Source organism: Trachypithecus francoisi, unplaced genomic scaffold (assembly GCF_009764315.1).
Source record: "Trachypithecus francoisi isolate TF-2019V2 unplaced genomic scaffold, Tfra_2.0 Lachesis_group5, whole genome shotgun sequence".
NCBI lineage: Eukaryota > Metazoa > Chordata > Mammalia > Primates > Cercopithecidae > Trachypithecus > Trachypithecus francoisi.
Window position 1 is genome coordinate 142,133,969 of NW_022681470.1, and position 136,658 is coordinate 142,270,626.

General features: G+C 54.0%; 6 protein-coding genes and 1 long non-coding RNA gene across 32 annotated transcripts in view; 2 read left to right on the forward strand and 5 right to left on the reverse strand.

Annotated features, from left to right (window-relative positions):
- Window positions 1–5,508: 5,508 nt before the first annotated feature.
- Window positions 5,509–31,987, reverse strand: PNPLA6 (patatin like phospholipase domain containing 6). 7 transcript variants are annotated; one of them, XM_033199160.1, is made up of 36 exons: window positions 31,759–31,859; window positions 31,554–31,621; window positions 31,097–31,249; window positions 30,428–30,495; window positions 29,985–30,072; window positions 29,733–29,815; window positions 29,461–29,558; window positions 25,961–26,101; window positions 25,711–25,870; window positions 25,310–25,390; window positions 24,969–25,097; window positions 24,588–24,668; window positions 24,332–24,494; window positions 23,789–23,872; window positions 23,174–23,283; window positions 22,916–23,083; window positions 22,760–22,837; window positions 17,744–17,949; window positions 17,427–17,558; window positions 17,216–17,339; window positions 16,750–16,863; window positions 16,427–16,502; window positions 13,243–13,383; window positions 12,986–13,049; window positions 12,535–12,703; window positions 12,186–12,368; window positions 11,894–12,012; window positions 11,475–11,631; window positions 10,670–10,786; window positions 10,516–10,585; window positions 9,955–10,071; window positions 8,098–8,399; window positions 6,500–6,616; window positions 6,156–6,252; window positions 5,950–6,059; window positions 5,511–5,787 (listed from the first exon to the last, which is right to left on the reverse strand). In XM_033199160.1, the coding sequence occupies exons 4-36, from the start codon at window positions 30,452–30,454 to the stop codon at window positions 5,713–5,715; spliced, it is 3,981 nt and encodes a 1,326-aa protein (XP_033055051.1). In that variant the 5' UTR covers window positions 30,455–30,495; window positions 31,097–31,249; window positions 31,554–31,621; window positions 31,759–31,859; the 3' UTR covers window positions 5,511–5,712. The 7 variants fall into 7 exon arrangements, with proteins under 7 accessions (XP_033055045.1, XP_033055046.1, XP_033055044.1 ...); XM_033199156.1 differs by having other exon boundaries at window positions 13,243–13,386; XM_033199159.1 differs by lacking the exon at window positions 31,554–31,621 and having other exon boundaries at window positions 13,243–13,386; window positions 31,759–31,987.
- Window positions 31,988–32,005: 18 nt separating this feature from the next.
- Window positions 32,006–44,847, reverse strand: MCOLN1 (mucolipin 1). Of its 2 annotated transcripts, XM_033199161.1 has the most exons (14): window positions 44,313–44,847; window positions 41,915–42,120; window positions 39,836–40,003; window positions 39,443–39,608; window positions 38,745–38,853; window positions 38,415–38,511; window positions 38,117–38,216; window positions 37,671–37,777; window positions 37,404–37,553; window positions 37,172–37,273; window positions 36,663–36,785; window positions 36,047–36,262; window positions 32,343–32,473; window positions 32,006–32,237 (listed from the first exon to the last, which is right to left on the reverse strand). In XM_033199161.1, the coding sequence occupies exons 1-14, from the start codon at window positions 44,341–44,343 to the stop codon at window positions 32,201–32,203; spliced, it is 1,743 nt and encodes a 580-aa protein (XP_033055052.1). In that variant the 5' UTR covers window positions 44,344–44,847; the 3' UTR covers window positions 32,006–32,200. The 2 variants fall into 2 exon arrangements, with proteins under 2 accessions (XP_033055052.1, XP_033055053.1); XM_033199162.1 differs by lacking the exon at window positions 38,745–38,853 and having other exon boundaries at window positions 38,415–38,602.
- Window positions 44,848–46,096: 1,249 nt separating this feature from the next.
- ZNF358 (zinc finger protein 358) lies at window positions 46,097–51,825 on the reverse strand. 3 transcript variants are annotated; one of them, XM_033199165.1, is made up of 2 exons: window positions 51,716–51,825; window positions 46,097–47,893 (listed from the first exon to the last, which is right to left on the reverse strand). In XM_033199165.1, exon 2 carries the CDS (start codon window positions 47,853–47,855, stop codon window positions 46,173–46,175), a length of 1,683 nt encoding a protein of 560 aa, XP_033055056.1. In that variant the 5' UTR covers window positions 47,856–47,893; window positions 51,716–51,825; the 3' UTR covers window positions 46,097–46,172. The 3 variants fall into 3 exon arrangements, with proteins under 3 accessions (XP_033055056.1, XP_033055054.1, XP_033055055.1); XM_033199163.1 differs by lacking the exon at window positions 51,716–51,825 and adding an exon at window positions 50,875–51,035; XM_033199164.1 differs by lacking the exon at window positions 51,716–51,825 and adding an exon at window positions 50,227–50,374.
- Window positions 51,826–59,013: 7,188 nt separating this feature from the next.
- TEX45 (testis expressed 45) lies at window positions 59,014–69,011 on the reverse strand. 4 transcript variants are annotated; one of them, XM_033199168.1, is made up of 9 exons: window positions 68,919–69,011; window positions 66,518–67,111; window positions 63,489–63,592; window positions 63,302–63,402; window positions 62,307–62,419; window positions 62,117–62,226; window positions 61,582–61,783; window positions 60,628–60,713; window positions 59,014–59,255 (listed from the first exon to the last, which is right to left on the reverse strand). In XM_033199168.1, the coding sequence occupies exons 2-9, from the start codon at window positions 67,092–67,094 to the stop codon at window positions 59,034–59,036; spliced, it is 1,515 nt and encodes a 504-aa protein (XP_033055059.1). In that variant the 5' UTR covers window positions 67,095–67,111; window positions 68,919–69,011; the 3' UTR covers window positions 59,014–59,033. The 4 variants fall into 4 exon arrangements, with proteins under 4 accessions (XP_033055059.1, XP_033055060.1, XP_033055058.1 ...); XM_033199169.1 differs by having other exon boundaries at window positions 68,829–68,996; XM_033199167.1 differs by lacking the exon at window positions 68,919–69,011 and having other exon boundaries at window positions 66,518–67,350.
- PEX11G (peroxisomal biogenesis factor 11 gamma) lies at window positions 66,881–91,079 on the forward strand. Of its 5 annotated transcripts, none has more exons than XM_033199175.1 (5): window positions 66,881–66,947; window positions 82,325–82,513; window positions 85,806–85,984; window positions 89,615–89,677; window positions 90,523–91,079. In XM_033199175.1, the coding sequence occupies exons 2-5, from the start codon at window positions 82,475–82,477 to the stop codon at window positions 90,755–90,757; spliced, it is 516 nt and encodes a 171-aa protein (XP_033055066.1). In that variant the 5' UTR covers window positions 66,881–66,947; window positions 82,325–82,474; the 3' UTR covers window positions 90,758–91,079. The 5 variants fall into 5 exon arrangements, with proteins under 5 accessions (XP_033055066.1, XP_033055064.1, XP_033055065.1 ...); XM_033199173.1 differs by lacking the exon at window positions 66,881–66,947 and adding an exon at window positions 69,094–69,192; XM_033199174.1 differs by lacking the exon at window positions 66,881–66,947 and adding an exon at window positions 76,708–76,822.
- Window positions 91,080–95,092: 4,013 nt separating this feature from the next.
- The window catches only part of ARHGEF18 (Rho/Rac guanine nucleotide exchange factor 18), a 130,472-nt gene continuing 88,906 nt past the window's right edge, over window positions 95,093–136,658 (reverse strand). For 8 of the 10 annotated variants that reach the window (XM_033199181.1, XM_033199184.1, XM_033199180.1 and 5 more), the window contains 19 exons: window positions 129,159–129,297; window positions 127,873–127,985; window positions 127,586–127,726; window positions 124,920–125,170; window positions 122,202–122,327; window positions 118,737–118,854; window positions 115,104–115,352; window positions 112,314–112,390; window positions 109,775–109,953; window positions 108,478–108,569; window positions 105,428–105,610; window positions 103,897–104,034; window positions 103,150–103,280; window positions 100,889–100,945; window positions 100,747–100,794; window positions 100,181–100,651; window positions 98,486–98,792; window positions 97,566–97,691; window positions 95,093–97,474 (listed from right to left, as the gene is read on the reverse strand). In XM_033199181.1, coding sequence (XP_033055072.1) covers window positions 97,302–97,474; window positions 97,566–97,691; window positions 98,486–98,792; window positions 100,181–100,651; window positions 100,747–100,794; window positions 100,889–100,945; window positions 103,150–103,280; window positions 103,897–104,034; window positions 105,428–105,610; window positions 108,478–108,569; window positions 109,775–109,953; window positions 112,314–112,390; window positions 115,104–115,352; window positions 118,737–118,854; window positions 122,202–122,327; window positions 124,920–125,170; window positions 127,586–127,726; window positions 127,873–127,985; window positions 129,159–129,297 — 3,119 coding nt within the window. In that variant the 3' untranslated portion in view covers window positions 95,093–97,301. The remainder of the gene's footprint in view (window positions 97,475–97,565; window positions 97,692–98,485; window positions 98,793–100,180; window positions 100,652–100,746; window positions 100,795–100,888; window positions 100,946–103,149; window positions 103,281–103,896; window positions 104,035–105,427; window positions 105,611–108,477; window positions 108,570–109,774; window positions 109,954–112,313; window positions 112,391–115,103; window positions 115,353–118,736; window positions 118,855–122,201; window positions 122,328–124,919; window positions 125,171–127,585; window positions 127,727–127,872; window positions 127,986–129,158; window positions 129,298–136,658) is intronic. The other 2 variants (XM_033199179.1, XM_033199178.1) reach the window with 2 other exon arrangements.
- Window positions 115,364–115,879, forward strand: LOC117076118. Its single transcript, XR_004434240.1, has 3 exons — window positions 115,364–115,446; window positions 115,488–115,573; window positions 115,804–115,879. It is a non-coding gene; the product is annotated as an uncharacterized LOC117076118 (long non-coding RNA).

Here is a 136,658-nt window from a genome sequence, read left to right on the forward strand (position 1 = left end):
GAGGCTGGGTGCAGTGGCTCACGCCTGTAATCCCAGCATTTTGGGAGGCCAAGGCAGGCAGATCTCTTGAGGTTAGGAGTTCAAGATCAGCCTGGCCAACACGGCAAAACCCCATCTCTACTAAGAATTAAAAAGAAAATTAGCTGGGCATGGTGGCATGCACCTGTTATCTCAGCTATTCAGGAGGCTGAGGCGGGAGAATCACTTGAGCCCACAAAGTAGAGGTTGCAGTAAGGCGAGATCACACCACTGCACTGCAGCCTGGGCAACACAGAGAGACTCTGTCAGAGAAAGAAAGAAAAAGAGGAGAGGGGAGAGGGTGAGGGAGAGGGGAGAGGGAGGGGGGAGGGGAGGGGAGGGGGAAGGGGAGGGGGATGGGAAGGGGAGGGGGGAGGGGAGGGGAGGGGGAAGGGGAGGGGGATGGGAGGGGGGATGGGTGGGGAGGGGGGAGGGGAGCGGAAGGGGGAGGGGAGCGGAGGGGGGAGGGGAGCGGAGGGGGGAGGGGAGCGGGGGGGAGGGGAGGGGCGAGGGGAGGGGAGGGTAAGGGGGAGGGGAGGGGAGGGGGGAGGGGGAGGGGAGGGGGAGGGGAGGGGGGGGAGGGGGGGGAGGGGGAGGGGGAGGGGAAAGGGAGGGGAAGGGGAGGGCAAAGGGGGGGAGGGGAGGGGAGGGGGGGGGGGGGGGAGGGGGAGGGGAAAGGGAGGGGAAGGGGAGGGCAAAGGGGGGGAGGGGAGGGGAGGGGGAGGGCGAAGGGGAGGGGGAGGGGAGGGGAGAGGGAAGGGGAAGGGGAGGGGGAGGGGGAGGGGGAGGGGAGGGGAGGGGAGGGGGGAGGGGAAAGGGAGGGGAAGGGGAGGGCAAAGGGGGGGAGGGGGAGGGGAGGGGGGAGGGGAGGGGAGGGGGGAGGGGAGGGGGAGGGGAGGGGGATGGGAGGGGAGGGGGGGATGGGAGGGGGAGGGGAGGGGAGGGGGAGGGGAGGGGGATGGGAGGGGAGGGGGGGAGGGGAGGGGGAGGGGAGGGGAGGGGGATGGGAGGGGAGGGGGGAGGGGAGGGGGAGAGAGAGAGAGAAAGAAAACACTCTGGTGAACTTGACTCTATCAGTCTCTTGAGTCCATACCTCATGGCCAACTCCTGTGGATTTCAGGGCAGTTCCCTGACCCTGAACCCAGGTCCTCACTGGAACCTCAAAATGTCTTGGCACTAGTTGAGTCTCAAGCTCTAGAATCAGAGAAGGGTAGCCTAGGTAGTTTAGGAAGGTCTAGTCCAGGCTCAGTTCCAACTCTGTTAGTCAATAGTTCGTTTTATGTTTGTTTTTATTTTTATTTTTTGAGACAGGGTCTCGCCCTGTTGCCCAGGCTAGAGTGCAGTGGCATGATCATGGCTCACTGCAGCCTAGATCCCCCTGGGCTCAAGTGATTCTCCTACCTCAGCCTCCCTAGGATCTGGGATTTCAGGCTCACACCACTATGCCTGGCTAATTTTTTGTATTCCTGGTAGAGATGGGGTTTTGCCATGTTGCCCGGGCTGATGTCGAACTACTGAGCTCAAGCGATCTCCCCGCCTCGGCTTCTCAAAGTGCTTGGATTGCAGGTGTGAGCTACTGCGCCCAGCCTGTTGATCATTCGTGATGATCACCAAATATTTCCAATGCTCTCTCTTCTGGGTGCATGGTAAGGCTTTTTCCTGGCCACTTACGTACGGTTGGGTAGAACCATGTGACTTTTTCTGAGCAATGAGCAGTGAGATAAAAATATTGCATCATTTCTGAACCACAGTAGTTAATTATGGGGATGAAGCCTTCCAGAGACGTCTTTCCTCTGTTACAGTGACCCAAAACATTCCAGATAGTGACTACTTTTGTTTTAGAGACAGAGTCTCACTCTGCCGCCCAGGCTTGTGAGAGAGAGAGAGGGTGGGAGTTATCTCAGGAATCTTTGCTTCGTCTCTGGAGCTTGATATCATTCAACATTTACTGAGCACCTACCCTGAGCCAGGTGCTATTCTATGCCTGAGCAGTGGTGAAATCACAGCTCACTGCAGCCTTGAATTCTCGGGCTCAAGCGATTCTCCTGCTTCGAACTCCCAAGTAGCCGAGCCTACAGGTGCATGCCACTATGCTCAGCTGATTTTAAAAAGTTTTTTAGAGATGAGGTCTTGCTGTGTTTCCCAGGCTGGTCTCAAACTCCTGGGCTCAAGCAATCCTCCTGCCTCAGCCTCCCAACTAGCTGGGACTATAGGCGTGAGCCACTGCACCCAGCTCAGAAATTACTTTTGTATTATTTTTGTCCCCTCAAGACTTTGGTGTGATTTGTTACAGTGGCATACTCTGACTTGTCCTTACTGATCCATTACACCATCCACATCATGGCAGCTGAGTCTAGCCAAGGGCTTCTATGTTAGTTTGCTAGGATTTGCTGTAACAAAGTTCCACAGATACAGTGACTTCAGCAAGAAAAATGTATTGTTGACTGGGTGTGGTGGCTCATGCCTGTAGTCCCAGTACTTTGGGAGGCCAAGGCAGGCGGATTGCTTGAGTCCAAGAGTTCAAGACCAGCCTGGGCAATATGGCGAAACCTTGTCTCTATCAAAAATACAAAAATTAAGCCAGGTGTGGTGGCGTGTGCCTGTGGTCCCAGCTACTAGGGAGGCTGAGGTGGGAGGATGGTTTAAGCCTGGGAGTAGTTGCAGTGAGCTGAGATGGCGCCATTGCACTCCAGGGCGGGCCACAGAGCCAGACCCTACCTCAGAAAAAGAGAGAGAAAGAGAGAGAGGGCAGGAGTTATCTCAGGAATCTTTGCTTCGTCTCTGGAGCTTGATATCATTCAACATTTACTGAGCACCTACCCTGAGCCAGGTGCTATTCTATGCAAGGTTCTTCCAGTGATGGAACTTATATTTAAGCGTGTTTTATAGAGACAGATGAGAAACAAGTAAGTGAGGCCTGGAATGGTGGCGTATGACTATAATCCCAGCATTTTGGGTGGCCAAGGCAGGAGGATCAATTGAACCCTGGAATTTGAGAACAGCCTGGACAACATAGCAAGACCCTTGTCTCTAACAAAAAAAAAGTGTTTAAAAATTAGCCAGGCCTGGTGGCATGCGCCTGTAGTCCCAGCTACTTGGCAGGCTGAGGTGGGAGCATCGCTTGAGGCTGGGAGGTTGAGGCTGTAGTGAGCTATGACTGCAGCACTGCACTCCAGCCTGGGCAAAAGAGCGAAATCCTGTCTCTAATAAATAAATAAATAAATAAATAAATAGCTAATTAAAAACTTTAGGCGAGGTGTGGTGGCTCACACCTGTAATCCCAGCACTCTGGGAGGCTGAGGCAGGCAGATCACCTGAGGTCAGAAGTTAGAGACCAGCATGGCCAACATGGTGAAACCCCGTCTCTATTAAAAATATAAAAACTAGCCAGGTGTGGTGGTGGGTGCCTGTAATCCCAGCAACTTGGGAGGCTGAGGCAGACTAGCTTGAACCTGGGAGGCAGAGGTTGCAGTGAGCCGAGATGGCACCACTGCACTCCAGCCTGGGCAACAGAGTGAAACTCTGTCTCAAAAAAAAAAAAAAAAAAAAAAAAAAAAGTTTTATACCTATAATCCCATCACTTTTGGGAAGCCAAGACAGGCAGATCGCTTGAGGCCAGAAGTTTGAGACCAGCCTGGACAATATAGTGAGACTCCCATCTCTACAATAAATAAATAAATAAATAAATAACTAGCTGGGTGTGGTGACTCATGCGTGTAGTCCCAGCTACTCAGGAGGTTGAGGTGGAAGGATCACTTGAGCTCAGGAGGTCAAAGCTGCAGTGAGCTGTGATCGCACCACCACACTCCAGCCTGGGTGACAGAGTGGGATCTTGTCTCAAAATAATAATAATAATAGTAATAATAAACAACTAAAACAATAAAAACAAGTGAAGCAACGGTGACTAATGAAGTGCTTTAAAGGCAAGGAGATGGGGCCAACAGGGACAGGGAAGTTACTGTACACAGCCTGAAGAGGTGACAATTGAGGACAGGCTTAGTCAGCTACACAGGGAGTAAAAAGCCCAATTCCAGATTTTGAGCCAGGAATCGATGGAGAATTTGAGGAATAAAATAAAGCCTGGTACAACTGGAGCCTCGTGAGCCAGTGGGGAAGGAGAGCCAGTTAAGATGCAGACACCAATAGGTGCCGAACTACGGACTGAACTTTCCCCTTAATGTCCCCCTCCACCCTCAAAACCCAGAGATCTGGAGGGCGCAGGGATATCGGGGGGCTTGGAGGGAAAGACACAGAGGGGGCGTCAGTAGCACCTCGGACAGCACCATCCCTGTCCATGGTGCTGACAGTTCGAGGCACTGACAGTCGGTGGGAATGTAAAACCGTGCAGCCGCTATGGAAAACTTTGGCGTTTCCTCAATTCAACGCAGAATCTGCATATGACCCAACAATTCCACTCCTGGGCATCTAGCCAAGGAAACTTAAAGCAGGGATCCAGATAGTTGTACACCTGTGTTCACAGCAGCATGAGTCACCATAGCCAAAAGGTGGAAGCAACTCAAGTGTCCAACATATGAACCGATAAACACCACGTGGTCCATTCACACAATGAAATATTATTCAGTCATAAAAACGAAAACAGTTCTGGCTGGTCAAGGCGGCTCACGTCTGTAACCCCAGCACTTTGGGAGGCCAAGGTGGGCATATCACTTCAGGTCAGGAGTTTGAGACCAGCCTGGGCAACATGGTGAAACCCCGTCTCTACTAAAAATACAAAAATTAAGGCCAGGTGTGGTGGCACACGCCTGTATTCCCAGCACTTTGGAAGGCTGAGGCAGGTGGATGGCTTGAGGCGAGGAGTTTGAGACCAGCCTGGCCAACATGGTGAAACCTCATCTCTAAGAAAAATACAAAAATTAGCCAGGCATGGTAGTGCTCGCCTGTGGCCCCAGCTATCTGGAAGGCTGAGGCATGAGAATCGCTTGAATCCAGGAGCGGGAGGCTGCAATAAGCTGAGATTGCGTCACTGCACTCCAGCCTAGGCAACAGAGAGAGACATTGTCTCAAAAATTAAAAAACAAAACAAAACAAAACCCCACAAAATTTAGCTGGGCATGGTTGCAGCTGCCTGTAATCCCAGCTACTCAGGAGGCTGAGGCAGGAGAATCGCTTGAACCTGGGAGGCGGAGGTTGCAGTGAGCAGAGATCATGCCACTGCACTCCAGCCTGTGTGACAGAGTGAGACTGTCTCAAAGGAAAAAAAAAAAAAAATTGCGGGGTGCCACATCGGGCCTCCAAGAGCACCTGTGAGCCAGGGAGGGTGGCATGGAATGTTTGGTCCTGTGGTCTGGAGTCAGCACTGGCTTCTGAGAGCCTGAGAAGGGGCAGAGTGGGGACAAGAACCTAGTGGTGCTCCATGTGGATTCTAGAAAGGCACTTCCTGTGGGGGGCAAGCACCAGGTGGTGTCAGACCCCAGCCCCAGCCATCCTGAGCACAGAAGGTGGCTCCCCAACCTAAAGACGACAGGAGGTCATTTCCAAGAGGTGAGTTTATTGGGGGAGGGGACTGGTCAAGTCGTCAGTGCAACATGGCATCCCCGCTCAGGGCAGGTCGGTCCAGTGTGTGAGCCCCGGGGGTCAAGGCATAGCAGCAGGAGGGGGAGTGAGCTACCCCCACAGGGCCATCCCCAGCCCAGTCCAGGGGCGGGGGGAAGGGGGTGACCCCTGGCGAGGTCCTCAGGCATCTGTGGTTGAGCCAGGCGGCTCCTGGGGCAGACAGTGTCGGTGCCGGAGAATTGACTTCTCCTCCTCCTGCAGGGACAGGTCACACACACGTCACCCAGCACGGGACACTGATACGTCACTGCGCACATGTCAGCCAGCACCCAGGACACAGGATCTCAAATACACCCCTCCAACTGTACTCATGACTCTCTGGGGGATGTGAGGGGACCCTGGGCTACCCACTCTCACCATCTCGGAGGCAGTGCTGGGGCTTGCGCCCTCCGGGGACCCCCCTTCGTCCCTCGAGCAGTCAGGTCCAGCGTCCTCCTCATACTCTGTCAGACAATCTGACTCCTCTCCTGGAATCGGAAAGCAGGGCATGGGTGAGGGGATCAGGGCTGGCCTGTCATCTCCAGCCACTCCCCTCCCTCTTGGGGGTCCCCTGGGCCCCTCACCGTCAGCACAGCCATCGGAGACATAGCTTGTGGGGGGCTCAATCCGGGACACGATCTCTGCCAAGTCGGTGAAGCCAGAGCTTGGGAAGGCAAGCACCTGTGGGGTGACATTGGTGAGGCTCCTGGGGGGGCCCACAGAGTCTTGGGGCCCCTGGGGGCCTAGTGGTGCACTGGGGGCTCAGAGGAGATCCTAGGGTGGGAACTCTCTGAAGTCAGCAGAGGTCTGAGAGCTCAGCAAAACCCAGAGATATATGGGGTCATCTGAGGTTTGGGGGAGACTTTCAGGGGGCTTGGGTTCTGGAATCACTGGAGTCAGAGTGGCCCCGGGGGCATCACAGGCTTACGTCTGCACGGCGGCTCTCATTAAGGTCTGCAGACCGCCGGTCTGTGAGCATTTTCTCAATGACGTTGCCACGGCTCCAGCCTCCAAACACTGCCTTCCCGTACTGGTAGCCCACATCCTGCGGGAAGTGAGGGGCTGGGTCCATGTCTGCAACTCCGTTTTGCTTGTCCCCACTCTGTCTGCCCCTTCTCTGGCCCCTGAAAAGCCTGATGCTCTGGGGGAGTTGGCATTTGAGACTAAACCTATTTCAGAGTCAGCTGCACATAGCACACTCGCCCACACATCCCCTGTCCTGCGCTTGACAGACATTACCAATCAATCTCTCCATGTTCTTTCCCACTCAGCCCCATGCAGGGTGTTGGGTAGCAAATAACACAAACTGGTGATACATGAGCTTATTTTGAAGTCTGCAAACAGGCAGTACATCTGCGGATATTGCCATCTCCCAAGCCCACAGCAAACATCTTGTATTTCTCATGGCGTGGTATCCCAGTGAGCCCACAAGGGACATCACATATTTCTTCTCAGACTCAGGGCTTCTGGGTGGCAGCTATTGATCAATTTTTATTTTTTAAAAATTTTTTTATTATTTTCATCTTTAATTTTTTAAATTAATATTATTTTTTGAGACAGAGTCTCACTCTGTCACCCAGGCTGGAGTGCAGTGGCACAATCTTGGCTCACTGCAACCATTGCCTCCCAGGTTCAAGCGATTTCTCCTGCTGCAGCCTCTCAAGCAGCTGGGACTATAGGTATGCGCCACCATTTTGTATATTTAGTAGAGACGAGGTTTCACCTTGTTGACCAGGCTGGTCTTGAACTCCCAACTTCAAGTGATCTGCCCACCTCGGCCTCCCAAAATGCTGGAATTACATGCATAAGCCACTGTGCCTGGCCCTTTCTTTTTCTTAGAGTTTTGCTCTGTCTCCCAGGCTGGAGTGCAGTGATGCAATCATAGCTCACTGCAGCTTCGAACTCCTGGGCTCAAGTGATCCTCCCACTTTAGCCCCCCGAGTAGCTGGGGTGACAGGCGTGCACATTCAGCTAATTTTTTATTTTTAATCTTTGTAGAGATGGGGTTTTGCTATGTTGCCCAGGTTGGTCTTGAATTCCTGTCTTCAAGCAATCCTCCCACTTCAGCTTCCCAAGGTGCTGGGATTACAGGCATAAGCCACCATGCCTGGCCCCCTGATCAGTTTCAATTGGCTTGGGCTATGGCACATTTTTCAGGGTCAGTGGCACATAACACACACACTGCTACATCCCTCTCCTGGACCTGTGGCAGACATTACTACTTCATCACTATTCTCATTCCCACCAATGCAGAAATGGCATTAGAAATCACTATACAGTGCTTCCGGGGAGGCGGGGGGGCAGTTGGCCTATAAGGAGAAAGTTCATACACAGCACATGCACAGCCACACCCCCACCACATCCCCTGCAGACATCACTAATTGATCACTGATCTGTTTTCCACAGATTCCAGATGGGATTCTTGGATTCCTCCTGGATTCCTCCCCCTCACACTGCTCTGAGCTTTAAGTAGCAAAGCTTTGCTGGACCACCTATGCAGGCGCCATGCCACTCCTGCCCACTCACATAGATCTGGTCGAACTTCCCAAAGTCCATGGTCTTGAAGCAGTCGATGGGCGGGCGCAGGTACTCGCAGTAGGAGCTGGACTTGACAACCTCTAGCTGCCGCACGCAGGACACGTAGGCCAGGCGGGACTGGATTTCAGCCATGTCTGGAACTTTCACCTTGTCCGCCCAGGGATTCAGCCGCTTCCACAGCAGCCACCAGCCAGACAGGCTGTCCCCGTAGGTGCTGAGGTCCGTCTCGTCCTGGCTCCCCACGTCGATGGCGATGACCGTTTTGGCACCCATGCTGCGGGCGATGTCCGCTGTGGGGCCAGAGGGGTCAGCGGGCTGCTCCCCTCAGGGGCCAGGGGCAGAGATGTTCAACGCAGTCCCACAGACACCGTATACAAATGATCATGCAAAAACAAAAAACAAAAACAAAAAAACCCACACATGCAAACAACATGCTGTCATGTACAGGGAATGGAAATGATACAACTGAAGTTGAGGAGGGAGGTCAGGTGTGGGGAGGGAGGTTTTGTTTTATTTTTTGAGAGTCTCGCTCTGTTGCCCAGGCTGGAGTGCAGTGTACGATCTGGGTTCAGTGCAACCTCCACCTCCTGGGTTCAAGCAACTCTCTTGCCTCAGCCTCCTGAGTAGCTGGGATTAGAGGCACACACCACCAAACCTGGCTAATTTTTGTATTTTTAGTAGAAACCGGGTTTTCACCATGTTGGCCAGGCTGGCCTCGAACCCCTGACCTCAAGTGATCCACCCGCCTCAGCCTCCCAAAGTGCTGGGATTACAGGCGTGAGCCACTGTGCCCGGCTCAATAAAGCTTTATTTATACAGTCAAACGGAGGGCAGGATTCAGCCTGTGGGCCATCGTTTGCCCACCCCGTCCTCTAAGATTGTGAGTATGTGTGCAGCTAGTGTACACGTCTATTCGTGTATGCACACTTCTGGGGTGTGAAATTTTAAGTTGTGTACCTGCCCACCTCTCACCTGCACCCATAAAGGTAGCAGGCATGGCTTAACTTGGTCAGAGGTGCCGCATCCTATCTACGTGTGTGCACATCCCTGCATGTTTGAGGGAACGTGAAGGACAAGTGGGACAGACTGGCATACACAGGCAAATGCCCTATTTCACCGATACACGTGTTCATCTGTGCACATGTACCTGTGTGTACACGTGTGTGTGAGCTCTACCTGCCCCCGAAAGCATGTGTGTGTAGCCAGTGTGCACACATATGAATGTTGCATTCCACCTGCATGTCCCCTGATGTGCGTGTGGACATGGGCACCTGTCCCTCTTGTACGTACATCCACTTGTGCTTAACACAGCACGCCAGCAGGTAGATGTAGATTTCTTTTTTTTTCTCTGAGACGCAGTTTCAGTCTTGTCGCCCAGGCCGGAGTGCAATGGCACAACCTCGGCTCACTGCAACCTCCGCCTCCCGGGTTCCAGTGATTCTCCTGCCTCAGCCTCCTGAGTAGCTGGGATTACAGGTGCCCGCCACCATGCCTGGTTAATTTTTTGCATTTTTAGTAGAGACGGGGTTTCACCATGTTGGCCAGGCAGGTCTCAAACTCCTGACCTCAGGTAATCTGCCTGCCTCAGGCCTCCCAAAGTGCTGGGATTCCAGGCTGAGCCACCGCACCCGGCCAGGATGTAGATTTCAATCGCACATGTCGCTGTCCACGGGCACATCCATGTATCATCTTGTGTACATGACTGTATGGGTGCGTGTGTGTGTCTGCACCCCTGCACGGGTGGCTTGGGCATGTGTCCTGTCATTGAGCCTGTCTGTGTGCCCATGCGTGTGTGTGTGGTGCGGGAGATGCTTGCGTGAGCGGGTGGTGCGGGCAGCCACTTGCCTGGCAGGTTGTTGATGTAGCCGCCATCCATGAGTAGGTGCCCGTCCTTGGGGTCGCACAGCGGCGGCAGGTAGCCCGATAGCGTCATGCTGGCGCGCACATACCGCCACAGGGAGCCTGCGCGGTGGGACACACAGACACAGACACGCACAGACACGCTCAGACACTCCGGAGGCCCGGCCAGCCCGGCGGGCTTGCTGACCTGGGACGTTGTTAACGTAGCACCCATCCACCAGCAGGTGCCCGTCCTTGGGGTCGCACAGTGGGGGCAGGTAGGGGCAGTAGGAGGCGCTGGCCCGGATGTAACGCCACACACAGCCTGTGGGGATGGCGTGAGCGGGGTAAGGCGCCCGACGAGTCTCCCTGCTCCCCTCCGCCGAGGACGGACGTACCTGGGGGTCTCCAGGGCATTAGTGGGTGGCGGTTAGTGGTCGGCGATCGGGCCAGGGTGGACGGTCACTCGTGTTAACAACGTCCCAGATGTTCAGCGGCCCTCCCGGAAGCATCCCCCCAACCCCACGTGGTGTCAGCGGTTGCTGCAGGCTGGGCAGGGACACCCACCATCTTTGTGGACTCGCATGGCTGAGGCGGTGATATCTGTGGTCACGTTGAAGTAAGGCAGCCACAGGTCCTGCGGGGACAGGGATCAAGGTGGGGGGGAGCAGGGGACTCCTTCGGGGAGGGGCAGGCAGGGCAGGGGACCGGGCGGGCCTACCTCAATCTGTTTATCCTGGAAGACCCGGTGGACGCTGCGGTTAAAGGCAGACCCAGTGAACATGGAGGTGACTGGGTACGTGAGGTCCAACACAGGTTCCAGCACTGAAGTCATGCTCTAGGGACAAGGGGGCCAGACAGGGTCAAATAGGAGTCACATGGGGTTACAGATAAGGTTCACCAATAGGGGGTGAGCAAGGAGCACTTAGGGGCCAGGTGCAGTGGCTCACGCTGGTAATCCCAGCACTTTGGAGGCCAAGGCGGGCAGATTACTTGAGGCCAGGAGTTCAAAAGCAGCCTAGCCAACATGGTGAAACCCCATCTCTACTAAAATACAAAAATATTTGCCGGGCTGGTGGGGCGTGCCTGTAATCCCAGCTACTCAGGAGGCTGAGGCGGATAAATCACTCCAACCTGGGAGGTGGAGGTTGCAGTGAGCCAAGATCGCGCCACTGCACTCCAGCCTGGGCGACAGAGCGAGACTCAGTCTCAAAAAAAAAAAAAAAAAAAAAAAAAGAGCATTTAGGGATGATGTGGTCACCCAAGGCCATTCACAAGGTGGTCACCAAGGTCCCTGGGTGCTCTAGTTGGGGGTTATGGGTTAGGGTCAGTAAACAGGAGGTCCCAAAGTGGTTACCCAGAGTCCTAGAAGCATATCTATAAAAGTCCGGACAGCTGGGGTTTACATTTTGAATCAGGAAGGGTAACCCTGACCCCAGAGTCTCCCCCATGGGATCAGATTAGGGTGGAGCCACGGGTTTTATGGCACTCCTGGGGTGCCGCAACCCCTCCTCCCAACACCACACCTTGGCCCACTCCCGGGCCCGCTGCTTCGTGCGGCTGGCGCTGCGCTCCTCCGCGTACAGCGCTCCGATGAAAGAGCCAATGGACGTGCCGCCCACTAGGTCCACGGGGACCCCCGCCTCCTCTAATGCCTTTAGCACTCCGATGTGCGAGCAGCCCCTGCCGGGAAAATGGGCCCCAGTGACCCGCTAGGCCCCAGCAGCAGGAACTCCCCTGCCCCCACCTCCTCCCACCTCCCGCACTGCTAAGGAACGAAGGACCCGCCCCTACCCACGGGGTCGCTCACCGGGAGGAAGCTCCACCCTCGGACACCCAGGTCCCGCCTCCAGGAGCAAGCCCCGCCCCACAGTGTCGCCCAGGAAGGAAGCTCCACCCCCGGATATCCAGGCCCCGCCCCCAGATAGCAAGCCCCGCCCCTCACCTGGCCCCGCCCCCGCCCAGCACAAGGGCAATGGTGTTCCCTGTGAGCACCCTCGCCAAGCGGGAGAAGTCGCTGTGCCGGTCCGCACGCCTGGAGAAAACCTTCTCGTAGAGCTCATGCTGGGATGGGGGAGATAGCCGCGACCGAGGAGCATGAGGGCGGGGTCCGGCGGATCCCCCAGGGGCACTCTGACCTTCGAGCCCGTCCTCAACTCTCCCAGGCCCCGCCCCAACCTCCCAAGCCACGCCCAGTAGACACGCCCCTGGAAGGTGGGGGCCGGCCCGCTCCTCACCAGCTTGGCAGGGCTGCGGCGCGAGAACAGGCGGCGCGGACAGCGCAGGTGCAGGTGCCCCGAGCACCAGCTGCGCATGTTGAGCCACTCCACGGTGCGCGTGGGGCCCGCGCCCTCCTCTCGGTGGAGCAGGACGAGCTGCTTAAGGGCGCGCACCGCCGTGTTCTCCAGCATCTGCTCCAGCTGCAGAAGACGGACGGCAGAGGTCACCGGCGGCCCCACCACCTGGCCACACCTGGGTCCCTGATCGCCTACTCCCACGGCGAGGGTGCACGTGGCCTGGTGCAGGCACGGAAGGGCAAGGGACGGGTCCCGAGGTGGGTGAAATCAGGGGACACAGCCTTCCAACCTGGCCGAGGGTGGGCTCCTGGTCCCCCAGGCCCACGATGAGGATGCAGTCGGCCTGTCGCAAGCAGCGCACCGTCCAGGGCGTCAGCGAGGCGTCCGTCTGGTAGAGTACGATACGGTGTGCATCCTCCTGCTGGGCCAGCCACCCTGACAGCCGGAACTCTTGGATGCTAGGGTAGGATGGGGGCAGCGTCATCCTGGGGCTGGCCTGGGTTCAGTGTGCTCCCTGAGACCACAGAGCTCTGTTGCTGGGAGGAACTTAGACACCCAAACCCCCACCATGGAAGTCCGTGCCCTGGTGGGCGGATTCACACCACTGCGAAACTCCCCATTGACCCACGGGTAGGACGCATGCTCCATGGTTGGAAGCTGAGAACTTGAACTCAGGTCTGAAAGAATTTGAGGCTCCAAGCCCACCCATCACCCTACCCACTCCCTTCTGCAACACACACCTATCCAGTGCGGAGGCCCCCAGGCGTGCCCGGATGATGTCACTGTTAAGGAGTAGTGTCGGACCTAGGGGTAGGTGGGGAAGGGAGGCTGGGAACCATGGTCCACAGGGCTGGGGCCTCACTCAGAAAAGAATATCCATTACCCCACCCCTGTGGCCCTGTTCCCCTCCACCCCCCAAATGACCTGCCTGAACATCTTTCACTCACTAATGTCCCACCCACAGCCAGCCCCCACCCATGACCCTCACCCCACTGACCAATGGCCTGCAGGGCGTGCTGCAGCTCCAGCGTGAAGGCCACCATGGGGACCTCAGCACACACGGGCAGGACTGCCACCGTTGCCAGGTTGCTGGCTGGGTTGGTGAGTTCTGAGTGTGGGGGCACACCCAGCCCAGAGCCTGCTGAGAACCCAATGGATGAGATTTGCGGTGCAAACCTGTGTCTGGAGAGATGAACCCTCCTCCTCCTCTTCTTCCTCTTCCTCCTCCTCTTCTTCCTCTTCCTCCTCATCTGAAGTTCCCGCTCCTCTGCTCCCAGACTGCAGCCCCCAGCTGCCTAGTCTTGACTCTACCATACTGAAAACCATGGGTCTGGTCCTGGACCCCCAGCCTCAACTACTATCCCCTTTTGTTAAAACCTGGCCATCCACCCTCCACTTTGGGCCCTGATCACCTCAGTGGGATCCATTACACAACTCTACAACCATTCAGATTCACTGTGCTTGGGAGATCAATTGGCCAGTGTCCCTGCCCCATTCTGGTCTTGGTTCCTCTGTCTAATGGGGGACCTGAACACAAAACGAGGCAGAAATAAAGCTACTTTTAGCCTGGTCAACATGGAGAAACACTGCTCTACTAAAAATACAAAACAATTAGCCGGGCGTGGTGGCATATCCCTGTAATCCCAGCTACTTGGGAGGCTGAGGCAGCAGAATCACTTGAACCCAGGAGGCAGAGGTTGCAGTGAGCCGAGATCATGCCACTGCACTCCAGCCTGGGCTACAGAGCAAAACTCTGTCTTAAAGAAAAAGAAAAGAAAAGACAAAGACAAGAAAAGAAAAGGAAGTAAAGCTACTTTTGACCCATCTGTTGCTTCCCAGCTTCTCCACTAACAGCCTAGACCAAACTGTCAACTCCCATATCTTGCCTAGACTTCTCGTTTTCTCCTTACTGGTGGAATCCTTCTTCCCATGTAACAATCTAAATAAGCTGAAATGCCTGTCCACAGCCCCTAGCCCCTACGTGACTTACCCCCCAACTCCTGCCACCTCTCCCCTTGGTCACTTTCCTCCTCTCAGTGCTTTGAAACCACCAGCCCCCCTGTGCAGCACCCCTGGTTTCTCTTTCATGTCTGGCCCCATCTCATTTGTCGTCTTAGCTCATTGTCTTTAGAAAAGCCTCTTTGTCCCTCCCTCCCTCCCTCCGTCAGCCACACACCATCATAACCTTCTTTTGACCCTCTTTTGTCTTCTAGATATTGTTTTTTTTTTTGAGATGGAGTCTCGATTTGTCGCCCAGGCTGGAGTGCAGTGGCACGATCTTGGCTCACTGCAAGCTCCGCCTCCCGGGTTCACACCATTCTCCTGCCTCAGCCGCCCGTATAGCTGGGACTACAGGTGCCCGCCACCACACCCAGCTAATTCTTTTGTATTTTTTAGTAGAGACGGGGTTTCACTGTGTTAGCCAGGATGGTCTCGATCTCCTGATCTTGTGATCTGCCTGCCTCAACCTCCCAAAGTGCTGGGATTACAGGTGTGAGCCACCGCGCCCAGCTGATATTGTATTCTTTATCTGTAATTTCTTTCCTTCTTTTTCTTTTCTTTCTTTCTTTTTTTTTTTTTGAGATGGAGTTTCGCTCTTGTTGCCCAGGCTGGAGTGCAATGGCACAGGCTCCGCTCACTGCAACCTCCGCATCCCGGGTTCAAGCGATTCTCCTGCCTCAGCCTTCCACCACGCCTGACTAATTTTTGTACTTTTAGTAGAGATGAGTTTCACCATGTTGGCCAGGCTGGTCTCGAACCCCTGACCTCAAGTGATTCACCTGCCTCGGCCTCCCAAAGTGCTGAGATTACAGGCGTGAGCCAGGCCTCTAATTTCTTAAAGATGTCTTTTCTGCCACTACTGCCCTGCCCCCGCCTCGGGGGATCTAGGGGTCAGGGCCCATTGGGTAGAGCCCCTGGAGGGAAAAGGGGTATCTAGGTTGCTGGGCTGGCCCAGAATCTGGCCGCTACAATGTAGAAACTCAGGCCCACATTTCAGCAGGCCTCCAACCCCACTGCACGCCCCATTCTGTTCTAGCTCACTGAAACCACAGGCTGAGACAGGGGCTACATCTCCCAGCATGCTGTAACTTCAGAAGGCAAGGTGCCCAGAGTCCTAAACAACAATCCACAGAATATTTTCCGTCAAGGTATGGGGAGTTTTGTTTGTTTGCTGTTCTATTCTTTCTGAAACAGGCTCTAGCTCTGTCGTCCAGGCTGGAGTACAGTGGCACGATCACAGCTCACTGCAGCCTCAACCTCCGGGCTCAAGCAATCAATTCTCCCGCCTCAGCCTCCCAAGTGGCTGAGACTACAGGCATGTATCACCACGCCCAGCTAACCTTTGAAAAGTTTTGGCGGGGCACGGTGGCTCACACCTGTAATCCTAGCACTATGGGAGGCCGAGGCGGCCAGATCACAAGGTCAGGAGATCCAGACCATCCTGGTTAACACGGTGAAACCCCGTCTCTACTAAAAATGCAAAAATTTAGCTGGGCGTGGCGGCGGGCGCCTGTAGTCCCAGCTACTAGGGAGGCTGAGGCAGGAGAATGGCGTGAACCCTGGAGGCGGAGCTTGCAGTGAGCCGAGATCATGCCACTGCACTCCAGCCTGAGCGACAGAGCGAGACGCCATCTCAAAAAAAGAAAAAGAAAAAGAAAGAAAAAAAAGAAAAGAAATTTCTGTAGAGACGTGGGGTCCTACTGTGTTGCCCAGACTGGTTTCAAACTCAATCTCCTGGGCTCAAGCAAGCCTCCTGCCTCAGCTTCCCAAAATGCTGAGATTACAGGCGTGAGCCATCACACCCGGCCTTGCCATCATATTCTGATCTAGGACTCCCTTTCTCTCTACATCCTCTCTACAGGACTTCCCCAGCAAGCCCTGACTGGCGGGCAGACTCCGCCGCCTAAGACTCCATCCCTGGCACCACTGATTTACTTTCGAGCCCATTAACTAGCACGCCTGGGGTCAAGGACTCTGTTTCCCAGCATGCTCAGGAACACGAACTCCATTCCCCAGCATGCATTGCACCTCGGTCCTACTTTGGGTTTGAAACCCGCAGGGGCATGATTTCTTCGCTGAACTCCATTTTCCAGCATCCCTCAGGAAGAAGGCGTCCCTACCAGCATGCTCTGGACGCGGGACTACATCTCCCAGCACGCTCCGGGGCGGCCGGCTCTCACCTGGGAAGGGTCCTTGCAGCTGCTGCAAATTTCCTAGAATTTTCTGGCTCAGCAGGTGGATAAGACGGGTCACAACCTGGGGGCGTTGGAGGCCGGCATTTCAGTGAGACCCAGGAAGCAGCTGTCCAGGTCCCACCTCCACCTCCTCTGCCGGGGCTCATGGGTCCCCGTTACCTGAGTCCCACGCCCAAGAGCCCCGCCCTCACTCTCTCGCCTTGGCACCTCCCTCGGCCCCCCCCCTCCAGAAGTCCCTCCCACGCGCTAGGCCCAGTCCCCCCGGGGTCCGGCCTCCGTCCCTGTGCCCCGCCCACAACAGGCCGTACCTGCGGGTACCGGCGTTTGATGTGACCCAAGGTGCCCTCGGGAAGCTTGGCCAGCTCCGTGTCTCGCACCGCGTGCACCGTCGTGGCTCGTGGCTGCCGGGTCAGCGCCTCCACCTGGGGGGCCGCGTGCATGATTGAGGCTGCTTGGGTGGGGAATGGGGAGGCCGAAGATGGGTGGAGAGGGGGCTGTATTGCCCCATCTAGGGCTCCCCTGCAATGGGGGTGCAGGGAAGCAAGCCTCGCCCGCTACCCATTAGAGGTCCGAGGAGAGGGAGAGGACAGGGATACACGACAGGCGGAATTCCCTTTTCCGACGAAATGAGGTCTGGGAGGGGAGTGGACCGGGTGACGTCAGAGGTCGGGAGCTGCATTCACCACTCCCTGGATTACCAGGGATGATGTGTGTGCGTTGTGTGGGGATTGGCCTGGAAAAGGCCAGAGGTCAGTGGGTGGGGGCCGCACTCACCACGCCGATGAGGTCGCCGCGGCCGTACTCGCCCACCAGCTCCTTCTTGCCACTGCCTCGCTGGATCACGCTACGCAGCCGCCCATTGAGCACGATGTAAGTGCAGTCGGAGCGGTCGCCCTGCCTGAGTAGGACTGGAGGTCAGCAAGGTCTGACCACCCCCAAGTCCCCACCCCTAGGCCGGGCCTGAGCAGCGTGATGGGAGCTGCACCTGTACAGCGCGCGTCCCGCCTCCACTGCCGTCCAGTCGATGGCGAAGTCCATCTGGCGCACGAAGGGCGACATCCTGGCTGCCACCGTGTGCGCCGCGCTCAGTACCACACTGGGCTGTGCGCGCATGATCCTGCAGGGATAGACTTGGGATGATAGAGGAAGGCCTCAAAATTGCCCTACACCGGCGCTGGGAGGCCAGATCTGGGGGCTCCCTTCTGCTCTTCCAGGAGTAAGGTTGAGGGATGGGGTTCTGGCCACTCTCATGGGTTGGGGTCCTCCGAGTGCCACCCCCACTCCAACCTCGGGCCGTCATACTCATAGAAGTCGGACTTGGAGATCCGCAGGAAGGTGCAGTCGCGCTGGGCTCGCAGCGTGAAGATGAGAGGTTCGCCAGTGAGCACAGCCAGCTGCCCCACCAGCTCCCCGGGCTGCGCTACAAACAGGCACACGTCCTCCGCCTTGTCGATCATGCGCTGGTACACGTGCAGGCAGCCCCAGAGCACGAAGTGCAGGCTCACGTCCTGTGCGGGCGGGGGATATGATGAACACAGAACCCGCACAGCGCGGACCCCAGCTCAGGTCAACGTGCTCCACAGCAAAAAATTAAAGAAGGAAGGAAGGGTTAAGAAAAATATGAAAGCGCAGGACGCGGTGGCTCACGACTATAATCCCAGTGCTTTGGGAGGCCAAGGCAGGGGGATCATTTGAGGCCAGGAATTCGAGACCAGCCTGGCCAACGTGGCGAAACCCGTCTCCACTAAAATAAAAAAATTAGGTGGGTGTCGTAGCACATGTCTGTAATTCCAGCTACTCAGGAAGCTGCGGCAAGAGAATTGCCTGAACCTGGAAGGCGGAGGTTGCAGTGAGCTGAGATCATGTCACTGCACTCCAGCCTGGGCAACAGAGTGAGACACTGCCTTTAAAAAAAAAAAAGAAGAAGAAGAAGGCCGGGCCGGGTTGCTGACGCCTGTAATCCCAACACTTTGGGAGGCCCAGGCGGGTGGATCACGAGGTCAGGAGGATTGCTTGAGCCCAGATGTTTGAGGTTGCAGTGAGCTATGATAGAAGCCTGGGCTACAGTGCAAGACCCCTTCTCTAAAATAAGTTAAAGGCCAGGTGCAGTGGCTTACGCCTGCAATCCCAGCACTTTGGGAGGCCAAGGCAGAAGGACTGCTTGATAGTTTGAGCCCAGAAGTTGGAGACCAGCCTGGGCAACATAGCGAGACCCCCATCTCTAAAAAAAAAAAGAGTAAAATGGGCAAAAGATCTGAATAGATACTTCTCCAAAGAAGATATACAAATGGCCACTAGGCGCATAAAAAGCTGTTCAACATCAAGTCATTAGAGAAATGCAAAGCAAAACCACAATTACACTTCACACCCACAAAGACGGCTGGAATTACAACGTGTTAGAGAGAATGTAGGACTGGAATTCACATACGCTGCCAGTGGAAATGTAAAATGGTGCCGCTGCTTTGGAGAACAGTCTAGCAAAGAAACAAACAAACAAAATAACAGCGCTTAAAAAAATTAAAAATAGAGGCTGGCCGTGGTGCCTCATGTCTGTAATCCCAGCACTTTGGGAAGCTGAGGCGGACGGATCACTTGAGGTCAGGAGTTCAAGACCAGCCTGACCAATATGGTGAAACCGTTTCTCTACTAAAAATACAAAAATTAGCTAGGCATGGCGGCATGTGCCTGTAATCCCAGCTACTCAGGAGGCTGAGACAGGAGAATTGCTTGAATCTAGGAGGCAGAGGTTGCAGTGAGCCAAGATTGCACCACTGCACTCCAGCCTGGGCGACATAGCGAGACGCCCTCTAAAAAAAAAAAAAAATAGAGTTGGCTTATAACCCAGCAGTTCAACTCCTAGGTATATACCCAAGAGAAATGAAAACATATGTCCAAGCACTTTGGGAGGCCAAGGTGGGAGGCTCACTTGGGCCCAGGAGTTTGAGACCAGCCTGGGAAACATAGTGAGACCCCACCTTTAAAAAAATAAATAAAACATATGTCTACACAGAAACCCTTACATAAGACTAGGTGCGGTGACTCACGCCTGTAATTCTGGCACTTTAGGAGGCCGAGGCGGGTGGATCACCTGAGGTCAGGAGTTCGAGACCATCCTGGCCAACATGGCGAAACCCTGTCTCTACTAAAAATACAAAAATTAGGTGGGCATGGCCGGGTGCGGTGGCTCATGCCTGCCTCAGCTTCCTGTGTAGCTGGGACCACAGGCATGCGGCACCACGCCTGGCTAACTTTGTTTGTTTTTTGTAGAGACTGGGTTTTGCCGTGTTGCCCAGGCTGGTCTTGAACTCCCGGACTCAAGAGATCCTCCCGCCTTGGCTTTCCAAAGTGCTGGGATTACAGGCGTGAGCCACTGCGCCCAGTCTAAAGTATATACTTTAAATGGGTAAACTGTATAATACATGAATTATAGCTCAATAAAACCATTACACCCCCCAAAAAAATATTGTTCCACTTGAGGTTCACCAACTCCCTTTTTTATTTCTTAGAGATCAACCTATTTCTTCCCACCACACAACATTTGCACAAGCTCTTCCTTCTGCCTAGAATGACCTTTCCAACAACTGTATCCAGTTTGTTCCTCCCGCTCCTTCCTTCTTAGGTCATGGCCTTAGAGGTGCCACCCTATCTAAGCCAGACTTTGTAGTGCCAAGATCATCTCCTTTGTAGCACTATGCACTTATGATTTTATAAGAATTTGTGTAATCCTTTGAGTCATGTCTCTCAGAATACTGTGGGCTGCCCAAGGGCAGGGACCACTTAAGGGCTTTCCCTGCCCACATTTTTTTTTTTTTTTTTTTTTTTTGAGACAGGGTCTCACTCATTGCCCAGGCTGAAGTCCTGGGGTGCAATCTCAGCTCACTGCAACCTGTCTCCTGGGTTCAAGGGATTCTCCTGCCTCAGCCTCTTGAGTAGCTGGGACTACAGGCGTCTGCCACCACGCCTGGCTAATTTTTGTATTTTTAGTAGAGATGGGGTTTTACCATGTTGGCCAGGATGGTCTCGAACTCCTGACCTCAAGCGATCCGCTCACGTCGGCCTCCCAAGGTACTGGGATTACAGACGTGAGCCACCATGCCCAGGCCTTTTCCTGCCTCTTGTCCAGCTGGCAGCACACGGTTTGGGATGGGGCAAATGCTGGGTAAACACATGTTTCTTTCTTCTTTGGGTAGCCTGACCAGCTAGACACCTTCCTGTTCCACCCCTTTATAAATAAGGAACTGAAACTGCCCAGAAATGGAGAGATTCCTTCTTTATCCACCACACCAACTTGTCTGGCACCCAGTGAAGCTCCACCTGCCAAAACACTGCAGGGACCCCTGGGTGAGGCACAGTCCCAGGAGATACAAACACATGCTGGAACCTTCTAAGACAGAATTTCCAGACTGTGGCCAGGCGTGGTGGCTCATGCCTGTAATCCCAGCACTTTGGGAGGGTGAGGCGAGTGGATCACTTGAGGCCAGGAGTTTGAGACCAGCCTGGCCAGCATGGTGAAGCCCTGTCTCTACTGAAACTACAAAAATTAGCCAGGTGTGGTGGCACGTGCCTGTAGTCCCAGCTTCTAGGGAGGCTGAGGTGGGAGAATCGCTTGAATCCGGGAGACGGAGGTTGCAGTGAGCCAAGATCATACCACTGCGCTCCAGCCTGGGCAACAGAGCAAGACTTGGTCTCAAAAAAAAAAAAAAAGTTTCAAGGAGAAGCACAGGAAAGCAGGGGTCCCTAACAAAAGTCCTGCCAACCCAGAGAAGCTCTGAGGGGCTGCAGACCAGCCTGGTACACTGACAGGCCAGGGCTGGGTTGTGGCCACCAGTCTCCCAGATAAGCAGGGCCCAGGGGCCCCCAAAGAAGCCACAAGGTAACCTTACTTCCTCAGCTGTACTAAGAACAGCTCGCAAAAGCCTCGACTTCCTCTCCAGAAAAGAGCCCATCCCTGCCATGGGTGGTTCAAGGGGACAGCAGAGTCACTGGGTCAAGTGACACAGCAACATCCTAGCTGGCTAACAGTAGGATCATAGCTCCCACCCCACCCCAACCTTGCCCCAGGCTTCTCTCCCCCGAGCCTGGGGCAGTGCTGGGGTCCCAGTGGCTGTACAGCTCACTGTCACCGCAGGCCCTCCTCACAGTAAGCTGCTGCTAAACCCCCTCCCTGGCCACCTGTTACTCTTACAAACCTCACACTGTGGATAATAGACTGGATGGTTCCAGCCTGTTGCTCTGTACATTTGAGCATCCCTGGTCTCTACCCACCAGGTGTCAGAAACAGTACCCGGTGAAATCCTAACAATCAAAAATGTCGCAGTAGGCCGGGCATGGCAGCTCATGCCCGGATTACAAATCCCAGCTCTGGTAGGCCGAGGCAGGCGGATCACCTGAGGTCAGGAGTTTGAGACCAGCCTGGCCAACATGGCGAAACCCCATCTCTACTAAAAATACAAAAATTAGCCAGGCATGGTGGCACAGCCCTGTATTCCCAGCTATTTGGGAGGCTGAGGCAGGAGAATTGCTTGAACCAGGAGGTGGAGGTTGCAGTGAACTGAGATTACACCACTGCACCCCAGCCTGGGCGACAAGAGCAAGACTCTGTCTCAAAAAAAAAAAGGCTCATTGGGGTTCTGCAAACTGGGCATCTCTTCTTTATTACCCCATTCCATTGATGAGGAAGCAGAGAACCTTCTAGATCATCTGCCACACTCTAGGGGCAGAGTGTGGGTTTCAACTTTCCTCTTCTTCTTCCTCCTCCTCCTCCTACCCTGGGACTTCTTGACTTTCAGCTGGTAGTCGGGTCACTAACCCTTGACGGGCCTCAGTTTCCCCATATGAACAGTGGACAGAATAGTGGGATATATTTTCCTACACATCCTGGGTGCTGCCACAAGGGCCTGAAGCCCCGCCCCCAGTACAGGGCCAGATGGCAATTTGTAGCCATTTATCGGGCCCCTATCCTGGCAGCGGTCAGCGTGAGAAGCAGACACGTTAGCAAATACTGCAGGATCAGAAGTTCAGAAAACAGAATTACAGGAAGAGCCAGGACAGGCAGGAGAGATCTCGGAGTTGGGGTCCTAGGGCAAAAGGTTCAGGGGGTCACAAGTGAAGAGTTGACGGGTCCAGAGGACATGGGGTGGGGCTGGGGGTGGGGGTCACAGGATCCAAGGGTTAGAGGTTGGAAATGATAGGATGAGAGAGGTCTGCTACTATGGGAGAAGGTGCTGGTCTTACAGTCAAAGGGCAGCGATCAGAGGTCACAGAAGTCAGAGGGAATGATCTCAGGTGGCATGGTTACAGGTCAGGGGTCAGCCTTACCTGGTCTCCCTGGCGGGCAATGATGGTGCCGGCTTTAGCGTGGTGCAGCAAGACTCGGCTGTTCAGGAGGGAGGGGTCCTGGGGAGGTAGGGGGGTTGAGATGGGGGCAGCCAGATCTCCCTCGCGCCCTGGGCCCAGCTCCCCTTGGCCGCCCACCTCAATCCGCATCAGCTTGGCCAGCTCCCGCTTTGCTGCCTCGAAGATGCTGCTGGTCTGGCGACCCTGGTAGGGCCCGAAGGGGCAGCCGCCGGTGGCCGACTCATCCTCACAGTAGCTGTATTCGCAGGCGCCCGCTGGCTGCTCACGGGGCTCCTGAGTGGGGGTCTGAGTGGGGCAGGCTTGTGACCTCCTGATGCTCCCTCCCAGCCACCTTCCCCAGCGGGCTCCACCACCTGCCAGGGTCCCAGGCCTTACCCGAGCAGGGGTTGCCTGGGACCCCCCGGAGGCCTCTTCCTGCAGGGACACGGAGATCCGGCCACGCTCATAGGCCATGTCGAAGTCGGAGCGGGGGCCACCCTGCAAGCCTGCAGGTGAGCAGGGGGGCAGGGGGGCAACAAAAGCCATAAAGATGAGAGTAAGATTTTTAAAAAATGAGCCGGATATGGTGGTATAGGCCTGTAGTTCTAGCGCTTTGGGAGGCTGGGGCTGGAGGATCACTTGAGCACAGGAGTTCGAGGCTGCAGTGAGCTATGACAGCACCATTGCACTCCAGGCTGGGAGAGAGGTCTCAAAAGAAAAGAAAAGATGAGAGTAACCACAGTTGCAGTCTGAGACTAATGGATACCAAAGTGCCATGGGCCACTGCTGTAGCAGACATGACCAATCAATGTCTGCACTCTCCCTCTGAATCCTTCTAAACACAGGTGGGAGAAGCACTATCTCAATGAATACCTACAAAAAAGTGCCCGGGGAAGTGCTGGCAGTATTCCCATTTCGCAGATAAAGAAAAAAGTCAAGATGGGCAGACGGTGGACCTGGATTCAAATCTGGAAGCCCCATGGCCCTCCCCCCAGACCCAGTGCTCCAAACCTGAGATGTCCCCTGGCATGGAGACGCAGCGGCTCAGCAGAGGGGCCGAGGTGGTTTCCAGGGATGTTGGCTTCACGGGGTCCCCTGGGGGAGACACATGTTCAGGCTCCTGCTCGTCAGAGCCACTAGGCAGATTAGCAGGTTGGGAGATAAAGAGACGCTGGGGATGGATGAACTAGTTAAAGCAATTCCAACGGGTCCTTGGGGATGAGGCCAGAGCTTTCTGGGTACCAGTCAGGAGTCAGACATGGGTACCCAGCTATGGGGTCCCTGTGGGGCTAGACAGGGTCAGGCTCTTTGTGGAAAAGAAAAAGGGTGGCCGGGCGCAGTGGCTCAAGCCTGTAATCCCAGCACTTTGGGAGGCCGAGACAGGCGGATCACGAGGTCAGGAGATCGAGACCATCCTGGCTAACACGGTGAAACCCTGTCTCTACTAAAAAAAAAAAAAAAATACAAAAAAAAAAAAAGAAAAAGGGTCTGGGGGCTGAGACGGGGTCCTGGGAGATTGGGCAAGGCTGGGTCCCACCTCGGGTCCCTGGGTACCTGTAGGTCCAGGCAGCGGGGCCCCAGTGGGGTCAGGTGGCCGACCTGGGGTCTCCCTGGGCTCGTCTGTAGCTGAGGTGCTGACCATCCTCTTGGAGCCCCGCACAGGGCTGGTGCGAGCTGGGAGGCCAGGGCTGGGGAACAGACGCAGCGGCTGGATCTCCTGGAGGCAGAGAACAGCTTGTGGCCTGTCCTGGGAGTTCCATATTGATCCCGCCCCCATCCCCCTAGTGCTTGCTCCCCGCCACCCACTCACGTGGCTGAAGAGCTCATTGGTCAGACCCAGGTAGTTGTGCAGTGCCAGGAAGGTGACTCGCTGCAGCCGCACCATGATGATCTGTAGGGCTCAAGGGGCGTGGCCATAAGATGGGGCGGGGTCAGGGGCAGGGCCAGATAGTGGGCAGGACTAGTTCGCAGCATAAGGTCAGGGGCGGGAACCATGGAGAGACCCACAGTCTGGAGAAATGGGGCGAGGCAGCTAAGGGAGGAGTCCGCGGCTGCGGACATCTGGCTGCTCCAGGCCGATAACCACAGCTCCAGCGCCTGCTGGCTGCTGGGCCTCTGCCCTTGGAGCCTGCAATGGGTGGGGGCCAGGGTGGGGTCCCTGGGGGGTGACGGGAGGCAAAGGCCCGCTGACCTGCACCACCCGCACCAAGCTCTCCGGGTACTTGGTGAAGACGGCGGAGAACGCTTCCACTGGCAGGCGCAGCACTGTGGAATCCCGGGCCGCCCGGGCAGACACGGTCCGCTGGGGATGCTGGTGACCCTGGGGGAGGGGAGAGCGTGAAGAGAGACAAGGGCAGGGGCTGTGATTCCCCCTCGCTAGTCCCCCAATCCTTCCTGGCGCCAGTCCCAGGAGGAGCCATCGGCAGCATCAGGGATGAATCAGAGATTGGGGACCCGGTGATTTCCTTCAACCTAGTCTCTTGGGTGGGTCCTCGCACCCCAGCCCCCCTGCCCCAGGGACTGGTCACTCACGGTGATGACATCCAGTATGCTGAGAAGGCTGTTGACGCTGTCCCCGGGAACCACTTCCTTCACCACACACTCCTTCCCGTCCTGAGACACAGGGGACCAGGGATCCTTGGTGGCCTCGCCCTGGTGACTGGCATGTCACCCCCTCATCCATCCCAATGATTGCTGACACCCCTCATCCCTTCTCAGGGGAACCTGCCAAGCCTTCCAACCAGCAGGCATCCCCCGTCGTTCAATACCTGTAACTACTGAGCAACCATGCAGACCACCCCAAATGTCCTTGGTCACCCCCGTTCCCCTGACTCCCGAGGACACATCTCCAAAGACCAGCCCTGCAGACCAATGACTGCTGACCATCCCCACCACCCATCCTCCTGCAGCAGCCCCTGGGGAGGCCCACTCACAGGCCCCGGCAGACAGAGCTCCAGCAGCCCGTCCTGCACCACGTAGATGCTGGCATCTGGCTGGCCCGGCCTGAAGACGTAGTCACCCTGGCCCAGCCGCTGGAAGACCATGTGGCGGCAGAGCTCCAGGAAGAGTGGCTTCTCAAAGTGGCCCAGCACCCTGTTGGACAGGCAGTGGGGGACAGAGGCTGGAGGTCAGGGCGGCCCCACATCTGTAGTCCTCCACCCCCACCTGCACCCCAATACTGACCGGACGTTCTTGAGCATATAAAGCACCTCCGAGGGCAGATGGGAGTTAGCCAGGTCGCCCTCGGTCAGGTCAGCTTCCAGCACTGCAGGAGGGGGCTCCTTCCGCTGCAGCGTGGGGGTCTCTTTCTGGATGCGCAGAATCCTGGTGGGAGGGGAGGGGTGCCGGGGGGTGAGGGGGACAGGGAGAAAGCTCAGGCAAACCTGAGACCCCCACATACCCCTTTCCCCAGGGCTCACGTACAGCAATCTCTGGCCCGCTGGCGAAATCAGGCCAGCCACCATTTTTTTTTTTTTTTTGAGACGGAGTCTTGCTCTGTCTCCCAGGCTGGAGTACAGTGATGTGGTCTCCGCTCACTGCAAGCTCCGCCTCCTGGGCTCATACCATTCTTCTGCCTCAGCCTTCCGATTAGCTAGGACTACAGGCGCCTGCCACCACACCCGGCTAACTTTTTTTTGTATTTTTAGTAGACATGGGGTTTCATTGTGTTAGCCAGGATGGTCTCGATCTCCTGACCTCATGATCTGCCCGCCTTGGCTTCCCAAAGTGCTGGGATTACAGGTGTGAACCATTGCGCCCGGCCTTTTTTTTTTTTTGAGACAGAGTCTCGCTCTTTCACCCAGGCTGTAGTGCAGTGTGCAGTGGCAAAATCTCAGCCCACTGCAATCTCCACCTCCCAGGCTGAAGCGATTCTCCTGCCTCAGCCTCCCAAGTAGTTGGGACTACAGGTGGGTGCCACCACGCCTGGCTAATTTTTTGTATTTTCAGTAGAGATGGGGTTTCCTCATGTTGGCCAGGCTGGTCTCAAACTCCTGAACTCAAGTGATTCTCCTGCCTCAGCCTCCCAAAGTGCTAGGATTACAGGCGTAAGCCACTGCACCGGTCTGGCCACACTTATTTTTGTAAATAAAGTTTTATTGGTACAAAGCCACATTCATGTATTTGCATATCATTATGGCTGCTCACGTGCAGCAGAGTCAAAGAGTTGCAATGGGGCCATATGTGGCCAGCAAAGCCTGAAACGTTTACTATCTGGCCCTTTATGGAAAAACTCTATGACCCCAGACCTAAAGTTCTCTGAGATGGCCCCTCCACTAGGCATAGGCCCTGAGCTGAACCCTTTAGGGAGGCAGACCCCGACATAGCTTCCAAGATAAGGGTAAGCCCGGAAATGATACGTATGTTTGTTGTGGGCGTCCTGAAATGTTCCTTCTAGTAGTCACAGAGTAGACTGCTGAGATATTGCCCTTAATGTGAGTATGCCTTTGACATGGCTTCCAATATATGAGAAGACCGAAGATACAGCCCCTCTGCTCAACGTAAACATTCCTGAGATAGACCTTCCTCCCAGTCTGAGAGAATCTTGAGACAGCCCCTCTAATGACCACAGAGGTCCCTGAAGTAGCCCTCATTATAAATGGAGAATCCAGAGATAGCCCCTCTGCTAATTGTGGACCTGGACGAGCCCTTCCCCACAAGTCACAGTGATTGCTGAGACAAGACTCTCCACTGGCAAAAGGTCCCTGAGATAGACCTTGGAGGATGGGACCCTAGGTTAAACTCAATGAAATCAAGGAATTCAGTTATTATTCCTTTTTTGGCTGGGTGTGGTGGCTCATGCCTGTAATACCAGCACTTTGGGAGGCCAAGGTGGGAGGATTGCTTGAGGCCAGGAGTTCAAGACCAGCCTAGGCAACACAGCGAGACCCCCATCTCTACAAAAAATTTAGAAATTAGCCAGGCATGGTGGTGCATGCCTGAGGTCTCAGTTACTTAAGAGGCTGAGGCAGGAGAGATCTCTTGATCCCAGGAGGTCAAGGCTGCAGTGTGCTGTGACTGTGCCACTGCACTCTAGCCTGAACAACAGAGTGTGATCCTGTCTCCAAAATAATAATAATAATAATAATAATTAGTTATTATTCCTTTTCTGATCAGGGATACCTTGAGCTAACTCTTGCCTAGATCACAGAAAGCTGAGATAGCCCTCTGACAATCATGAAGACATCGGGGGTAGTCCCTTAAGAGTATGCAGATACTAGAGACAGCTCCTGTGATGTGGAGAAACCTGAGATATGGACCCTAAACTGATCACAGGGAACTTCGAGATAGCCCTTCTACTCAACTCATAGAAAGCCCTGCCATTGGCCAGGTGCGGTAGTTCATGCCTGTAATCCCGGCACTTTGGAAAGCTGAGGCAGCTGGATCACAAGGTCAAGAGATCGAGACCATCCTGGCCAACATAGTGAAACCCCACCTCTACTAAAAATGCAAAAATTAGCTGGGCATGGTGGCGTGCACCTGTAGTCCCAGCTACGCTGGAGGCTGAGGCAGGAGAATCTTTTGAACCTGGGAGGCAGAGGTTGCAGTGAGCCGAGATCGCGCCACTGTACCCTAGCCTCCGTCTCAAAAAAAAAAAGAAAAGAAAGAAAGGCCTGTCGTTGCAGGACTATTGATCATAGAGAGCCCTGGTGTGAAGAAACCATTGAGGCAGACCTCCAGGTAGACTCCATGACGTAAGGGGATCCCAGAGCCAGCACTCAACTTGCAAAGAGAGTTGGAGAGCCTTTCTCACAGACCCTGAGATAGCTCCTTGCTGCCAGCAGGGATCTCTGATGCATCCTTCCTATATTTCTAGTGCAAGAAAATTCCTAAGAGCCCCTAGGGAATAGAAACTCCTGAGACAGCCTCCTTAGTGTGGGAAGCACTCCAAGGTCCATAACACAGGACTGATGCCTTCTGATGCAGAGAGATGCCTGAGATAACCCCTGGAGAAGAGAGGCTGGAGGCTGCAGATAGCCCCTTTAGGAGATCATAGAAACACAGTTACCTAGTGAAGTACCCTCGAAGAAAACCACTCGTGTGAGGAGACTCATGAAATAACCTACGTGGAGACCCCTGATGTAGACTCCCCCACTAAATATATAGCAAGACCTCTGAGATACTGACTTGGAAACAAATAGCTCAGATACCCCAGTTGAAGGAGAACATCACTGAGGTAGCCCTCAGGAAAGAGAGACCCTAGAGAGAGCATGTCTGGTGTGGAAGAGCTCTGAGATAGCCCCTCAGAGCAGAGTCCAGAGATGTCCCTCTGAAACAGGAAGACATTCTTTTTTTTTTTTTTTTTTAAGACAGAGTCTCACTCTATTGCCCAGGCTGGAGTGCAGTGGCATGATCTCAGCTCACTGCAACCTCTACCTCCCAGGTTCAAGTGATTCTGTCTCAGCCTTCTGAGTAGCTGGGATTACAGGCCCATGCCACCACGCCCAACTAATTTTTGTATTTTTAGTAGAGATGAGGTTTCGCCATGTTGGCCAGGCTGGCCTCAAACTCCTGACCTCAGGTCATCTGCCCACCTCAGCCTCCCAAAGTGCTGGGAATTACAGGCATGAGCCACAGCACCCAGCCAATATGGGAAGACCTCCACAACACTTTGGTGTGGGTTGATTACTCAAAAGGCCCCTGACATAACCCCTAATACCAGGTCACACCCAGCACAGCCTTACTTCTTGGCAATGTTGAGCATCTTCAGTTTCTTCTTCATGCGTGGCCGGGAAGTGGCGGAGACAGAGGTATCCACGAGGGAGGACGTGGATTGTGACACCTGGAAGAATGAAGGCGAGATGGGTCAATTGCTAATTCAGACCCTGGGGGAGAGGCAGACGGATCCAGGGGGTCTCCATCAAGGAAGGAGCGGTGGCGGAGCCTAAGACGGGTAAATAGGGAAGGGGCGCGGCCTCTGTGTGGTCGGGGCTGACCCCAGGGGTCACGGACTCACCTTCCGCATAATCTTCCGGCCATAGAACAGCACTTTGTCCCTCTTCCGGAACCGATACCGGGGGCCATCCGGGGCTGGGGTTTCTAGGGATAGGTGGGGACGGGGCACTCCGAGCTCTGTGCAGACTCCACCCTGCTAGAGCTGGGGTAACGCGAACAGACGCCAGCAAATCCCCATCTCTGCCGCCTCGGGACCCGGGCATTTGGGCCCCCCACCACACAGCCTCCCAAGAGGGGCCCCTCAGGTGCTCACTTGGCACACGCAGCCTCCGCACCACCAGGAGGATGAGCACGGCCGTGACCACCACCGCCACTCCGGCCCCGATCATCACGCCCAGCACCTGAGGGACGAACGGCACTGGCTGCGCACCGCAAATCCGTCCCGTCGAGACTTCCCCGGGCTCCGGGACGTCCTGGAACCCATCCCTCTCCGCCACCTTCGCCCCCGAGGAGTTAGTAGCCAGCCCGTGACTCGATGTCCCCATCTGCAGAATGGGCCAGTGCTGCTCCCTCCCCGGGGGCGCGACTCTTCCCTGAGGCCCGGCGGCCCGCACTGCATGCCGGGAAACGTAGTTCCGCCCAAGTGGACGCAGCGTGTTCTCGCCAGACCACGTAATGCGCACTGAGCACGCCGGGAGTTGTAGTCCCCATGGCGCCCCACGCTAGCGCCTACCCGGTCCCCGCCCCACCCCTTACCATTCCAGTTTGCAGCGGAGCCTCCATGGTTGATTCCAGCTGGACGGCCGATCTGGTAGTCCGGAGTCCTGGGAAATCAAGGAGTCGAAGGAACCCGTGCAAGTCGTCAATCTGGGCCCGCCCCTCCCCTGCCTCAAGCCCTGCCCCCAGCTTAAGCCCCGACCTGGGTAGAGGGGGGTGAAGCGTCTCCACCTGCCAGGGGCGCGGCTAGAGGGGCGCTGCGGGACTAAGGAATGGAGCAAACGGACCTCCTGGCCCAGGCCAGGAGGTGAGGCGAGGCCCCGGCTCCCTTCGCCTACGCGTAGGGCCTACCAGACGCTCCTCCCGTCCAACCCCACCCCGGGGCCAAAGGCTGACCTGGCACCGACTGTCAGCAGCCTGAAGGCAGGTCCCCGGAGGGCACGGTCCCCTGCACCTGGTGACTTCCTCCCGGGTCACCGCCCTCTGCGGGACTGATCAAGCCTGACCACCCGATCCCCCAGGCCGCACCCCCTACTCCGTCGAACACTGAATGCCCCACCCCAGGAAAACTGGGGCCCGCAAGCCGTGGGGTCCGGGGGTGGGGACCTAGATACCCGGCTCCCGACCCAAGCCTGTCCCCAGGAAGACCCAGGAGCTGGGAGGCACGGGAATACTGTCGGGGCATCCGCAAAGGCGTCTGATACCCACGTTTCAGAAGAGTCCTGGGATGCTTGGTGTTGTGTGGGCTTGCAAGGCGCTGCTGGTTTTTGCCAGGGATTTACTATCACGTAGTAGTGAAGTTATGGGGGCTCTGTGGCACGGAGCATCACTGGGACTCCGGGACCGATGGTGGCGCCATTGCTGGGAGGCGTAACCAGAGACGCTGGAATTAGTGGGTGGGGATGGGGGGTCACTGGAAAGTTACTGAGAGATTCTGAGGATTACAGTACTACTGCTGGGAAAACCAGGAGGTGGGTGGGCACATTCCTGGGGTGCTTATGAGAACGGGCCTGGGGAGGGCGTCCGGGCTCCTTGGAAGATACTGAGAGATGCTGGAACGTTACTGGGATTTTTCTGGGAAGCTGAAAATGTTTCTGACACCGCTAGAGTATTAATGGAAATCGGGGGCCGGGGGGTAGGAATCTCGGAGCCTGCGAGTCGTTACTTGGCAAATTCCTGGGTGGCCTGTCCTCTTTCACCCCCGGGCACACCTGGCTACCGGTGCAGAAACACCTGCCGGGACGTGGGGGGATGGGAACATCAGAAAGTCTAGAGTTAACAGAAATCGGAGGACAGATGTGGAAAAGCGGAGGCTCGCCAATGACCCTCGAAGGGACACCCCTGCGAGGCCAACGGAAACCCGGACTCACCCAGGGGCGGCAGTCGGGGTCCACTCCGCGCCAACATCGCTAGCGTTCCGCCCGGCTCCGCAGGCGCGGTCCCTTTAAATTATTCACTACAAGACGCACAGCAGTCCCGCCCAGTCCTCCCCCTCCCCACCCGCGCCACACTTGGAAGGCCGACTGAGGCCGCCATGCTGAGTGCGGCCGCTCCTTAAAGGGCCTCACACCGCTTAACGCAAGGACTGCTCCTCCCGCTAAAAATGAGAACGACACATTTATTTTCCCTTTTATTCAACACCCTCCCCACCCTGTCTCCCTGCCCCCAAACGTCCGACACGAAAGGTCCAGGCCCTCCTCGGGCGCGACAGGGAGCCGATCCTCAAAAGCAAACCCTAAAAATAAATAAGCGGGGTGGGGGGCGGGGGTCTCCACAGTCCAGGGCCTATGGTCCAGTGGCAGTCAGGTCGAATCAATTCACCAGCAGCGAATGCTCCTCCGAGGGGTCCCTGGAGGAGGGAAGCAGGGATGAGGGGCGTCAGTTTTCTCTGGCTTGCTCCCCTTTCCCCAGTCCCTAACCTCCAATCTGAATGGGCCAGACCCGGGACTCGAACCTTCCGCAGCAGCAGAGAAGACTGCAGGCTGAGCCGCTCCCGCGGCGGAACTTGCCAGAGGTGGGACTGTCCTGGCACTGTGCGATGTAGGCCTGCAGCTCGCTCTCCTCTGCGCCTGCGCCGCCAGGATGCTGAGGAGAGAAGCTGGGAGGCTCAGCCTGAAAGTGGCTGCCAACCTCCAAGGCCCTTGAAGTCCGTCCTCCCCTCCAGCCATATCTGCTTCGCTTCCCACCTCCACGCCTTTGCACTTGCTGTGCCTGCTCCACCCGTTGTTCCATAGTTTGCTTGCACAGAGAGATCTTCCCTGACCCCTGAACGTGGATGCAAGCTGTGTCTTTGCCAGTCTGGTGCCCTCTGCTGTGGGCTCAGCAGCTGGAGACCTAGAGCCAGGGCTGACACGACCTCGGTGGTCAGAAACTATCCACTGAGAGAGCTGGATGCACGCTAAGCACAGCTGTGGGAGCAGGACCTGAATCTGCCCACCAGAGTGGATGCATGTGTGTGATGTCTACCTGCTAAGGCAAGACAGGAAGTAGCTCCAAGGGCCTGAATGAATGTGTCTGTAGGACAGCTGAATCCATGCATGGGGAAAAGGGGGTGTAACCATCTCTCACTCAGCCTCATGGAGGGACCATCTTTTCTCCAAGTTTTTTTCAGGCTACTAGACCTTTGCTTTAGCTATTCCTTCCCCTGGGTGCACTGCCCCTGGGCTCCCAACTCTTTGGTCTAGAGACGATGGAAGTGTTGAATATCTATGCTGTCCAATATGGCAGCCACCAGCCACACTGGCTTTTGAGTACTGGATACACGATGGTGCGAGTCAGGGGCTGAATTTGCAATTGTGCTTCATTTGAATTAAAATTTTTTAAAAATTGTTTTGTTTTGTTTTTGAAGTAGAGTCTCGCTCTGTCGCCCAGGTTGGAGTGCAGTGACTTGATCTCAGCTCACTGCAACCTCTACGTTCCGGGTTCAGGCAATTCTAGTGCCTCAACCTCGGGAGTAACTGGGATTACAGGTGCATGCCACCATGTCCGGCTAATTTTTTGTATTTTTAGTAGAGATGGGGTTTTGCCATGTTGGCCAGGCTGGTCTCAAACTCCTGACCTCAGGTGATTCACCCCCTCTCGGCCTCCCAAAGGGCTGGGATTACAGGCGTGAGTCACCGTGCCCAGCCGGAATTAAAATCAAAATTTAAATAGCTGCATGGGGCTAGAGACTAGTGATGGATAGAACATTCTAGAAGCTCTCCTGGACCCACTCTCATACCAATCTAAAGCAGGAGTCCCTCTGTAACCTTCCACTCTTCCATCATACCTGTTACAAGTAGGTCATTGGTCATGGGATGTCTGTTCTTGTGCCATCCTTGCCCACGGGCCTTGGATAGATCATGCACACCTGATTTTCCTCGATGCCCAGAATCCAGCACAGATCTTGGCCCTTAGATATATTTGCTGAAAGAATCCTATCTACCTGCCACTTCCGCATCCTGCTGTGTCCCCTGACCCTTGCAGCTTGCAAGGAAACCACTATTCCCAGCCACCCTACTAAACAGAGGACAGAGGGGTTAGGAGCATGGCTTCTGGAATCAGACAGTCCTGGGTTGAGCCTAGTTTTGCCGCTTAGAAGCTAACCTGGGCCAGGCACGGTGGCTCACGCCTGTAATCCCAGCACTTTGGGAGGCTGAGGGGGGTGGATCACCTGAGGTCAGGAGTTTGAGACCAGCCTGGCCAACATGGCAAAACCCCATCTCTACTACAAATACAAAAATTAGCCAGGCATGGTGGCATGCACCTGTAATCCCAGCTACTCAGGAGGCTGAGGCAGGAGAATCACTTGAACCGGGGAGGCGGAGGTTGCAGTGAGCTGAGATTGCATCATTGCATTCCAGCCTGGGCAAGAGAATGCGACTCCATCTCAAAATAAATAAATACATAAAGAAGCTAACCTTGGGCAGGGTCAGAGGGAGTCAGGGGCATGGCTGGGGGCTGGGGTCAGGGTGGGGTTTTAGAGGTCAGCCATAGGAATGGGGCCAACTGAGGGTCACCATGTTAATAGCAAGGTCCCAGGGTCAATGACAAGGTCATTGAAACTCTATGACTTAGCCGGGTGCAGTGGCTCATGCCTGTAATCCCAGCACCTTGAGAGGCCAAGGCAGGTAGATCACCTGAGGTCAGGAGCTCAAGACCAGCCTGGCCAATGTGGTGAAACCCCATCTCTAGTAAAAATACAAAAATTAGCCAGGTGTGGTGGCACGTGCAAGTAATCCCAGCTACTCAGGAGGCTGAGGCACGAGAGTCGCTTGAACTCAGGAGGCGGGGTTGCAGGGAGTCGAGTTCATGCCATTGCACTCCAGCCTGGGCCACAGAGTAAGATTCCATTAAAAAAAAAAAAAAGGCCGGGCGCGGTGGCTCAAGCCTATAATCCCAGCACTTTGGGAGGCTGAGACGGGCAGATCACGAGGTCAGGAGATCGAGACTATCCTGGCTAGCATGGTGAAACCCCATCTCTACTAAAAATACAAAAAACTAGCCAGGTGAGGTGGTAGGCGCCTGTAGTCCCAGCTACTCGGGAGGCTGAGACAGGAGAATGGTGTAAACCCGGGAGGCGGAGCTTGCAGTGAGCTGAGATCCGGCCACTGCACTCCAGCCTGGGCGACAGAGCGAGACTCCCTCTCAAAAAAAAAAAAAAAAAGGCCGGGCGCGGTGGCTCAAGCCTGTAATCCCAGCACTTTGGGAGGCCGAGACGGGCGGATCGCGAGGTCAGGAGATCGAGACCATCCTGGCTAACACAGTGAAACCCCGTCTCTACTAAAAATACAAAAAAAACTAGCCAGGCGAGATGGCGGGCGCCTGAAGTCCCAGCTACTCGGGAGGCTGAGGCAGGAGAATGGCGTCAACCCGGGAGGCGGAGCTTGCAGTGAGCTGAGATCCGGCCACTGCACTCCAGTCCGGGCAACAGAGCGAGACTCCGTCTCAAAAAAAAAAAAAAAAAAAAAATTTGGCTGGGTGTGGTGGCTTATGCCTGTAATCCCAGCGTTTTGGGAGGCTGAAGTGGGAGGATCGCCTGACCTCAGGAGTTTGAAACCAGCCTGAGTAACATAGTGAGACCCTTATCTCTAATAAAATAAAGAATAACACATTAATAATAAAATAAAATAGGCTGGGCATGGTGGCTTATGCCTGTAATCCCAGCACTTTGGAGGCAGTAGATCACCTGAGGTCAGGAGTTTGAGACCAGCCTGACCAATACGGTGAAATCCCATCTCTACTAAAAATATAAAAATTAGCTGGACATGGTGGCGTGTGCCTGTAATCCCAGCTACTCAGGAGGCTGAGACAGAATTGCTTGAACCCGGGAAGTGGAAGTTACAGTGAGTCAAGATCGCACCACTGCACTCTACCCTGGGTGACAGAGCGAGACTCCGTCTCAAATAAACAAATAAATAAACTCTATGACTCGGTTGCCCTGTTGGTAAAGGCAGACTCAGGCCCCCTCCTGGCCCAAGCCCACCTTGACAATGCTGAGATTCCATTAGCTCCCCCTGCGCCCCCAAATTCCGAACCACACTCTTTATGGTTTCATAGAGTCTCCCATATTCTCTCCTGGGGTCTTCTCTGTTCACCCTGCGGTGTCCCCAAGACCCCCTCATGGCAAACTCCAGGGGACCCAGAGCCTGAGCTGGGGGCTGGGCGCGTGCGGCTAACCTTGATGGTGTCGTAGGCACCGGTGATGAGCGCGATGAAGAGGCTGAGCACCATGTAGATGAAGAGGCTGATGAAGGAGTACAGGTAGAGCTGGGAGAAGAGCCACACCAGGCTGCTGCGGCCCTGCTGAGCCTGCATGGCGGCGAACGTCACGAACATGTCGTCCCCGTTGATGAGTGAGAACAGGCACTCGGACACCATGGAGAGCGAGCGGAACTGCCAGAAGGGCGGCGGGGTCAGAGGGAGCCAAGGCATGGCCAGGAGCCGGGGGCTGGGGTCAGGCTGGGGTCCCACATGAATGGCCGAGTCCCAGGCTGGGGTCACCTTGTGAGTGGCCGGGTCCCAGGCTGGGGTCACCATGTGAATGGCCAGGTCCCAAGGTCAATGACAGGGACACAGGGCCGACCTAGGGTCTGGGTAGATAGAGTAGAAGGGGAGTAATCCAGGTCGAAATAGGGTCATCAGCAACTGTGACACAGGGTCAGTGTCAGGGTCACCAAGGACTACAGGGGACAGTGGACAGACACCCAGCAGTCACCGAGGGGTCATCTGGGGGTCACAGTGTCAATGACAAGGTCACGGGGTCAATGTCAGGGACATCAGGGGTTAGACGTACCTTCACATGATAGGGTCCCAGCACGATCCAGCCACAGAAGCAGTAGCCCAGGTAGATGACGGCGACGCAGCAGCAGAAGCGCATGACGCTGGGCAGGGCCACCCGCAGTGTGGCAATGAGGATCTGGGTTGGGGCAGAGGGAACCTTGTTGAGGGTGTGATCACAACTCAGGTCAGCTGTGGGCACCCAGATGGGGGTGAGAGGGGCAGGGCCTTGCCGAGGGCACAGCAGGTGTGGCCATGGGAGCCAGTGGGTGCCTAGAGGGGTCGTGGCCGTGTCTGAGGGGGTCTGAGGCACCGCATGGCTGGACTCAGCAGGGTGGGCACAAAGGAGCAGGCTCCCAGGGCCTGGCCCAGGTACAGCAACAGATATATCTGGTGTGGGCAGGTAGGAGGAGGTGGCTTGCAAGGGGTCATTGGTCAGGGCTGGTGAGTGCTGGGTGCGTAGGGATTTATTTGGAGGGTGTGGGGTAACCATGCGGAAGGCCCAGCCGCGTGCAAAAAGCTCACGTTGTAGTTGTGGAAGAAGGTCAGGTAGCGGATCACGCCCACCCACACCAGCAGCGTCGAGGTGCCCAGGAGGATGCTGCAGACGTCGTAGCTCGCCAAGTTCTGCAGGTGGGAGCTGCATCAACCTACCTGGCCCAGCCCTTCCTTTGGAGGGCCTGGGGGAGGATATAGCCCTGGATAGGCACTGACAGCAGGGATGGGACCTGGGGCCCAGGGTGTGGGCAGGACGTACCTTGGCCTCGATGCCAATCTTCATGATGGTGCCCGAGATGGTGAGCACATCGCTGGTGACCAGCAGGATGTACCAGCCATTGACAAATTCCAGCCGCTCCCACAGGCTGATGACCCGTCCCCGCTGCCGCCACATGAACCCCACAAACTCCTGCAGAAGGCAGGCGGGGTGAGCGCCTGACCAGGCACAGGACCCTCGAAGCCCTGGCTTTTATTGCCCCAGGGCAAGGCGGGGAGGACACCAGCACACGTGACACAGGAGCCTCACGTTCTGCAGCAGGAAGCCTCGAAGGAGTGAGCGGGCGCACAGGAGGAAGGACAAGGAGCAAGTGAGGATGACCACCACGTCAAACAGGAGCCGGAAGCTGTTGTCTCCTGTGGGGAGGGCACAGTGGGTAGGGCCAAGGGTGGCATGGAGTCTTGGGAGGCCAGCGCTGGTGCCAGGCCGGGCTGGAGACCTAGGGGGCTGCACGGCTGGTTTTGGTTGGTCAGTGGGGCTCAGGGCTTGCTTGGGGTGAGTTAAGAACCCCGGTCAGCACTGGTCTGGGGCTTGGAGGATCCCAGGACAGGACAGGGTCCCTGATCTGTGCTGATCCGAGGCTCAGCGGATTCCTAGGGAGGTCAGGGCCCCAGGCAGCGCTGCTCTGGGGCTTGGGGAATCCCAGGACAGGCCAGGGCCCCTGGTCAGCGCTGCTCTGGGGCTCAGGGGCTCACCGTGCCGGAAGACACTGGGGTGCTTACACTCCTGGATGTGGGCCTGGGTCTCCAGGCTGATGGGGATCCGCCCACTGTGTGCTTTGTTGTCAAACGTGATCTGTGGGGGCCAGTTAGGGGCAGAGTAAACCTTGGCAGCCCCAAGCCCCAAGGTCCACATGACAGGTGGCCTGACAGATCCCGGGCTCCCTCCCTCATCACCCGCACGCTTGCCCTTGGCCAATGCTTCCAAGACACTCCCTGATCAGGTCCCTGCCCTGGAACTCAGGAGCCCTGTGGGTCCCCGGGGGGGCCTCACCAGGACGCTGAAGGTATAGCAGTCCGGGATCTCATTATTGATGAGGCTCTGGAGGTTAATGGTCTTCAGTCGGAAGTGAATGGTGACATTGACCAGCCTAGGCAGGAGGCTCGGGTGAGGGGCAGGGGCGTCTTCGGGTCCCTTCCAGCCCCAAGTGTCAGCGCCCCTGCCACGTGCTGACTCTGTAGCTGGTAGGGGAAGTGCTCACCCAGCAGGTGCCAGCGCAGGCGGGGGGCCCTGTCCCCACCTTAGGGAAGTAGCTACTGGGGTGAGAGTGCCTAGTGTGCTGCCTCCCCCACCCTGGGCCCCCCTCGAGCGAGCAGGCAGTACTTGTGGAATTTGAGCGTGAGGTTCTTGTAACTGGAGCTGCCTTCCAAGAGGGCGAGATCGTCACTGGGGGACGGAGGGGGCCGCTCGGGGGGATCCACCTGGATGCAGTCTGAGGACAGGGAGTCAGGGAAGGGCCTCAGGGGGCAGGGGAGGCCAGGCTGGTCTCCCCGGAGTCCCCAGTGGCCTTCTTTCCTGTGCTTCCCCAGGGCTGGGTCACTCCTACAGGCCTGGCACTCTCTGGGCTGGCGGATATTTACTGAATGAACCATATTAAGAAATAACACCTGGTGCTTTCTATGTGGCAACAGTCACATTCACACTAAGCATACTTTTTTTCTCTTTTTTTTTTTTTTTTTGAGACAGGGTCTCACTCTGTCACCCAGCGTGGAGTGCAGTGGCATGATCATAGCTTACTGCAGCCTCAATCTCCTGGACTCAAGTGATCCTCCTGCCTCAGCCTCCTGAGTAGCTGGGACCACAGGGGCACGCTACCACGCCCGGCTAATTTTTTTGTACGTAGAGACAAGGCCTTCCTACGTTGCCCAGGCTGGTCTCAAACTCCAGGCCTCAAGCAGTCCTCCCTCCTCAGCCTCCCAAAGTGCTGGTATAGGCGTAAGCCACCGTGCCCAGCCACAGCTGTTGATTTTAATCCCAGCAGCTCAGGCTCCAAACAGCAAAGCCCCGCTCTGCCCACTCACCAGTAACCACCATTGGATCAATGTCAAATGTGTCGTTGGCCGGGTCCACATGGCCTCGGTGGTAGTACCGCTGGCAGATAGCAAGCCCTGAGCCATTGGTCCAAGGGTCACCCCCGCCATGGACATACGCATACCGGCCCAGTGACACGTCAGGCAATGCCAGGTACTGTGGGCAGAGAAGAGGAGGGCCTGTGAGTCCGGCCCACTCTCTGCAGCCTGCGCACCTGCACCAGCTCGCCCACCTGCACCTGCCCGCCCACCTGCACCTGCCAGCCCACCCTGCACCTGCCCGCCCACCAGCACCTGCCCGCCCACCTGCACCTGCCCGCCCACCTGCACCTGCCTGCCCACCTGCACCTGCCCGCCCACCAGCACCTGCCTGCCCACCAGCACCTGGTCCACAGCATGGAAGATGGCCTGGTACAGCTGCTCCCGCGTGTAGGCTGCAAAGGTGTCATCCGCCCCGTCCGAGTAGCCCAGCAGGAAGAGGTGTCGGAAGGCAATGGTGTTCTCTTCCCGGAATGTCACAGCCAGCTGATTACTGAGCCCAAACAGGATGAGCTGGGGAGAGGGTAGCGGAGGTTGGCATGGCTAGGATGGGGATTGGGGGATATCTTCCTCGGGGCACAGGCAGAGGAAGAGGACAGGGAGGGCCCTAGAGAGGTCCACTAGGGTGGGGCAGGGCCATGCTAACTTGGGCTACAAACACGGATTTCACTTGTGCATTTCTTTGCTTTGATTAATTTCACCCCAACTCCTGGCATAAGCTCCATGCCACGCCGACCCCTGTGTCCTCCCCCATACAACACAGGATGGACACTCATATATCTCACTGCAGGGACTAATGTTCATTAAATGTTTACTGGATGTCAGATTCTGTGTTAAACCCAAACTTTCAGGGTAAGTACCATGACTGGGTTCCTTTTATTTTCTTTCTTTCTTTTTTTTTTTTGAGACAGAGTCTCACTCTGTCACCCAGGCTGGAGTGCAGTGGCACGATCTTGGCTCACTGCAAGCTCCGTCTCCTGGGTTCTCACCATTCTCCTGCCTCAGCCTCCCGAGTAGCTGGGATTACAGGCGTCCGCCACCACACCCGGCTAATCTTTTGTATTTTCAGTAGAGACGGGGTTTCACCGTGTTAGCCAGGATGGTCTCGATCTCCTGACCTCGTGATCCGCCCGCCTCGGCCTCCCAAAGTGCTAGGATTACAGGCATGAGCCACCGCACCCAGCCTTTTCTTTTTTTTGAGACAGAGTCTCACTCTGTTGCCTAAGCTGGAGTGCCGTGGTATGATCTCAGCTCACTATAACCTCCACCTCCTAGGTTCAAGCAATTCTCCTGTCTCAGCCTCCTGAGTAGCTGAGTTACAGGCACCTGCCATCACACCCAGCTAATTTTTGTATTTTCTTTTTTTTTTTTTTTTTTTTTTTTTTTGAGACGGAGTCTGGCCCTGTCGCCCAGGCTGGAGTGCAGTGGCCGGATCTCAGCTCACTGCAAGCTCCGCCTCCCGGGTTTACGCCATTCTCCTGCCTCAGCCTCCCGAGTAGCTGGGACTACAGGCGCCAGCCACCTCACCCGGCTAGTTTTTGTATTTTTAGTAGAGACGGGGTTTCACCGCGTTAGCCAGGATGGTCTCGATCTCCTGACCTCGTGATCCGCCCGTCTCGGCCTCCCAAAGTGCTGGGATTACAGGCTTGAGCCACCGCGCCCGGCCTAATTTTTGTATTTTCAGTAGAGACGGGACTTTGCAATGTTGGCCAGGCTGTCTGAAACTCCTGGCCTCAAATGATCCGTCCACCTCAGCCTCCCAAAGTGCTGGGATTATCGGCATGAGCCACTATGCCTGGCCAATTGGGTCCCTTTCCTGAGGGAAAATTAGAGGCATGGTGACACGCTAAAGTCAGCCCAAGACCTGAAGCAAGCACTTAGGGCAGTGGCTGGGTCTGATTCATCTTGGGGCTCCCAGAGTCCAGCAAAGGGTCTGGCATGGGGGAGGGAGAACCAACTATCTGTGCAGCCATTGGGTCAACATGATGTCAGACTGCCTGGGTTCAAATCCCAGCTGCCAATGTTCTGTTGCTGTGTGACTTTGGGCAAGTCTCTTAACCTCTCTGAGCCTCAGAGGTAGCTTTTTTTTTTTTTTTTGAGACAGAGTCTTGCTCTGTTGCCCAGGCTGGAGTGCAGTGGCACGATTTCAGCTCACGGCAACCTCCACCTCCCAGTTCAAGCGATTCTCCTGCCTCGGCCTCCCAAGTAGCTGGGATTATAGGCACCTGCCACCATGCATGGCTAATTTTTTTGTATTTTTAGTAGAGATGGGGTTTCACCATGCTGGCCAGACTGGTCTTGAACTCCCAGCCTCAAGTGATCCACCGGCCTCAACCTCCCAAAGTGCTGCTTTAAGACTCTTCTTCAAGGAGCACAGCAGCCACAGGTGGCCTTTGGCTGGGGCCCCTGCTTGGCTGTCCTCACCTGCACCGTGACCACCAGGATCTTGACCACCTGCAGCATCAGCTTGCAGGGCTTGCGGCCCTTGGCTCGAAACTTGTCACAGGGACTCATGAAAAAGTATTTGAGACGACGGCGAAGGTCTTCCTCTTCTGGGGGTGTCGGAGGGGCCGGTGAAGGCCCCGCCTGGGTCCCATACCCGGGGTTGGGGGTCAGAAGCCGCTCGGTCTCTGTGGGAATAGGAGAGGGTGCTGGGGTGAGGCCTGGGCAACTCCGCTTTTCCCCTTTATCCAACCAGGAAGGCAGCACACACTCTATCTTCATGTCCCCATGCTCCTGCCAAGGAAGAGTTCTGAGAGGTCTAAAGAAAACCAGAAAATCTGCAACATTGTCTGTATCTATGCACCAGTCCTGCTCAGAGGTTATGAGCTGGGGTTCAGGAGGTACAGGGCCTGGGCTGATTCCTGCCCCTCCTGCTCACCAGCTCTCTGAGTCTCAGTTTCCTCATCTGCAAAATGGGGCAGTAATCATGTCTCATGGGAACGCTAAGGACTGGATGCTTATGCAGCATTGATCACAGGGGCTGGTCCATGGTGAACGTCAGAACGTTTCATCAATGTTCTCGTTATTGATCTGTGGGGAGAGAATGAACTGCTCCCACCGGCTTTTCACTGGGCATCCAAGGCTTCTGGGCTCATCCCAGCTCCAGGTTCTGGACATGAGCATAGAACTCAGCCTGTATTCTAGGTTTGTCTGGACAGATACCCAAAAGATGACCTCTGGGTTCATTATAACCTGGCCCATCAGCTGACACTCTTAGAAGCCAAAGACCTGGAGAAGGGGTAATTGACAATATAAGTAATAATAATGGAACACATTCGCTAAAGACTCATTTTATCTCCCTGAAAAGCACCAGCTCCTGGAAATCGTGCAGCCCTAGCATCAAATCCTAGACCTGTCACTTTCCAGTGGGTGACTCCAGGTACCTCCCTGAGCCTCCATCTCCTCATCCAAAAAGTGTAAATTTTATAAAGGCTACCCCTTGGCTGGGCTCAGTGGCTCATCCTGTTATCCCAACAGCTTTGGGAGGCCAAGGTGGGACGATTGCTTGAGCCCAGAGTTTGAGACCAGCCTAGGTAATACAGCGAGACCTCCCTCTCTACAAAAAAAAAAAAAAAAAAAAAAATTAAATAGTCAGGTGTGGTGACGGCTCATGCCCGTAGTTAGTAGCTGGGACTCCTTCTACCTGGGAGGCTGAGTTGGGAAGTCACTTGAACCCAGGAGTTCAATGTTACAATGAGCTAGGATTATGCCACTGCACTACAGCCCCGGTAACAACAAAAAAAAAGTCTCTTAAAAAAAAAAGTCCACCCTCTCCCTGAGCCCTGAGGTTGAGATCCTGAAGCTGCTCTGAGAATTCAGTGAGACACAGCGGATAAAGACCTCTTCAGCAAACACAAGCTGTTCTAATCACTGTTTTATTTTTTTTCCAGCCTAACTGTGAGATCTAAGGTTTCAGCAACTGCTGGAGTCAAAACCGGTCACAGTAGCCCAGAACTGTCCCTGTCACACCCCCATGGGGATGTGCTTTCTAGGGCCTGGCCCCCTGCCTAGCAAAGCTGTCAGGATAAATGTGTGCACTGTCAGAACCTCCCATGCCGAGAGGGACAAGTTCCCGGCCCCTCCCTTTGCAATGGGATGCTGCTGTGGCTGTTTACCACAAAGTCGGAGGGCAGGGCCCGTCTACAGAGCTGAGATTACAGCTAACCCACCCGACCCTGCTAGCTGGGACACCGGGACACCTATCAGGTAGGGGTCCCCAGCTAGCTCCAGAAGGCGAAGCTAACACAAAGGGTCTTCCTCTAGCCTCCCCGAGGAGGGGTGGCATCAGAATTGGCTGGAAGCCCGAATTTAAGAAGACTGCGCTTCCCCCGGTTTGGAAAGCTAAAACTGAGTTAATCTCCTGGGGGCAATCCCTCCAGCTCTCCCCGCTGGAGTTTAGGTGAGCTGAGCATTTGTCTCCTGGAATCAGGAGGGGAAGCCTGGGAGTCTCACGCACGGGCTGGAGAAGCTGGTGCCCGCTGTCTGAGTTCCAGCCCAAGTTGAGCAATCGGAACCTAGGCTCCCAGTGGAAATCCCAGGAACCTCGCCGCCCCAAAGGGAGAAGCTGGCGGCCCGGCGCGATCGCTGCCTGAGTTTGGGAACCCAGCAGAGCCTGGCTTCAGGAGGGAGAATCGGAGAGGCTGGTGCCCACCCGCCGCCCAAGTTCTAGGAGCCGTCTGCCCATTTCTCCACCGTGAGGAAGCTGAAAAGTCAGCGCTGGAGCTTAGAAAAAAAGAGACTGAGAGCTCCGCCGCCCCAGGTCGGAGAAGCAGCCCGCCCGCCTGAGTTCCGGGCCCTACGGTGCCGCCCGCGCCCTCACCTGAGCCGCGCGGACCCGCCGGGTCTGTCATGCTGGGGCGGGAGCGCACGACGCAGGCGGGTACCGCGGGGCAGCCTGGGTCCGATCGCCCGCCGCTGTCACTGCGACCTCGCTCCCTCGCGGCGCGGCTTCAAACCCTCCGGCATCAGCTGATCTGTGCCTCGGTCACGTGACCCGGTAGCCCAGAGCCCCTCACGTGACCGCCTCTGGTCCCGCCCCCTGCGCCACGACAACGCTTGCCGGAACAGTGCGCATACGTGCTTCAACCGGCGCCCTCTGGGTAGAAGGCAGTCGCCAGGTCCTAGCGCCGACGTGCTCTGGGTGGCGGGGGATGGGCTGACTCTGAGCTTGGCAGCGACGAGCTCCGCCCTGGCTCCCGGCCGTGCCTCGAATCCGGTGCTAGGCTCGTGACTTCCATGTCCAGAGCTTGACCCCTTATCCTCGTTGGTGCCTGGTGATGACCCTGCGTACTATCTCAACGCTGTCTTCCTCTTTCTTCCAGAAACTCCTTTTACCCTTCTCCTGCGGATCTTCAGCAAACACGATTTCCTAATTATGTATCAAATAGAACCACTTATCCCCACCCCTATGGCCCCCAGCCCAGAGTCTTCCAACATTCCTGGCCTGGATCTTTGCAGCAACCTCCTCCCCGATCTCAGCCTCCCTCCACTCCACTCTCTACCCAGCAGCCACAAGCATCTTCAAAGAATACTGCCTATCCGTCCTGCGAGAACCTGCCCTCGGCTTCCCATTGCTCTGGACTGACAGGCAGAGTCCCCACTCTCGTCTATCAGGGCCCTCTGATTTGGCCCCTACCTCTCCACCCAAAGCTCATCTTTCTATAGCCCCAGAGCCTTTGCAAACTTTTGCCCTGGAGCGTAATGGTTAAGAATTTGGACTCTGGAGGGCAATTGGGATTTAAATCTAGGCACTGACAAATGCCACTTCTACATCTTCCAAAGTCCCTTCAACTCCAAGCTGAGCGCAGTGGGTGGTGGCGTGCACCTGCAATCCCAGCTACTCAGGAGGCTAACATGGGAGGATCACTTGAGCCCAGGAGGTCGAGGTTGCAGTGACTATGACCACACCACTGCACTCCAGCCTGGGCAACAGAGCAAGACTGTCTAAAACAAAACAAAACAAAAAAATATATATGTGCTTCAATTTTCTCATTTGCAAAATGCGGACATTCAATCAAAGTCATCTACCTCCTGGGGCTGTTGAGAGGATTAAATGAGAGAATGCAAAAGCTATTGCATAAGGCTGGGCAAACAGTACTGATTATTAAATTAGTGATTATTGGGATTATAAAATCCTTCATTGAGAAAACTGCCTACCATTTATATCAGAAGTCTTGTTATGCTTCTCCTAGAATATACCATACCCTGTAATTATTTTTTAAGTATTCTGAATTTAATATCTGCGAGCTCCGTGCAGGTCGAGGCCACACTTATCTTGTTCCCTGCTGAGACCCCAGCAATCCAGAGATGTTTGTTGATTGCATACATGAACAGCCTCTTTTTGTCCACTTGTGTGCCTACTGTGTGGGCTTTGAAGAGCAAGGGGTAAGTGAGGGGAACAAAGAGTGGTGACTAGTGGGATGGACCAGGGTGAGGCATTGTGGGTTAAACTGGAAAGTCTAGCTGGTGGGACTCCAGGGCCTAAGAAGGAAGCCAGGACACTGGAGCTCCAGATTGTGGCTGGCCCTGGCCACACTGTCCCATCTCTGGAGCAAGGGGCTGTGCTCAGAAAGAAAGCACAAAAGGCAAGCCACGACACAGAACCCGGAGGCAGTGGGAGGATTTTACTAACTGCACAACACACAACTTCCCCAGGCCCCCAAGGATGCCCAAGTCCCCTTCAGCCATCAGGCCCCAGCAGTGCCCCTTGCTCCTGTACCCACTCTGGACTCTCGCCAGTAGGGAGGGCTGGGCTGATAGTGTCACCAGTGGGAGAGCAGGGGTCATGGTGGGACACAGGGTTGGGATCAGGGCTGGGCACAGGATCAGGGTCTGGGCTGGGCACAAGGTCAGGACCAGCGTCGTGCCCAGCCTTTGGGTCAGAAGATTCCACAGGAGTAGGGCTGGGGGTGGATCTGGAGCCAGGGAGGGGTTTGGAACTGGGATCTGGCAGAGTGCCCGGCCCAGAGCCAGGGTCAGGGCTACGGCCAGAGCTGGTGCCAGAGCTGAGGCCCAAGCCAGAGCCCAGCACAGAAACAGCATCAGAACCCAGGAGGGATACCTGCCCCGGCCTCATCATGGATGCAGGGCTTAGGCCAGGCCCTAGGCCCAGGCCGGCGGCCGCTGCTGCAGCTGCAGCAGCCGCGGCAGCTGCAGCAGCGGCTGCACCCTCATGCACCCGTTTGTGCTTGGTGAGGCTGGAGGCCTGGCCAAAGGCCTTCCCGCAGAGCTGACAGCGATAGGGACGCTCGCCCGAATGCACGTGCAGGTGCTGGAGCAGCGCTGAGCTCTGCCCGAAGGCCTTGGAGCAGTGCGGGCAGGCGTAGGGCCGCTCGCCCGTGTGGATGCGCAGGTGGTGTTGCAAGTTGGAGCTCTGCCCAAAGGCTTTGCCGCAGTGGGGGCAGCGGTAGGGGCGTTCGGCCGTGTGTGTGCGCTGGTGCTGCAGCAGCGCTGAGCTCTGCCCGAAGGCCTTGCCGCACTGCGGACACGGGTAGGGCCGCTCGCCCGTGTGCGTGCGCAGGTGTTTGAGGAGCGCAGAACCCTGGCCGAAGCCCTTGGCGCACACCGGGCACTTGTGGGGCCTCGGGCCGCCGTGCGTGCGCAGGTGCTGCGCCAGGAGCGAGCCGTGCCCGAAGGCCTTGCCACACACCGGGCAGTGGTGCGGCTTCTCCCCGCTGTGGCTGCTGCGATGTTTCAGCAGCGTGGAGCGCCAGCCGAAGGCCTTGCCGCAGGCCGCGCACTGGTATGGCCGCGCCCCGGTGTGGATGCCACGGTGCTGCGCCAGGGTAGCACCGTGGCTGAAGGACTTCCCGCAGTCGGGGCAGCGGTACGGCTTCTCACCGCTGTGGGTGCGGCGATGCTGGCTCAGCCCGGAGCTGCGGCGGAAGGCTCGCCCGCAATCCGGGCAGGAGAAGGGCCGGGGCGGGCTGGCGGGTGCGGGAAGCACCGCGGGGCTGGTGGCCAAGACCTGGGGGGTGGCAGTGAGGCCAGGGGAGATGGGGTCCACGTTTGGATCGCCGGGGCTGAGGGTGTCGCTGTTAGGATCGAGAATCAGGGGTACGGGGCCAATCACATCTGGATCGAGGTCGAAACTCGAGGACATGGGGTCGGGATCTTGGGGTTCCGAGCCCGGAGCTTCGGCGTCGGGGTCCAGATCCTCCGAGACGGGCTCCAGATCTTCATAGCTGGGGTCCACGTCTTCCGGGACAGTGTTGAGGTCTTCAGGATCAGGCTCTGGGTCTTCAGAAACGGGGTCCAGATCTTCAGGATTGGGGTCTAGGTCCTCGGAATCAGAGTCGAGCTCTTCATAAACGGGTCTCAGGCCTTTGTGGCCTGGGTTCCTGACCAGGACTGAGCGCCGCATTTCAGGCGTGGATGTGCAGGCAGCTTCTGGGGCAGGACCTGCAAGGGCAAGAATAGAGGGTAGAGGGTAGGTGGGTTCTAGGGGAGCGGGGGTGTCTTTTGGAGTCTGGTTAGGGATGAGAAAGTGGACCAAGTGGACCGGTTGTGCCCTCAGAACCCACTTTTTTTGGGGGGGCTTTTTTCTGTCCCTAAGGCTGGAGTGCAATGGCAGGATCTTGGCTCACTGCAACCTCTGCCTCCCAGTTTCAAACAACTCTCCTGCCTTAGCCTCCGGAGTAGCTGGGATTACAGGCGTTTGCCACCACACCTGGCTAATTTTTGTATTTTTAGTAGAGACAGGATTTCACCATGTTGGCCAGGCTGGTCTCAAACTCCTGACCTCAGGTGATCCACCCCCTCAGCCTCCCAAAGTGCTGGGATTACAGGTGTGAGCCACCGCGCCCAGCCCCACTTCTTTATTTTTATTTTTTTGAGATGGGGTCTCACTCTGTCACCCAGGCTAGAGTGCAGTGATGTGATCATAGCTCACTGCAGACTGGAAATCCCCGGCTCAAGCGATCCTCCCACCTGGGCCTCCCAAGTAGCTGGAATTACAGATACACTGCACTCAACTAACTTCAATTCTTTCTTTCTCTTTCTTTCTTTCTTTCTTTCTTTCTTTCTTTTTCTTTCCTTCTTTTCTTTCTTTCTTTTCTTTTCTTTTCTCTTTTCTTTCTTTCTCTCCTTCCTTCTTCCTTCCCTCCTCCTTCCTTCCTTCCCTCTCTCCTTCCTTCCTTCATTCCTTCCTTTCTCACTCTCTCTTTTTTGAGATGGGGTGTCGCTATATTGCCCAGGCTGGTCTCAAACTCCTGGACTCAAGCAAACTTCTGACCTCGGCCTCAGAAAGTGCTGGGATTATAGACATGAGCCACTGTGCCTGGCCAAACCCCACTCACTTTTGAGCATACACGTGGATCTTTCCCTTGTCTCTAACTGCAGGGAGATTTCTGACTTACCCTAGGCAGGGCAGGGAGTTGAGGGACCCGGATGGGACATGGTGGGACATGGTAGGACCCTCCCCTTTCAGCCCCGGACCTGGACAGAGGTCATGAGACCCGGCACTAGAGGTTTCTAGTCCCCAACTCCATGGCTCTGCCCCTCTCTCCATCCTGGGCTCCTCTTGTGGGAAGCTGGGGTCCTGTGGAGGAGACAGTCCTAGGTTCCTACCACCTTGCTGGAGGTCCTCACATGGGGAACAGTGTGGGTGTCAGCGTTCCTGTGCTCCTGAGCACATGGCCTGAATTCTTGTCCTATACTTGGGGGTGGCAGCTTCATTTATCGGGGGGAGTTCTGGTAGGGGAGGCCCCCCCTCCAGCAGCAGCATTCTGAGCTCTAGAACCCATGTCTGGGGGATAAGAATATACAACAAGTAACGTCTGGCATCCCTTCCAAGTCACTGGGGAAAGACAGGAAGACCCTGGCTTGCCTTCTGGGGAGAAGAACACCTGCATTCCGGAACTAGCAGCGCCAGGTGGGAGTCAGTGTCAACTCCTCTCTCTTAGATAGATCGGGAATGCCCTTTCCTACAGCCAGATGGGGGGCACGGTAGAGTGATATTTGGGATCCCTCCTGGTGAGGAGGGGTGGGCAGGGAGACTCATGAACCCCATAGGCAGGAGGGTGGGGACAGTTGTTAGTATACCTGTTTTATTTATTTATGTTTGAGATGGGGTCCTGGTATGGTACCCAGGCTGGACTCAAACTCCTGGGTTCAAGTGATCCTCCCGCCTCAGCCTCCCAAAATATGGTGATTACAGGCATGAGCCACCATGCCTGGCCAGTATACCTGTTTTCACTATCGGCTGGAAGGTCCTGAATTTTAACTTCTAGCTGGAAGATGGGCAAAAATAATACCTGGTGACCCTCTGAAGTTACTGGGGAAACGCCTGAGCCATCTCCTCCCATGGCTGGGATGTGGCGGGTAGTGTCAGCACACTTGCAGGAAGGATCCTGAACGGAACTCCCAGTTTGTGACTGGGGGCAGGCTGGGAGGTAGAGGAACAAAAGCTGGAACCACTTCTGGGGAGCAAGGGGAGCCCAGGATCACCTGCTAGAGGTGGGGATGCCTTGAGCTCCCCACCCATGGCTGGGTGTTGAGGTGCCAACAATGAATGATCTGCTCCTGGGAGAAGGTGTCGGGTGGGGGGACCTGTGGCTCCCCTTCTGGGGAGGGAATGCACTGAGCCACAACCCCATAGCTGGGAGTGTGCAGGCAAACAGAGCCGAGTTCCTGGACAGGGGGTCCTCAACCCAGACCCATAGTTGGAGAGTGGGGGAGACAATACCTGGGACCCCTCCTACATTCCTGTGGGGACAGGGGAACTCTTCGATTACCTCCAGGGGAAGGGGTCCCCTCAATTCCCATCTCTTAGCTGGAAGGTGGGAGGAGAAATCACTGAAGTCTTTCCTGAGTTCCCAGGGGTGAGGGCAGGTGGACCCCCTGGATCACCTCCAGGGGAAGGAGCTTCCAGAATCCAGACCCCAAGACTGGAAGGGGAGGGGGACAATCGCTGGTACCCTTCCTAGGGTCCTGGGGGAAGAGGGACCCCCTAGGTCCTCCTCTTCAGGACAGGGCCTCCTGAACTCCCCACCCCAGGCGGGAGGTGGGAACAATACCCGAGCCTCTCCTCGAATCAGGAGGGGAGGGGGTCCTGGATAGCCTTTTGGGAGGGGGCGTCCTGACCTCCAGACCCCAGAGCTGGCGGGCGCCCCCCACCACGCCCGATTGAAGGTTCCCAACCTCCGGGGCCCTTTTCCCCGGGCCTCAGCGGCGGGATGGGCGCGCTAGGCCGGGGCGGGCCGCGGGGTCCCCTCCCCATCGCGCCCGCGACCCCTACTCGCCCGGGCCAGGGCCGGCGGCGCGCAGGGCGGGGGACGAATAGAGGTCGCCCCGGGCTGCGCCCCGCGTCTGGAGTCCCCCCGCCCGCCCGCCCCCCACCCGGTCCCCCGCCCCGGCCCCAGCCCGTTCGCGGGGACACTCACCCGGCGCCCCTCGCCCCTGCCCGGCCCGCCGCGCCCGCGCCGGCCGCCGGCGCCCCCCGGCCCGCAGGAAGCCCCCCGCCCGCCACCCCGCCGGCGGCCCCCTCGGCCCAGCGGCCCCGCCAGGCGCTCCCGGGGAGCGAGAGGGGCCGGCCGAGGGCCGCAGCGGGAGCTGCTGGGACTTGTAGTTCGCCCGCGCCCGCCGCGGCCGTCGCCATCGCTGCCCCCGCCCCCCGGGCAGGCCTTTGTCCCCGGCCGGGCCACCCCGGCCGCGCGACCGCGCCTTTGTCTGCACCATGCCCCGCCCGCACGCAGCCCTGGCCCCATCCCTAGTCTCCTCCTGGGCCTGTCTCAGACCCTCTGTGGCCCTGGCCCTGTCTCTTTCTCTCCATCTCTATCCCTCTCTCTGTCTCTCTCCGTCCCTCTCTCTCTGTCTCTGTTCATTCTCTGTCTGCCTCTGTCCCTGTCTTCCCATCTCTGTTCCTTTCTCTGTGTCTCTGTCCCCATCTCTTTCTCTCTGTGTTCCAATCTCTTTGCCTCTGTTGCTTTCTCTGCCTCTGTCTCTCTCTATGTCTGTCTCTCTCTCTGTCTCTGCCTGCTGCCCATGTCTCTGACTCTATCTTTGTTCGTAAAACTCTACACATGTTGTTCTTGTAGACTTGCAATGCACATAGGCACAGCCAAGCTTCTCAGCTCTGCAATCTAAAAATATGTCTAGTTTTGCTTAACCTGGCCTTCCTCCAATTTTTCCTTTATGCATGGTGAAACCCGTCACCCTTTCTGGGTAACACCCGCCAAGGCATAGATTTGGGATATTCCTCCCCTAGTGTTTTCAGCCTCCTACCCAGATGACGGGTCAGCGCTGTCCCTGGAGGCCTCCAAGTGCTAGATGTGAGTGATGGTTTCCGGAGAACCTTAGGCAGGGATGGGAAGGGCTGGGGGCAAACTTGCCTTGGAGACACAGATTCCCACTGCCAGCCAGGAGAGAGAGTGGAAATCAGCTCCTGGCGGCTGGGCCGCGATGTTCTCCACTAAATATAAACAGTGGCCACAGAATATAAACAATGATGAGACAAGGCCACTCTGTGACCATGTGCCCTCTGCAACCACAAAAATGAGTTCTCATCCCCCTCTCCCAGTGAACACAAATGACTACCACTTCTTACCGACCACAATTCCAACCCAACTTCCATCCTCCCACTTCCGAGATAAAAATCACCGAAATACCTAGTCAGCAAAGTGCTCCCAGCTTCCCAACAATACCACCCTAGTAATTCTTTTTAAAACCACCCAATATAGGCTGGGTGCGGTGGCTCACACCTGTAATCCCAACACTTTCGGAGGCCAAGGGGGGCGGATCATGAGGTCAGGAGTTTGAGACCAGCCTGGCCAGCATGGTGAAATCCTGTCTCTACTAAAAATACGAAGATTAGCCGGGCGTGGTGGCGCACACCCGTAATCCCAGCTACTCAGGAGGCTGAGGGAGGAGAATTGCTTGAACCTAGGAGGTGGAGGTTGCAGTGAGCCAAGATTGCACCACTGCACTCCAGCTTGGGCGACAGAGCAAGACTGCATCTCAAAAACAAAACAAAAACCCAAACTAACAAGTACAAGCCCAAATTCTATAAGATGCTCCTCTGCCCCCATGTCCTCCTTATAGAGACACCCTATGGTTCCTTCTTCCTTCCTGAACCTTCTAGATGTGTGTTGGACTCATAGCCTGAGACCTGCTTTCCATCTTTCCGCAGAGCCCACAGCAGATCTGAGAGATTGGAGATAACTTCAATTGGATTATGCCCCTAGTTCCTTATCCTGCTACTTCCTGGATGATCCCATTACAAATACTTGTGATGACATCTGTGGTTTCTTTGGCTCCGAATCTAACAGTACTTTCTTTCCCTTTGTGGAGTCCCCTCCACTACTCCAGATGGACATGTGTCTAACACCCCTTCCCAGTCCCATGTGATCTGGACTCTAATCAAAGCGCCCCATCCCCTGGCCACAATAATTAGGTATGGGATGAGAAGGTGACATTGGAGGTTCTCATTCTACCTCTGGGATTATAAGCCACAAGGAGCTCATTCTGTCCGCAGTCACCTTCCCCAGTTGTTCAAAAGAACAGTCTGCAGACTGAGGCCAATATGCACCAAGATGTACAAGTAAGAGTCAGAGAGATAGCTCTGGCTACATTTGTTGAGCTCCTGGATATAGCTGTACCTGAAGCCAGAGAACTCATTCTTTCCTGTACCACAAACCAACAAATGTTCTGGCTGTTTGAGCTAGTTTTAGTGGATGTCTGTTCCTTGCATCCATGATAGTCTTGACTAATTTAGGAATTATTACCTGGAAAGGAAAGAGTAATTTTAAAAAATCTTAAAAATAAAACCTTAAAACGTGGAACCAACTAAAGGAAGATGGGGTAGAGAGCCAGGATTGCCACACACATGGACTGTAAAGTGAACAGGGCACCTTAGATTATGTAATGCACAACCTGTCTAGATGTACACAGGGGCTATGTAAAAGAGCTTTCCCCCAGAAAACTAGAGTTATGTGGAAGAAAACCAGCTCATTAAATTGTTGCCTGGCCAGGTGCGGTGGCTGACACCTGTAATCCCAGCACTTTGGGAGGCTGAGATAGGCGGATCACTGAAGTCAGGAGTTTGAGACCACTCTGGCCAACATGGTGAAACCCCATCTCTATTAAAAATACAAAAATTAGCCGGGCATGGTGGCAGGTGCCTGTAATCCTATCTACACAGGAGGCTGAGGTAGGGGAATCACTTGAACCTGGGAGGTGGAGATTTCAGTGAGCTGAGATCACACCACTGTACTCCAGCCTGGGCGACAGAGCAAGACTCATCTCAAAAATAAAAAATAAATAAATAAATAAATAAATAGTAACCTATTTTATCATGGAACTCTAACCATGCGTCTCCTAAGGACCAGAATATTGGAATATAGGGAAGCTTTCTTTCTTTTTTAGAGACAGGGTCTCATTGTGTCACCCAGGCTGGAGTGCAGTGGCACAACTGTAGCTCACTGCAGCCTTGAACTCCTGGGTTCAAGCCATCCTCCCACCTTAGCCTCCTGAGTAGCTGGGACTACAGACGAGTAGCTGGGGACTCAGCCTCCTGAGTAACTAGGACTACAGCCACGATGCCTGCCTATTATTGTTATTGTATTTGTAGAGATGGGTCTCACTATGTTGCCCTGGCTGGTCTCCAACTCCTGGCTTCAGCAATCCTTCCAACTTGCTGGGACTACAGGTGTGAGCTACCATGCCTGGCCTGGGGCCTGGAGCAGCTTTCATGCAATCTTCAGCAAAGTCTTACAAGAAAGACACAAGTTTCTGGAATGTGTTCCTTCTCAAAGCAGAGACTCATCTGCTTCATCTTGTGAGATTGTCAGAGCTGAATTTTCTGTTTCAGGCTAAAAGATGAGGCAGATGATGAGGTGGAAGATAAAACTGGGATTATGGGAGAACATCTGACACCCTAAGCTACTCCCAAACACTGAACATTCCTTGTCTACAAAGCTGACGATCACTCTCACTGGGAAGAGCCTATTAGCTGAGCTAATCCACCCTCCAGATTGCAACCTGGGGCAGGACACAGATCTGTCCTTAGGAGACACAGTCAATTAAGTTTGGGCTCTAGCGCCCTGATCCTGACTGGGTTTGGGGAACTAAATAACCTAGGGGTGGGCTCCTGAGCTGGCCAAGCCAATCACAATATTGTTTTCCTCTAGGCACAGTGATTGGTCCACAACTGGGTGTGTGATTCCAATGGGCCAATCAGCCTGTTCCTTAAATTTCAATATGGGTCCCGGTGTGGTGGCTCATGCTTGTAATCCCAGCACTTTGGGAGACTGAGGCTGGTGGATCACTTGAGGTCAGGAGTTCAAGACCAGCCTGGCCAACATGGTGAAATCCCATCTCTAATAAAAATACAAAAATTAGCCGGGCATGGTGGTGCATGCCTGTAATCCCAGCTACTTGGGAGGCTGATGCAGGAGAATCACTTGAACCCAGGAGGCGGAGGTTGCAGTGAGCCAAGATTGCAGCACTGCACTCCAGCCTGGGTGACAGAGTGAGACTCTGTCTCAAAAAGAAAAAAAAAAAAAAAAAACTCAATAGAGGGAGCATGGTGCAAAGACCCTGCCCTTCTCTAGGGGCTTTAATCATTAGCATTGGTAAATACTACCAACATCTTCCTTTGCTGTTGCTTGGAGGGACACAGGACTGAGAGATGGCCAGGGAGACAGAGTCCTGATGCAAAATGCCTGATATTAGACCCAATTCCAGACTCAGACCTTCTTGTTTCTGTGTGTGTGTGTGTGTTTGTCTATTATTTTTGAGACAGGATCTTGCTCAGTTGCCCAGGCTGGAGTGCAGTGATAATAGCTCACTGTAGCCTCAATCTTCTGGGCTCAAACAATCCTCCCACCTCAGCCTCCCAAGTAGCTGAGACTACAGGTGCATACCACCATGCCCAGCTAATTTTCTAAATTATTTTTAGTGGAGATGAGATCTCACTGTGTTGCCCAGGCTGGTCTTGAACTTCTGAGTTCAAGTGATCTTCCCGCCCCAGCCTCCCAAAGTGTTGGGATTGCAGGCATGAGCCACCATGTCTGGCTTTTTTCTAAATCAATAAAATTCTTTTTTTTTTTTATTTGAGTCAGATAGAGCTTGGTTTCTGTCGCTTGCAACAAAAGGATATAAGACATTAACACATTTAGTCACCATTCATTGAGCTGCAGCCAAGTGCCAGGCCCTCTTCTGAGCATGGTACATGCACCTTTTATTTAATTCCTGTATACACTCTTTGAAACGGGAACTATTGGCTTTCCCATTTTACAGAGAAAGAAAGTGAGGGTCAGGGTGTATTCCTGCCTAAGGACAGAAAGGCAAGTCTGAATTCTGCTGCTGGGTGATGCTTTCCATTGAGAAAGTTGTTTTCCTTTAAAAATTAATCTTGGTGACCAGGCACGATGGCTCATGCCTGTAATCCCAGCACTTTGGAAGCCGAGGCAGGCAGATCACGAGGTCAGGAGTTCAGGCCTGAGCAATATGGTAAAGCCCCATCTCTACTAAAAATATAAAAATTAGCCAGGCACGGTGGCGGGAACCTGTAATTCCAGCTGTTTGGGAGGCTGAGGCAGGAGAATCGCTTGAACTCAGGAGGTGGAGGTTGCAGTGAACTGAGATTGCACCATTGCTTTCCAGGCTGGGTGACAAGAGCGAGACGCCGTTTTGGAAAAAACAAAAACAAAAACAAAAAAACTTAGTTTCTCACATTCAATTCTATATGATTTGTCGTAACCCCTAGGCTTTTCTGGGGAGGAAGGGGGTGAGTGGAATATAGGAGGGTTAGTCATAAATCCATAAAATACATCGAGAATCATCCTGATGTAGTGTCTTTTCCCGAGGATTAAACATTTCCAGTACAGTTTCTCTTCTTCCCTGGCAAGCCATCCTCGGGCTGGCCATTTTCATTGTTAGAAAATGCTTCAAGTTGTGCTGAAATCCAGCTCTTTTTAACAGCTATGGACTGTTTTCATCTAATGCCTAAGGCTGTTTTAAACTATTCCTGGGATAGGCCAGGCACAGCGGCTCATGCCTTTAATCGCAACACTTTGGGAGGCCGAGATGGTTGGATCACTAAGTCAGGAGATCGAGATCATCCTGGCTAACACGGTGAAACCCCATCTCTAAAAAAAAAAAAAAAAAAAAAAAATATACAAAAATTAGCCGGGGTGTGGTGGTGGGCGCCTGTAGTCCCAGCTACTGGGGAGGCTGAGGCTGGAGAATGGCACGAACCCAGGAGGTAGAGCTTGCAGTGAGCTGAGATCATGCCACTGCACTCCAGCCTGGGTGACAGAGCAAGACTCCGTCTGAAAATAAATAAATAAATAAATAAACTATTTCTGGCATGAGGTAGGAAGATAATCCTACAACTAGCGCTACATGGAACTTAAGACCAAATAAACATTCTGAGCTTCCCAGCAGGCAAGGCAAAAAGGGAAAACCTTTCTGTTCTAGTAGTCTGGTCACTAGGGAGACCAGCTTCATCAGAAGAGGATGAGCTTATCACAGTGATTTCCAACCAGGGAAATTATTTCCCATCCGGAAGATATTTGGCAATATTTGGGACATTTTGTTATAAGTGGGAGGGAGAGGTACTACTGGCATTTAGTGGGTAGAGGACAAGGATGGCACTAAATATCCTACAATGCACAGGAGAGCCTCCAATAAAGAATGACCTAAGACATCAATAAATGACAAGGCCTGGTTTATCCTGAAGTAACTCAGAAGAGCATGATGCCAAATATCTTTAGAGGACATTCTACAGCTGGCAGATTCTTGCATGGTCAATGTGGATACCATGTGTGGTCCAAAGGGTCATCTTGTCCCTACAGGATGCAAAGCTGGATTCCCTCCTGCCTTTCTTGCAGAAATGACAACCTGGCTTAGAAGAACTGATGCCAACCAAGAAAGGGCTCCTGGGCAGGGTTGAGATTGGCTCAACCTCATGGTTCATTGGATTGGGGTCCTTGGTTTTGGAGGTTTGATTCTCGGTTCAGGAAAGCCATATTCACTCCTTGAAACTGGACATTCAACAGCCCACAGAGGCAGGCCCCAGGCATGGTCACTAAAACCCACCTTACCCCAGACAGACCTTACCCCAGACAGACTTTTCTCCTCACTACACCCTGGACCTTCAAGGTCAGGCGCTGTCCAAGGTACTGGTTCTTACTAAGCCCTGCCACTCACTTGTTACAGAGCCCCATCACATCCTCCTCCTTTTGACCCATTACATTTTGTCTCTGGCTGAACACTTACCCCCTTGGACCTGATAATGTCTTGATGGCTTTTGTCAGTTTGCCCCTGGACTCTGCTCTGACCTGGGGGCCAGTTTCCCAGACAGTCAGTGCCCCATTCGGTCTCTAGTCTCTGCCCATGATGGAAAAAACTGCTGGGCTATTGTCAGCTGTGTTCATTCCTCCATGTCCTCTACAGGCCACATCCAGTGTCCCCACCATTGAAAGCTTTTTCCCCACACCCTGGCCTTCTCCACTTTCATCCTCAGAAGGGAAGCTTTCCCTCCATGACCCCAGCCCCATGCACTGAAAAGTGTGCACATTTCTCATGTTTAACAGTCTCATGGGAGAGTTGCTATTTATCCCCATTTCATAGATGAGCAAATTGAGGCTCAGCGGGGTTAGGTGACTTGCCCAAACTACTCTCCAGGACATGGAGGAGTCCAGGTTTGGACTATGTCCATCCAGCCCCCACAGGGATCTATGTTCTCAAGCACACACACCAATATCTCTGTTCAGCACCATAACTTTATTCATTTTTTCTTTTTTTGAGACAGAGTTTTTGCTCTGTTGCCCTGACCAGAGTGCAGTGGTGCAATCATATAGCTCACTGTAGCATCAAATTTCTGGGCTTAAGTCATTCTCCCACCTCAGCCTCCTGCATAGCTGGGACTACAAGCATGTACCACCATGCCTGGCTTTTTAAAATTTTTATTTATTTATTTATTTATTTATTTATTTATTTACTTACTTACTTACTTACTTACTTACTTACTTACTTACTTATTGAGATGTAGTCTCACTCTGCTGCCCAGGCTAGAGTTCAGTGGTATGATCTCACTGCAACCTCCGCCTTCCAGGTTCAAGTGATTCTGTGCTTCAGCCTCCCGAGTAGCTAAGATTACAGACATGTGCCACCACGTCTGGTTAATTTTTGTATTTTAGTAGAGATAGGGTTTCACCGTGTTGGCCAGGTTGGTGTCGAACTCCTGATCTCAGGTGATCCGCTCGCCTTGGCCTCCCAAAATGCTGGGATTATAAGTGTGAGCCACTGCGCCTGGCCAATTATCTTATTTTTTGTAGAAACAGGATCTCCCTATGTTGCCCAGGCTGATCTCAAACTCCTGGGCTCAAGCAATCTTCCCATCTCAGCCTCCCAAAGTGTTGGGGTTACAGGTGTGAGCCACCGCGCCCAGCCTTGACTCCATACTCTTCATGGCAACGCAGTAACAATGGAGTCATCCTTTCCCGTTCAGTCCCTTCCACCAGCCCCCACCCACCTAAGCATCCTCTGGACTGGCTGACTGATGGGAAAGAGTGGAATGTTGCCAAGGTGGCATTTATTACTGGGTGGGGCGCGGGTACATAGGGGGCTGGGGAGCCCGAGGGTCTGTCTTCTCCCTGCAGCCGTGCTGGTGAGGCGTGCCCAGGGGCACGAAGCCCTCCTGAGGATTTTTCAGTCTCAGGGCTGCTGGACTCTGATACTTGAAAGGAAATTCATCCTTGTATTGGGTTGAGAAGAAGCGCAGTCCACCGAGAGGGGGCCCCATGTGACTGTACTTGCACTGTGGAGTCAGGGTGGACAGCCTGGCAGGGCAGCCTGGGAGGTGGCTGACCCACCCTGTCCACCCCAGGATCTCCAGGCCTAATGAGTCAGGGGGTGGGGCCAGGCAGGGCAGGCTAGTTGGTCAGCGCGGAGCCAGTGTCTGACGAAGGAGGATGGTTAAGACTGGGTAAGAGAGGATAGGGAAAGGGGCAAGGCTATGACCAGAAGGGTGGAGTTATGCAAAGGTAGGACGTGGCCACAAAAGGGGCCGAATTGTCCAGGGGTGGAGTTTGGGCTCTGGTCAATTTGGGGTGGGAGTTAGCCCTTCAGGACGTGAAGCCGGGGGTAGGGTGGGGCCAGTTAGGGGCAAAGCCAGAGCATCAAAGGCTGGGGAGGTTGAACCCTGGGGAGAGGTGGGTGAAAAGGGCCCGAGGCGAGGCTGAATAAGGAGCTGGATAAGAAGCTGGAGAGTAACCAGGGGTGTCCCTGGAAGGACTCCAGGGCTGGGGTGATCCTCGGTGGCTCTGAATTAACCCTTGTCTTGGGTATAACAGTGGTTGTGGTGCAAAGATGCCCCTGAGCTGACCTGGACACGACCCTGGGGAGTGAGCTAGGGATTATCTCTATTTTTTTTTTCCTTTTCTTGAGGCAGAGTCTTGCTCTGTTGCCCAGCCCAAAATGCAGTGACACGATCTTGGCTCACTGCAACCTCCGCCTCCCCGGTTCAAGTAATTCTGTCTCAGCCTCCCGAGTAGCTGAATTACAGGCGTGCGCCACCATGCCTGACTAATTTTTGTATTTTTAGTAGAGACGGGGTTTCACCATGTTGGCCAGGCTGGTCTCGAACTCCTGACTTCAGGTGATCCGCCTGCTTCAGCCTCCCAAAGCACTGGGATTACAGGCGTGAACCACTGCACCCGGCCAAGCTAGGGATGATCTTGAGGCTAAAGGGATATTAAGATGCCCCTGGCTGGGCGCGGTGGCTCAAACCTGTAATCCCACCACTTTGGGAGGCCGAGACGGGCGGATCACGAGGTCAGGAGATCGAGACCATACTGGCTAACACAGTGAAACCCCGTCTCTACTAAAAAATACAAAAAGACTAGCCGGGCGAGGTGGCGGGCGCCTGTAGTCCCAGCTACTCCGGAGGCTGAGGCAGGAGAATGGCGTGAACCCGGGAGGCGGAGCTCGCAGTGAGCTGAGATCCCGCCACTGCACTCCAGCCTGGGCGACAGAGCGAGACTTCGTCTCAAAAAAAAAAAAAAAAAGATGCCCCCGAGCCTGGATGATCACTAACTCTGAGGCTGGGTGACAGCATAGTTTTCCTGAGACAACTCTACACCCATGTGGAGGTTGCCTAATGATGGGTGGTTCCCCTCCCCCTCCCTCACCCGCTGTAGCATCTCTTCAGTCACCAGGGCTGGAGCTGTTCCGTGTGGCTTCAGCATCTTCTGGTTCGTGGTTAAAAAATCGAATTCTGGAGATTCAGGTTGGGGAGACTGAGTGAGGGCTGTGGGCAGAGGCGGGGCTGAGGGTGTGGTGAAGTTCAAGGGAAGGGTTCAAGAGCCAAGCCCAGGCTAGCGCTGATGTTGACCAGGGGAGAATAAAGGATTAGGAGAGGGCAGGAGGGAGGAGCCAAATAAGGAGGGAGGAGCCAGAGGAAGGGGAGGAGCTGGGGAAGAGGGAGGAGCTAGGGAAGAGGGAGGAGCTTGGGAAGAGGGAGGAGCTGAGGAAGAGGGAGGACGTGGGAGAGAAGGGAGGAGCCAGGGGAGGAGGGAGAAGCTAGAGGAAGGGAGAGGAGCTGGGGAAGAGGGAGGAACTGGGAAACAGGGAGGAGCTAGGAAAGAGGAAGGAGCGGGGAGGAGGGAGGAGCCAGAGGAAGGGGAGGAGCTTGGGAAGAGGGAGGAGCTAGGGGAGGAGGGAAGAGCTAGGGGAAGAGCCAGGAGCTAGGGCACAGGGCTAAGAAGATCAGGGGTGGGGCCTGTCCAGATGAGTCTGGGGGCAGGGCCAGGCAGGGCAGGCTGGCGGGTCAGGGGTGGAGCCAGAGTCTGACAATCGAGGAGGAGTTAAGACTGGATAAGAGAGGATGGAGAAGGGGCGGGGCCATGTCCAGAAGGATGGAGTTATGAAGGGGAGAGGTATGACCATGAAGGGGCGGGATTATCCAGGGGCAGAGTTGGGGTTCTGGTCAATTGGGGGTGGGATTTAGGCTTTCGGGGATGAAGCCAGGGGGAGGGGAGGGCTGGTTAGGGGCGGGGCCGGAGCAGTGGCAGGGGGCGAGGCTTCCAGGGCTGGGGCTTCCCGGGGCGGGGCTCTATGGGGCGGGGCTTCCCGGGAGCGCTCACCGCCGGTCCCCTGCGGCAGGTTGCTCGGCTGCAAGTGGAGGTTGGGCGCTTTCTGCACCTGCCTCCACTCTGAGGGGCAGTAGTCCGAGCCCATGGTGGTGTTGAAGAAGCGTCTGAGTAGCTTTGGCTCCCCTAGGATCACGTGACTCTGCAGTTTCTCGTGAGGCACGTGGCGGCTGGGTGGCTGTGTCGCGGGAGGCGGCTGTAGGACCACAGGGCATTTGAAAACTCCGGCGTCCGAGAGGTCCCCGGGCCCGGGATCGGGAGGGAGGAGGTGGGCTCTGTGTGACCTTGGACAGCTCCCTCACCCTTTCTGGTCCCCACGTGGTAGCGTTGGGAGTTGGTACTCATCTCATTTTAGAGAAGGAACCACTGAGGATCGGAGTGGTTAAGTGACTCGCCCTAGATCACTCAAGTACATCCAGGAGATTCCTGCATATCTATCAAGCTCATTCCCACTTTGGGACTTCTGCACCTGCTATTTGCTCTGTCTGGGAAGCCCTTTCGCTGCCGCCTTTTCGCTCTTTCTGCTTACCTGGCCGTAGAAGTACTGCATGAAGGTGTCCAGACTGCCAGGGCCGGGGCACCAATTTCCTTTCAGGATGTGCGACTCCGGAGTCTGATCGTGGTGAAGAACAAAAGGTTCTGCCAGGAGCGGAACAGGTGCAGAGCTGCCCTGGGAGGCTGCGGTGGGAGGCGGGGCGGGGCGGGCCGCAGGCTCTCACCTGGCTCCCGGGCATAGAATTGCTCGGCCTTGGTGGTTCTGTGGTGAAAGAGGCCGTCACCAGGACGGATATTTACATAGTGGATGTGGGCTGCGGCCTGGGCCTTGTCATACCTGCATGTAATGTATTATTCTATCAAGAATAAGGTAAAGTGAACCGGCGCGGTGGCTTACCCCTGTAATCCCAGCACTTTGGGAGGCTAAGAAGGGTGGATCGCCTGAGGTCAGGCGTTTGAGACCAGCCTGGCAAAAATGGTGAAGCCCCATCTCTACTAAAAATACCAAATTAACTGGGCATGGTGGCACGTGACTGTAATTCCAGCTACTCGGGAGGCTGAGGCAGGAGAATCGCTTGAACCCGGGAGGCAGAGGTTGCAGTGAGCTGAGATCGTGCCACTGCACTCAAGCCTGGGCAACAGAGCCAGATGCCGTCTCAAAAAAAAAAAAAAGAAGAAGGTAAAGTGGATCCATCTGAGGCCTTGTAACCTCCAGAAAGGGGGAGGGGATCAGGGTTTCCTAATGACCAAGCCATGGGGCTCTAATAATGGGACACCTGGCACAATAGTGCACCTTGGCTACCAGTGACATAGACCTCAAAGGCAGAGTATTGGCCCCAAAGCCCTAAGGGGCTCATACCACATGCTACTGAGCCAATTGTCCCATCTGGGTGGGAAGCCAGTGCCCTCCCCACTTTTTTTTTCGAGATGGAGTCTTGCTCTGTCGAACAGGCTGGAGTGCAGTGGTGCAATCTTGGCTCACTGCAGCCTCCGCCTCCCAGGTTCAAGGGATTCTCTTGCCTCAGCCTCCCGAGTAGCTGGGATTACAGGCGCCCACCATTACACCCGACTAATTTTTGTATTTTTAGTAGAGACGGGGTTTCACCATATTGGCCAGACTGGTCTCGAACTCCTGACCTCATGATCTGCCTGCCTCAGCCTCCCAAAGTGCTGGGATTACAGGCATGCGCCACCGTGCCCGGCAATGGCCCCTTTATACCTATCTTCAGGCAGACCCTGGGGCCTGTAGGCCTGTTTCTGCTCCGAACACATTGATCCATAGCTGATCTTGCAGTCTCCCAGCTCCACTCTGGAGGAGGCCTGTGGGCAGACAGGGATAGGAAGGCCCAAACCACCCAGCCCCCAATTCTGCCCCCACCTGCAGCCCCAACACAGCCTCAATTTACCCTCTTACACATCAAGGCAGGTGGGCCTGGCAGGGCCTGGAACTGTCTTTGGTAGGAAGTCCCATCTTGTCTCGTGTAGTCCCACTTGAGGGTGTTGGGGCCTCCTTAGGATAGGCAAGAGGGGAGAGAGAAAGGAAGAGAGAGAGAAAAGGAGGGAGGGGGAGAGAGAGAGAGAGAGAGAGAGAAAGAGAGAGAGAGAGAGAGAGAGAGAGAGAGAGAGAGAGAGAGAGAGACTGAGATTCTCTGCCATCTCAAGCCCTCTGGAAGGAATTCTATTTTTTGCCTGGGAAGGGGAGCTGGGCCATTCTGAACAGTGTAAACTGAGAGCTGTCTGGCAAACACCAAAGAATAAAAATAAAATAAGTTATACTAAAAGCCAGGGGCAATGGCCCATGCCTGTAATCCCAGCTATTCAGGCGGCTGAAGTGAGAAGATGGGCTTGAGCCCAGGAGCTGGAGACCAGCGTGGGCAACATAGCAAGACCCTCATCTCTAAAAAATAATGATAAATTAAAAAATACAGCCAGGTGCGGTGGCTCATGCCTATAATCCCAGCACTTTGGGAGGCCAAGGCAGGTGGATCGCCTGAGGTCAGGAGTTCAAGAGCAATCTGACCAATATGGTGAAATCCCATCTCTACCAAAAATACAAAAATTAGCTGGGTGTGTTGGCATATGCCTGTAGTCCCAGCTACTCAGGAGACTGAGACAGAATAGTTTGAACCCGGGAGGCAGAGGCTGCAGTGAGCTGAGATCGCGCCACTGCACTCCAGCCTGGGTCACAGAGTGAGATTCCATCTCAAAACATACATACACACACACACACACACACACACACACACACACACACACACACAAATAAAAAAACAAACAAAAAAACCCCAATAATATCCACCAAGGACTATATTGAGCCATGCTTAGGTTAAGTGCATTGCATCTTCTTCCAGGACCGAGTATCTCTCTCCTCTCCCTCCCCCTCTCTCTCTCTCTCTTTTTTTTTTTTTTTTTTTTTGGAGACGGAGTCTCGCTTTGTGGCCCAGGCTGGAGTGCAGTGGCACAATCTCGACTCATTGCAACCTCCGCCTCCCAGGTTCAAGCGATTCTCCTGCCTCAGCCTCCCAAGTAGCTGGGATTACAGGCACGCATCACCAGCTCAGGCTAATTTTTGTATTTTTAGTAGAGATGGGGTTTCACCACATTGGCCAGCTAGTCTCAAACTCCTGACCTCAAGTGGTCCACATGCCTCAGCTTCCCAAAGTGCTGGGATCACAGGCGTGAGCCATCGTGCCCGGTCCCACCTTCTTGGACCTGGTATCATTTCTCTTATGTTACAGTTTCCTTGAGGCTCAGAGAGGTTAAGCAACTTACCAGAAACCACAGAAACTAGGAACCACAATTAAATGTCAAATCAGGGTTTGACAATCCCTGAGGCCATCTTAGGGACATCTGACCAGTAGTGTTCACCAGAAGGGTTCCTGGAGTCACAGAATTGGAAAATCACACGAATGGTGGCTACTCTTTGTTGGGTGCTCTCTGCACCAGACACACCATACACATTCAGCTTTACCAGCTCCTAGGAATTGGGCTCTGTGATTGCACCCATTTTATAGATGGGGAAACTGAGGCTTGGAGAGGTCAACTCATTCAGTCTCACACAGCTACTAAGGTGGTAGGGGAGGAGGGTGTGCAGATGGAAAACTTAGCTGATTTGTCTGACCCCAAACTGGCATTCGTGACTCCTGCCAACCACGCACCACTCTGGACAGATTCAGAAGATATGTCCACCCACCTGATGCTGAAACTGACGCTCAAGGTGGTTCCAGGGTTTCTGAGGCTTGGTGTGATTGACATTTGGGGCTGGCTAATTCTCTGCTGTGGGGGCTACCCTGTCTGTGAGAGGATACTTGGCAGCATCTCTGGCCTCTACCCGCTGTCTGCTGGTAGCGCCTCTGCCCACCTTTTTAAATTTTATTTTGTAAGGGCTGGGCTCATTGGCTCATGCCTGTAATCCCAGCACTTTGGGAGGTCGAGGCGGGTAGATTGCTTGAGCCCAGGCATTTAAGACCCGCCAGGGCAACGTAGTTAGACTGCATCTCTACAAATAAGTACAAAAAATTAGCTGGGCCTGATGACAAGCATGTCTGCAGTCCCAGCTGCCTGGGAGGCTGAGGTGGGATGATCGCTTGAGCTGGGCAGATCCAGTCTGTGTGAACTGAGACTGTGCCACTGCGCTCCAGCCTGGGTGACAGAGAGAGAGACACTTTCTAAAAAAATTATATATATATATAATTTATATAATGTATATATATAAAAATATATATATATAATTTTTGTATATATATGTATTTGTAGCCATGGGTCTTGCTATGTTGCCCGGGCAGGTCTCCAATTCTGGCCTCAAGAGATCCTCCTGCCTGGGCCTCCCAAAGCACTGGGACTACAGGTGTGAGCCACTGCACATGGCCTCCGCCCCCCACCAAGTCTTTCTTTCTTTCTTTCTTCCTTCCTTCCTTCCTTCCTTCCTTCCTTCCTTCCTTCCTTCCTTCCTTCCTCCTCCCTCCCTCCCTCCTCTCTCTCTCTCTCTCTCTGTCTCTCTCTCTCTCTTTCTTTCAGACGGAGCCTTGCTCTGTCTCCCAGGCTGGAGTGCAGCGGCACAATCTCGGTTCACCGCAACCTCTGCCTCCTGGGTTCAAGCAATTCTCCTGCCTCAGCCTCCCAAGTAGCTGGGATTACAGGCACCCGCCACCACGCCATACTAATTTTTGTATTTTAGTAGAGACGGGGTTCCTCCATATTGGCCAGGCTGGTCTCGAATTCTTGACTTCAAGCGATCCACCCACCTTGGCCTCCCAAAGTGCTGAGATTACAGGTTTGACCCACCGCGCCCGGCCAACCCCCAAGTCTTGACGATCAAAACCGTTTCCAGACATTGCCAAATGTTCCCTGGGGGAAGGGGAATGAAGAGTCCTTGCCCCTCTTTGAGAACCACTGGGTGAAGCAAATCGCCCTCTCAGTCCAGGTGTGCGCTCACCGAGGTGGCGACTGGGCGCACGAGGCTGCGGGCGCGCGTCGTGGGGTGGAAAGAGCGCCTGGTGCGTGGTGGGCGGGATGCGCAACTTGTCGCGGTCGCCGGGCGGCAGGGAGTCGCGGTCGAAGATGAGGCGCGCGCCGCGGATCCGCTCTCGGGCGCGCGCCGGCAGCTCGGGCCAGCCGTAGGCGGCGCGCGCGTTGGAGAGGCCGATCCCGGCGTGCGCGTCCTCGTGCAGGTGCAAGTTGCTGGCCCGCATGGCGAGCGTGCGTTCCCGCGCCTGCGCTTGCAGCAGCTCCCACGGCGGCGTCGACGGCGGCGGGAACGCGCGGCGCGCCTCCGACACGCGCTCTTCCCGGTCCCAGCGCGGGTCCGTTGGGAAAAGCAGCGCGGGCGGCGGCTGCAGGCTCGGTGGCTCCCGGGTGGCAGTCGGGTAGGCGAAGTCCCGGTGCGACGTGGTGTGCATGGTACCCTCGTGCAGCCGCAGGTCGGGCCCCAGAGAGAAGTGTGAGGCCTTGAGGAAGTCCTGCTGGGACATCGGGCACGGGCGCGGGCACTGCAGGAGGGCGCCTGCGGCCATTGCGGGACACCAGCCACCTGCGAGAGGGTGGAGATGAGGGACTGAGCAAGTGGCCAGCGGGGCACTTGCCTTTGACTTCTGCCTTTGACTCCTGCCTTTGACTCCTTTCTGCTCGCCAAGCACTGAGCTGGAGGCTGGGGACATCACGGGAAACTGGCACAGCCTCTGTGCCCTCCTCTAGCAAGAGCAGAGATAGAAATAATCATTCATGGCCGGGCGCGGGGGCTCACACCTGTAATCCCAGCACTTTGGGAGAACCGAGGCGGGTGGATAACCTGAGGTCAGGAGTTCGAGACCAGCCTGGCCAACATGGTGAAACCCCGTCTGTACTAAAAATAAAAAAGATGAGCCCGGAGTGGTGGTGGCACCTGTAGTCCCAGCTACTCGGGAGGCTGAGGCAGGAGAATCGCTTGAACCCGGGAGGCAGAGCCAAGATTGTGCCATTGCACTCCAGCCTGGATGACAGTGTGAGACTCTGTCTCAAAAAAAAATAAAAAAGAAAAGAAAAATCATTCATGTGGTGCCTACTGTAGGCCTGGCACACAATAGGCACCACATAAATTGATTATTTCTGTCACAACTCTAGGCCTGGAGGCCAGCAGGGGTGAGGAACTAACATTAGTTCACAAAATAGACCTAGATCCCTGACTTTGTGGAATTGATAATGGAGCGGGAGATGACAGACAATAATGAAAAAATATAACAACAAAAATTGAAGAGTAGGTTAGAAGGTAATAGCCCGGTACTGTGGCTCATGCCTGTAATCCAGGCACATTGAGAGGCCAGAGCGAGAGGATTGCCTGGGCAATATAGTGGGACCCGTCTCCACACACATACACATGCACACACACACACACAAATTAGACAAGTGTAGTGGGCTTAACCTCTTGGGCTCAAGCAGTCCTTTCACCTCAGTCTTCTGAGCATCTGGGACTATAGGTTTGCACCACCATGCATGGCTAATTCTTTCTTTCTTCCTTTCCTTTCCCTTTCCCTTTCCCTTTCCTTTGAGACAGGGTTCTCGCTATGTTGCTCAGGCTGGTCTCAAACTCCTGGGCTCAAGCAATCGTTCTGCCTCAGCCTCCCAAAGTGCTGGGATTACAGGTGTGAGCCACCATGCCTGGCCAAGGGTAGGTTTTAACCACTGCTTCACAAAAGACGTTGAGGCTCAGGGAGATCATTTGCTTGAGATTTGAACCCAGGGCAACTGATTCTAGAACTTGGAGAATTAACCACTGCATTCTACTGTATGTCTGACACGAGAACCCCATCTTCTCACCCTCAGTCAGTTATCAAGGCCACGGTTTTCTCCTTCTTCCCCTCTGCAGACCCTTTTTTGTTCCTCTGCCTGACTCCAGCCCTGCACCCCAGCCACTGGCCATTTCTGCTTCTGCCATGCTCCCTCCCTCCCTCCCTCCCTCCCTCCCTCCCTTCCTTCCTTCCTTCCCACAGAGTGAAACTCTGTCTCCCAGGCTGGAGTACAGTGGCGCGATCTCAGCTTACTGCATCCTCCGCCTCCTGGATTCAACTGACTCTCCTGCCTCAGCCTCCCAAGTAGCTGGGATAACAGGTGCCTGCCACCACGCCCAGCTAAGTTTTGTATTGTTGGTAGAGATGGGGTTTCCAGGTTGGTCTCGAACTCCTGACCTCAAGTGCTCTGTCCGCCTCAGCCTCCCAAAGTGCTGGTATTACAGGTGTGAGCCACCGCGCCCAGCCTGCCACACACTTTCTTACTGGTTTTCCCTTCCTCTGCAGTTGTCCTAGGTCCTGCCTATTGTCAATCTCTTCCTGTCTTCACACTTTTTGAGAGCTCTCTCTTCTGACCTTCAGCTTCAGACTCCAAGCCTCCCTTGACCCTCCGCCTCTGCTCAGCCACCTGGGACTTCCTTGCCTTTGCTTAGATCACAAGTGTCTCCCCTGGTCTCCTTTCTGTCTCCCTTGGAGACCAGCATTCCAAGTTCTCAGGCTCACCTCCTGCAGGAAGACCTCCCAGATCACTTCAACCCACAAAACCTGCTTACCTCTACCTATTTAGAAAACATGGACTAGATGGGCACAGTGGCTCAGGCCTGTAATCCCAGCACTTTGGGAGGCCGAGGTGGGTGGATCTCCTGAGGTTGGGAGTTCAAGACCAGCCAGACCAACATGGAGAAACCCCATCTCTACTAAAAATACAAAATTAGTCGGGTGTGGTGGCACATGCCTGTAATCCCAGCTACTCCAGAGGCTGAGGCAGGAGAATAGCTTGAATCTGGGAGGCAGAGGTTGTGATGAGCTGAGATCGCACCATTGTACTCCAGTCTGGGCAACAAGAGTGAAACTCTGTTTCAAAAAAAAAAAGGAAAGAAAAGGAAAGAGAGAGAGAGAGAGAGAGAGAGAGAGAGAGAGGAAAGAAAGAAAGAAAGAAAAAAGAAAGAAAGAAAGAGAAAGAAAGAAAAGTAAAGAAAAGAAAGAAAGAAAAAAAAAAGAAAAAAATTACAAAAATTAGCCAGGCATGGTGGCATGCGCCTGTAATCCCAGCTACTTAGGAGGCTGAGGCAGGGGAACTGCTTGAACCTGGGTGGTAGAGGTCGCAGTGATCCGAGAGCACGCCACTGCACTCCAGCTTGGGTGACAGAGTGAGACCCCATCACGAAAACAGAAAACATGGATGAAGAGGGGTGTGTGTGTGTGTTTTAATGAAACCACAAGTGTTCAGTGTGTTAAGTTTGTTCTTTTTTTTTTTTTTTTTTCTCGGCTCACTGCAACCTCTGCCTCCCAGGTTCAAGTGATTCTCCCACCTGAGCCTCCAGAGTAGCTGGGACTATAGGTGTCCGCCACTATGCCCGGCCATTTTTTGTATTTTTAGTAGAGACGGGGTTTCGCCACGTTGGCCAGATTGGTCTCAAACTCCTAACCTCAGGTGATCCACCCGCCTTGGCCTCCCAAAATGCTGGGATTACTGGCGTGAGCCACCGCGCCTGGCTGAGTTTGTTGCTTTTTGAATCAGTTTGCCACCTGAAATAGTTGAGAGTTGAATATGACCTCCAAAATGGGTCATCAGAGAATCCAGCAACTGAGATTACTAGCCAGGTAATGTTGGAATAAGTAATTAAGTTCCCATGAGCCTCAGTCTTCACCTCTGTCCATCAGGGACAAGGACACTGTACCTACCTCAAGGGATGGCGTGTGAATCAATGAGTCTTAGAAAATGCACTTAGCTACAGACTAGATCTTTGGATCTCCCTCTGTCCCTGGTCTCTCAGAGGACCCTCATGTTCCTTCCCAGGCTGCATCCAAGTGTGGTCTGCCCTGCCCATTGTGATCCCAAGAGCTTCCTTTATGTAATGATACTGTCACAATGACTACTCAGCACCTCTAGGGGCAGCCGGGAGGAAAATTACCAGGCAGGCTTGGTGCAAATCCTGCCTCCTTAGAGCTCCAGGAACCCAGGCAAGTAATTGACTTCTTGGAGCCTCTGGGATTTTTTTTTTTGGTTGGTTTCATTTTCGAAGTAGGGTCTCACTATGTTTTCCAGGCTGCACTTGAACTCCTGGGCTCAAGCGATCCTCTCGCCTCAGCCTCGCAAGTAGGTCGGTCTACAGGTGTGTGCCACCATGCCCAGCTAGAACTTAGGTTTTTGTCATCTGCAAAAGGGGATTGGTGATGGTAACCACTTCAGAAAGCAGTGTCAGTGTTGAGGACTTGATGAAATAGGCTGCTGGTGTCCATTATTATTATCATCCTCTGAAGTTTTTCTGTCCCTCTACCTTCTACACACCCCACACAGAATGGACCCAATTCCCTGAGTCACTGTGCCTCTTAATATTATTCTAGGGCACACAGATCTCCAAAGTGCCCTTTAAAGGGGACAGTCATCCCTCCTCCCCCAGCCAAAGACCACCAGCAATGTATTCGTGATTAAGCACATTCAAGCTTATTACTCATCAAAGAGAGAGAGACAGAGAGAGAAAGAGAGCGGGAGAGAGAGCTCGTACATGTCATAGGGCACGATGGGGGTCTCAGTAGGGAGGTGTAAGAAAGAACTTATTTTTATTTATTTTTTTGAGACAGAGTTTAGCTCTTGTTGCCCAGGCTGGAGTGCAATGGCGTGATCTCAGCTCACCACAACCTCCACCTCCCGGGTTCAAGTGATTCTCCCACCTCCGCCTCCCAAGTAGCTGGGATTACAGGCACACACCACCACGCTGGGCTAATTTTGTATTTTTAGTAGAGACGGGGTTTCTCCATGTTGGTCAGGCTGGTCTCGAACTCCCGACCTCAGGTGATCCGCCCACCTCGGCCTTCCAAAGTGCTGGGATTATAGGCATGAGCCACCGTGCCCGGCCAGAAAGCACTTATTATGGGATTTGCAGTTCTGTTCGGTGTTTTGGGGGCACAGCTTAAGGAAGTGGGGGTTTGGGTGGGATGAATTTATTGGTTGGAAATTTTACTTTCTTATTTTGAGATGAGTAGATAAAAACATATAAAAGCAACACACAGGTGAGGCATGGTGGCTCACACTGGTAATCTCAGCCTCCCAAAGTACCATCCAGAAAAGGGCTGTTGTGGCTAGGTGCAGTGGTTCACGCCTGTAATCCCAGCACTTTGGGAGGCCAAGTCAGGTGATCACTTGAGGTCAGGAGTTTGAGACCAGCCTGACGAACACAGTGAAACCCCGTTTCTATTGAAAATACAAAAATTAGCCAGGTGTGGTGGCTCACGCCTGTAATCCCAGCACTTTGGGAGGCTGAGGGGGGCGGATCCCCCGAGGTCAGGAGTTCAAGGCCAGACTGGCCAACATGGTGAAACCCTGTCTCTACTAAAAATACAAAAAATAGCCGGGTGTGGTGGTGGGCACCTGTATTCCCAGCTACTCAGGAGGCTGAGGCAGGAGAATCTCTTGAATCCAGGTGGTGGAGGTTGCAGTGAACCGAGATCATGCCACTGCACTCCAGCTTGGGCCACAGAGCAAAACTCTTTTTTTTTTTTTTTTTCAGATGGAGTCTCACTCTGTCGCCCAGGCTAGAGTGCAGTGGCGCGATCTCTGCTCACTGCAGACTCCACCTCCCAGGTTCAAGCAATTCACCTGCCTCAGCCTCCCGAGTAGCTGGGATTACAAGTGCCCGCCACTGTGCCCGGCTAATTTTTGTATTTTTTTAGTAGAGACGGGGTTTCACCATATTGGCCAGGCTGGTGTCGAACTCCTGACCTTGTGATCCACCCGCCTCAGACCCCCAAAGTGCTAGGATTACAGGCGTGAGCCACTGTGCCCAGCCCCCCCCAAAAAAAAGAAAAGGAAAAAAAAAAAGCAAGGGAGGCTGAGTGCAGTGGCTCAGGCCTGTAATCCCAGCACTTTTGAGAGGCTGAAGTGGGAGGATGGCTTGAGCCCAGGTGTTTGAGACCAGCCTAGGCAACACAATGAGACCCCATCTCTACAAAAAATTAAAAAGCCAGGTGTGGTGGCGCATGCCTGTAGTCCCAGCTACTCGGGAGGCTAGGTGGGAGGATTTTTTGAACCCAGGAGGTTGAGGTCGCAGTGAGGGTGCAGTGAGCTATGATTCCACCACTGCACTCCAGCCTGAGTGACAGAGTGAGATTCTGTCCCAAAAATGACACAGAACAAAAGAGCAGCTAGGGAGAGAAGGAACTCTATTATTCGGCATCTTTTTTTTTTTTTTTTTTGAGACGAAGTCTCGCTCTGTCGCCCAGGCTGGAGTGCAGTGGCCGGATCTCAGCTCACTGCAAGTTCCGCCTCCCGGGGTTCACGCCATTCTCCTGCCTCAGCCTCCAAGTAGCTGGGACTACAGGCGCCCGCCACCTCGCCTGGCTAGTTTTTTGTATTTTTTAGTAGAGACGGGGTTTCACCGTGTTAGCCAGGATGGTCTCGATCTCCTGACCTCGTGATCCGCCCGTCTCGGCCTCCCAAAGTGCTGGGATTACAGGCTTGAGCCACCGCGCCCGGCCTATTCAGCATCTTAATCATCTGTGCGAAGAAGTCGGAAGGAAGGGAGGGAGGGAGGGAGGAAAGAAGGAAGGAAGGAAGGGAGGGAGGGAGGAAGGAAGGAAGGGATTTGGGATCTGCAGTTCTGTTAGGTGTTTTGGGGGCACAGTTTTGGTGCAAATCCTGCCTCCTTAGAGCTCCAGGGAAGCTGGAAGGAAGGAAAGGAAGGAAGGAAGGAAGGAAGGAAGGAAGGAAGGAAGGAAGGAAGGAAGGAAGGGGGGAAGGAAAAAGGAAAGAAGGAAGGAAGGAGGGAGGGAAGGAGGGGAGGAAGCAGGAACGGGGGAAAGGAAGGAAGAAGGAAGGAAGGAAGGAGGGAAGGAGGGAGGGAGGAAGGAAAGCAATGAAGAAAGAAGGAAGGAAGGAAGGAGGAAGGAAGGAAGGAAGAAGGAAGGAAGGAAGGAAGGGGGGAAGGAAAAAGGAAAGAAGGAAGGAAGGAGGGAGGGAAGGAGGGGAGGAAGCAGGAACGGGGGAAAGGAAGGAAGAAGGAAGGAAGGAAGGAGGGAAGGAGGGAGGGAGGGAAGGAAAGCAATGAAGAAAGAAGGAAGGAAGGAAGAAGGAAGGAAGGAAGGAAAGAAGTCGGAAGACTAAAGCTGTGCTTGGTAAGGAACAGCCGTTGCTGGTATTAGCTGGCAGCAGAGGAGGTCCAGTTACTCTGATGGTATGGACAGTGTTCGTGTTTTGCCTGTGTTCAGACATGATTACGGAGCAGACTTGTTTTGTCTTGCTCTGCCACGGTCACAGAATGGCCTTGTCTGATGTCGGCGTCATGTGAGATTGTTTATGTCCAGCAGGAGGACACCAGGGCCCTGCTTTGACTGCCAGGCCAGCTCCTAGCAACACCAAGGCCAGCTGTGAACGCCAGGCCAGCTCCTGGTTCTGTTTCAAAGGTCGAGCTCAGACCTAGCCAGAGGGGGGACGCTGGGAGGGCTGGGCTGTGTCTGCAAAGCTCACTGCTGTATCTCTGTTGCCCAGAACAGGACCTGGCACATAGGAAGCACTCGGGCAAATGCATTGCGCTGTTCCAAGGCTGTCGGGCTCGAGAGGAGGGTTCTGCTTATTCATGCAGCAGCAGGCTTTGGAGCCAGAGGCCTCTTTCCTCTGCATGTCTGGACCTTGGCTTTGGATTTTTTTTTTTTTTTTTGATTTTTACTTTTTTAGAGATGAGTCTTGCTGACACCCAGGCTGGAGTGCATTGGCGTGATCTCGGTTCACTGCAACCTCCACCTCCTGGATTCAATTGATTCTTGTGCCTCAGCCTCCTGAGTAGCTGGGACCACAGGCACAGGCCACTGCAGCTGGCTTGGCTGTGGACCCAGGTCTTCATAGGAGCAGGTGTTGGCTGGATGTAGGAATTAAAGAGTCTCTTGGGGCCAGGTGTGGTGGCACACACCTGTAATCCCAGTGCTGTCGGAGGCTGAGGATGGAGGATCACTTGAGCCCAGGAGTTCAATGCAGCAGTGGTGCTATGATCACGCCACTGTACTCCAGCCTGGGCAACAGAGTGAGATTCTGTTTCAAAAAAAAAAAAAAAAGAGAGAGAGAAAGAAAATCATAGGAGTGGACAAGATCTTTCTTGTGCCCCCTTGTGTTCCATGCTCCCTTGGTGCACAAGAAAAGACCTTTGGACAGGGTGCTGAGCTCCGCAGGCAATGAAACTTACAAAACAGGTTCTCTGTTTTCTGCCAGGCTGTGCGGATATAGCCATGAATGAGACAGATCACCAGCAGGTAACACGGGTGGGAAGTGTCCAGGAGGGTGTGATTGGGTGAGTCCCATGAAAGGATGACATTTGAGTAAAGGAAGTTAGGGAAGGAGGGAGCCACGTCGGTATCTGGCGCAAAAACATTTCTGCAGAGGAAGCACAATGTGCAAAAGTCCTGAGGCAGGAATCTGCTGTAATTTTAAACAACAGGAGGAAGGCAATGCAGAAGAGTAACAAGAGTTGAAATCAAGAGGAAACATTTTGTGAAAGAAAACTGGTTAACATCAAGGCCAGACACGGTGACTCATGCCTATAATCCCAGCACTTTGGGAGGCCAAGGTGGGCAGGTCTCTTGAGGTCAGGAGTTCGAGACCAGCCTGGCCAGCATGGCGAAACCCCATCTCTACTAAAAATATAAAATTAGCCGGGCACAGTGCCGGGTGTGCTGAAATCCCAGCTATTTGGGAGGCACGAGAATTGCTTGAACCTGGGAGGTGGAGGTTGCAGTGAGCTGAGATCACCACTGCACTCCAGCCTAGGCAATAGAGTGAGACTCTGTCTAAAAAAAAAAAAAAAAAAACTCAAACAAACAAAAAGTTGGTTAACATCATTAGTCATCAGGAAAAGGCAAAACAAAACCACAACGGGATAGTACTTCACACCTACTACGACGGTTATCATAATCAAAAAAGGATGTTGCAAGGATGTGGCGAAACTGGAACCCTTGTGTAACGCTGGTGGGGATGGAAAATGGTACCGCTACTGTGGGAAACAGTTGGGCAATTACTCAAAAAGTTCAACATAGAGTTACCAAATGACCCAGCAACCCCACTTCTAGGTATAGACCCAAAGAAACTGAATCCAGGGACTGCAACTACATATTCACGAATGTTTCTAGCTGTACTTATTCACGATCACCAAAAGGCAGAAACAGCCCAAATGACCATCAGCTGATGTGTGCATAAACAAAATGTGGTCCATCCACACGGCGCAGTGTTATACAGCCGCAAGTGGAATAAAATTCTGATACATGCTGGAACTTAGATGAACCTCAACACCATTATGCTCAGCTGGGTGCGGTGGCTCACACCTATAATCCCAGCACTTTGGGAGGCCAAGGCAGGAGGATCCCTTGAGTCCAGGAGGTCGAAACCAGCCTGGTGAACCTAGCGAGATCCCACCTCTACAAAAGAAAAATTTAAAAAATTGCCCAGATGTGGTGGCGTGCACCTGTAGTCCCAGACAATGTGGAGACCGAGGCAGGAGGATCTCTCAAGCCCAGGAGTTCGAGGCTGCAGTGAGCTATGATCGCACCATTGCACTCCAGCCTTGTGACAGAGCAAGACCCTGTCTCAAAAACAAAAAGCAAATACCAAAACAGCCCATTATGCTTGGTGGAAGAGGCCAACACAAATGGTCACATATTGTATGATTCCATTTGTATGAAATATCAAGAAGGCCAGGAATGGCGGCTCATGCCTGTAATCTCAGCACTTTGGGAGGCCGAGGTGGGCAGATCCCTTGAGGTCAAGAGTTCAAGACTAGCTTGGCCAACATGGTGAAATCGTCTCTACTAAAAATACAAAAATTAGCCGGGTGTGGTGGCACGCACCTGTACTCTCAGACACTTGGGAGGCTGAGGCAGGAGAATTGCTTGAACCCGGGAGGCAGAGGCTGCAGTAAGCTGAGATCGTGCCACTGTACTCCAGCCTGGGCAACAGAGTGAGATTCTGTCTCAAAAAAAAAAAAAAAAAAAAAAAAATCAAGAAGAGGTAAAAATAAAGAGAGACAGCAGAAAATGCAGATTAGTGGTTGCAGGGGCTGGGAGGAGGGAGGAATTGAGTGATTGCTTTATGGGAACAGGGTGTAGGGGAGGAAAAATACTTTTTCCTTTATTCTTACTTCTTAGCTGTGATGGATCCTTGCAATGAAAGAATTAAGAAGGGCGGGCGCGGTGGTTCACGCCTGTAGTTCCAGCACTTTGGAAGGTCGAGGTGGGAAGATTGCTTAAGCCCAGGGCTCAAGGCCAGCCTTGGTAACACGGTGAGACTCCATTTCTACAAAAAATAAAAAGAAGTTAGTCACTGGTGGTGGTGGGCACCTGTGGTCCCCGCTACTCAGGAGGCTGAGGTGGGAGGATCGCTTGATCCCAGGAGTTCAAGGCTGCAGTGAGTTAAGATCATGCCACTGCGCTCTACCCTTTTTTGTGGGTAGTTGATCATGCTACCATGGGGCAGAATGTAGCAAGCTCTGGGGATCAACCTGGGTCCTCAGGCCCAGAGAGCACACATCTGGTGGCCTCACATCTACACATTTGGTTCCTCCACAGTGAGACCCTGTCTCAAAAAAAAAAAAAAAAAAAAAAAAAAGAATTAACAAGGGAAAAAAAACATTTATTAACATGTATACCTTATGTATACATGGGAGATGCCAAGAGAAATGAGGTGGCTTATATAGCTTATATAACTCCTGCTTCCATAGCACTTTCAACATAGAGCAGCAAATGTTTGGAGAGGTGACAAGACGAAGGAAAAGGACATTGAGGCCGGGTGCAGTGACTCACACCTGTAATCCCAGCACTTTGGGAGGCCGAGGCGGGCGGATCACTTGAGGCCAGGAATTTGAGACCAGCCTGGCCAAGGTGGTGAAACCCTAACTCTACCAAAAATACAAAAATTAGCCGGGCAGTGATGCACACCTGTGATCCCAGCTACTCGGGAAGCTGAGGCAGAATTGCTTGACCCAGGGAAGCAGAGGATGCAGTGAGCAGAGATGGCGCTACTGCACTCTAGTCTGGGAACAGAGCAAGACTCAGACAAGAGTCTAAAGGTGTCCCTGGTGATAAATCAACCTTTGTCCTTCCTGGTAGAGAGGGGAGGAGGGCACCTTTGTACATTTAGGTCCTGCTTTGAGGCAAATCAGGGAAGAGCAGAGAGCTTTTCCGGGATCAGCTCCATTGATCTCAGCTCAAAATAATCCTATACCAAGGTCGCGTATTTCAGAGTGGCATATGCTGGTCTCCTACGGGGCTGTCTTTTCGGGGTGATAAAAATACTCTGAAACTAGCAAAGGGTGATGGTTGTACAACATGTGCATGTACTAAATGTCATTGAATTGTGCATTTTTATTTATATTTATTTATTTTGAGGCGGAGTCTCGCTCTGTCGCCCAGGCAGGAGTGCAGTGGCCCTATCTTGGCTTACTCCAAGCTCCGCCTCCCGAGTTCACGCCATTCTCCTGCCTCAGCCTCCCAAGTAGCTGAGACTACAGGCGCCCGCCACCATGCTTACTTATTTTTTGTTTTAGTAGAGACGGGGTTTCACCATCTTAGCCAGGATGGTCTAGATCTCCTGACTTCGTGATCCGCCCGCCTCGGCCTCCCAAAGTGCTGGGGTTACAGGCGTGAGCCACGGCACCCGGTCTTATTTTTTATTTATTTTATTTTTTGAGACGGAGTCTCTCTCTCTCTCTCTCTCTCTCCAGGCTGGAGTGCAATGGCCTGATCTTGGCTCACTGCAACCCCCGCCTCCAGGGTTCAAGCGATTCTTCCGCCTCAGCCTCCCAAGTAGCTGGGATTACAGGCGCCGGCCATCATGCCTGGCTAATTTTTTTTTTTTTTGTATATTTGTAGAGACGGGGGTTTCACCATCTTGGCCAGGCTGGTCTCGAACTCCTGACCTCAGGTGATCCTCCCAAAGTGCTGGGATTACAGGAGTGACCCAACGCGTTTGGCCAAAAATCGTGCATTTTTAAATGGTTAATTTCATCTTGTGCGAATTTTACCTCAATAACAAACAAAAACGGGTGAAAATGGTATTTGACTTTTTTTCCCCACGAGATGATACAAGCATATTGCACAAAATTTAACAGCTACAAAATGGCATAAAGGTGAAAATGTAATATTTTCCCCAATCACACGGTTACCTTTTCTGGAGAAAGTCCAGTTACAATTCTTGTGTATTCTAGAACAATTCTATGCGTTTCCTTAACGTCGAAAGATGCCTTGTTGTGATATTACAGCAGTCATTCCTGCTCACTACAGGCAAGCAGACAGTGCAGAAAAGGGGAAGCACAAAAATTAAAAAGGAAAATCTCTTCTTGAGCCATTGCTAACAGGTTGGTGGTTTTGCTTGGAATATTTTGGGAGCGTGTGGGTAGTTGGTTAAACTTGGAAATATATTTTTTTGTGCGTGGGTAGTTGGCCAAACCGCCATGGGGCAGAATGCAGCAAGTTCCGAGGATCATCCGGGGTCTGCAGGCTTGGAAAGCACACACGTGTCGGCCCCACCTCTGCAAACTCTGTCCCTCCCCTACAGCGGACAAGAAGCCGGTCCGGGGACAAAGGCCTGCGACCGCGCCTGCGCGCAGGCCTTTGGGGCGCTCCCGGGACCCCGGCCTGGCCCCGCCCTCTGGTGCGGCGCGCCGACGTCGCGGTGACGTCACGGAGTTGCCATGGCGTCGCTGAGCGGCCTGGCGTCGGCGCTGGAGTCTTACAGGGGCCGGGACCGCCTGGTGAGGCAGGGGCGGACCGGGGCCGGAGGGCCAAGAGTTTGGCCCAAGCTCAGAGACGGGGAAACAAGCCAGAGAGGGGAAAGAGTCGCCCAGGATACTCCGTCGCAGAGGCCCCGTCCGAGCTAGGCTCAAACGCGGTGCCCTAGCATTGGACATTTATTTATTTATTTAGGCAGGAGTGCAGTGGTGTGATCTCTGCTCACTGCAGCCTCCGCCTCCCGGGTTCAAGCGATTCTCCTGCCTCAGCCCCCCCGAGTAGCTGGGACTACAGGCGCCCTCCACCACGCCCTGCTAATTTTTTGTAATTTTAGTAGAGACAGGGTTTCACCGTGTTAGCCAGGATGGTCTCGATCTCCTGGCCTCAAGTGATCCTCCTGCCTCGGCCTCCCAAAGTGCTGGGATTACAGGCGTGAGCCACCGTGCCCGGCCAACGTTGGACATTTAGATCATTTCTGTCAACCCAACCTGGCTGGACATTGACACACTGGCCAGATTCCTGTGTTTGGACGTTTTGGATCTGACCAGGCCACTGAAGTCAGTCCCTGCCTCGTCCTGAACAATCTCATGTTGGGATTTGGGATGTTGCAGGGCTCCCCTGTGGCTGGACATTCATTTCCAACCAGGTCACCTATAGGTGGGCATTTAGGTTTTTTTAGCCGGCGTAGACCAAAGAACCCACCGTGGCCTGGGCCCTGCCATGCCTAAGCAGTGATGGGTTCCAGCAAAACCCCAGTTGGTCATTTAGATCGTTTCCGCCAACCCAGCCTGGCTGGACGTTTACATACCAAACAGATTCCCATGTCTGGACATTTAGGATCTGACCAGGCCACTGTAGTTGGTCCCTGGATTGTCCCCAACAATCTCATGTGGGGATTTAGGATATTGTAAGACTCTCCCTATGGCTAGACAGTTTTAAGTTCCAATCAAGTCCCATAGGATTTAGGATATTGTAAGACTCTCCCTATGGCTAGACAGTTTTAAGTTCCAATCAAGTCCCATATGGTTGAGCATTTACGTTATGCCATCCATGCCCCTGAGTCTGGACTCTTAGCTTGTCTCCACCAGTCTCTTATAGGTAGACATTTAGGTTGTACTAGGGGATGTACTGGTGGCTAGGCATTTAGATTCCATTCACATCTCTTATGACTCGGTGTGGGGGGGGGGTTAACAAATCCCCCCCAAGTTAGACATTCAAATTGCAGTGTTTTGCCGTTATAATGGGCTGGAAAGGAATTACAAGTAAAAATAAATAAAACAGAAACAAGCAATTTCTGAAAAGCAGGTAAAATAAAGATATAAGGGAGGCCGGGCATGGTGGCTCACGCCTGTAATCCTAGCACTTTGGGAGGCTGAGGTGGGTGGATTGCCTGAGCTCAGGAATTTGAGACCAGCCTGGACAACGTGATGAAACCCCGTCTCTACTAAAATACAAAAATTAGCCTGGTATAGGCCGGGCGCAGTGGCTTATGCCTGTAATCCCAGCACTTTGGGAAGCCGAGGCGGGCAGATCACGAGGTCAGGAGATTGAGACCATCTTGGCTAACACGGCGAAACCCTGTCTCTACTAAAAAATACAAAAAATTAGCCGGGCGTGGTGGCGGGCACCTGTAGTCCCAGCTACTCGGGTGGCTGAGGCAGGAGAATGGCATGAACCTGGGAGGTGGAGCTTGCAGTGAGCCGAGATGGCACCACCACACTCTAGCCTGGGTGACAGAGCTAAACTCCGTCTCAAAAAAAAAAAAAAAAAAAGAAAAAAGCCGGGTGTGGTGGTGGGTACCTGTAGTCCTAGCTACTCGGGAGGCTGAGGCAGGAGAATTGCTTGAACCTGGGAGGCAGAGTTTGCAGTGAGCTCACACCTTTGCACTCCAGCCTGGGGAAGAGAGCGAGACTCTGTCTCCAAAAAAAAAAAAAAAAAAGATATAAGAGTAGTGAAGATGACTTATTTCACACGGCTCCAAATCACCTACTGAGTAGGTTCTTTCTAAAGTAATTCAACCAAATTCTCCTATTGTTCACTGGGTTGAAACCTTTTCACCTGCACCCAGCGTTCAGCACAGCCAAAGGCTTTGGTCCAGGCAGGTAAATGTAAATATACACTTTAGCTGCGGCTTCCTGCCACCTGGGAAAAGAAGGACCTGGGAGGTGGGAAGTAAGGAGTTTTGTTTTCTTTGTTCCTGTCACATCTGTCCCCAAAGTCTGTGCCCTTCAGTTACATGAGCAGGCACTCTCCACAGTACCTTTGGACAATGATGTTATGTTTCTTCATTTGTCCCACCTACAAGTATGTTTTTAAACTTTCAGCTTTTTTTTTGAGATCGGGTCTCGCTCTGTCACCCTAGCTGGAGTGTAGTAGCACGATTATAGCTCGCTGCAGTCTGGAACTCCTGGGCTCAAGTGATCCTCCAGCGTCAGCCTCCCAAGTAGCCACCATGCCCTGTTAACTTAAAAAAATTTTGACAGAGACAAGGCCTTGCTATGTTGCCCAGACTGGTCTCAAACTCCTGGTCTGAAGGCATCCTCTCACCTCGGTCTCTCAAAGTACTGGGGTTACAGGCGTGAGCCACTGTCCCCGACCTACACTTTCAGCTTTTACTGTCACTTTGTAGATTTAGAATCTTCCAGACCCTTGGGTCAGGCACCGTGTCTCATGCCTGTAATTCCCACACTTTGGGAGGCTAAGGCAGGTGGATCACTCGAGGTCATGGGTTTGAGACCAGCCTAGCCAACATGGCGAAACCCTGTCTCTACAAAAAATACAAAAATTAGCGGGGTGTGGTGGTGGGTGCCTGTAATCCCAGCTACTTAGGAGGCCAAGGCACAAGACTCGCTTGAACATGGGAGGTGGAGGTGGCAGTGAGCCAAGATGGCACCATTGCACTCCAGTCTGAACGTCAGAGTGAGACTCTGTTTCAAAAAAAAAAAAAAAGAATCTTCCACACTCTCAATCCAGTGGGGCCCAGGCCAGGTTGGGGGAGATGCAGCTCAGTTCTGCAGAACAGGAGGGCCACGCTGACTACTTCTGGTTTCCCACAGATCCGAGTGCTGGGGTACTGCTGCCAGCTGGTTGGTGGGGTCCTGGTTGAACAATGTCCCACCAGGTCCGAAGTGGGGACACGTCTATTGGTGGTGTCCACCCAACTCAGCCACTGCAGGACCATCTTGCGACTCTTTGATGACCTGTCCATGTTTGTCTACACTAAGCAATACGGCCTGGGGGCACAGGTAACAGGGTTTGTGGGGCTCTAGGGAGTAGGGCGGATCTGAGTGGACATTTAAAAAAACTTTTTTTGGCCCCTCACAGTGGCTCATGCCTACAATCCCAACACTTTGGGAGGCCAAGGCAGGTGGATCACGAGGTCAGGAGTTTGAGACCAGCCAGGCCAACACGGTAAAACCCTGTCTCTACTAATAATACAAAAATTAGCCGGGCGTGGTGGCACACGCCTGTAGTTCCAGCTACTTGGGAGGCTGAAGCAGGAGAATCGCTTGAATCTGGGAGGTGGAGGTTGCCGTGAGCCAAGATTGCACCACTGCACTCCAGCCTGGGCAATGGAGTGACTCCATCTCAAACAAACAAAAAAAAAATTTTTTTTTTAGAAACAGGGTCTTGCTGTGTCGTCCAGGCTGGAGTGCAGTGGCGAGATCATAGCTCACTGCAGCCTTGAACTCCTAGGCTCAAGTGGTCCTCCTGCCTCAGCCTCCCTGAGTGCTGGGATGACAGGCGTGAGCCACCATGAGCGTTTTATAGTCTTGTCCCAAAGTGCTCCCTGCGTGGGTAAGTTTATTACTTTTAAAAGTTTCACTTTCTTCTTTGAGAGGATCAGATGTTCTCGTTATGATTTCAATTTTTAAAAATAGCGAACATGTTCACACGTTCCAAAGGGGGATATAATTTTAAAAACCTCCCTCCTTCCTGATCTTCCAGGCCTCCAATTTTTCCCCACAGAGGCAGCCACCGTGGTCAGCTTCTTTTTTTTTTTTTTTGAGACAAGGTCTCACTCTGTCACCCAGGCTGGAGTGCAGTGGCATGATCTCGGCCCACTGCAACCTCTACCTCCGGGATTCAAATGATTTTTCTGCCTCATCCCCTCGCGTAGCTAGGATTACAGGCACCCCCACCACGCCTGGCTAATTTTTGTATTTTTAGTAGAGATGGGGTTTTGCCATGTTGGCCAGGCTGGTCTCGAACCTGTGACCTCAAGTGATCCACCTGCCTTGGCCTCCCAAACTGCTGGGATTACAAGTGTGAGCCACCGTGCCTGGTCCTGTGGTCAGCTTCTTGTGTCTCCTTTGTGAGATTGCCTGTACTTGCATAGGCAGATACATATGGTTTACATAAATAGTGCTTTTTTCACTTAGCAGTACAGCTTGGGCATCATTTCTTTATCTTTCTTTCTTTTTTTTTTGGAGACAGGGTCTCACTCTGTCACCCAGGCTGGAGTACAGTGGCGTGATCATGGCTCACTGCAGCCTTGACTTCCCGGGCTCAGGTGATCCTCCTACCTCAGCCTCCCAAATAGCTGGGACTACAGGTGCACCACCACACCTGGTTAATTTTTTGCGTCTTTTGTAGAGACAGGGTTTTGCCGTGTTGCCCAGGCTGGCCTTGAACTCCTGGGCCCAAGTAATCCACCTGCCTCGACCTCCCAAAGTGCTGGGATGACAGGCATGAGCCACCGTGCCTGGCCACAGATCATTTCTTATCAGTCTAGAAAGAGCTCCGTTCTCGGGACCACATCGTGTTCTGCTATGCAGATTCAGATTTATTTAACCGGCCTCCGGCTGACGCACAGGGCAATGATTTCTAAGGTTTTGCTATTGCGACAGTGTGCAGAGAGTAGCCTTGTCCCTGCGGTGTCCCACAGGTGTGCCAGCCTATCTAGAGGGCCATCTTGTCCCCCAGGGGATGATCTCAAGAGGGTGCGTGGGCCAGCCTCTCAGGGTCATGCCCCTCCCTGGGCTGCCCTGTCTGTTCTCTCTGTCCTCCCAGGGATCACCCCTCAGAGCCACTTGCTACTCAGATGCTCCCCGCCTCGAACCCCCAAGCCCACCCCATTCAGCTCCACGTGTCCTTGGCCCGATCATCCCACATCACCAGTGTTGCTCTGGGCCACCTTCCTGTTTTGACACCTGTGGCATCCTCCTCCTCCGTGTCTGATTAGGACAACGCTCTGGTGCATCCCTGATACCCCTCCCTCCTCTATCTCCTCTGTGGAAGAGCCCTCAGGCAAGGGGTAGGGGCCCTTGCACCTCAAGTGTCCCTGGGCCAGAACAAGAGCCTCTTTTGTTGGGTTCCCAGTTTATATGTCTGTGTTCCTTCCTGCCCTGGTGAGCCTCTGCCCCTCCCCAGAGTCTAGCCTGGATCCTGCCGCTTCTCAGGAAACCCGGGTGGAATGACCACATTGGGGCGGGGTCTGCCATCCTCAGGGAGGTGGGAAATGTACCAGGACACGCCAGGCAGATGAGGGAAGCTGGAGTGAGGTTCAGAGCCCAGAGGAAGGCAGGATCGTGTCTGGCCAGAAAGGAGAGCAGCAGCAGCAATCAGCGGTGGGGGCGGGGAGGAGCTTCCTGGGAAGTCAGAGAGGAGGGGAAGGGTGTGGCAGGCAACAAGGAAGGTGAAGGTAGAGGGGGCGAGGTCCCCAGGGGTGGGGCCCCCAGTTGGCTGCGGGGCTCCAATCCCAGAAACCAGGCTTCAGTGCTGTGCTCCTACAGCCTCCGCTGGTCCTGCCTCGCTGGCTGTAGGTGGTGGTTAAGAACTTGGGGCAGAGGGTGTGGGCAGCGTGCAGCACCGAGAGCCCGCGTGTGCATTGCAGTTTGAGGGCCTGGAGGACCATCCCTGCTGGAACTGGGACAGCAGCTTTCCCTGAGAGCCTCGGCATGGCTGTCTGCAATGCGGGACAGTAACTTGCTCGGAGTTGAGGGAGGCGATGAGCCTACAGCACTGTGCCTGGCGCGTGCTCAGCACTAGGCGTGCGGTGGCCCACGGGTTGGCACACCACCTCAGCCTGGTCAGGGTTCCCTGCGGGCCACCTCTCATGCTCCCTGCATACAGTCTGGCATCAGAGGTCCTTGCCTGTGCAGGAACTGGAAGCCTTTGGGAAGGAAGGTTCTGACACAGGGGTCCCAACTTGGCCGTACCTGGGAATCCCCTGGGAATGTGAAAATTCCTTGTGAAAATTCCTGGTACTGGGGCCTGCCCCAGGCTGAGTGAGGCAGAATCCTCACGGCTGGCACTGGGCATGGGGTTTCTGAAGCTCCGCAGAGGATTGCACTGCACAGATGCGTCGGGACCCTCCCTTCAGGGGCCCCTGAACACCGTGCTGCCGAGACACGGAAATCAGGCCTGTGCGGGGACCCGAGCCCCAGAGCCTTTCTCCTGCAGGGCCTGCCGGGCCTGGACATGGCCCAGGGACTGGGGTCAGGAAATAGCTCACTGCTTCCTGGCATGGCTACAGTGCTAAAATGGGCAGTGGGTAAGTCTGACCCTAGGCCCCCTCTGCTCCTGGTCCTGCAGGAGGAGGACACCTTTGTCCGCTGGGTGTCCGTCCTAGGGAACCTGGCCGACCAGCTCTACTACCCATGTGAGCACGTCGCCTGGGCGGCTGATGCCCGGGTCCTCCACGTGGACTCTTCCCGGTGGTGGACGCTGAGTACAGCCTTGTGGGCCCTCTCTCTGCTCCTGGGGGTTGCCAGGTAAGTGGCACGGGCCAGAAGGCAGCACCCAAGGTCCCGGGCGGAACCTCCTTAGCAAAGCAGCAGCGGCCCCAGCAACAGCACAGGCTTCAGACTGAGGCATGTGGGTCTTTGCCTCTTAGAGTTTTCCTTGGAGGTTTTATTGTTTCTTCCTTTTGTGGATGTATTTGTTTAGAATAACTGCTGAAACAAATCACCACAACGTTATAGCGCTGGGCACCAGAAACTTACTATCTTAGGATTCTGAGGCTGGAAGTCGGAACACGCCCTGGGTTAGTGTCAGCAGGCGCTGATGCCTTCTGGAGGCCCCAGCGGGAGGTCCGTTTCCTTGGATTTTCCAGCTTCTAGAGGCCACCCACATTCCTTGGCTCATGGTCCCTTCCTTCATCTTCCAAGCATGACCTCTGCTTTCAGGGTCACACCTCCTTCGCTGACCCTCATCCTCCTTCCTCCCTCCTGTAAGGACCCCTGTGATGACATGGGGACCACCTGGATGATCCAGGGTAATACCCCATCTCAAGATCCTTAGCTTAGGTTGGGCATGGTGGCTCATGCCTGTAATCCCAGCACTTTGGGAGGCCAAGGTGGGCGAGGAGCCCAGGAGTTCTAGACCAGCCTGGCCAACATGGTGAAACCCGGTCTCTACTAAAAATACAAAAAATTAGCTGGGCTTGGTGGCATACACTGGTAATCCCAGCTACTTGGGAGGCTGAGGCGGGAGGATTGCTTGAATTTGGGGAGGCAGAGGTTGCAGTGAGCCGACATCACACCCCTGCACTCCAGCCTGGCAACAGAGCAAGATTCTGTGTCAAAAAAAGAAAAAAATCCTTAGCTTAATCCATCAGCAAAGCCTCCTTTGCCTTGGAGGTAAACATGTTCACAGGCTCAGGGCATGGCCATTTTTGGAGGGGCCATGACTCTGCTGACTATACCCAGAAAGAAGAAGTAACTCCAGGGCCTGTGAGAAGCAGCCAGCGGAGTGACCTTTACCCAGGTCCCTGAGTCCTGCCACCCCGGAGAAGACAGTCAGCAGTTTCCTGACTAGCTCTGTGCCTCCAAAAACCGTACAGTTTCTAGAACTTTCCAGTAATGGTTTCCTCCCAAACATTTTCCTCTTTGCAAATGTGCTGAGTCAGAATCCCCGGCCCCTGAAAACACCAGGAGGAGCTGGGCGCCCTGGTCTCCATGTGTCAGTGGCTGTGAGGGGCTCTTAGATCACTGGGCTGAGGTGCGGCTGTCCCGGCCTTGGGGTAGGCTGTGTCCTTGGTTCTGGGGAAGCGTTTGCTTTTCCCCAGGCGAGGTTCTGACTCTCAGTAGTTCTTGTTTCCCCCCACACAGATGTCCTAATTACATGCTTACTGTAGACAATCGAAAATGGATAAACCTCAGAGTAGAAGACTTGAATCACCCACAATCCAACCCAGAGACTCCCACTGCTCAAGCTTCGGTGGTTCTTTTCCAGCCTTTGACCTAACACCCTGTCGACGCATTTCGACTGTCTCAAAAGGGTCATGTTTCATGGCCGTGGACCCTGGAGGCCGCAGTGTCTGTGGTGCTGGCCTTCCCCATGTGCTGGCAGACCCGGGGAAGGGTGCCTGGGCCCAGCCCGGATGCTCCCGGGGCTCAGGTCAGAGCGGGGCTTTGGCTCACAGCCCCTCTTCCTCCACCTTCCTCTGGGTGCCTCGTGACCTCTTGGTTCCTTTCTTTTTTGCTTAAATAAGCTTTTTTTTTTTTTTTTTTTTGAGACAGGCTGGAGAGCAGTGGCTGAATCTTGACCACTGCAACCTCCGCCTCTTGGGCTCAAACAATCCTCCCACCTCAGCCTCCTGAGTGGCTGGGACCACAGGCATGTGCCACCACACCTGGCTAAATTTATAATTTTGTTTTTAGAGATGCGGTTTTGCCATGTCGCCCAGTCTGGTCTCCAACTCCTGGGCTCAGGTGATCCACCTGCCTCAGCCTTCCAAAGTGCTTGGATTACAGGTGTGAGCCACCACACCCGGCCCAGACCTTATTTTTTTAGAGCAATTTTAGGCTCACAGCAGAATTGAGTATAACATTCAGAAAGCTCCCATATACCCCCAACCCCTCCGCCAGACAGCCTCCCCAACTACTGGCAGCATCCCCATGGTGCATTTGTTACAACTGATGCCCCTCCATGGATCCACCATCACCCTGAGTGCATAGCTCACGTTAGGGTTCTCGCTAGGTTTTGGGCATCCTGTGGGTTTGGATGCTGACACATGTCCCCCCTTGCAGTATCCAATGGAATTGTTGCATGGCCATCAAAGTCCTCTGTGCCCTGCCTGCTGCGGCATTATTGTTTCGGGCATGTGGTTTTCCATCATTCCTCTGGGTTTGGGGTGAGCAGGGGGAGTGGGTGGAGAGCATTCCGTGTGTGCTCATCATGACCAGACATCTGCCCTAAGGCCCAGGGCTGCCAGAGCATTAGCCAGGAGGTTGCTAAATGGAGATGCCTGGGTCCGGTGCCCAGGGCTTCTGATTCTTTTTCTTGAGACACAGTCTTCCTCTGTTGCCCAGGCCAGAGTGCAGTAGTGTGATCTTGGCTCACTGCAACCTCCGCCTCCCAGGTTCAAGTGATTCTCCTGCCTCAGCCTCCCGAGTAGCTGGTATTTCAGGCACCTGCCACCACCCCCGGCTAATTTTTGTATTTTTAGTAGAGACGGGGGTTCACCATGTTGGCCAGGCTAGTCTCGAACTCCTGACCTCAGGTGATCCGCCTGCCTTGGCCTCCCAAAGTGCCAGGATTACAGGTGTGAGCCACCGCGCCTGTGCTAGAACTTCTGATTCTGTGGGTCTAGGGAGCCCAGGAATCAGTGTTTTGCCCTAGCCCCCCAAGAGGCTCCCACCTGCTGTACCACTGGTGCTACCCTGCATCCTGCACCCTGGGTACCCGGTGGCCAGAGAAGATGTGACCAGGCCCTGCCCATTCTGGTCAGGAGGTCACAGTCACAACCTGGCAAACCCCACTGCCGAGGCTGGAGAGTGCAGGTGCCTGGTGGACTGGCCCGGGTGGGTGCCATGCACGGCTGCAGAGTCCCCTGGGAGCACAGAGGCTGCCCACTGGGTAGCCCCTTCCTCAGCCTGCAGATGCCAGCCCTGGGGGCCCAAGGGGTCATCCAGATAGATCCAGCCAGTGTCCGGGGTGTGTGTGCAGGGGACGCTGGCATGGCACTGGTTTGGGCCTTTCCATACAGAGCAGGCGAGGCAGCTGAGGCCCGGAGGGGAAGTGGCGTCCCCAGGCCTGTCCAACTGCAGGCCCCTTGGCATCCTCTTCTGTCTAGGACTCCCTGCCAGGCTGTGAACACCTCACGGGGCTTGATGTTCCTTTGAGCACTTGCCAGTGGTTTGCAGAGGCCGGGCCAGGCCCTGGATGGCCGTGTCAGAAGCGCAGGACGATGTCCAGGGTGGGACAGGGCCGTGCTAGGGATGAGTCCCCGGGAGTTTGAGGCACAGCAGGAGGGCGTGGGACTGTGGGGCAGGGAGAGGGCAGGCCATTTATTGGAGACGCAGCACCTGTCCCAGACTGTCTGGGGCCAGCGTTGCGGAGCTAACCCTCCTGCTCCCCTGCCCCCCCGGGGCATCCTCCCTTGGGCTCTGGTGCCGCAGGTCCCTGTGGATGCTGCTGAAACTGAGACAGAGGCTGCGGAGCCCCACGGCGCCCTTCACCAGGTAGGAGCCCGCGATTACGCAGCAGGAAGGCCCACTCCCTCCAGCAGGCGTGGGATCCTGGCTCAGAGCTACCCCTGTGCAGGCCCATGCTGGGGTCTGTTGTGCTCAGGTCATGGGGGTCTCACTGCAGCCTCTGGTGGGTGGTGGTACCTTTGACAGATGGGGAAACTGAGGCTTGCTTGAGCGAGGACTCCAGGGCTGAGCCTTCATGGCTGTGCCCCCAGCAGGAGAGAATGATCAATTTCCCGAGGGCCATGGCCATTGTTACTGTTGCTTTTTCTTTTCTGAGACAGGGTCTTGCTCTGTCGCTGGGGCTGGAGCACAGTGGTGCCATCTCGGCTCGCTGCAAGCTCCACCTCCCGGGCTCAACTGATCCTCCTGCCTCAGCCTCCCGAGTAGCCGGGACTACAGGCACGTGGCACCATGCCTGGCTGATTTTGGTATTGATTTTTTGGTGGGGATGGGGTCTCGCCACATTGGCCAGGCTTGTTGTCACTGTGTCTTCCTGAAAAAGAAAGCCTGGGCAGGCACAGGCCACGCTCCTGGGGTTCCCCCTTGCCTCCATAGCACTCCCAAAGTGCATTTGTGCTTTCTGTGTTTTACAAGGACCCCCCATCTCCGGGTGTTCAGGAGGAGTGAGGTGTGGATTTGAGGACTTAGACCCAGGTCCCTGCCCTGTTTGTGCTTGGGCCATGGGGGTGATGGGGACTCCTCGGCCCTGCCAGCTCCTCCCACTCACAGGCAGGGGCTCAGGGCTGCCAGGCCACACAGGGCCTTCGGGGGCTTGGGAAGGGCAGGCAGGCAGGTGTGAACGTGAGTGTGAGTGGCTCCTCTCTGCCCCACAGCCCACTGCCCCGGGGCAAGCGGAGGGCCATGGAGGCGCAGATGCAGTCGGAAGCACTGTCACTTCTCAGCAACCTGGCCGACCTGGCCAACGCCGTGCACTGGCTGCCCCGGGGCGTGCTGTGGGCCGGCCGCTTCCCGCCATGGCTGGTGGGCCTCATGGGCACCATCTCCTCGATCCTCAGCATGTACCAGGCGGCCCAGGCCGGCGGCCAGGCCGAGGCCACTACCCCCTGACACTGCCAGAAGAGCACAGGGATGCAGCCGGAGCCCACGGAGGGCCCTTCCTGCAAAGCAGGAGCCACCAGGGCAGGGGCTGGGGCTCTCATGGAGCTGCCTGTGGCAAAACCCATAGGCAGGGTGGGTGGAGGGATTGATGGGAGGTCTCCCAGGCCTCAGCCCTGAGCTCCTGAGCCGGAGTTTTCAGGGGCTGCGAGGGCTTCAGCAGCACCTCCTGCCTGCCAGCTGGAGTCTTGTATCCAAATCAGGACGAGGAGGAGGGAGCCTGTCGTGCCTTGGGAAAGCTGGAACGGGAATCAATTAAACATTGTGGTGCTGACGCCTGGCTCAGGGTGAAGGTTATTATACTGGTGGCTCCTGGCCCCTTACCCTCCATGGGATGGAGCCACAGTTGGAAACCACACTTCCCCAGCCCACCTTCAGGAATGCCCTCGGCCCTTTGGGTCCTCTCCATCTTTGAGCAAGCGTTGCCTACGGACCCCAAGTGGCCTGCAGCCATTGAGGGCTGTTCTCTACTCCCCAGAGTCCTGGGCACACGGGCCAGAGGTACCACCTCCGGTCAGGCCACCTGAGGGCATGGCCTCATGCCACTGTGATGCAGACGCAGGGCCACTGTGAGCGTTTTGAGGGCTCCAGGCTGAGACTGGGCAACACACACTGGCATCACTGAAGACACTTGGGGCCTCCACGTCAGCCAGTGTGTGGTGGGATGGGATGAGGGCACTTCTTAGTCTGCTGGCTGAGAACAACACTTCAGAGTCTGTGCACATGTGGCTTCTGGCAGACACTGGTGCACAGCCGGGCCCAGGAATACAATCGTCAGTATGTGTGTCCTTGGGCCTCGAGATATCAATTGCACTGTCTTGATTTTTGTCTTTTTGACACAGGATCTCACTCTGTCACCCAGGCTGGAGTGCAGTGGTGCGATCATAACCTCACTGCAGCCTCAAACTTCTGGGCTCAAGGGATCCTCCTACCTCAGCCTCCTGAATAGCAGGAATTATAGGCATTTATCACCACGCCCAGCTAATTTTTAATTTTTTTGTAAAGACGGGGTCTCGCCATATTGCCCAGGTTAGTCTTGAACTGGCCTCAAGCCATCTGCCTGCCTCGGCCTCCCAGAGTACATTTGTGGTTTGGTTTGTTTTGTTTTTACAAGGAAGACACCAGGTGGCTCTGAGCAGCTGGGAGGCCGGGGACTGCTCAGGATCAAATGGGTGCAGGAGATCCCATCTGTGGGGCTCCTTCTGCCCAGGACTCACGAGTGGGCCAGGCTTGGTGGGTTTCCCCCTTCTCTCCCTTGTCGGGGGTGCAGGCCTGTCCGGGCCCTCAGCAAAGGCCACCTTCCCAGCCCCTTGCGGCACCTGCATGATTAGGACATCTCATTATCTACCTGGAGACCCAATTACTTACCAGCTCATACCTGTGGGGCCCTTGGAGCGGCGCCTCTGTGTGGGGAAGCCACACGACCACCTGGTCACAGGAGCCAGGAGGAAAAGTAAGCCACCTTCAGGGATACAGCCTGGGCTGGGAAGGCCTTGGACACTGACCATGTGGAGCCCAGGCACAGACAGGTCGGATGCTTCCAGAAAGGGAGGCTGCTCTCCCACTCTGTCAGCTGGTCCAGTGGCTGTGTGTGTGTGTGTGTGTGTTTAAACAGTTTTATTGAAATATAATTCACATATAAAATTTATCCACAGAAGGGGGACAGTTCAGTGACTTAGTGCATTCACAGTCGTGCAAGCAGAGCCACAGTCAACCTCAGAACATTTCCATCACCCCAAAGAGAAACCTCATACCCCTCAGCCGTTATCCACCCGCAGCCACCAGGCTTGGTGACCACTGCCCTGTCTCTGAGTTGCCCATTCTGGTCCAGTGGTTCTCAACCTTTTAGGGTCTGGGAACAGACCCCTTTGTGAACCTTAGACGGCGGGCCCTCGTTTTTGAGGCAGAGTCGCTATGTCGCCCAGGCTGGAGTGCAGTGGCGCGATCTCAGCTCACTACAACCTCCGCCTCCTGGATTCAAGCAATTCTCTGTCTCAGCCTCCAGAGTAGCTAGGACTACAGGTGTGCGCAACCATGCCCGGCTAATTTTATGCTTTTAGACGGGGTTTCACCATGTTGCCCAGGCTGGTCTTGAACTCCTGGGCTCAAGTGATTCACCCGCCTTGGCCTCCCAAAGTGCTGGGATTACAGGTGTGGGCCAGCCACCGTGCCCGGCCCCTACAGGCCCTCTTTGCAGAACATCTCTAAGCTCCCCCCAGGGCCCATAAGGTGTGCTGAGGAAGGCTGGGGGCTTCCCAGGGGAGGGGTCAGCTAGGCAGAGGTCAGAGGATGGCTGGGGCTGGGGTGGAGCACATCAGAGGGTGGGGAGACACACACACACACACACACACACACACACACACACACACACACCATTGTCCACCATCAGGAGAATAGCTACTGGTCAGTTTTGTGTTGTGTGCATTTGACCACAATGAAGAAGTAATAGGCCAGGCGCAGTGGTTCATGCCTGTAATCCTAGCACTTTGGGAGGCCGAGACAGGCGGATCACCTGAGGTCAGGAGTTCAAGACCAGCCTGGTCAACATGGTGAAACCCCATCTCTACAAAAATACAAAAATTAGCCAGGCATGATGGCGGGCACCTGTGATCCCAGCTACTCGGGAGGCTGAGGCAGGATCATCACTTGAACCCGGGAGGCAGAGGCTGCAGTGAGTCAAGATAGCGTGCCACTGCACTCCAGCCTGGGTGACTGAGCAAGACTCCATCTCAAAAATAAGTAAAAATGAAATAGTAAATTAATTTCATCCTTTTTTCTTTTTTCTTTTTTTTTGAGACAAAGTCTTACTCTTGCCCCCCAGGCTGGAGTGCAGTGGCGCAATCCCGGCTCACTGCAACCTCTGCCTCCGGGTTCAAGCGATTCTCTTGCCTCAGCCTCCAGAGTAGCTGGGATTACAGGCGTTTGCCACCACACCCGGCTGATTTTTGTGTTTTTAGTAGAGATGGGGTTTCACCACATTGGCTAGGCTGGTCTTGAACTCCTGACCTCAAGTGATCCTCCCGCCTCGGCCTCCCAAAGTGCTGGGATTACAGGCGTGGGCCACCGTGCCCGGCCCTTTTTCTTTTTTGAAAAAATTTCATTTCTTTTTTCAATCCCCAAATTTCTTTTTTTTTTTTTTTTTAAGTTCTTAGAGACAGCGTCTCACCATGTTGCCCAGGCCGGAGTGCAGTGGCACGATCATAGCTCACTGCAACTTCGAACCCCTAGGCTCAAGCAATCCTCCTGCCTCAGCCTCCTGTGTAGCTGGGACTACAGGTGCATGCCACCATACCTGGCTAATTTTTTAATTTTGTGGAGAAGGGGTTTCACTATGTTGCCCAGGCTGGTCTCGAACTCCTGGGCTCAAGTGATCTTCCTGCCTGAGCCCCCGCCCCCACAAAATGCTGGGATGACAAGGATGAACCATTGTGCCCGGCCCTCCTTTTACTTTTTTAATATGGCTACTAAAAATGAAAAATTCCACACGTGGCCTGCGTCATCTTCCTGGTGGAGAGTGCTGCCTGAGAGTTCCCTTTTTGCACTTCCTAGTGACTTGGTGATTGACTTTACACCTAGTCACCTCGTGACGGGAAACCCTCTGTTGAAACAGCACTGTCCTTGCCTCACTGGGACTCATACCAGGTGGAAATGATTATTTCACACTCATAGCCAAGCTGCCTCTCACACCAGATGGAGGAACTGAAAGTTACACTCTTGGGGGTTATTTTGGATTAAAAGCAAGAAGATTTTTGTGGAGGCACCACAAAAGCCTGAAGTGTACCCAGTGGGCAGGACCCTTCACAGGCACCTCCACGCCCCACTCCTGCCTCTTGGCCGTAATCCCAGCACTTTGGGAGGCTGAGGCGGGCAGATCACTTGAGGTCAGGAGTTCGAGACCAGCCTGGCCAATATGGTGAAACCCCATGTCTACTAAAAATAATACAAAAATTAGCTGGGTGTGGTGGCGTGTACCTGTAATCCCAGCTACCCGGGAGGCAGAGGTTGCAGTGAGCTGAGATCCTGTCACTGGTCTCCAGCCTGGGCGACAGAGCGAGACTCCGTCTCAAAAAAAAAAAAAAAAAAAGCAGAAACAAAAAAAAGAACCCCAACAACTTCTGGGGACTGTACCTGAAGGGGTCTTCAGAGTATTAAGTAGGGCACGGAGGGCAGGGGGGCGAGCTGAGGTGCAGGAGCCATGGGAAGCCCTCACCACAACCCGCTACTCCTGCAGCGACGTTTGGGCAGAAGAAAATCCTAAAACAAAACCCCCAAGAACGTGCACACCAGTCACTGCTCACCTTGGACACGTTTATTGCTAGAATCAGGTCTTAAGTTCTAAAGCAGGTCAGAAATATCCCGCGGTGAGGAAATGTTGTAATCATTGTAAAAATAATTAGCAGGTGACTAAGATCACGATCACGACTGACAAAGACGTGTGCAGATCCCACGAAAATATGAACATGTGCTCGACTGTCAACTTTACCAATAAAATCGGGCTCCAACCCAGGAGTGGCCGAGGGGCACTGGCAAGGGAAAGGCTGTCGATGCCGCCGCCCCATGCCTAGCACGACTGAGACCCCTCGGCCATGTGGCGGCGACGCAGGGTTCCCACCGAGTGGCTGAGCAGAAATTCCTTGAACTTCTCCCCCATCCAAGGAATTGTGGCGTCTCGGGGGGCTGGACCGGCACATGCCGGCTCGGGAGGGTGCGAGGGTCTGGGAATGCTCTCTTCACAACAACAGGAATGTACAGTCAGCTTTTGTAAAGTGCTCCGATACTCAGTACAAAAATACAAAACACTGATGATAAACATGGCACACATGGGATGTGACGGGGGGCGGAGAGCGTCGCTGATGGCCAACGACTGGGCTGGGTGGAGTCGAGGTCGTCGGAGGGGCCAGCAGTCTTGGGACGCCTGGCCACTCACTGTGTTCTCAGGACCTTGTCACCGATGGGCTGTAGGGCTGTGGGGCTCTGGTCCTGGTTGGCACCAGCTCTTGCCCCGTCCCCTCCTGAGCCCACAGCACCCAGTGGGTGCCTCTGCCCAGGGGAGCACTTCCTGATGGAGTTTCCCATCCCCTGTGCCCGTCTGTCCCCGAGTGGCGGGAATGTCCCTGTTCACTGTATTCAGGGTCACAGGAACGCCTCTGCCAGCACAGTGGGAGAAGGGCTGAATCCCCCCGGGATATGCGGTTCCCAGGACCTGGGTTCAGGAGAAGGACTTGGCCTTGGCAGGGGCTCATGTGTACCCCACTGGGAACAAGGATGACCAGCCAGGACCCAGTCCTGCCACTAATGCTTGGGGTGCAGAACAAGGCTTGAAACGTGCCTCCTTCTGCACCGGAGCTGGATCATGGATGGATCTCACCATCCCGGGATCACCACCATGGGACGTCCCAGCACCTTCGACACTGCCCAACACTCCTTCCTCCACTCCTCCAGGGAAGGGGCCATGAGCTGCAACAGCTCACTACAAGCGAGGGGCCCGCACAGCGGCCACTTGGCCACTCGCTGCAACGTCTCTAGGTGCTTCCTCCACACTCCCCGGGACGTGGCGCTCTCGACAGTCCATGATGTGCCAGCCCTGCCTGGAAGGTGGGATGCCAGCTCCAGGAGCTCATTTCCCGGGGGCTGAGGACCCTGCGTCCGGGGTGTGTATGTGCCCTGGCTGAAGCTAGAGACCCGGCTGCCCAGACAGACCTCGCGTGTGAACAGCAATGGGTGACCTCGGGAAGCAGAGTTTGGGAAACAGCTGGTGTCAAAACCAATGCCAAGTAAAAAGGGGCAAAGGTCAGCCCCTTTCACAGTGGGCTTCCGAACCCACAGAACTGCCTGGAGGGCCACTGATGTCCCCTCAGTGGGCCCTGCCCGTGGCCTTCTCTGCCCATGCCCCTGTGCCTGGCTCATTCCCTGGCCCTGAGGTTCACAGTGAACCTGCGTGAGTCTCTGCTTGGGAAGTGGATTCTGCCTGATTCTGGGGAAGATGCTGCCGACGCCACCTGGCTCCTCCTGGTGCCCTAACCCCTGACTCCAGCGTTGTGTGGTGGCCGTGGAGCGTGGCCCCGGCCAGCAGCTCCTCCTCAGAGTGAGGTCTGTCCTGTCCTCAGCTCCGTGCAGAGCCGGCACCGTTCCTCACTGCCTCAGAAAAACAGATTGGAGTTGATCTCCCCGCCACCAGCATGGGGCGCTATGATTTCAGACAGCTTCCTGGTTTAGTTCTGGCTCAACTTTCCATTAAAAACTTTCCTTTTTGGGAAAAAAAAAAAAAAAAAAAGAGATTCAGAAAGTGACCCAGGCCACCACCACTGCTAATCCTACAGAAAGAGCTGCGAGGCCCAGAGCACCAACAGGCCAGCCCCTGCCAGGCGGTCATTGGTGGTTTGCTGGGGAAAAGGAGGGGACAGCTGGGTGGGCACGGTGACCCCATGGGGGTCCCCAGAGAGCAGGAAGGTTGGGCGGGGCAGGAAGGGGCCTTGCACCTTGAGTCACGGCCCTTTTAGAAGAAGATGACGTCTTCCTTGCTGACGTCCTCCTTGGCGCTGAGTGGTGTGGCCGGCAGTGGCGAGGGAGCTGGGGGCCCGGGCAGGAGGGCTGTGCCCCCGGCCTTGAGAGAGAAGCCGTCAGAGGGGCTGTCAGCTGGCGGTGGGCTTGGGGCGGGGAAGCCAGGGTCTGGAACAGAGAGGGGGTCCAGACTGAGCAGTCGCCGGGTGGTGCCGCAGCTGCCCAGTGGGACTGGGCTCCTGTCGGGGTGGGGGCTCACCTGGCGGCAGCGCGGGGCTGTGTCTGCTGGGCAGGATGGGGCTCAGCGAGCGGCGGTTCCGTGAGGTGCTCTCATCTTTCCCCACGAACTTGTTGAGCAGCAGCTGCTGCTTCAGGTCGAAGGACGCTGTAAGAGGGAAGGCGCTCGGGCCAGCTCCAGGCTGCGTAGCTGTCCCCACTCCCTAGGGCAGCCTCCGAGAGCAGAGGGGCCTGGCCACCCCCACCTGACACTTCCCACGGGCAGCCTGGATCCCATGACCTGAGCTGCTCAGACGCTAAGCCCCAAATTCAGGGAGAACGGCCCCAACCTCGCTGTGGAAGGACCTGCAGAGTCACCTGGCATCTGGAGAGGGGGTTGAGCCTCCTGTGGAAACAGCACAGGCCCCAGTGGCCACGGGACACACCCTAGTCTCCAGGCAATGTCTCAGAACATCCCTGGTTGTCCCCCAGGGAGGTGTCCCCCAGAGAAGCAGGGCTGGCTCTCGTGCCAGAGGAGCCCCTGGGCACCCTCCATGGAAACACTGGGGCTGCTCTGGGCTCTGTGTCCCCCTCTGTGGGACAGCTCTGTGGAACGGGGACGATGAGCCTGCACCTGTCCCCGCCCCGGCTGTGCTGATCCCAGGTGGCCAGGGCTCTCTACCTTCTTGTCCGTGTCCCTAAGGCTCCTGGTCCCCAGCCCACTGTTTGAGGGTTGAGGTGGGGAAGACACACAGTGGATCATCTCAGTTTTGGGCCTGGAGACCAAACATGGCCCTGTGTGGGGTGGCCTCAGCCATGATGCCAGCTCTGCCTTCTGGTTTTCCTCTCCGGAGGACGGCACAGGCGTCCTGAATTTCCTGGCTCCCAGTGAGCCCCTAGAGCCTGACCAGTTGCCCACGGCTGCAGCTTCCGGGCCCAGGCGAAGGGGCGGGGCCGGCTCACCTGAGCTCTCCCAGCGCTGAGAGCCCCTGCTCTTGCCGCCCTTGTCCTTGCCACCCTTGGTGGAGGCTGCCAGCTTGGTGGGGATCTGCTGCTGCACGGCCGCCTGCCTCTGGAACTGGTTGGTGGCGCTGAGCAGCTGGATGGGCACATCGCTCTTGGCCAGCCGGCTCTCGGTGGGGGCGCTGTCCCGGCGAGCCACCTCAGGGCGCTCTGTGTACTCTGGCCCCACACCGGACAGCAGCATGCTCGCCCGAGGCCCCTCCAGCCCTTCCCCGTTGAAGCTGGGAGGGTGGCTTGGGGGCTGGGCCTGGGGGGACAACAGCACACACATCCCAATGCCAGGTTCCTGCTGTGTGGCCTCTGGAGAGCCCCCGAGGGTCGTGCACAGGAGACCCTCGACCTCTCCTGTTCTGGACAGAGCCAGGTGCAGCCTGAAGGAGCTGCTGGTCATTGCCTGTCCCCAACCCCTGTTAAATGTGCATACTTGTGACACTCAGTGGCACCCATACTGTCACATACGCATATACAAACATCTCACACATTCGTGTCCACACCCATTCACACAACCCATGGTTTATAGGTTTGTTTTCAGAGACACAGTCTTGCTCTGTCACCCAGGCTAGAGTGCAGTGGCACAGTCACAGCCCTTGAGCCTCTTGGGCTCAAATGATCGCCCTGCCTCAGCCTCCCAAGTAGCTGGGATTACAGGTATGTGCCACCATGCCCTGCTAATTTTTGTTATTTTTTTTTTAGAGCCGAGGTCTCACTCCATGGCCCAGGCTGGTCTCAAATACCTGGCCTCAAGCAATCCTCTGGCCTCAGCCTCCAGAGTAGCTAGGGCACACACCATGGCACCCAATTTCCAATTTTTTTCTTTTTTTTGTCCAGGCTGGAGTGCGGTGGCGTGATCACGGCTCATGGCAGCCTCAACCTCCCAGGCTCAAGGGATCCTCCCACCTCAGCATTCCAAGTAGCGGGGACCACAGGTGCATGCCACCATGCCTAGCTCATTTTTGTATTTTTTTGTAGAGATGGAGTTTCGCCATATTGCCCAGGCTGGCCTGGAACTCCTGTGCTCAAGCAATCCGCCCGCCTCCACCACCCAAAGTGCTGGGATTACAGGAGTGCATTTTTTTGTTTGTTTGGTTTTTTTTTGAGACGGAGTCTCGCTCTGTCGCCCAGGCTGGAGTGCAGTGGCCGGATCTCAGCTCACTGCATGCTCCGCCTCCCGGGTTTACACCATTCTCCTGCCTCAGCCTCCCGAGTAGCTGGGACTACAGGCGCCCGCCACCTCGCCCGGCTAGTTTTTTGTATTTTTTAGTAGAGACGGGGTTTCACCGTGTTAGCCCGGATGGTCTCGATCTCCTGACCTCGTGATCCGCCCGTCTCGGCCTCCCAAAGTGCTGGGATTACAGGCTTGAGCCACCGCGCCCGGCCTCTTTTTTTTTTTTTTCAAAAGAAGTTCCTAACATTTATGGAAGTTTTGAGCAGCAGCGTTGGTAGGCATTTAGCCAGCTCTGAGAAAGGTTCTACATTGTGGCATGAACTGTTAATGCAAGGGTATCTTGTGTCGTTAGCTCTTACACTCCTGCACGCATGCACCTGCGAACCCTGTCACTTTCATGCACTCGTGCAAATAAATGCACGCGCACACCGGTCACCCCCACCTGCGCACACTGGCTGCTGAGCGCTCACCTCGGTCAGTGTGTCGGGTGGCAGTGCACCCGGCGCGGTGTTCTGCTTCTTGAGGCGGCGCAGCAGCTCCAGGCGCTCCCGCTCGCGCTCCACCGCGCGCTGGGCCTCGCGCAGCCGCTCCAGGTCGTGCTGGTAGGCCTGGCGCTGGCGCTCCAGCTCGGCGCGCTCCTGCTCCAGCCGCTCGCGTAGCTGCCGCGCCTCGCCCTCGCGCTCCTGCAGCAGGGCGCCCGCACGCTCCAGCTCCTGTTGCTGCCGCTGCCGCTCGCGCTCCCAACGCTGCTGCTCCTGCCGCAGCTGGCTCTGCAGCTTCTCCACGGCCGCGCGCTCCTCCCGCTGCTTCTCGAAGTTGCGCTGCCGCTCCTGCTCCAGCAGCAGGTTCCCACGCGTCGACTGCAGCCGGAACTGCTTCTCGCGCTCCAGGATGGCTGCCCGCTGCGTCTCTACATAGCTGTCCTGGTGGGCGATGACCGCCTGCGGAGGGCCAGGGCCGGGTGGGTGAGAGCCACACCCGCGCGCCAGCCAACCAGGAAAGGGCACGTGTGGCCGGCCCCACCCCACCCCTGTACCTGGAGGTTCAGGAGCAGCTGGGACAGTGTCTGGATCCGCTGGACAAGCTGCGGGGAGGAGAGGGAGATTGATGCTAGTTCTCGGGCCTGAGGCCACAGGCGCATGTACATGGCCCTGGGGAGATGGCCAGCGGGCGCCTACCTCCAACTCCAGGACGGTGGGTAGACGGGGATCAGATTCCGTGCCTGGCGCCTCCACCTGGGAAGAGGACACCGTCAAACCACAGAGAGCGCTCAAGACCCTTCCGACTAGACCCAAGCCTGCTGCTGCTACTGTTTTTTTTTTTTTTTTTTTCACTTTTTTTTTTGAGACGGAGTTCTCCTCTTGTTGCTCCAGCTGGAGTGCAATGGCGTGATCTCCTCTCACTGCACCCTCCTGCTGCTGGGTTCAAGTGATTCTCCTGCCTCAGCCACCCAAGTAATTGGGATTATAGGCACACACCTTCACGCCTGGCTAATTTTGTGTTTTTTAGTAGAAACGGAGTTTCACCATGTTGGCCAGGCTGGTCTCAAACTCCTGACCTCAGGTGATCTGCCTGCCTCGGCCTCCCACAAGTGCTGGGATTACAGGTGTGAGCCACCATGCCCGGCTTCTGTTTTTTTTTTTTTTTGAGGCAGGGTCTTGCTCTAGAGTGTAGTGGCCTGATCCTCCCCTCTCAGTCTCCTGAGTAGCTGGGACTACAGGTGTGCACCACCCGGATCAGCTTTTTAAAAATTTTTTTTTGAGATGGAGTTTTGCTCGTTGCCGAGGCTGGGGTGCAATGGCACAATCTCAGCTCACTGCAACCACCACCTTCCTGGTTCAAGTGAGTCTCCTGCCTCCGCCTCCCAAAGAGCTGGGACTGCTCGCATGCGCCAACATGCTGGGCTAATGTTGTATTTTTAGTAGAGGCAGGGTTTCACGATGTTGATCAGGCTAGTCTTGAATTCCTGACCTCAGGTGATCCACCTGCCTTGGCTTCCCACAGTGCTGGGATTACAGGCGTGAGCCAACACGCCCAGCAGCTACTTTTAACTTTTTTGAAACAAAGTCTTGCTCTATCGCCCAGGCTAGAGTGCAGTGGCACAATCTCGGCTCACTGCAACCTCCACCTCCTGGGTTCAAGCGATTCTCCCATCTAAGCCTCCTGAGTCGCTGGGATTACAGGTGTCCACCACCACGCCCAGCTAATTTTTGTATTTTTAGTAGAGACAGGGTTTCACCATGCTGGCCGGCTGGTCTCAAACCCTGGACTCAAGTGATCCACCCGAGTTGGCCTTCTGAAGTGCTGGGAATATAGGCATGAACCACCGCGCCTGGACAAAGGATCAGCTATTTTAAAAATATTCTGTCGACATGTGGTCTTGCTATGTTGCCCAGGCTGGTCTCAAACGCACGGCCTCAAGTGATCCTCCCAAGGCCAGGTACGACAACCTTGCCTGTAATCCCAACACTTTGGGAGGTCGACAGGAGGACTGCTTGAGCTCAGGAGTTGGAAACCAGCCTGGGCAACATAGTGAGAGCCAGTATCTACAAAAATTTTAAAAATTAGGCAGGTGTGGGGGCGCACACCTGTGGTCCCAGCTACTTGGGAGGCTGAGGTGGGAGGATTGCTTGAGCCCAAGAGTTAGAGGTTGCATGAGCTGTGATCGTGCTACTGCCCTCCGGCCTGGGTGACAGAGTGAGACCTTGTCTCCAAAAAAAAAAAAGTGATCCTCTCACCCCGGTCTCCCAAAACACCGGGATTATGGGTGAGGCACTGCACCTGGCCCCTGCTTATTACTGAAAATACATCCCTTAGTTTGGATAACAGGAAGGACCCAGGACCGGGTCATGACTGGGAACACTGGCCCTGCCGGTCACCTGACTTGTGCAAATCTAGGTGTTTGGAAAACGAGGGGCTGGGGCCGCCTGGGAGGTAGAGTGGGCTTGGCTGTAAGGCCTGCGTGCCAGCTCTGGCCACAGCGGCAAGTCCAAGCCTCAGAGCTGACCAGAGGCAGCTGGCCTTGGCCTCTGCCCCCTAACCTGGGCAGGGTCGGGTAGGCACCTGGCCTTCTGATTCAAAGGCAAAGGAACAGCCAGGGAGATCTAGCATCTGGCAGGCGCCACCTCACCTGCCCTGGCTGAAACCTGGTGGTCCCTGTAGGGGGTTTCTCACCTGTTGATGAAGCCACGGTGAGTGCCCTGAGCCTGTCCCCTCCCCAGCCTTCCTCCTGGGGACCTCTTGCTTTTCCCGGGAGGCTGCAGGAAGAACTCAGCTGCCAGCGTGTTAATCTGGGCTGAGATACTGTTATTCACCACAAAACGAACCACGCTTGTCGATCCTGATAAGACTAAAACTAGACAACCCCAGCAGAAGCTGCTCACACGCGTGAATCCTTATGACGACTCAGACTGTACCGAGCAAACGGATATCCACGTACCACCTGCAGCGATTCCTCGGAGCCCCCAGGAATGTCACTGTGACTGAGCTTCAAGTCCGGGCTGTTTGGGGGGCCTCGCCAGTCTCGGGGCCTGGGGTCGGTGCTGCTGACTTTCTTCTTGAAACTGCCATCTGAGAACCCCAAGCCAGAGGCGTGAGGATGCTGCCATCCCATGGGGAGGGGAAACCTTCCCAGTCCACCCCCAGCCCCTGCACAGGTAGGAAACCCAGGCTGGGCCCGAATGGAGGCGTCTGCAGCACAGACACCTGCCGGAGAGGGGCGGGCTGGTCTGGGTGCTGCTGTCACAACACAACCGACAATGTCTGCAGGGTTTCAGAAGGTTCCAGAAAACTGGCCGGGAGCGTTGCCTCACGCCTACAATCTCAGCACTTTGGGAGGCCGAGGCGGGTGGATCACCTGAAGTCAGGGGTTCGAGACCAGCCTGGCCAACATGGTGAAACCCTGTCTCTACTAAAAACACAAAAAGTAGCCAGGCGTGGTGGTGTGTGCTTGTTGTCCCAGCTACTTGGGAGGCTGAGGCGGGAGAATCACTTGAACCCGGGAGGCGGAGGTTGCAGAGAGCCGAGATTGTGCCATTGCACTCCAGCCTGGGCGACAGAGCGAGACCCTGTCTCAACAACAACAACAACAACAACAACAAAGAAGCTTCCAGGAAACCCCATACAAGCTAATGTGCGTCCTGAGGGGTGGCCCTGGGGCCAGGAGGGGCGATGGCCCCACTCTTACTCTTGGTGGGGCTGTTTGTGCAGTCGTAGCCCCCGAAGGTCTCGGCCCTCCTGGGCGGGCCTGTGGAGCTGCCTCCGTCTTCTGCCTGGCCGTTGGCGCTGCCCAGCCGCCTGCAGATCAGGTTCTGGATGCCCTCAACTGTGGAATGAAGGGGACAGGAGGCACAGGTCGCCCTGCGGAAGTGTGCCGGGGGAATATGGAGTGCTGGGGCAGTGAGACCGGGGCGGATGGAGGGACTCATTAGGGTGGTGATGGCCTGCCCCGCACTGTCTGCAATGGGATTTCGGCCCCACTGTCCCTGTGCACACCCCTACTTCCGGTATGGCCACCAGGACAGGCCAATCCGTGTCTAAGTGAGAGGACAGGGCTGTAGGGCAGCCACGGGGAGGGCGGGTACAGGCTCCTGCCGCACCTTCCACCAGGCCACCCTGGGCCAGGGGCTGGCAAACGCTGGATGTGGCCCTGCCCAGGGCCAGCAGGACACACTTGGTGTGCACAGAGGTGGGGACAAGAACATTCCAGGCCAAGGTGCGGGATATGAGAGTGTCCTCAGGGGGCCAAGAACAACGGCCATTGGAGGCGGGTGGAAGGATGTCAGTGGGGCTGGAGGGGGAAAGACGGACCCCGGTCTCTGCCTTCTTGTTCTGCGGAAAGGCTCTGGAAGGCAGGGGCTGTGTCGGCCTCCCTCACTGTTGAAAGAGCTGACTGGGGCAGGGCACGGCGGCTCACGCCTATTATCCCAGCACTTTGGGAGGCAGAGTGGGGTGGATCATCTGAGGTCAGGAGTTCAAGACCAGCCTGGCCAACATGGTGAAACCCAATCTCTACTAAAAATACAAAAATTAGCTGGGCATGGTGGCAGGTGCCTGTAATCCCAGCTACCCAGGAGGCTGAGGCAGGAGAATCGCTTGAACCCAGGAGGTGGAGGTTGCAGTGAGCCGAGATCACGCCACTGTATTCCAGCTTGGGTGACAGAAGGAGACTCCATCTCAAAAAAAAAAAAAAGGAAAAGAAAAAGAAAAAAAGAAAGAGCAGACTGGGCACTGACTTCCTGCCCAAGCGGCCAGCTCAGGGGCCTGGCGGCTGTGTTGGAGTGGCTGTGTTGGAGCTGTGCGTGGGGAACCCCTGAGGGAGCATGTGTGTGTTTTTCTGGGGATATCACCAGAGACCCACCTCCCAGGGAGAAGAGGAACCTCTGATGGGTAGGGAACCAGTGTCAGTCAACTTCAGATCCTCCCCAGCCCGGCTTAGCGCCTCCGCATGCAGGGAGCATCAGAGCGGTTGTTAAATTGGGGGAGGGGGGAAGTGCTTTATATCTGCAAGGAGGGGCTGGCCCAGACTGTATCTAAGGCCCTTCTGGCTCTAGCAGGCACCAGTGGAGGGGTCAGTGCTGCTCCTGGCTCCCCCCCCAGATAGAAGCCTGTCCTGGACAGAGTGCCGTGTTGGCCACACTGAGCCGTGAGCCTGTCCTGGGGTCCCCTGAGCCCACCCAGGCAGGACTGCACCCTTGAGGTGTGGGCAGCCAACTTACTCTCGCTCATGGCTGACTTGAGAATTAGCTCCCCCTGCAGGGTCTCGGATGGGTCCCCTCCACGGAATAGGCCTCGGGGCTGGGGCAGGTCTTCGAGGCCGCTCATCTCTGCCATCTCCAGGTAGATCTGCTGCTTCTCTAGGAGGCTCTGTGCAATCAGCTTGTCTTTCATGCTTAACCGCTCTGCAGAGTGATGGTGGAGGTGGCAGTCAGCCTGGTCGGCCTTCCCTGGAATCGTCTGAGCCCCAGGGACTGGCCTCAGGATGAGGACCCCGCTGACCCTGCCCTGAGATAGGCTGCCCCCTGTGTCCTGCATTCCTGGGAGGTGGCGGAGGGCATGGCCTTGTCCTCTGATTACTTTCGCCCTCGTTATAAAAATCAGGTTAGATAGGCCGGGCGCGGTGGCTCAAGCCTGTAATCCCAGCACTTTGGGAGGCCAAGACGGGTGGATCACGAGGTCAGAAGATTGAGACCATCCTGGCTAACACGGTGAAACCCCGTCTCTACTAAAAAATACAAAAAAACTAGCCGGGCGAGGTGGCGGGCGCCTGTAGTCCCAGCTACTCGGGAGGCTGAGGCAGGAGAATGGCGTAAACCCAGGAGGCGGAGCTTGCAGTGAGCTGAGATCCGGCCACTGCACTCCAGCCTGAGCGACAGAGCAAGACTCCGTCTCAAAAAAAAAAATCAGGTTAGCTGTGGTGGCTCAGGCCTGCAATCCCAGCACTTAGGGAGGCCAAGGTAGGAGGATTCCTGCAGCCTGGAGTTCGAGACCAGCCTAGGCAACATAATGAGACTCTGTCTCTACAAAGAAATAAAACATTAGCTGGTTGTGGTGGTGCATGTCTGGGAAATGAGGCAGGAGGATCACTTGAGCCCAGAAGTTCAAGGCTGCAGTGAGCTATGACTGCACTACTGTACTCCAGCCTGGCCAACAAAGCGAGACCCTGTCTCTAAAAGAAAGAAAATCAAACACAGTAGCGTGTGAGTGAGGATTGTATCAGCCCTGTTTATTAGTCTGGGATCAACTTAGAGCCTTAGAAAACTGATTTTTCCTTCCTCCCTTTCTTTCTTTCCTTCTTTTTTGGAGGAGTCTGGCTCTGTTGACCAGGCTGGAGTGCAGTAGCACGATCTTGGCTCACTGCAACCTCCACCTCCCAGATTCAAGTGATTCTCCTGCCTCAGCCTCCCGAGTAGCTGGGACTACAGGCATGCACCACCATGCCTGGCTAATTTTTTGCATTTTTAGTAGAAATGGGGTTTGCCATCTTGACCAGGCTGGTCTCAAACTCCTGACCTCAGGTGATCCACCTGCTTCGGCCTCCCAAAGTGCTGGAATTACAAGCATGAGCCACCGCATCCAGCCTAATGTTTAAATTTTTTGTAGAGGCAGGGTTTCGCCATGCTGTCCAGGCTGGTCTCAAACTCCTGGCTTCCAGTGATCCATTTGCTTCAGCCTCGCAAAATGCTGGGATTACAGGTATGAGCCACCATAGCAGGCCACTTATTGTTTTAGTATCATCCAATTTAAAAATGAATAATACAGAGCTGGGAGCAGTGGCTCACGCCTGTAATCCCAGCACTTTGGGAGGCCGAGGCAGGCAGATCACGAGGTCAAGAGTTCAAGACCATCCTGGCCAACATGGTGAAACCCTAAAAACTCTAAAATTCTCTACTAAAAACACAAAAATTAGTGGGGCGTGTGGCATGCGCCTATAGTCCCAGCTACTCAGGGGGTTGAGGCAGGAGAATCCCTTGGACCCGAGAGGTGGAGCTTGCAGTGAGCTGAGATCGCGCCACTGCACTGCAGCCTGGTGACAGAGCGAGACTCCGTCTCAAAAAAAAAAAAAAAAAGTACAGACAGTGAAAGGGAAGAAGGGAGCTTGCTATAGGCTACAGGGTACCAGGAATTGTTCTTGACAATGTGCTCACTGAACGCAGATGAACCTTGACAACATCATACCCAGCGAGAGAAGTCAGACCCAAAAGGCCACGCAGCGTGTGACTCCATTTATGTGGAATATCCAGGACAGGCCAATCCACAGGGACAGGAAGTAGATTCCTGTTGCCAGGGTTGGGGCACGGGGTGGGAGTGACTGTTAAGGGGGAAGGGGCTTCTTTCTGGGGTGGTGGAATGTTCTAAAGTTAACGTGATTTTGGCTGCATAACTGGAAATGCACTAAAATGCCACTGAACCCAACGCTTGGGAGGGTGAGTGGCATGGTGTGTGAATTACATCTCAATAACGTAATTAAACAAACAGGGAGGGCCGGGCGCGGTGGCTCAAGCCTGTAATCCCAGCACTTTGGGAGGCCGAGACGGGCGAATCACGAGGTCAGGAGATCGAGACCATCCTGGCTAACACGGTGAAACCCCGTCTCTACTAAAAAAATACAAAAAATTAGCCGGGCGAGATGGCGGGCGCCTGTAGTCCCAGCTACTCGGGAGGCTGAGGCGAGAGAATGGCGTCAACCGGGAGGCGGAGCTTGCAGTGAGCTGAGATCCGGCCACTGCACTCCAGCCTGGGCGACAGAGCGAGACTCCGTCTCAAAAAAAAAAAAAAAAAAAAAAAAAAAAGACTTCAAGTCTTTAGACACAGCTTAACTCTTTCAACCAATTGCCAACTAAAAAACCCCACAAACAGGGAGGAGGAAGCTCTGAAGGAGGCTGTGGGGGCCCTATGCTATTCCTTCCTAGGGGACTGTGATGCCCTGTCAAGCTCCTGGCTGCACGAGGACAGGGTGGCGGCGGCATTTTGTGGCTGCGTGGTCGGCTCTGGAAGGGGCTTAGGGCTCCTGAGCTCTCCTCCCTCCCTCTCCTACATACCCCCGCAGGGCTAAGTGACCTCTGGAGATCGCTATGTCATGGCACAGCCCAGTTCTAATGCTTCACAGAGCTGCAGGACACGGCACAGCCCACAGGAAAATGCCAGGTCACTTTGGGGGTTTCACATGGGTCACTTGGGGGACAGTTTGCCCTCTGTGGCCAACTCTGATGGGGGGCCCAGGGCTCACCACACACGGGGTGTGCCCAAAACACCGTCTCCCCCTCACCTTGAAAGTCCCGGAGTCTTGTGGCACGGGCCTCGACCACCTTCCTTTCCTCTTCAGGCAGGCTGAAGGGTCCCTCCTCCTCGTCAGGGCAGCTGCAGGGAGAGGAGTCAGGTAGGTAACTGCCTCCCAGGCAGGCCAGGCTCTGGCACAGACGCTGGTTCTGCAGAATCAGCCGCCATGACCGTCTCTGACTTTGGGAGTGATTTAGCTTGTTCATGGTGCAGGAGGACGAGGAGGGGAAGAGAGAGAGCCACTGACATTCGTCCGGCCCCAAAGCGCCAGGGCATAACCAGGAAGAGACTTTACGTGCCTGTCTGTGACTTGGAGGAGGAGTCCAGGGGACGGCAGGCTTGCAAGGGATCTGCCAGGTGCAGATGGGTGGCTGCAAGCCCCACAGAGCTACAGCTACTGTGGATGGGGGAGTCTGAACCAGGCTAAGGCACCAGGAAGCCTCAGGTATCAATAGAGGGAGTGGCCGGGCACGGTGGCTCACGCCTATAATCCCAACACTTTGGGAGGCCAAGGCAGGGGGATGGCTTGAGGCCAGGAGTTCAAGACCAGCCACAGTGGCAACACAGCGAGGCCCCATCTCTATGAAAATCAAAAATCTAGCTGGGTGTGGTGGTGTGTGCCTGTAGTTCCAGCTACTTGGGAGGCTGAGGGGGAGGATGGCTTGAGCTCGGGAGTTTGGGATGCAGGAAGCTATGACTGTACCAGTGCACTTCAGCCTGGGTGACAGAGCAAGAGCCCGACTCTAAAAAACAAAACAAAACAAAACAAAATAGGCTGGGTGCAGTGGCTCACGCCTGTAATCCCAGCTACTCGGGAGGCTGAGGCAGGAGAATCGCTTGAACCTGAGAGGCGGAGGCTGCAGTGAACCGAGATTGCACCACTGCACTCCAGCCTGGGGGACAGAGCAAGACTGTCTCAAAAAAAAAAAAAAAAGAGAGGGGAAGCCAGCTGGTCCCAGGCCCCTGAGGGGTGCTCGGCCCAAGGAGCAAGGACAAGATACCATGCCCTGCTCCAACAACTCTGGCCCTAGAATGCAAACAGCCCGCCATGTCAGGTGCAGTGGCCCATGAATGCAGAGAGGCCCGGGTTACAGCTGCCTTTCCAGGCCCGTTAGCCTCAACATCCAACAGGCTGAGTCATCAGAAGGAGCTGGCATAGCATCATGGGTCCCAAGGTGGGATGAGCGAATTCAAGGTCACAGCCGATGGCCAACCATCAAAGCCAAGGGTGGACCAGTCAGCGGAAGGAATACAGGGAGTGGGGAGACCCTCCAGGCCCTCCTCACCTCTCCACAGCCCTTCGGATGTGGGCCATCCAGGCATTCCTGTCCTCTTTGGAGCTCGTGTAGATTTCATACATCTCTGGCCCTTGCAAGGAAGCGCTGATCAGAAACATCGCTTTCTCCTCGTTGGCCACTTCCCTCACGATGAGCTTTTGTAACGAGATGACGGGTGACTTTGAGTCCTGCATGGGTAAAGGGCATTGGGAGATCACCCTTTACCCCACCGCACCCAAACAGCAGTGAGGTCAAGGGCCTGGTAAGGGGAACGAAGAGAGTGGGGGTCACGCTCCTCGTTTCTTTTCAAACAATTCAAAGCAGAAATATTTTGCCATCTGGGGGAAAAAAGACGCTATTGCAATGAAATCCTAGAATCCTTTTTTTTTTTTTTGAGACGGAGTCTCGCTCTATCGCCTAGGCTGGAGTGCAGTGGCCGGATCTCAGCTCACTACAAGCTCCGCCTCCTGGGTTTACGCCATTCACCTGCCTCAGCCTCCCGAGTAGCTGGGACTACAGGCGCCTGCCACCTCACCCGGCTAGTTTTTTTGTATTTTTTAGTAGAGACGGGGTTTCACGGTGTTAGCCAGGATGGTCTTGATCTCCTGACCTCGTGATCCACCCGTCTCAGCCTCCCAAAGTGCTAGGATTACAGGCTTGAGCCACCGCGCCTGGCCTTTTTTTTTTTTAACTATCTTGGAGGCCAGGTCTTGCTCCGTAACCCAAGCTGGAGTGCAGTGGTGCAATCATTGCTCCCTGCAGCCTTGACCTCCTGGGCCCAAGTGATCCTCCCACTCAGCCTCCTGAGTAGCTGGGATTACAGACATGTGCCGCCAGGCCCAGCTAATTTTTGTATTTTTTGTAAAGATGGGATCTCACTATGTTGCCCAGGCTGGTCTTGAACTCCTAAGCTCAAGTGATCCTCCTACCTCGGCCTTCCAAAGTGCTGCGTTTACAGGAGTGAGCCATCTTGCCCCTTAGTATCCCGACAATGTGTCAATTTCATCAGCTTAAAATTTTTTTTAAAAATAGCAATGCACATACACACTTCAAAGCTCAAAAGATACAACAGTGTGTAGTATAAAACAACAAATAAGCCTGTCTTGTGCCTCAGGCCACCCAGTCTGTCACGCAACCTTCAAGAGACAATGCTTCCACAGACCAGCAAAATGTACATTTTAACTGGTTAGAGTGGGCTACACTGTGTTCTCCACAAATTCATATGAGGTCCTGACCCCCAGTACTTCAGAATGTGGCTGTCTTTGGAGATGAGGCCTTTAAAGAGGAGATTAAGGTCTGGGGGCGGTGGCTCACTCCTGTAATCCCAGCACTTTGGGAGGCTGAGGCGGGTGGATCACTTAAGGTCAGGAGTTCGAGACCAGCCTAGTGAACATGGTGAAACCCTGTCTCTACTAAAAACACAAAAAGTATCCGGGCGTTGTGGCGGACGCCTATAATCCCAGCTACTCAGGAGGCTGAGTCAGGAGAATCACTTGAACTCGGGAGGTGAAGGCTGCAATGAGTCGAGATTGTGCCACTGCACTCCAGCCTGGGTGACAGAGCGAGACTGTCTCAAAAAAAAAAAAAAAAAAGAGAGAGAGAGAGATGATTATGGCAAAATGAAGTCATATGGGTGGGCCCAAATCCAATCTGACTGGCATCCTTCTAACAAGAGGAGATTAGCACAGAGACACACACAGAGGGATGGCCACGCGAGGACACAGAGAACAGACGAGCAGATGGCTGTCTACAAGCCAAGGGGTCTCAGAAAAAACCAACCCTGCCGACACCTTGATCTTGGACTTTCAGCCTGCAAAAACGTGAGACGATAAATTTATGTGGTCCAAACCACCCAGTCCATGGTACTTTGTTTACAGCAGCCTCAGCAAACAAATACACTGGTTAACAACACACCAGCAGCTGGGCGTGGTGGCTCACGACTGTAATCCCATCACTTTGGGAGGCCAAGGTGGGCGGATCACTTGAGGTTAGGAATTGGAGACCAGCCTGGCCAACATGGTGAAACCCCGTCTCTACTAAAAATACAAAAAAATTAGCCAGGCGTGGTGGCGGGCACCTGTAGTCCCACCTACGTGGGCCTGGGAAACTCACAGGGGCACCTTCCATGGGCAGTTTCAGCCAACCTCCCAACAAGGTCCCAGCAAGCAGGGCCCTTCATCTGTTTTTTTGTTTTTTGTGTGTTTCTGTTTTGAGATAGAGTCTCACTCTGTTGCCCAGGCTGGAGAGCAGTGACACAATCTTGCTGGAGTGCAGTGGCACAATCTCAGCTCACTGCAACCTTCGCCTCCTGGGTTCAGGTGATTATCCTGCCTCAGCCTCCTGAGTAGCTGGGACTACAGACATGGGCCACCATGCCTGGCTAATTTTTGTATTTTTAGGAGAGGTGAGGTTTCACCATGTTGGCCAGGCTGGACCTGAGCTCCTGAGTTCAAGTGATCCGCCCACCTCGGCCTCCCAAAGTGCTGGGATGATAGGCGTGAGCCACTGCACCCGGCCGACCCTTTGTCTGAAGAGACAGGATACATACCACAGAAGCAAAGACGTATTTCTGATCTTTTTCTTGTAGCAGCAAAAGTACGTCGGTCAGCAGGACAGCCAGGACATCTGGGAAAATAGTATGGAAGGAGGCATCTTAAAAGTCCCATGGCCAGGAGGTCTTGCTGGGCACCCCCGTGGATGCCACCTCCCAGAAAGGTGTAAGCAGCGTGATGCTTCTGCCTGGGCCTAGAAGTTTCCTTTCTGCCTTGCCTGCATGCCGCCCCCCTCCCCATCACCTTTCCAGGTCTCAACCTTCAGCATCAACGAGCAGCTGGAGCCTCCTCTAAGTCCCTTCTGTGTCCAGTGCTCCAACCAGAGCTCCTGCCCATGTCAGGCCACTGTGCCCCACAGTTCTCTTTGCTGTAACAACATCTGCTGGATCTGACCTTTGAGAGTCTGATATGGTTTGGCTGCATCCGCATCCACATCTCATCTTGAATTCCCATGTGCTGTAAGAGGGACCCAGTGGGAGGTAACTGAATCATGGGGGCAGATCTTTTCCATGCTGTTCTCATGATAGTGAATGAGTCTCACAAGATCTGACGGTTTTATAAGGGGGAGTTTCCCTGCACAAGCTCCCTCTCTCTTTGCCTGCTGCCATCCATGTAAGACGTGACTTGCTCCTCCTGCCTTCTGCCATGATTGTGAGACCTTCCCCACCAGGTGGAACTGTAAGTCTATTAAACCTCTTTCTTTGGTAAGTTGCCCAGTCTCGGGTATGTCTTTATTAGCAGCGTGAACACGGACTAACACAGCATCTCTTCCTGATTTCTCAGATGTGAATGGAGCTCTCTGTTCTCCTTGCTCCTGGGTCACCAGGACCCAAGCCACTGCAGCGATGCAGGCCAGGGGTGGTCTCAGTCCCCTCGTGCCCCTCAGTCCCCCTCGCTGCCTTGTCCCTGTATGGATGTCTCGTGCTGTAAGGCTTGCTGCACATAGATGCAAATCATGAGCTGCGTTTCAAGGGCAACACCACTTTTGGGGAGCTGCTTCATCTGTCTAAGTCAGACACGCCTTCACTAATTCTCTCGCATTGCAGTCTGCTGGCTTCCTTAAAGCATTTGCTGGGCTTATAACTAGTTTTTCTGTTTGTTTGCTTCTTTCTCTCTTTCAGCCCGAGGGACTGATGCCCTAAAAGGTTGGGCACCAGGTCTTGCCCGGTGGGGTGTATTCCTACCATCCAACTCGGCACCTGGCAGGCAGAAGGCGCTAAACCTGTCTGCGAAATACATGCCTACTCAAATGATGAGTGGGCAAATGCTGTCGTTTGGCCACCTCAATGACTCCCTCAAGATCCTTAAAGATGCTGATGCAAATAGATAGCTTGGGATGTTTCTAGAGGCTCCAAAAATGACGAGGAAACCCAGGGATGAATCCTGAGTGCTCTCTGGTCTGAACTGCAACATAGGTCTCGAAAGCAGGGCTCAGAGCACACCCTGGGCAGCGAGTGGGGACACTGATCAGCAGTCCTGGGGCTATTCCCTATCCACATGGGGGCCTCTCAGTGGCTGGGCCCATGGCAGGCTGGCCCATGACTGCCCAGATGGGCAGCTGAGCGTGTTTGGAATTCTGGACCCAAACCTGGGGTGTCACGATGTGTCACCAATGCCCTGGGTTTCCACTTGGAAGTCAGCAACTCAGCGTGGCCTCCTGGTTTGTACTGCATCCTTCCAAAGACCAGAGGAGGAGGACAGTGATATAACCACCTCTTTTATGCTACACCCCAGCTGTCTCGCTCATCCTGACTCAGCTCATAACCTCCCTTCAGCTATGAAGTAGCCAGACTTCAGTGGTTCTGTGTCAGTTGACACCCAGCAAACCAAGATGGTGCCCGCCGATGTAAGAGGGCACCCACCGATCCGAGATGATGCCACCAGTCTGAGATGGCACCCACCAATCAAAGATGGTACCATCACTCCCAAGACCATGTCACTGATCTGAGATGGCACCCACCAATCAAAATGGAGCCCACTGATCAAGATGATGCCACCATTCCAAGATGGTGCCCATTGATCCAAGATGGTATTCACCGATCCAGGATGATGTCATTATTTCCAAGACTATGCCACTAATCCAAGATGGCACCCACTGATCCAAGATGGTGCCATCATTCCCAAAACCATGCCACCAATCCAAGATGGCACCCACTGATCCAAGATGGTGCCATCATTCCCAAAACCGTGCCACCAATCCAAGATGGCACCCACCAACCCAAATGGTGCCCACTGATTCAAGAGGGCACCCCCCAAGATGGTGCCACTGATCCAAGATGGTACTACCATTCCCAAGACTGTACGACCAATCCAAGATGGCACCCACCACTCTAAGAGGGTGCCCACAACTCCCAAGATAGTGCTACTGATCCAAGATTGCACCCACCAATCCAATATGGTGCCACCACTCCAAGATGGTGCTGCTAATCCAATATGGCACCCACCAATCCAAGATGATGTCCACTGATCCAACATGGCACCCAGTTCTAAGATAGCACCCACAACTCCCAAGATGGTGCTACCAACCCAAGACAGCACCCAACAATCCAATTTAGTGCCACCAATCCAACATGGCACCCACCAATAAAAAATGGCAACCAACACTCCAAAACGGTACCCACTGATAACAGGATAGTGCCACCAATCAAGAGAGTACCCACCACTTCGAGATGGTTACCACCTCTCCAAGATGGTACCCACTGATACAAGATGGTGCCACTAATCTAAGACAGTGCCCACTGGTCCAAGATGGCACCCACTGGAGGTGGCCAGGGGCAGGCCTTTACCTTTCAAGCGCCCTGATGTGGTCTTCCAGCAGAGCATGCCCTCCAGGTGAAGCTGCCGCTGAAGCATGTCTTCCTTGCGGAAGGTGAGCCCGTTCTTGAATTTGCCGGAGGACTTCAGGTCCATCTTCCCTGCGATCTCCCTGAGGCGCTGGCCCTTCTCAAACTCGCTGACCTTGGCGTCCACTTGTGAGATGATATCTTTAATGAGGTTCAGGGCCTGGGTCAGGTCTTCGTAGTCCTCAGTGCCAGCTGCCACACATAGCAGAGTTAGCGTCTTTCTTTTCCACTTTAACACAACAGAAGTGGACACACTCACTATGTATGGGCGTGTGGGATCTATGAGGTGTGTGGACACACTCACTATGGGTGTGTGGGATCTATGAGGTGTGTGGACACAGTATATATGGCAGTGTGGGATCTATGAGGTGTGTGGACGCACTCACTATGTATGGGTGTGTGGGATCTATGAGGTGTGTGGACGCACTCACTATGTATGGGTGTGTGGGATCTATGAGGTGTGTGGACTATGTATGGGTGTGTGGGATCTATGAGGCGTGTGGACGCACTATGGGTGTGTGGGATCTATGAGGCGTGTGGACACACTATGGGTGTGTGGGATCTATGAGGCGTGTGGACACACTATGGGTGTGTGGGATCTATGAGGTGTGTGGACACACTATGGGTGTGTGGGATCTATGAGGTGTGTGGACGCACTATGGGTGTGTGGGATCTATGAGGCGTGTGGACACACTATGTATGGGTGTGTGGGATCTATGAGGTGTGTGGACTATGTATGGGTGTGTGGGATCTATGAGGTGTGTGGACTATGTATGGGTGTGTGGGATCTATGAGGTGTGTGGACTCACTATGTATGGGTGTGTACGATCTATGAGGTGTGTGGACACAGTATGTATGGGTGTGTGGGATCTATGAGGTGTGTGGACTCACTATGTATGGGTGTGTGGGATCTATGAGGTGTGTGGACACACTATGTATGGGTGTGTGGGATCTATGAGGTGTGTGGACACACTATGTATGGGTGTGTGGGATCTATGAGGTGTGTGGACTCACTATGTATGGGTGTGTGGGATCTATGAGGTGTGTGGACACACTATGTATGGGTGTGTGGGATCTATGAGGCGTGTGGACACACTATGTATGCGTGTGTGGGATCTATGAGGTGTGTGGACACACTATGGGCGTGTGCGATCTATGAGGTGTGTTCTCCAAGGCCACCACTCAGAAGACCCTCAAGATCACTTCCCAACTATAATCTCCCGAGATGCAAATACTTCTTCAAAATAAATGTAACACCTCAGAGTTTAGTTTTTTGGTTTTGGTGGAGGGGAGGGGGACGGAGTCTGGCTCTGTCATCCAGGCTGGAGTACAATCTCAGCTCACTGCAACCTGTCTCCCAGGTTCAAGCGATTCTCCTGCCTCAGTCTCCCGAGTAGTTGGGATTACAGGCACCCATCACCACCCCCAACTACTTTTTTTGGTATTTTTAGTAGAGACAGGGTTTCACTGTGTTGGCCAGGCTGGTCTCAAACTCGTGACCTCAAGTGCTCTGCCTGCCTCAGCCTCCCAAAGTGCTGGGATTACAGGCATGAGCCACCATGCCTGGCTCAGAGTTTAGTTTTTATCCAGGTATAGGTTCTATCAAATGCAGAAGCTAAGGTGCAATTCAAGTGGCAAAACTGCCACGACTAGCTCTGCCATCTACTGCCTGGTAAACACACTCTCCTCTGTCCCAATCCCTTCATAAAAGACTCCCAGCTGGGCGTGGTGGCTCATACCTGTAACCCCAGCACTCTGGGAGGCTGAGGTGGGCGGATCACCTGAGGTCGGGAGTTCAAGACCAGCCTGACCAACATGGAGAAACCTCGTCTCAACCAAAAATACAAAAATTAGCCGGGTGTGGTGGTGCATGCCTGTAATCCCAGCTACTCGGGAGGCTGAGGCAGGAGAACCACTTGAACCCGGGAGGTGGAGGTTGTGGTGAGCCGAGATTGTGCCACTGCACTCTAGCCTGGGCAATAAGAGTGAAACTCCGTCTTAAAATAAATAAATAAATAAATTAATTAATTAAAAAAATGAAAAGACTCCCTCCACCTCCTGTTGTGACTGGGATCTGGCTCCTCCCACTCCAAGGATGTAGCTTTTATAGCGGGGAAACTTGTTCATCCTCTCACAGCCTGAATTCACTGGTGAAGCGAGAGCTATGGTCACCATGGCCCTGGCTCCCAGAACCCCTGGCTGGACTGCCCGCCCTTCTCTGCCTCCCTGGCTCCCAGAACTCCTGGCTGGACTGCCCGCCCTTCTCTGCCTCCCTGGCTCCAGGCACATTCCTTGCTCAGCCCTGGGCAAGTGACACAGAGGCCATGTCTGGGTCTGTCGGAACCACCAGGGCACCATCTCCATCCATTCATCCTTTCCACAGACACTGACACTGAGGGCCTGCGCTGGCCCAGCCTGTGCTAGGGGCTGGGGGACACAGTTGGCAAAGAAAACCTGGCTCCTGCTTTCATGGTGTTGACCATCCCATCTTTCTTGCATCAAAAACCCCAGGCCAAGCCAGGCTGGGTACGGTATGGTGGCTCACACCTGTAATCCTAGCACTTTGGGAGGCCAAGGTGGGCGGATCATTTGAGGTCAGAAGTTTAAGACCAGCCTGACCAACATGGTGAATCCCCATCTCTACTACAAATACCAAAATTAGCTAGATGTGGTGGCTGGTGCCTGTAACCCCAGCTACTCAGGAGGCTGAGGCAGGAGAATCGCTTGAACCTGGGAAGCGGAGATGGCAGTGAGCTGAGATGGTGCCACTGCACTGCAGCCTGGGGGACAGACTGAGACTCTGTCTCAAAACAAAACAAAACAAAACAAAACCCAGGCCAGATGTGATGGCTCATGTCTGTAATCCCAGCACTTTGGAGAGACCGAGGCGGGAGGACCACTTGAACCCAGGAGTTCCAGAATAGCCCGGGCAATACAGCGAGACCCCATCTCTAAAGAAAAAAAAAAAATTTTTTTCTAATTAACTGGGTGTAGTGGCGTGTAGTCCCAGGTGCTTGGGAGGCTGAGGTAGGAGGATCACTTGAGCCCCGGAGTTGGAGGCTGCAATGAACTATGATTTCACCACTACACTCCAGCCTGGGCAACAGAGTGAGACTTTGTCTCTCTAAAAAAAAAAAAAAGGCCGGGCGCGGTGGCTCAAGCCTGTAATCCCAGCACTTTGGGAGGCCGAGACGGGTGGATCACGAGGTCAGGAGATCGAGACCATCCTGGCTAACATGGTGAAACCCCGTCTCCACTCAAAAATACAAAAAACTAGCCAGGAGCAGTGGCGGGCGCCTATAAGTCCCAGCTACTCGGGAGGCTGAGGCAGAATGGCGTAAACCTGGGAGGTGGAGCTTGCAGTGAGCTGAGATCTGGCCACTGCACTCCAGCCTGGGTGACAGAGCAAGATTCCGTCTCAAAAAAGAAAAAAAAAAAAAAAAGGAACCCCAGCACCCAGCAAAGTGGATTCCCAAGGGCATTTATCCAGTCTGCTGCTAAATAGGGAGTGGGTGCACAGTGAGAGCCCTGTGCTGCAACAGCACAGGCGGGCGGGGCAGTGGGGAGAAGGCCTACCTTCCGTGTTCTGGATGATGCGCTCCACCAGCACTGGGTATTTGGTTATGCGCTGTGTTACCAGGAGAATGCACTCCTGCACACCAAGCCGCCGCACAATGGAGAAGTTGCCAATTTTCTAGGAAACAGAAAGCAAGATCCCGCATTAACATCTCGGAAATGGACAGCAAGAGCCCGCATTAAAATCTCGGAAATGGAAAGCCAGATCCCGCATTAACATCTCGGAAATGGAAAGCAACATCCCATATTAACATCTCGGAAACGGATAGCCAGATCCCGCATTAACATCTCAGAAACGGACAGCCAGATCTCACATTAACATCTCGGAAATGGAAAGCCAGATCCCGCATTAACACCTCGGAAATGGACAGCCAGATCCCGCATTAACATCTCGGAAACAGACAGCAAGAGCCCGCATTAACATCTCGGAAATGGAAAGCCAGATCCCGCATTAACATCTCGGAAATGGACAGCCAGATCCCGCATTAACATCTCGGAAACAGACAGCAAGAGCCCGCATTAACATCTCGGAAATGGAAAGCCAGATCCCGCATTAACGTCTCGGAAAGGGACAGCCAGATCCCCGCATTAACATCTCGGAAATGGACAGCAAGGGCCTGCATTAGTATCTCGGAAATGGACAGCAAGATCCTGCATTAACATCTCGGAAACGGACAGCCAGATCCCACATTAACATCTCGGCTCCTGCCGAATTAGTCAACAATTGGCTGCCAAGGCTGGGGACTCCTTCCTTTCTCAGCTCACCAGGACCTTTCCTTTGCCACTCTGGAGGAGAGAGACACCAGATATCTGAAAGCAGGGATCACCTGCTGTATACACAAAGGCCACCAAAGGCCAGGTGTGGTGGTTCATGCCTGTAATCCCAGCACTTTCGGAGGCCAAGGCAGGAGGAATGCTGGAGACCAGGAGTTTGAGACCAGCCTGGGCAACACAGCAAGACCTCATCTCTACAAAAAGTTAAAATATGAGGTGGGCATGGTAGCACACTCCTGTAGTCCCAACTACTCATGAAGCAGAGACAGGAGGGTTTGCTTGAGCCCAGGAGTTTGAGGCTTTATTGAGCCACTGCACTCCAGTCTGGGCGACAGAGCAAGACCTGACTCTAAAAAAAGAAATGAGAATCAGCCAGGGGGTCGACATGGAAATCATCTGTCAAGCTGTCCACAAACACGATGTACAAATGAACACACACCCCCTAACCCATGACTGCTGGAACCCTCCAGAACTAGAGTGGGCATGTGCCTTTCGATTGGGTCCCTGGGTGCGATATTGGCTCACTGCAACCTCCGCCTCCTGAGTTTAAGCGATTCTCCTGTCTCAGCCTCCGAGTAGCTAGGATTACAGGCGTGTGCCACCACACCTGGCTAATTTTTGTAGTTTTAGTAGAGATGAGGTTTCGCCATATTCCTCAGGCTGGTCTCAAACTCCTGGGCTCAAGTGATCCGCCCGCCTTGGCCTCCCCAAAAAGTGCTGGGATTCCAAGCATGAGCCACTGCACCCAGCCTGGGTGCTTTCTGATGCTTACCTCTGGCTAAGAACCAAAAGCAGTCACCTGACGCCCTCTCGGGAGCACAGCACATTTTCTGCTTGTTTGCTCCCGCTGCTCTTGTATACATTTTAGGGATGCCAGCACTTGCAAAGAGCCACTGAAGAGACCCAGAGCCGCTGGGATTTGCAAGAGTCCATCACGGAGGCTTCACTGGAATCCCCCTCCTGGCTTCAAGGAACTGTGGCTCCAAAACGATCCTCTCCCTTTCCCAACTATCCTATAACACAATGAAGTTTAAATGCATGTCACTCCTAACTTTGGACCACTGGGTGTAGAATGCCACTGCAGAATCAAGTCCTGGCCAGGCCACAGGTGATGCAGCTCTTGTGGAATCAGCGGTGTTAGGGCCTCTAAAGAGGTGAATGTTGATAGAACCAACTAGCCATCATCCAAGTGCGGTTTCTAGGATGCGGGAGGTGGGGTCTCCCTTGACTTGGCTGACTCTGGCTGGGCTTCGAGCACCTACCCACGCTCACACAAAGGAGGCAGGAAGATCCATCTACAGGCTCCGGGGGCGAACACAGACCAGCAAGGGGACAAAGGCTTGGAGTAACCCTCCTTTTTTTATTTTGTATTTTTTTGAGACAGAATTTCACTCTTGTTCCCCAGGCTGGAGTGCAGTGGTGTGATCTCGGCTCACTGCAACCTCTGCCTCCTGGGTTCAAGTCCTGCTTCAGCCTCCCAAGGGGGTGGGATTACAGGCGCGCGTTACCACGCCTGGCTAATTTTTTATATTTTTAGTAAAGACGGGATTTTGTCATGTTGGGTAGACTGGTATCAAAATCCTGACTTCAGGTGATCTGCCCGCCTTGGCCTCCCAAAGTTACAGGGATTACAGGTGTGAGCCACCGCACCCAGCTGGAATAACCCTCCTTAAGACAGACAGCATCCCCAAGGCAAAACAGGCTGGCTCTGGAGGGCCAGTTCCTGGGGCAGGGCAGCCCCTTCAAACAATCCTTTGTGTCATCCAAACAGTGATGACACCGCGATGGTCAGCAGGAACCATGCTGAGAGCTGCAGGGATGTCTGAGGCCCACTGTGGCCTGGCAAGCGACAAAGTCTACATATGCTTTCTTTGATTGATTTTGTTAAGATGTGTATGTGTATAGTTATGTATTTTATATAATAGAGATGGGATCTTGCTATGTTGCCCAGGCTGGTTTGAAACTCCTGAGCTCAACTGATTTTCCCTCCTTAGCTGCTGGAGTAGCTAGGGTTACAGGTGTGCACCAACATGCCTGGCTAATTTTTAAATTTTTTGTAGAGACAGGATCTTGCTATGTTGCCCAGGCTGGTCTCAAACTCCTGGCCTCAAGCGATCCTCCCGCCTTGGCCTCCAGAAGTGCTGGATTTACAGGCATGAGGCATTGCATCTGGCCTGCTTTATTTTACATCTCAGGATTCTACGTAAGATTTCACTGATGTGTTCTGAATGGAGTTGTGGTTAAAACCCAAACCAAACCTTGAAAATCACCGCTACATAACAAATGCCTTATAATTCCCAAGTCCCAAGACTCTACAATTCTGTGGAAAAACTCGACAGTGAAGAATATAAGTTTTTTGTTTTTTGTTTTTGAGACGGAGTCTTGCTCTGTCACCAGGCTGGAATGCAGTGGCATGATCTCGGCTCACTGCAACCTTCGCTTCCTAGGTTTAAGCGATTCCTCTGCCTCAGCCTCCCAAGTAGCTGGGATTACAGATGCGTGCCACCACGCCCGGCTAATTTTTTGTATTTTAATAGAGATGGGGTTTCACCATGTTGGCCAGGACGGTCTCGATCTCCTGACCTCGTGATCGGCCCGCCTTGGTCTCCCAAAGTGCTGGGATTACAGGCGTAAGGCCCTGAGCCCGGCCAGAATATAAGTTTTTGATTTAAAAAAAAAAATTGTTTTTACCTTGATCAAGTTTTGAAATTTCTTGTTTTGCTGAAGCAGCAACTTGTAATGACTAACAGCTTCATTGTGGCCACTACAAAACACACCATACTTTTCTTTCATTCTCTCCCCATTTTCACCTGAAAACTAATAGACAAAAGAACAGAAATGTTAATTAAACACGAAAACTGCCAAAGTATATTTTCATCTAATTCGTCTGACTCTGCTAAAATAAATATCAATTTATTTGCAATTCCATTTTATTATTATTATTATTTTTTAGAGACAGCATCTTGCTCTGTGGCTCAGGCTGAAGTGCAGTGGCACGATCTCAGCTCACTGCAACCTCCACCTCCTGGGTTCAAGCGATGCTCCTGCTGTAGCCTACTGAGTAGCTGGGATTACAGGTGCCACCACCACACCCGGCTAATTCGTTTTTAGACGGAGTCTCGCTCTGTTGCCCAGGCTGGGGTGCAGTGGCGTGATCTTGGCTCACTGCAACCTCCACCTTCCGGGGTCAAGTGATTCTCTTGCCTCAGCCTCCTGAGTAGCTGAGATTACAGGTGTGCACCACCATGCCCGGCTAATTTTTATATTTTTAGTAGAGACCAGGTTTCACCATGTTGGTCAGGCTGGTCTCGAACTCCTGACCTCTTGATCTGCCCACCTCGGCTTCCCAAAGTGCTGGGATTATAGGCGTAAGCCACCGTGCCTGGCCAGCCAAAGCGTATTTTCATCTAATTCATCTGACTCTGCTAAAATAAATATTAGATTTATTTACAATTCCATTTTCGTGCGATCTCAGCCCACTGCAACCTTCGCCTCACGGGTTTGAGCAAGTCTCCTGTCACAGCCTCCTGAGTAGTTGGGGATTACAGGTACTGCCACCACATCCAGCTAATTTTTAAATTTTTTTTTTTTAGTAGAGATAGTGTTTCACCATGTTGGTCAGGCTAGCCTTGAACTCATAACCTCAAGCGATCCACCTCCCTCAGCCTCCCAAAGTTTTGGGGTTACAGGTGTGAGCCACAGAGCCCGGCTGCAGCTCTACTTTCTAATACGTCCTCAAACAGAGAAATGCTTCAGTTTGGGGCGTCTAATCACAAGGTGTCAAAAAGGTAAAATAAAAAAACCTGCTTCGGGGCTTTGCTACATCACAGATGCTGTAAAACTTCCTGAGAGCCGAGAAAAAAAGTAAATGTCAGCCAAAGGACGTTAGAAACATAAAAAGTAGGCTGGGCGCAGTGGCTCACACACGTAATCCCAGCAGTTTGGGAGACTGAGGCAGGCGGATCACTTGAGGTCAAGAGTTCGAGACCAGCCTGGCCAACATGGTGAAACCCTGTCTTTACTAAAAATACAAAAAAATTAGCCAGGTGTGGTGGTGGGCACCTGTAATCCCAGCTACTCGGGAGGCTGAGGCATGAGAATTGCTTGAACCTGGGAGGTGGAGGTTGCAGTGAGCCGACATCACACCACTGCACTCCAGCCTGGACAACAGGGCGAGACTTCATCTCAAAAAAAAAAACCTTAAAGAGCAAAAGGAGTGTTCTTCTAATTAGTTGGCCCAGGATGCTTTGAGCAAATAGTTTGAGGTCACACGAGGGGCACAGCTCCCCTGGGTAAATCTTGGCCTAGGGTGATCGTTTGGGGTTAATACCACTACCATGGATGGTGCTGGTCCACAGGTATGCTTCCCTGCTTCCCCCATCCCCCCTGATATGGGGTCTTGCTCTGTTGCCCAGGCTGGAGGGCAGTGGCATGATCACAGCTCACTGCAGCCTTGACCTCCCATGCTCAAGCAATCCTCCCACCTCAGCCTCCTGAGTAGCTGGGACTACAGCTATACGCCACCACAGCTGGCCAATTTATTTTCATGTTTTGTAGACATGGGGTCTTGCTATGTTGCCCAGGCTGGTCTGGAACTCCTAGGCTCGAGCAATTCACCTGCTTGGCCTCCCAAAGCGCTGGGATTACAGGTGTGGGCCACTGCACTCAGTCAACAGGCATACTTTGAACGGTTGAAAGCATAAGTGATTTGAACCAAAAAACAAAAACCAACCAACCAAACGAGCATAGAATAGAAGAATGTAACACCGAATAGTGTTCAGCCAGGGACGCCGGCTAATTAAGGCCTCTGTGTTTCTAGAATATGAATTGCAGGCATCGCTATCAGGGGCCCAGAGCTGTGTGTTCTCAGGGGAGCAGGTACTCAACAAATAGGAGCCACTCTCGTTTTATTATTCAAAGGAACAGACTGGCACAATGGCTCATGCCTGTGATCTCTGCACTTTGGGAGGCCGAGGAGGGAGGATCGCTTGAGGCCAGGAATTTGAGACCAGCCTGGGCAACAAAGCGAGACCCCATATCTACAAAAAATAAAAAATTAGCCAGGAGTGGTGTTCCCTGGAGTCCTGGCTACTTGGAAGGCTGAGGCAGAAGGATCACTTGAGCTCAGGAGTTCAAGACCAGCCTGGGCCATATAGTGAGACCCCATCTCTACAAAAAATAAAAAATTAGCTGACCATGGTGGTGCACAGCTGTAGTCCCTGCAACTTGGGAGGCTGAGGTGGGAGGATCACCTGAGCCTGGGAGGTTGAGGCTGCATTGAGCTGTAACTGCACCACTGCACTCCAGCCTGGGTGACACAGCAAGACGCTATCTCAGAAAAAAAGAAGAAAGGAACAGAGACAGGGCAGAGGCTTTGAAGACTGTTGAGATGAACATGGCTGCACCCACCTGCTGAACCAGGAGGTCGCCGATTTTCTGGATGACATAATTCCGGTCGCTGCCCTCCTCCAGGGACTCCTGGCGGCGCTCCTTGAGCCGAGCGAGGAAATGGCTGTGTGTCTCCAGCAGGTCGTCAGCACATGGGAAGAGGCGGCCAATGGCCTTGCTGCTGAACTGCAACTCCTCCTGCAGGGCCCTGGAGTACACCTTCAGCATGATCTTGAGAGTCCGCACGTGGTGCACCTCCGTCTGCATCAGCTCTGCAGGGACACGGACGGCAGGACTTAGCCACGCTGGCTCCACGGCCCCGCTGGGCAGTCGTGGGTGCTGCCTGCCCTTCACGTGCTGAACTGGCTTCTGAGAGTTCTCTGCCTAAGACCTTGTGCCTTTGGGGTCTTTCCTACTTCCAGGGCGTCCAGGGTTTAGCGTGCTGCAGGGGGTCCCAGCCTAAAGGAGCAGGGGAAGGAGACGGCCCTGGGACCTCCCCATCACAGGAGGGTTTTGGGCCCAGTGTCAACCCAACGGACAACATTTTAAGTCTGTGTGGTTTTTGGTTTTTTGTTTTTTGTTTTTTTTTTGAGATGGAGTCTTGCTCTGTCACCCAGGCTGGAGTGTAGTGGCACAGTCTCAGCTCACCACAATGTCCGCCTCCTGGGTTCAAGCGATTCTCCTGCCTCAGCCTCCCAAGTAGCTGGGATTACAGGTGCGCACCACCAGGCCCAGCTATCAAGTCTGTTTTTAGAAAGAAGAGTGTTCTGAGGAACACTCCTGTGAATGTCAAAACTCACACGTCGGGCCGGGCGCGGTGGCTCAAGCCAAAATCCCAGCACTTTGGGAGGCCGAGACGGGCGGATCACGAGGTCAGGAGATCGAGACCATCCTGGCTAACCAGGTGAAACCCCGTCTCTACTAAAAAATACAAAAAACTAGCCAGGCGAGGTGGCGGGCCCCTGTAGTCCCAGCTACTCAGGAGGCTGAGGCAGGAGAATGGCGTGAACCCGGGAGGCAGAGCTTGCAGTGAGCTGAGATCCGGCCACTGCACTCCAGCCTGGGTGATAGAGCGAGACTCTGTCTCAAAAAAAAAAAAAAAAAAAAAACTCACGTCACATCTGTGTGTGTCCCTGACCAGACCTAGACTGCAATGAACAAGATGTTTGTGTCCGCCAAAATTCGTATGTTGAAATTCGAACCCCCAAGGTGATAGTATCAGGAGGTGTGGCCCTTGGAAAGTGATGAGGTCAGAAGGGGAGAGAACCTCATGGGGGGACTAGCGCCCTTAGGAAAAGGACCTGAAGACTGGGGGTGATGGCTCACGCCTGTAATCCCAGCACTCTGGGAGGCCGAGGTGAGCAGATCACTTGAGGTCAGGAGTTGGAGACCAGCCTGGCCAACACAGCGAAACCCTGTCTCTACCAAAAAATAAAAAAATTAGCTGGGCATGGCCAGGCATGGTGGCTGATGCCTGTAATCCTAGCATTTTGGGAGGCTGAGGTGGGCAGATCATGAGGTCAGGAGTTCGAGACCAGCCTGGCCAACATGGTGAAACACTGTCTCTACTAAAAATACAAAAATTAGCCGGGCACAGCGGCGGGCACCTATAATCCCAGCTACTCGGGAGGCTGAGGCAGGAGAATTGCTTGAACCTGGGAGGTGGAGGTTGCAGTGAGCCGAGATGGAACCACTGCACTCCGGCCTGGGCGACAGAGTGAGACTCCATCTCAAAAAAAAAGAAATTAGCCGGGCATGGTAGTAGGCACTGTCATCCCAGCTACTCAGGGGCTGAGGCAGGACAATCGCTTAAACCTGGGAGGTGGAGGCTGCAGTGAGCTAAGATGGCATCACTGCATCCAGCCTGGGTGACAGAGTGAGACCCTGTCTCAAAAAAAAAAAAAAAAAAAAAAAAAAGGACCTGAGAAAGACCAGGAAGACCTTGTGAGGACACAGCCAGATGCCACCATCAGGAAGCCAGGAAATGGGGCCTCCATGGACACTAAGTCTGCCGCTGCCTTGATCTCAGACGCCCCAGCCTCAAGAACTGTGAGCAATAAACTTCTGTGGCTTCTAAGCCACCCTGTATATGGTGTTCTATGAGAGCTGCCTATACAGGCTGAGATAGCACAAAACAAGGGAAGAAGAAGATGGATCTGGGCTTTCAGCCAGATGCGTCCACAGGGACGTATTCTAACAAAATCCTCTCCGACCGTCTCTACCTTGGCATGGGAGGAAGGGCTGCACCAAGGGAGGAGAGAGAAAGAGGGAGACCAGGCACTGTGGCTCACGCTTATAATCCCAATACTTTGGAAGGCCCAGGCGGGCGGGTCACTTGAGCTCAGCAGATTGAGACCAGCCTGGGCAACATGGTGAGACCCCCGTCTCTACAGAAAATAAAAAAATTCGCCAGGTGCAGTGTGGTCCCAGCTACTGCGGAGGCTGAGGTGGGAGGATTGCTTGAGCCCAGGTCGAGGCTGCAGTGAGCTCTGATTGTCCCACTGTACTCCAGCCTGGGCAATAGAGAGAGACTCTGTCTCAAAAAAGAAAAAAAATAAAGAGAGAACGAACAAAAGAGGGAAAGAGAGAAAGACAAAGATAAGGAAGGAAGAAAGGAAGGGAGGAGGGAAGGAGCAGAGAAGAGCGTGGAGGGCCGGCGTGGCGCCACAGGGCTGTGGCCCCCTCACCGTAAAGGACATCTTGTCTCTTCATCACCTCCTTCTTTTGCTTCCTGGCATAGGCCGGGTCCACGGCGAGGCTCCAGGACTCAGCTTCAAACTCGTGGCCGTCTGACTCAATCTCACTCCTCAGAGAGGCGGCGTAGGGATCTGAGGGAAGAGCGAGGGGCGGCTGCTGGGGGCCCAGAGCCATGTCACCCGGATTCCCTCTGGTGGATGTGCTGACACGGGCCCCAGCTCTTCCCAGGAGGGACAGGGACTGTGTGGCTGCCGCGAGAGAGTGGAGATGACCATACCTTCTACAAAAATGGACTCGGCGTTCGAAGTTGTGAGGGACAGAGAGTCATCTGCTGTCTGCTTAAGTTTTAAAAACACAGAATCGGCTTCATCCATCTCTCCTGTGATTGGTCTGAGTGCAAACAATAAAAACAATTGTTTTAGAAAAGTGAATTAAACACACACGCACATCCGATTCCATACTCTCTGAGAACTCTCCAGGTTTTCACAGAAGTCTCAACTTTTTGTCTACAGGTCATTTTTTTAACATTGGGAGATTTGCCAGGTGCGGTGTCTCATGCCTGTAATCCCAGACTTTGGGAGGCCGAAGTCAGGCAGATCACCTGAGGTTAGGAGTTCGAGACCAGCTCGCCCAACATGGCAAAACCCCGTCTCTACTAAAAATACAAAAATTAGCCGGGTGTGGTGGCAGGTGCCTGTAATCCCAGCTACTTGGGAGGCTGAGGCAGGCGAATCACTTGAATCCTGGAGTGGAGGTTGCAGTGAGCTGAGATTGCGCCACTGAACTCCAGCCTAGGCGACAGAGTGAGACTGTCTATAGAAAAAAAAAAGCCGGAGGCGGGGGAGATTATCTGTCAATGTCACATCAGGATTTCTCCCATAGTAACTTCCTTCAATGTTTAGTTACATTCTAATGGGGTGTGGATTGCAGCGTCCTTGACAGACCACTGGAGCCCACTTGGGGCCCCTAGGATCCTGTCTACCAGGAGTTAAGTGGAGATGGCTTCATGGTCAAGGGTGGGAGTGCAGTCCTTACTCAGAGGAAAAAGGTAATCTATTTCCTTTCCCATGAACTCATGGAATAGCCACCACAAACATATCAGCTTCTAGCATCACTTTGTACTCGGACACCGCTGCAGGCATTATCAAGGGAACCACTTTGAAGTGCTATAAAACGAGGTAAGGCACAGATAATGGGACGCCGCCGCCACACACACCCAGCAGGACTTTGAGCATCACCTTGAGTAAGGAGCCTGGCCTAAGGAGCAAGTCCAAGGATCCCTTGAGGCCACTAGGCAAACTGGCTCCACCAGGGGTTGAACACACCCTGGGACACATCGAATACACCCCGGGTCACATCGAATACACCCCGGGACACATCGTTTTTGCAAAGAGGCGTGGATCCCGGAAGCAAGCGTTAATGGGAATTTCTCTGCTTGGCACAGGGGCTGCCGTGTGGATTCACACAGATCTAAGTCGGGGTCTCCCTCTGGAGAGGCTGTCAACAGCTCCCCAGGGAACGCCACCCACCCGAGGGCAGAGCAGAGAGGGGACTCTGGCTTACCCGAGTTGCATCCCAGGGCCAGCCGGGCTCGGTGTTGGCTGGGGACCCCCTTTCTGAGAGACCGTCATACCGACATTCCTGGACAGGGCCGGGCTGCCATCGGACAGGAGGGTGCCCCGGGGGTTCTCCTTGAGTGAGGCTGTGACAGAGGCAAGGACAGAGTTGGTGCTGAGAAAGTGGGTCGGGTAGTGGAGGTCGCCCGCGCGGAAGCCCCGCTCCGACTGCGGCCGCAGCACGGACAGGATCTTGGAGGTCAGCAGCTCGTTATCCAAGAAGACGTTCTCTCTCCATTTCCTGGGGAAAGAGCCGTAAAAAGACAGCTCGGGGCGGCCGGGGAGCGTGCCGTGCCTGTCCCCGCTTTTGGAGTGAGCATTCCCCATGTTCGCGCGCGGTGCCAGGCTGGGCTGCGCCGATTTTATGCCTCGGTGGGATCCTTCTAGAAAACAGAGCTGCGTCTTCCCTTGCTGTATTGGCTGAAGCAGCGGGTCTGGAGGGCAGGATATTGGTCCCCACTGTGACCATTTACTGTGGAAATTGCACAGTATTTGCTGCTTTGATAGAATAAAATAGGAAAAAAAAAAAACCCTCTAGGCTCTCCCTTGGTCTTTGCAGGGTGTAAAAACCAAGTGAGCTGTTTCAGTTTGCTGTAAATAGTCTAAGATCATGAAACTGTGCGCCTGGTGCGCTTCATGCCAAAACCTCGCACATGATGATAATTAATCTGAGATCAGATGTTAGGGTGACTCTAAGACCCAGAGATGGCAGGACACGGTGTTTAGCCGCCCCTGGTCATCAGGACTCGAATAGAATTCTACCGTCGAAGCGGACCTAAGGCTCCGCTTCTGTTCCATGCCGTGATTATAAACCAATCCAACATCAACAGGGGCTGCGAACAGTTGTCTACACCCACCTGTTCATTAATTTAAGGGTTCAGATCATAGGATACATGTGCCCGCGGATAAGCTCACCTACTCACGGAAAGACGCAACTCTTTTAATTAATTATTATTATTTTTAGAGACAGTCTGACTCTAGCTCAGGCTGGAGTGCAGTGGCCGACCACAGCTTACTGCAGCCTTAAACTCCTAGGCTCAAGCAATCCTTCTGCCTCAGTCTCCTGAGTAGCTGGGATTATAGGTGTGCTGTATAATTTAAAAATATTTTCTTGGCCGGGCGCGGTGGCTCAAGCCTGTAATCCCAGCACTTTGGGAGGCCGAGACGGGCGGATCACGAGGTCAGGAGATCGAGACCATCCTGGCTAACACGGTGAAACCCCATCTCTACTAAAATATACAAAAAACTAGCCAGGCGAGGTGGCAGGCGCCTGTAGTCCCAGCTACTCGGGAGGCTGAGGCAGGAGAATGGCCTAAACCCGGGAGGCGGAGCATGCAGTGAGCTGAGATCCGGCCACTGCACTCCAGCCTGGGCGACAGAGCGAGACTCCGTCTCAAAAAACAAAAACAAAAACAAAAACAAAAAATATTTTCTTGTAGAGAGATGGGGTCTCACTATGTTGCCCAGGCTGGTCTTGAACTCCTGGCTTCAAGTGGTCCTCCTGCTTTGGGCCTCCCAAGATGCAACTCTTAATAAAGCTCAACTATGGTCAGGCACAGTGGCTCACGCCTGTAATCCCAGCACTTTGGGAGGTCAAGGTGGGTGGATCACAAGGTCAGGAGTTTAAGACCAGCCTGACCAAGATGGTGAAACCCCGTCTCTACTAAATAATAATAATAATAATACAAAAATTAGAAGGGTGTGGTGGCAGATACCTGTAATCCCAGCTACTCAGGAGGCTGAGGCAGAGAATTGCTTGAACCCGAGAGGCAGAGGTTGCAGTGAGTGGAGATCGTGCCACTGCACTCCAGCCTGGGCGACAGAGTGAGACTCTGCCTCAAAAATAAAATAAAATAAAATAAAATAAAATAAAATAAAACAAAAACAAAATAAAATAAATAAAGCTCAACTATCATTCATTAGGTTCAGTTTTCCCCTCCTATTTGACAAGTGTAGTTGAGATGGGCTACTTGGCTAGTTTATTCTTACATTTTATAAAATTGTATCTTCAAGCTCTGTCCAGGTAAAGAGTAGCATTAAAAAGAAATCTGGGCTGGGCGTGGTGGCTCATGCCTGTAATCCTAGCACTTTGGAAGCTAGAGGTGGAAGGATCATTTGAAGCCAAGAGTTCAAAACCAGCCTGGGAAACATAGCAAGACCCCGTTTCTACACAAAATAAAAAATTAGCTGGGCACAGTGGCGCACACCTGTAGTCCCAGCTACTCGGGAGGCTGAGGCAGTAGGATCGCTTGAGCCCAGGAGTTCAAGGCTGCAGTGAGCTATGATCGCGCCACTGCATTCTAGCCTGGGCGACAGAGCGAGACTGTCTCAAAAAGAAAAGAAGGGAGGGGAGGGGAGGAGAAGGGAGGGGAAAAAAGAGAAGAGAAGAGAAGAGAGAAGAAAAATAGAAATCTGATCTGTCAGGCCGGGTGCAGTGGCTCATGCCTATAATCCCAGCACTTTGGAAGGCCGAGGCAGGTGGATCACCTGAGGTCAGGAGTTTGAGACCAGCCTGGCCAACATGATGAAACCCCATCTCTACTAAAAATACAAAATTAGCTGTGCATGGCGGGGAACAACGGTAATTCTAGCTACTCGGAAGCTGAGGCAGGAGAATCACTTAAACCCGGGAGGCAGAGGTTGCAGTGAGCCGACATCATGCCACTGCATTCCAGCCTGGACACCACCAGTGAGAATCCATCTGAGAAAAGAAAAAAAAAAAAGAAATCTAATCTGTCCAGTGGCCTCCTGGCTCCTAGGTACTGACATACCACTGGTTTGTCCATGTTATAGGAAGAGAGCAGCTGGAAGTCTCTTTCTTGGGAACATGGAGTTATAAACCAGGGGGTGGGCAGAGCTTGCCCTAGTGGAAAACGTACTCACAGCAGCTCTCCTGGGAGAGGATTCAGCATTCTGAGCAACTTCTTTGTATTTTTGTTTTTTTTTTTTTGAGATAGATTTCCGCTCTTGTTGCCCAGGCTGGAGTGCAGTGGCGCCATCTCGGCTCACCGCAACCTCTGCCTCCGGGTTCAAGTGATTCTCCTGCCTCAGCCTCCCGAGTGGCTGGGATTACAGGCTCCCCACCACCACACCAGGCTAATGTATTTTTAGTAGAGACGGAGTTTCTCCATGTTGGTCAGGCTGGTCTCGAACTCCCGACTTCAGGTGATCCGCCCACCTCGGCCTCCCAAAGTGCTGGGATTACAGGCTTAAGCCATCGCACCCGGCCTCTGAGCAACTTTTAATTTAGCTGTAAATTGAAGATGATTGTTAACGTGCAAGTGGGTGTGTGTTAGAGATTTTCTGGCAGAGGAGCGAAGAATTCTCGCCGATTAAGACATCAGTCACTGGCCGGGCGTGGTGGCTCAAGCCTGTAATCCCAGCACTTTGGAGGTCAAGGTGGGTGGATCACAAGGTCAGGAGTTTAAGACCAGCCTGACCAAGATGGTGAAACCCCGTCTCTACTAAATAATAATAATAATAATACAAAAATTAGAAGGGTGTGGTGGCAGATACCTGTAATCCCAGCTACTCAGGAGGCTGAGGCAGAGAATTGCTTGAACCCGAGAGGCAGAGGTTGCAGTGAGTGGAGATCGTGCCACTGCACTCCAGCCTGGGCGACAGAGTGAGACTCTGCCTCAAAAATAAAATAAAATAAAATAAAATAAAATAAAATAAAATAAAACAAAACAAAATAAAATAAATAAAGCTCAACTATCATTCATTAGGTTCAGTTTTCCCCTCCTATTTGACAAGTGTAGTTGAGATGGGCTACTTGGCTAGTTTATTCTTACATTTTATAAAATTGTATCTTCAAGCTCTGTCCAGGTAAAGAGTAGCATTAAAAAGAAATCTGGGCTGGGCGTGGTGGCTCATGCCTGTAATCCTAGCACTTTGGAAGCTAGAGGTGGAAGGATCATTTGAAGCCAAGAGTTCAAAACCAGCCTGGAAACATAGCAAGACCCCGTTTCCACACAAAATAAAAAATTAGCTGGGCACAGTGGCGCACACCTGTAGTCCCAGCTACTCGGGAGGCTGAGGCAGTAGGATCGCTTGAGCCCAGGAGTTCAAGGCTGCAGTGAGCTATGATCGCGCCACTGCATTCTAGCCTGGGCGACAGAGCGAGACTGTCTCAAAAAGAAAAGAAGGGAGGGGAGGGGAGGAGAAGGGAGGGGAAAAAAGAGAAGAGAAGAGAAGAGAGAAGAAAAATAGAAATCTGATCTGTCAGGCCGGGTGCAGTGGCTCATGCCTATAATCCCAGCACTTTGGAAGGCCGAGGCAGGTGGATCACCTGAGGTCAGGAGTTTGAGACCAGCCTGGCCAACATGATGAAACCCCATCTCTACTAAAAATACAAAATTAGCTGTGCATGGCGGGGAACAACGGTAATTCTAGCTACTCGGGAAGCTGAGGCAGGAGAATCACTTAAACCGGGAGGCAGAGGTTGCAGTGAGCCGACATCATGCCACTGCATTCCAGCCTGGACACCACCAGTGAGAATCCATCTGAGAAAAGAAAAAAAAAAAAGAAATCTAATCTGTCCAGTGGCCTCCTGGCTCCTAGGTACTGACATACCACTGGTTTGTCCATGTTATAGGAAGAGAGCAGCTGGAAGTCTCTTTCTTGGGAACATGGAGTTATAAACCAGGGGGTGGGCAGAGCTTGCCCTAGTGGAAAACGTACTCACAGCAGCTCTCCTGGGAGAGGATTCAGCATTCTGAGCAACTTCTTTGTATTTTTGTTTTTTGTTTTTTTGAGATAGATTTCCGCTCTTGTTGCCCAGGCTGGAGTGCAGTGGCGCCATCTCGGCTCACCGCAACCTCTGCCTCCCGGGTTCAAGTGATTCTCCTGCCTCAGCCTCCCGAGTGGCTGGGATTACAGGCTCCCCACCACCACACCAGGCTAATGTATTTTTAGTAGAGACGGAGTTTCTCCATGTTGGTCAGGCTGGTCTCGAACTCCCGACTTCAGGTGATCCGCCCACCTCGGCCTCCCAAAGTGCTGGGATTACAGGCTTAAGCCATCGCACCCGGCCTCTGAGCAACTTTTAATTTAGCTGTAAATTGAAGATGATTGTTAACGTGCAAGTGGGTGTGTGTTAGAGATTTTCTGGCAGAGGAGCGAAGAATTCTCGCCGATTAAGACATCAGTCACTGGCCGGGCGTGGTGGCTCAAGCCTGTAATCCCAGCACTTTGGGAGGCTGAGACGGGTGGATCACGAGGTCAGGAGATCGAGACCATCTTGGCTAACACGGTGAAACTCCGTCTCTACTAAAAAACACAAAAAACTAGCCAGGCGAGGTGGCGGGCGCCTGTAGTCCCAGCTACTCGGGAGGCTAAGGCAGGAGAATGGCGTGAACCCGGGAGGCAGAGCTTGCAGTGAGCTGAGATCCGGCCACTGCATTCCAGCCTGGGGGACAGAGCGAGACTCTGTCTCAAAAAAAAAAAAAAAAAAAAAGACATCAGTCACTAAGCTGTGTAACAGCACATTGCACACATACTCAGTCGCTGTTCATTCTTTCCATGGCCCAGCACAGCGAGGATGACATTTGTTCAGTGGCCAGAAACATTCTGACGTCATGATAATACATGACTAACAACTCCTATTACTATAGGAGACAAAGCAGTTGACGACGTAACTCACAAGGCAACACCTATGTAAAAAAACAGGAATCCTGAACCAAAGGCGACACGGTCCAGGACAGGCATTTCCTGCCATTTCTGTCCAACAACTCCACCCAGACGATTATGACCTAAACGTACAAATACGGTGCAAACCCCGAGATGTATCCTTTGCCTAGCAGCATCCTGGCACGGCTGACACATGGTTGCTTGTGGACTGAGGTCCTGACTGAAATCAGATGAATTCTGCTCTAGCAAAATAGTCCATAGAAGAAAAAGTCACTAAAAACAGCATCTGGCCAGGCACGGTGGCTCACACCTGTAATCCCAGCACTTTGGGAGGCCAAGGGGAGTGGATCATTTGAGGTCAGGAGTTCAAGACCAGCCTGGCCAACATGGTGAAATCCTGTCTCTACTAAAAATACAAAAATTAGCTTGGCGGTGGTGGTGCACACCTGTAATCCCAGCTACCCAGGAGGCTGAGGCAGGAGAATCGCTTGAGCCTAGGAGGCACAGGTTGTGGTAAGCCGAGATCATGCCACTGCACTCCAGCCTGGGTAACAGAGTAAGATCCTGTCTCAAAAAAAAAAAAAACAAAACCAAACCAAAACAAAAAAACAGCATGTAAAGCAATGCCAATTCCCAAAATCAAGTTGATGGCAAAAAAAAAAAAAAAAAAAAAAGAAAGAAAGAAATGCTGATTCCAAGAATTTTAATAAACTATTGGTAATGCTAAATCTATAGGAACAGATGTAAATCTTCCTTGCATGATTTAGAAGACACTGAAGTTTTCACATGTTGGGGTCATGACCAGGGGACACCAGGTTAGAGACCAGCCTGGGCAACATAGTGAGATCTCGTCTCTCAAAAAACAACAACAACAAATGAGGCAGGCATGTTGGTGTGTGCCAGGAGTCCCAGCTACCTGGGAGGCTGAGGTGGGAAAATCGCTTGAGCCCTGGGGTTCAAGGCTGTGGTGAGCCATGATTGCCCCACTGCACTCCAGCCTGGGTGACAGAGCAAGACTCTGAAAAAAATGAAATAAAATGAAATAGAATGTAAGAGGTGGACAGTCATAAATAGAGTCTTCCTGGAACACGTGCGGCCGCTGAAATAGCTGATGGGTCAAGACATGAGTCACTGGCCCTGCCACAGACCCGCTGCATTGATTATGTCCTTTTATTCCGTATTTGTGATGCTTTGACCTCTTGGGGCTTTGCTGAGCATGGACGCACAGCCCCTCCCAGGGCTGGCCAGTTTCTCGAGATAGTCAACGGTCTGCAGCCAATGCAGAGCTCAGACCCCCAGTTGCCTCCTTTATGGGGCTGTCACACTCCTGGCCGTGGTCCCGCTGCCCTCATCACCTCGGGGTCCCGTCCTGAGCCTGCTCACCCTGCCTGGTCCATTTGTTCCCCAGGAAACCACAGTGAAGACTTCTGTCCATATTTTCCCCTGTCCCCCAACCGACCCTGGTGCTTCCCCGCGTGGCCCCTGTGTGGTGTGCCCTGCCTCCTGCTTCCAGAGGACTGTGAATATAAACTTCTTCCTTCCTGATGGTCATTTCTGGGTCTGCGAGTCTCACCATACTGCGTTCAGACAGATCCCAGGTATCCTAAAACGACAGCTGCCCAGGGACCAGAGGTCTGCTTGCCAGGGATGGGAGAGCCTCAGATCTTCTGCCACCTTTTTTTTTTTTTTGAGATGGAGTCTTGCTCTGTCACCCAGGCTAGAAAGCAGTGGGGGTGATCTCGGCTCACTGCAACCTCCACCTCCGGGGTTCAAGTGATTCTCCTGCCTCAGCCTCCTGAATAGCTGGGATTACAGG

Coding starts and splice junctions, on each gene's coding strand:
- PNPLA6 (XM_033199154.1), bottom strand. CDS start 30,216: ATGGGGACATCGAGTCACGGGCTGGCTACTAACTCCTCGGGGGCGAAG. Junction 25,871..25,960: donor TATATGCTCAAGAACGTCCG/GTCAGTATTGGG, acceptor CCTGTCCAACAG/GGTGCTGGGCCACTTTGAGA. Junction 23,284..23,788: donor CATGCCAGGGGACATCTCAG/GTTTGGAGCACT, acceptor GCTCACCTGCAG/GCTTGCAGGGTGGCCCCCGC.
- MCOLN1 (XM_033199161.1), bottom strand. CDS start 44,343: ATGACAGACCCGGCGGGTCCGCGCGGCTCAG. Junction 38,512..38,744: donor CTCACGCTCAAATTCCACAA/GTACTGCCTGCT, acceptor CCTCCTGCCTAG/GCTGGTCAATGTCACCATTC. Junction 37,274..37,403: donor AGATTGGCATCGAGGCCAAG/GTACGTCCTGCC, acceptor TCCCACCTGCAG/AACTTGGCGAGCTACGACGT.
- ZNF358 (XM_033199164.1), bottom strand. CDS start 50,257: ATGGGAATTGAGGGGACCCCTTCCCCTGGAG. Junction 47,894..50,226: donor GGGGACCCCTTCCCCTGGAG/GTAATCGAAGAG, acceptor TTGCCCTTGCAG/GTCCTGCCCCAGAAGCTGCC.
- TEX45 (XM_033199167.1), bottom strand. CDS start 67,238: ATGTCCCCAGCCTCCAGCTCAGTGCTTGGCGAGCAGAAAGGAGTCAAA. Junction 62,420..63,301: donor CAGGGTCTGCCTGAAGATAG/GTATAAAGGGGC, acceptor CATTACATGCAG/GTATGACAAGGCCCAGGCCG. Junction 62,227..62,306: donor ATTCTATGCCCGGGAGCCAG/GTGAGAGCCTGC, acceptor CGCTCCTGGCAG/AACCTTTTGTTCTTCACCAC.
- PEX11G (XM_033199171.1), top strand. CDS start 79,232: ATGGCGTCGCTGAGCGGCCTGGCGTCGGCGCTGGAGTCTTACAGGGGC. Junction 79,292..82,324: donor ACAGGGGCCGGGACCGCCTG/GTGAGGCAGGGG, acceptor GGTTTCCCACAG/ATCCGAGTGCTGGGGTACTG. Junction 82,514..85,805: donor AATACGGCCTGGGGGCACAG/GTAACAGGGTTT, acceptor CTGGTCCTGCAG/GAGGAGGACACCTTTGTCCG.